Genomic DNA, 144,179 nt, shown 5'->3' with positions numbered 1-144,179 from the left:
TATTTTAGACTTGTAAAGTTTACTCTTAGACTTTATCAAGTTTATCATAAATTTTTATAAATTTATTATTTAAATTTGTATAGTTTATGATTTAAATTTAAGTTAAAATATAAAATATAAATTTAAGAGGATTTAACTGATTATGGATATAAGTTCAAGTTCAAGGGTTCAATTTCATTTGTTCTGGAAGCTATGATTTAATTGGAGACGAGACACTTGAATATTTTCAAAAATTAAATTTATCTAATAAATTTTAATATATTTACTAAATGAATTTGAAATAAATTTATTCTAAACTTATTCAGTTTATTATGAATTTATTTGAATTTATTTTTTAAATATAATTAAATTTACTTTATAGATTTAACTAAGTTTATTTTATACTTTATTTTCTTTCATCTTTTAAAACTTAATTTTAAAATTTATTTTCTTTATAATTTAAACTTAGTTTAAATAATCAAGTGTCCCGTAACCTTTTTAATTATTCTACTCCAAGACAAATCAGATTGACATTTAGTTGAGACAGATCAGGCTGACAGATTACAAGACAAACACCGGGCTTTCAAATACCAGATTCTCAGAACCGGTAATGGAATTACATTGATGACCCAATCCAATTGATTACTCAAAGGATTATTAGAAGCAGTTTTCCATGTTCGACAAAGATGATTGTGATTCGAAGAAGATTCCATTGAAGACTAATTTGGTACTACTAACAGTGGATTTTGAAGAAGGTACTTCAGGCCTTGATCTGAGTAATTACTTCTACTTGATTATCAGATCACCAGATCAGGATGGGAACTTGCTTTATGTGTTGAGTGCATCTTCCCAGGGCTCGGAATGTCAACTTTGAATGGCACCACTGGTAGTAGGAAAAGAGAAGTTTTTACGGACGAATCTTCAAGGGATTTCAATCTAACTCAGTGATTCAGGGATATACAATTACATAGTGAATTGTATCAATACTAAATCCATCCAGAATCAACTGAACCAAAGACAGAGAACTGTGGAGGTTTAAGGATATAATTATCAAGTTACTACCGCACCAAATCAGTTTCATGCATTTATGTCAGAACCTTAGGATTGAACAGAAGAGTTTGTAACTGCTGAATTTGAGGAAGCTCAAGTCGACGAAAGTTAATACTTTTGGAGAATGTGAGGACAGAACTTCAAGGATTAGCATAACACTGTCTGAGAGGTTTAGTCATGTCAGATTCAGATGGAATCCATTAGTTTCAAGTGGTGACTCTTCAGGGTTCAGTTCAAGGAGGTTGTTTTCAAAACTGAGTTGGTCAATACACACAATATTGTTTGGTATCTTTAGCAAAGGTGGGTTGCTATATATATTGAAACCTCGACAAACAAGGATGATAGGGCTTGTCTGAAATTCAAGTGGATGTTTTGAAAGAAGCATCACAACAAGTTCTTATGCTATTTTAGGAAAGGTGTGAGATGGATCAATTGCTGATGAGAAGGATGATTATGGTTATCTGGCTATCCTAGCATTCTCTGAAGATGACTCAACTCGCACATCTCAGGTACGAATTCTTTCTAACTATGCAATACTTATTTCTTTATATTCAAAGCATGTTATAAATCTTCGAGTAGAATTGTTTAACACACAAGCACAAACATGATAGCATCACAATAGATAATGTTGAACTGGTATGCTAGATCACTTTTCTAGTTACTAGGATTGATGACAATTTTATGCATGTGTCTTTAGCAGATTCTTAACATGTGTATGAATATTTAGGATTTGATTATTTGCAATGGTGAGATTAGAAGCTTTCCTTTGGAACACGACTCTTAGTTTTAGGGGTTATGATCCTAGCATATATAACTTTGTTAAAACACCTACTTTCAGATTCCCTAGTTTAACTAGATTTGCTTATTTATCTGTATTGTTTGTTAAGGATTTTATTTTGTTCTATGATGGAATGTCTACCTTGTGTCAGTAGAACTTTTAGAACTTCATGTTAGATCTAAAACTGACTTAGGTAATAGAGATAGTATAATGCCATATAACAACAGATTGGAATCAGATTCTTATGCTCTTAGAAGATTATTAAATATATGTAATTCTACTTGATACCTGTTGCACTTGTGTTAATTGGTTTAAGTAGAGAGTACTGAATCTTCTGAATTGCATAACTGCCTACCTTGCTCTTGTCTTATCTTTGATTATTTGCCATGTGTATTCAACATCATGTCTGCTTATTTTCTTGTCATGAATGCATGTCCGTGAACTTGCATTGATTTTAGAAAAGCATGTTTGAGAATCACATTAGGGCAATGTCTAAATAAGAATTAGCATGTTAAGGTTGATTCTGTTGTTACCACTGTTAAAGAAAAATCTCTAATCCATCCGGACCCAGTTATGATTGGGGACCATAGAACACTTTCCATTTGTGATTGCAGGTTACATATGTTCCATATGATTTTTGGTGCACTCTGTTTGCTGAGTAGCTGAAATCATATATTTACCAAAAGTACCCTGTCAGCAAATGTGATCGTGTGAGCAGTTCCGTCAATAATCTTTGAAAGATGACAACAAAGATTCTCTTGCGGGACATGCCTGTTTTCCTGGAATGTCATCATGGAAACATATCTTTCTTGAAAGAGTCAACGCACACAAATTCCTAGTATCAGACTGTTCTCTGACAAAGGACATTATGTCAGTTCATGGAATAGTGTTTTATCTCAAATCAGGAAGGATTTGAATTTGCTCGTAGCTAATATGTAACTTCAATTGAAGATGGAGTGAGCTGTTTCGATAGTAAAGCTTCATGAGATAAGTGTTAGCTATGGCATCTGAAGCTCTCGCACTTGTATGTCAAAACAAGGAGCTCTTTCTATTCGTAAGAAGATAATTGGTGAGAGGACTACCTCATCTGGAATTCATTATTGGATGAAGAATATGAGTTATGTCAAAATAGGGAAGTCGAAGGAGCATCGCACAGAAGCAAAGATATGATCAACATTACTGAGCCGCTTCAGATGATACGTATGGATTTCTACGGATCAGTTAATGTCATGTCTACAACAAAGCCAAATATCTTTTTGCGAAGATCATTGACTACTCTAGATTCTTTCGTGTTGTTCGTATGTGTTCGAAGGACAAGACGTCACAAATGAAGGTTGATCAAGATGAACCCTGATCATTGATAAATCCAGAAAGACACCATTCTTGTCAGTGGCCAATCAGAAGCAAACACTAACTCTTGGTATGTGTTTGGAGGAAAATGCCTCTTTGCAAGTCTTGCATTTGAAAATCAAAGAATACTTTCCTCGGCTACTCAATGGAGTCTACAATCTACAGGGTGATTATGATTGATCAATAGAAGGTGATTGTAAGTCTAGACAGGACATTGAACGACACTTTGCTCCAAGCTGTTAAAGGTGATAGTATTAGTTTAATAATGATTCAGATCCAAGCAGAATCTCTTTGCAAGGATAAGGATTATTAAGGAGATCCCAGCAACAGCTTAGGGGGAGCATTTGGTGGATCTACTAGTCAAACTCAACACCACACAAGATGAACATGACATATAAAGAACGTATCTGCTTAGACAAAGGGTTTGGAGTCAATATCATTCCCGGGTTCTAGTTCTTAAATGTTCCTAACGGTGAAGTGAAGACTGGGAGAGCTATTGTGAAAGGATGTTATTTCTTTGAGTTTCAATCTGAAGTGAAACTTGAGGAAGATTCAGAAGCTCTTAAATGGATCCAGATTGAGTGATTGCACAGCAAGATGATCTCAATCAGTTTGAAAGCAGATTGTGCGGATTCTAATACCTGACCTAATGACAATTCAGTACTTAGTACTTGTCGGGTATTTAGATTCCAACTGGATGTTTTTGGCTCTGTTACGAGGGACAAGCCAATTTGGTTGCTTAGAGTTACTTCAAAAGAGAAGATTATGAAGATGATGGAAATAGAATCTTCAAGTTCAGGACTCTAGATCTTAGAGGACTCAACGACCTTCATGATTGAACTAAAGCACCATTGACGAGACTCGGGTTCAGGATATTACAGTGAGCTAGAAGATGAAGCTTCATACAACATTTCAAGGACTTTGCAGTTGCAGATCCAACGGAATTTGTATATCTCTTTCTTCATCAGCTCTCATTGAGTTGCTATCCAACACCTGATGATCGTCACAGACATGGTATAACTTCTGACTAGCATATTATTTTAATATCTGTTTGCTAGAGTCATATTTGGTATCCAAATTATTACCTCTCATGATACAAGGCACACACAATACAACTATCTGTGCTGTGATACCATGATTATATTATATGTGGACTAACGTCACTTGTGCAAGATAATTGCTAAGTGAATGCAGATTAGTGATATGATGAGTTTGTTGGAAAGTTGCAATTCTTTCTGGTCTACTAGCTAGTCTAAAGAATGATGGCAATAAAAGGAAGTCAAGGATCTTTTAAATATGTGCAATTTGGAAGATTCTAGATCTGCCAAGACTTATGCCAACAAACACTGGACTTGATCAGTACAAGAGAGGTACATCAACTGAAATGTCAAGTCTAAGAGGTATTCAACTTATCACTTTACTTAACTGCAAGTAGATCACATACTATATTTTCTATAAGGTATTACTTCTTTCATGAGCATGTCTATCGTATTTCTTGAATGAATTCATGAGTATTAAATTGTCTATACATAGGATTTGTGAATTTATTTAAAATCTAGTACCTCGTGCTTTTTGCTATTCTATGTGATTGCCATGTTTATTGCTTTGCATGCTTAGATGGTGATTATATGTTTTAGCATGAGTGTTTGTTATCTCAATTATTTAAATTGTGTTGCATGACAATTAAGTGATTTATTTGTTCATGATTTAAATGATTAGAGATGACATGAAGCATGACTTAATTATGTTATCTTTCTTGATCTATACCTCTTTAACCATTGGTATCTAGTAGAGAACTTTGTCATAATTTGGTCGTGATATATCTGTATTTGTGAACATACTTAGGATTATTTTCTAGGTTGAATTCATTATTATAGGTATAAAATCTGAAGCATGACTTATTTGTTTCTAGACTTGTGACTTGTATCATTAATTTGTATGTGGTTAGAATCTAGTTAGAATTTAGTCATGATATACTAGTATTTGTGGAGTTACTTAGATTCTCTCTAGGCTGAATCCATTTATATTAGTGCATATACTTGAAGCATAACTATTTCATGTCTAACTCCATATAGTTGTGATACTTTTAGTGTTAGTGATATTTTTGCATGCTTATATGTAGATCACTAATATTAATTGTCAATATTTTTCTGCGAGGAGTTGTGTGAGTCCACTTGTGTTTATTAATGATTATCTGTATAAGACTCGTGAACTTTTCTTCAACTTTCCCTCGGGCTTGCGAATATCTTTGTATGATTGTCATGATTTTAGTTGTTATATGTTGATCTGATAATTATATGATATTGCGTAGGTAATTATTATTTTATCTTAGTTAAATTGTGATCCACAATTATATGCCTATTTGTTTCATGATTAACTTTGATAGAATAATAGAAGCATGATTAATTCATTTTTGAAATATTTAATTGGTATCCAGTTTTGATGCTTTATTGATGTTTTATTTTTGAATTGATTGTGATGTATTGGCACTGGTGAAATATTGTTGCATATTTTTTTAAACCACTGGTGCTAATATATTTTAGGTGTTTAATATTTTGAGTACAAGGGGGACAACATAATCTTTATAATGTCTCATATTTATGTTCTAGAGTGGTGAGTTTCTTCAAAGAAATTTTCTTATCAATTGATTTCAACAATTGGTATTCACTACTCTATTTCATAAATATTTCTTAGAATATTTTGCATCTATACATGTAGCGTCATAGGACGAGACATTGATTATCTTGTATTTGTGTACTTGGTGATCTTTGTCACTTGCAGCGTCTGTTTTGACGATGTGCTAGTATGAGGCCTTTTCACTAATTATTGTGGCGAGTGCTTTATACACTGTAGCGCATAAATTTTTCTTGTTTCCTTTTTAAATTGTAGTGAGAAACAGGAGTCTGTGTCTTTTTCAAAGACAAGTTCATTTAAAGCTTTTATGCATAGATTCAGACTCTCGTACTCAAACCAGTTTTTAATGGAAAACTTTGATTTTTCATCGGTTGTGATTGTCATTCTTTATGAAAATCATTTTTACAATCACAACTGATTCATTTTTCCTCAAAAGATTAAATGCAATTGCTCTCATTCAAAATCATAGATTTTCTAAAATGCATTTATATCTCCTTCTGTTCTTCGGAACTTAATCTGCCTCTTGGCTTTCCTAGATAGTCATAAGGTTGAAAACCAACAATCTTTATCCCCGACTATAAAACCAAATTCAGAACACATCCCAACTTTCCCCCTGGAGTAATAAGGAACTTTTCAAACAAAAAGTCAATGAGGGAGAAACTGTACTTGTTGCAGCAAATAAGGATGTGAGGGATAGTGTACCCACAGCTCTACCTCTCAAGGAGAAAAGGTGTTTTCAAACTTGAGGTAACTGTTGCTCATCTGTATTCTCCCAAAAGAATATAGAGCTGAAAAGGCAATTAAACAGTCTCTGGAATCATTCTCTCAAAAGGATGAGTCCATTGAAATTCGCTCGTCAGCCAGAGCATCTTGTATTGAGTCAAGCACATCATCAGTAATCACTCTGATGAAGAGCCTAAACAAAAATCTTATGGACACAATACAAGAGAGTGCACAGTAAGGTTAAAGGTTTTGTTCCAGAAGCAACTTCTTCATTTACCATTTTACGGTAGATAAGATGGTTGATGCCTTTACAGGTGTAAGGAGGAAACGAGGATCTCAATTGCCAAATATTCAGGATTCTCGTCTCCCTCCCCAGATAAGAACAGATCTGGATCCAATCGGAATGGATTTCCTATTTATAGGAGATCGGCAACTCTCTGACTATGACTCAATTTATTGATGAGTCAGTTGAGGATCGGGGATTTACGAAACCCCATTGCACCGCCAGTGACCTCTCTTGAAGGGGCTATGGTGATTTTCTCATGCAGGTACAGATGACCATACTTTGAGTGCTGAGAGAAACACTGTGATCCAAACACTGAGAGTTAAACACTTGGTGAGATTCTGAGAAGAACCAGTGAGATATCAGAATGATAAATATGTGAGCATGAGTGAGTGCAAACACATAGGATTTTGAGAAGAGTGAAACACTTGTGAGGTACATATAATAATAATTGGTATTGAAAGCTCACAAGTTGTTGAAAGAATTGACGGAAGCAACTATGGTTCATTCCATTTCACGGTGTGAACTTATGGTTGATGATTCACTTGAATCAAGTGTCTTCACAGACATTGAGGAGGACTTAGGCCTTTGCCATAATTAAGCCTTTGTCTAACCTCCCAGAGCAAACAACTCTGGATCCTTAATTGAATAAGCCACTTAGTGGTTGGCAACTTGTGGACCATGATTCGGATTTATCTGATGAGTCTACAGGGACTGGGAATTACGAACTCCCATTGCACCACCGGTGACCCCCTTTAAGGGTGGCTAAGGTGATTTTCTTGCAGGTACTCAGCATTTTGGAAGCTCAGTATTTGTGTGGAGAGATACACTTACAGAACTCGTGAGTGACACCCTTACCCAAAAACCGAGAGAAAATTGAGTGTTGAGTGATACACCTGCAGAACATTTTAGTGAGACACCTACTAATTACTAAATTTATACCTAAAGACAAAGTGGATGTTGTTACTGGAATGTCAGTTCTTATTCATTACTTTTCCGTTTGGAACCTATTCTTTCAGTATAGGGACCAACCCAATTAAAGTAAACCCTTCTTCTGAACTCTTTCTTCGACCCCAGCTTTAGTGTTGTTTAGTTCTCTATGGGAAGATTATCTTTTGGTACAGGATGTATTGGACACGTTCCTTGACCTATTTGATACCACATATCCTCGGAGGATTCCACAACTAAGGGGGAGAATATATTTAGGGGGAGAATATATGAAAGGGGGAAGAAAAAGTAAGTTAGCTTTCTTTAGCTGTCTACAACTAAGGGGGATTAAACTACTCTTTAGCTGTGTACTACTGAGGGGGAGATTCTTCTTGAGACTAAGGAGGAGGATAATATATGAAAGGGGGAAGAAAAAGTAAGTTAGCTTTCTTTAGCTGTCTACAACTAAGGGGGATTAAACTACTCTTTAGCTGTGTACTACTGAGGGGGAGATTCTTCTTGAGACTAAGGAGGCGGATTGATCTTTCATCTAAGGGGAGACAACTACTTATCACTAAGGGGAACCTGATCAAGGTAACGGGAGGAGAAGTATAAGGTGATACATTTATTCTTCAGTAAGTGGTAGACATGAACTCATTCATTACCACTGAAGAATTCAATGAAGCTGCTGATTGTTCTTTGCATAATGGAATGTTTTGAATTCTCTTCAAGACAGACTATGAGGATTATCTGGCAGGTAAGCAAGAACCAGAGAAATAAAAGTGATATGCACATTTGTTATTTCTATTCATGAAATCTGGAAATGTATTATATGATCCAGAAACTTTGTAGCATTATTTACTAGTCTAGGACTTTACTTTTTCTAGTGTTAGTTGAGTTATCCTCCAGAGGATTTGCTTGTTATGATTAACAAACAAATAGGGGGAGATTGTAAGTCTAAATGTAAAGACAACCCTATCTGTTACATAGGGATGATAACTCAACAATAGAACAGGACAAGTAAATAACACTACGCCTGCACCGGAATCGGAAGATACGAAGACAAAGGTTGAAGAAGTCATCTACAGTCTTGAAGGAATAAGTTCACTGGAAGAAGTTCATTAATATGTTCATGCCTCAGTGAAGAATAAAGATTGAAGTATTCAAGATTGTGGAAGCAATGAAGATGTTGTCCAAGTACTCGAAAGATTTCAAAGCAACCCTTGAAGCAAGATATTTCAGGATATCTTGGTTGATTATTTATAATCAACAAACTGAAGCATAAACTAACCCGGAACCGACTGATCAATGTTTGTTGACAAAGACGGTACAATGTTTAACTTCAGTGTTTGTCGCTTGTGAACCAGACCAGTGCACTAAGCGTCAGCGCGTACGGAGTTTTGCAAAGTATTTATCGATCGAAGAATTGATCCAGTTATATCAAGTCATTTGTTCCACAGCTAAGCCAAGCCAAACATCAGTTATGCCAAAGTCTCTGCTCAAATCCATATGTCAAGCTTCCACACAAAGCCATCTCAGGAAGTGACCTATCTTTTATATGTGTGCACTTATATATTTGTATATGTACAAATATATTTATATATATGTATATATGTATATTTAATTAAATATAATATATATAATATATATGTATATATGTTTTTTTTAAACATATGTATATGTATATTTATATGTATGTATATTTAAAGAAATATATATGTATATAGTATATGTATTTATATTTTACATAAGCAATTATATAATTAAGTGTATATATACATATTATATTATGTGCATAAATATATTTATATTTAGAGAGAGCTATATATATCTTTATATATATATATTTATATTTATATTTACACATAGTTATATGTATATTATATATATTTAAATATATGAGAATATATTTAAATATATGTGTATATATATATTACTATATGTTTATATAAATATTATATATATGTATATATTTATATATACTTTTCTTTATATATATTTATGTTTATATTTATATTTATAAATAACTATATATATCTCTATATATATTTATATATATTTACATTTGTATTTACATATATTTATATATTATATATATTTAAATATATGAAAATATATTTAAATATATGTACATATATTATTATATGTTCATATAAATAAAATATATATGTGTGTATATATTTATATATACTTTTATTTATTAATATAATAACAACATAATATATTATATTATATATATTATGCATGTGATGATGTCAGGTGTCTAGGGCACCCTAGGGTTTGCATGTGCATGTGATGTTAGGGTTTCACTGTGAACACAAGGAACACCTTGTTATGGCGCAAGTTACATGTTAGGTGAAACAGACTAAGGCAGGATTCATACAGTACACAGAGAAGACACCATGGCGCCAGTTGATGATATTTCTCTAAGGCAATAGCATTACTGTGGAGTACAGGGAGGGTTACAAGCGCAAGTCTAGAATAAACTCACTGTGAGCACATCAACGTTAAAGCGCCACTCAGACTTATTGCATGCTAACTGTGTGGAGCGCGAGTTAGTTATTCCCATAACTAACCTTGCGCCTCCTGCTGCATGTATACTAAAAGATTAAGTCTGCGCAAGGACTTATGTGTCTTATCCATTATGGCGCCTTGAAGAGTTGGTAATACACGTGAAAGAAACTCACAATGAATACTGTATTCTAGCGCAATTTCACCTCTCTTATAATCACATGGGCGCATCTTCCTTTACTTGGCGCAAGTTCAGTGGATGAAGGTGGCGCAAGTTTGGCTTTATGAAGTTAACCATGGTTAGTTAGTGAGAAGTCTATAAATACTTGAGATGTGAGTTCATTATTAAAAAAACACTCTCCACCACCTTTATGGTGGAATGGCTTTGTGCCTTGCACACTACTACACACAAATAACCTCTAGCTTAGTTTTGTATTATATATATATTTAGAAGCTAGGGTTTGTGAGTGTAAGTAGTAGTAGCCATTGTAGCCAACCTTCGGGTTTGGATTTATAGCACCGTTCGAGGTATTTATCAATATACAGATATACCTTGGAAAATATTGTGTGTTGGTTTAATATTTTTATATCCTCAGAAACCGACCTAATAAATATCCGGAACACGAAACCCATTACAGGACTGCAATTTGTTTATCCGCAAGATTCGAAAGAATTTTAAATTGTAGTGAGTATCGTATTCAACCCCCCCTTCTACGATACTTTGGACCTAACAAAAACACATAGGATTAGAGTAACAGGATTTAATGAACATATGAAAGAGTTAGATATAATAGCAGAAAATGTGAAGTTTATACTAGATAAAACCAGGTTTAAATTACCTATAGTTTATCAGGAAAATAATATGAAGCAACAAATGATACTAGGAAATAATTTTTTAGATTCTTTTAAAACCCAAGTAATAAAACAAGAAACAATTAGTCTATTAACTCCATGTGGAAAATGGATAGTACTAAAAAGAATAGTACCTGTAAAATCAATTAGTATTAATAATATAAGAACTGAACGACAAACAAATCTAGAACTATTGAAACAAAAGTATCTAGAAGCATTAAAAATAAATTTTGGAGAGCATCCAATGAAATTATGGGAGAAGGAAAAAAATATATGCCGAGATAAAATTAATAGATCCCAATGAGATAATAAGGAACCGACCAATTAGATATAGTCCAACAGATCAGAAAGAATTAGAAATTCAAATAAAGGAACTGTTAACTTTAGGACTAATAAAGGAAAGCAAAAGCCCACATAGTAGCCCAGCCTTTTTGGTAAGAAATCATAATGAAACAAAAAGAGGAAAAGCTAGAATGGTAATTGATTATAGGGAATTAAATAAAAAGACAATATTTGATGGATATTTCCTACCATACAAAAGGAATTTAATTAATAAAACAAGTAATAAAAGATGGTTTAGTAAATTTGATTGTAAGAGTGGATATTGGCAGATCAAATTGACAGAAGAATCCAGATGCTTAACTGCATTCAGTGTACCACAAGGACATTATGAATGGATGGTATTACCCTTTGGATTAAGAACAGTCCCTCAAATATTTCAGATAAGAATGGATAAAATATTTAGAGAAATGAATGATTTTTGTTTAGTATATATAGATGATATATTAATATTTAGTGATAGTCTAACAGATCATATAAAACATCTAGAAGCTTTTATTCAAACTATTAGGAAACACGGAATTCTATTATCAGAAAGGAAATCAGAAATATTTAAAAATAAAATAGAATATTTAGGATATATTATAGATTCCGAAGGAGTCCAGTTACAAGATCATATATCAACAAAAATAAAAAATTGTAAAGAAACATTAGAAAATAAGAAAGAAGTACAACAGTTTCTTGGAATAATAAATTATGCTTCAGACTATATAAAGGACTTACCAAAACTAAGAAAACCCCTTCAAGATTTAATAAAGAAAAATAAAATCTTTGAATGGACTGAGGAACATACTAATACTATAAAATTATTAAAAACTAAAGTAGAAAATTTGCCAAAACTAAGACTACCCAAAGATACTGACCAATTAGAATTATTTACAGATGCTAGTGATATAGGATGGGGAGCAGTATTAGTAGCTTTTGAAAAAGATGATATTGATAAAGAAAACCCTTTAATATGTGGATATGGAGCTGGAACATGGAAACCAAATGAGAAAAATTATCATATTAATGAAAAGAAATTGCTAGCTGTTAAATTAGGTATAAAAAGGTTTCATTACCATTTATTACCTTTAAAATTTATTGTAAGAACAGATAACACTCAAGTGAGATCATTTATATTTAATAAAATAGACCCTTTACCAGAATTAAATAAAAAAAGAAATTGGCAAGCATTTTTTAGTTGTTATGATTTTGTTATTAAAAATATATAAGGGACTAAAAATTTTCTTGCAGATTTTCTTTGCAGAGAAAATGGACAGGGATAATATGAATCGACAGGTGGAAGGAATAATAGCAGAAATCAAGAGGAAAAACCAGAAAATATCAGATTTAAATCATGAAATAGAAATTCTTGCCAAAAATCTCGAAGAAGCCCTGAAAATTCTCAAAATAGAATCTCCTCAAACTTTTGTATCCCGATTAGCCTCCACACCAGTTATAAACACTATTACCCAAACCTTACCAGAAATACCAAAATCCTTAAGTTCTATCAACCTGACCGATAGAATTAAATATCCCAAGGATTACATAGAAGCTTTTGAAAAAATAACCAAATTTTATGATTACAAATCAAACTCCACTATATTAAGAAATGGGAAGTTTAGCAAATATCCAAGGTATATTTGCAAGGAAAATGCAGATCCAAGTTTGGTTAAAAGCTTATTAATGTATGGTTTCATTGACAAGATAATGGTTGATGAAACATTAACCAGTATATCAATGTTACCATCCTTGATAGCAGAAAGTGTTCAGGCTATGATGCAATCATATGGACCAGGAGGAATCTATGGAGTACATGTATTCGATGCCTGTACCGATTTGACAGGGAAGCCAATACTAATATGTCAAATATTCAAATATGGCAGAAACACAGCAATAGAAGGTGATAATACTAGTTTAAAAGCCCCCATGCCATGTACTCTAGAAGAATTTGAAGATTGGATATGTAACAAAAGAGCAATCGGAATAGCAGTTCTAAAGTCCAAACTGGAAGATTTTATTAGAGGAAGGAAGGCATGTGTATTGGGTACCAGGATGGGAGGAGATGTTGAAGAAATACTAACATTATACTATAATAATGATGTTTTGAAAACAGATACAACAGAGTTAACAGCAATGTATAAAAGAGTTACAGAAGGAAAAAACAATCATTCCATGAAGACAAGGGAACTTTACAAGGAAATGACACCAGGCCAAAGGCGGAAGACGGTAGTAACACTGCAAAGCCCATCAAAAGAATGGGAGGATGTTCAAAAGGATTAGAACATCCTTCTTCTTTTGATGGGCTTTGCAGTGTTACTACCGTCTTCCGCCTTTGGCCTGGTGTCATTTCCTTGTAAAGTTCCCTTGTCTTCATGGAATGATTGTATTTTCCTTCTGTAACTCTTTTATACATTGCTGTTAACTCTGTTGTATCTGTTTTCAAAACATCATTATTATAGTATAATGTTAGTATTTCTTCAACATCTCCTCCCATCCTGGTACCCAATACACATGCCTTCCTTCCTCTAATAAAATCTTCCAGTTTGGACTTTAGAACTGTTATTCCGATTGCTCTTTTGTTACATATCCAATCTTCAAATTCTTCTAGAGTACATGGCATGGGGGCTTTTAAACTAGTATTATCACCTTCTATTGCTGTGTTTCTGCCATATTTGAATATTTGACATATTAGTATTGGCTTCCCTGTCAAATCGGTACAGGCATCGAATACCTGTACTCCATAGATTCCTCCTGGTCCATATGATTGCATCATAGCCTGAACACTTTCTGCTATCAAGGATGGTAACATTGATATACTGGTTAATGTTTCATCAACCATTATCTTGTCAATGAAACCATACATTAATAAGCTTTTAACCAAACTTGGATCTGCATTTTCCTTGCAAATACACCTTGGATATTTGCTAAACTTCCCATTTCTTAATATAGTGGAGTTTGATTTGTAATCATAAAATTTGGTTATTTTTTCAAAAGCTTCTATGTAATCCTTGGGATATTTAATTCTATCGGTCAGGTTGATAGAACTTAAGGATTTTGGTATTTCTGGTAAGGTTTGGGTAATAGTGTTTATAACTGGTGTGGAGGCTAATCGGGATACAAAAGTTTGAGGAGATTCTATTTTGAGAATTTTCAGGGCTTCTTCGAGATTTTTGGCAAGAATTTCTATTTCATGATTTAAATCTGATATTTTCTGGTTTTTCCTCTTGATTTCTGCTATTATTCCTTCCACCCGTCGATTCATATTATCCCTGTCCATTTTCTCTGCTAAGAAAATCTGCAAGAAAATTTTTAGTCCCTGATATATTTTTAATAACAAAATCATAACAACTAAAAAATGCTTGCCAATTTCTTTTTTTATTTAATTCTGGTAAAGGGTCTATTTTATTAAATATAAATGATCTCACTTGAGTGTTATCTGTTCTTACAATAAATTTTACAGGTAATAAATGGTAATGAAACCTTTTTATACCTAATTTAACAGCTAGCAATTCCTTTTCATTAATATGATAATTTTTCTCATTTGGTTTCCATGTTCCAGCTCCATATCCACACACTACTAGAAAAACCGGATTAGACATCACACTTTAAACATCGGTTAGAAAAACTACCGATGTTAAAAGCCTATTTTACATCGAATATTTAGAAACCGATGTCTATTAAAAATCTATACATCGCCTACGACCAAAACCGATGTATAAAATATGTTTTTTAAAAAATTGACCGCGCTCCCCCACTTTTTCCCCCCGTTGGCCAATTTTTTGACAAACGAAATCCTCCTCCTAGAATATTCTCCCGTGTGCTGTTCAAAAAACATAACACTTGTCCAAACATACCCATAAAAATAAAAGAAAATGACATAAAACTAAATAAACTAGCAAAACTAATAACACTTTTGTCCAAATTTCATTCACCCCGTTCTTCCCTCTTTCAATGGCGATGAACCCTAGTTTCCACTTTCGTCCAAATCGAGCTCCATTTGTGCGGAAAAAGGTTGCTTTCTCCTCTTAATCTTACATTTGTTCGATTAAAACACTAATCCCCTCCTTTATTTCGTTTTTTCAACAGATCTCGGACTTGAGTTCGAGTTTGGAGGTGTGGGTTTGGTGCGTGCTCTGGTCTGTGGACTTGAGTTCGAGTTTGGAGGTGTGGGTTTCTATCTCAGAGCGACTAGTCTGTGCTCTGGTAATTTCTTTTCTCTAATTGAGTTTGGGCTGCCTGCATATGATTCGAGTATATATATAAGTATGTTTATATGTATTCCAGTTTGTGATTTGTAGGTGTATGGCTGTGTAATATGTTCAAAAATGTGTGGGTATTTGGCTTGTGTTTATAAATTTTAAAAATGTATGTGTTCGAGTTTGTTTATGTTGTATGTTTACTAATTGAGTTTAGATGAATTTGTGTTTGTTTTATGGAATTGAACCTTACAGCGTGGAGTTGTCTCCAACGGGAGTTTTAATACGCCTCAAGATTCAACAAAGTCCTGATTATGCTGAAGAGTATGATCATTTCCTTTTCTTATTATTAATAGTCTATTGCAGAAACATATTTATATTAACTGATTATTCTACAGGGCTGACTTTGAAAAAGGATATCAAGACTTCAGAACTCGACTGGATAACTATGAAAAAGTATCTTACAAACATAATTAATGACTACTCTTGCTCATAGTGGTCTCAAGTGGATACTTTAACATATTTTATTCATGTATCTATTAGGTTTATGAGCCAGTTGATGAAGGATCTTATATCAAAGTGATCGATATGGCCAAAGGCCAGGGTGGCCAAATACAAGTAATGAGAAATAGTATATTTTCACTTTCAGCTAGTTTTTTGTTAGATACTTTACTGTAACTCTATATTTGATCAATTTTATCTGTTGTACCTTGTAGATTAAATATTAAAACTGGGTTGGCATCCTACGTAATCTGGTATGGTTGATGGTGTAAACAGACACCGTTACACCTCTTAAAATTACACTAGTAGTGTTAATTGCGACTAAAAAGGACACACCCCTAACTTTGTTTTTACATTTATACATGGGCATGGAGATTCTAAAGTTCCCTCTAGGATACTTCTTTAATAGTTAGCACTTAAATACTTTCTTTGATTGAATTTTATATGATACAACGTAGAATGTTAATTTTTATACATAAAGTACTGCCCTGGATATATAGTTTTATTTAATGTTCACTATATATTTGTTGTTCCTAATTTTACAAGTTATTTGTATTTCGCTGCTTATCACGTTAGTATATGTTAAGCAATCTCAGTGAGCCTCGTTAGTTTGGTGTGTACACAAGCTAACAAACTCTACTTAACAGTCTTTAAGAGTCCCCAGAAGTGGTATTATTTTCTTCAAAAAGGACCCTGTTCTTGTTGTTTATTTAGAATCTGCTATCAACAATGCGGTTTTTGCAAGTTTACAGGTAGTTCTCTGTTCTTGCTCTATTACCATGAATGACTTAACTTGATTATATGATTCCAATGTGATATTATTCTCCAAAGCAAATTTAACGTGAGTGAATCATTTTTACAGGGTGGTCCTCATAACCACACAATTGGGGGACTTGCAGTCTGCCTGAAGTATGTCCATATTTTCACATGGACAGATGGACAATTGAAAGAACTTTGTCCAATAATTGTAGTTGCAATGACTTTGGGAATATAATGATTCTGGGTTTTGTTTAGAACTGCTGATTTTGGGAGTATAATGAACTCAATGTGTAGTTGCAATGACTTATGAAGTAGTATTGCTTTTGGTATCTTTGACATTCGATGTACAAGTACATGAATTATGTAATTAGTTGGTGGATTGAATGCAAATATGTTTGGTGTAGCTATTGGCGATAGTTGTTGATTTGAAATTTTAATTGTTGATTTGTTTTGACATTTTAATTGTTACATTTGTTAAAAAAACTGATGTCAAATATGAAAAAAGATTACAGTTATATTGAGAAACTGATGTAAAAGACAAACATAGACATCAGTCATTTGAGAGCAGCTAATGTAAATTAGGTAAATATACATCGGTCAAAAACCGTTGTGAAAGGTGGGGGTAGACATCAGTTAAAAACCGATGTCTAAGACCCCTACCTTTTACATCACATGCGAAGACATCAGTCCTGTTTTTAATAGACATCGGTTTTTAGCCGATGTCTAAGCCCTTTTTTCTAGTAGTGACATATTAAAGGGTTTTCTTTATCAATATCATCTTTTTCAAAAGCTACTAATACTGCTCCCCATCCTATATCACTAGCATCTGTAAATAATTCTAATTGGTCAGTATCTTTGGGTAGTCTTAGTTTTGGCAAATTTTCTACTTTAGTTTTTAATAATTTTATAGTATTAGTATGTTCCTCAGTCCATTCAAAGATTTTATTTTTCTTTATTAAATCTTGAAGGGGTTTTCTTAGTTTTGGTAAGTCCTTTATATAGTCTGAAGCATAATTTATTATTCCAAGAAACTGTTGTACTTCTTTCTTATTTTCTAATGTTTCTTTACAATTTTTTATTTTTGTTGATATATGATCTTGTAACTGGACTCCTTCGGAATCTATAATATATCCTAAATATTCTATTTTATTTTTAAATATTTCTGATTTCCTTTCTGATAATAGAATTCCATGTTTCCTAATAGTTTGAATAAAAGCTTCTAGATGTTTTATATGATTTGTTAGACTATCACTAAATATTAATATATCATCTATATATACTAAACAAAAATCATTCATTTCTCTATATATTTTATCCATTCTTCTCTGAAATATTTGAGGGGCTGTTCTTAATCCAAAAGGTAATACCATCCATTCATAATGTCCTTGTGGTACACTGAATGCAGTTAAGCATCTGGATTCTTCCGTCAATTTGATCTGCCAATATCCACTCTTACAATCAAATTTACTAAACCATCTTTTATTACTTGTTTTATTAATTAAATTCCTTTTGTATGGTAGGAAATATCCATCAAATATTGTCTTTTTATTTAATTCCCTATAATCAATTACCATTCTAACTTTTCCTCTTTTTGTTTCATTATGATTTCTTACCAAAAAAGCTGGGCTACTATGTGGGCTTTTGCTTTCCTTTATTAGTCCTAAAGTTAACAGTTCCTTTATTTGAATTTCTAATTCCTTCTGATCTGTTGGACTATATCTAATTGGTCGGTTCCTTATTATCTCATTGGGATCTATTAATTTTATCTCGGCATATATTTTTTCCTTCTCCCATAATTTCATTGGATGCTCTCCAAAATTTATTTTTAATGCTTCTAGATACTTTTGTTTCAATAGTTCTAGATTTGTTTGTCGTTCAGTTCTTATATTATTAATACTAAATGATTTTACAGGTACTATTCTTTTTAGTACTATCCATTTTCCACATGGAGCTAATAGACTTATTGTTTCTTGTTTTATTACTTGGGTTTTAAAAGAATCTAAAAAATTATTTCCTAGTATCATTTGTTGCTTCATATTATTTTCCTGATAAACTATAGGTAATTTAAACCTGGTTTTATCTAGTATAAACTTTACATTTTCTGCTATTATATCTAACTCTTTCATATGTTCATTAAATCATGTTACTCTAATCCTATGTGTTTTTGTTCTTTTCCATTTATGTTGAATAAAAACCTCTTTTTTAGCTAAACAAATATCTGCTCCACTATCTATAAACATCTTTTGTTTTATATATTTTGAAGGCTTATATTCTACATCTGCTTCGACATATATAGCTACCATCTTATTCTGTTTCAAATAGTTCATCACTACTAGTATTATTTTCTTCTATATAATTTATTTCTTCAGGCTCTGTTTCACTAATATAAAATATTTCATCGTTGTACCAGTCATTATCATTGTCTTCTTTTATATATTCTAATTTCATTATAAAATCCATACTATCTATATATTTTACTCCATTTTGTTTTAACTTTGAACATTTATTAGCATAATGTCCTTTTTCATTACAATTCCAGCATTTACAATCTGTTATTTTTGTTTTACTATTACCTTGTAAAGGTTTGGTATATCTCTTTTTTCTAAACTTTCTTTTGTATTTAAATCTTTTCCTATTTTCAGGAGTATTTTTATATCTCCTAAATCTTCTTCTTTTATATTTAAATGATTTTGTTGTGCCATAAAATCTCCCTGGGCTTATTTTATAGCCCATCATATTATTTGGGCTTCACTTGGGCTTATTGGAATCATTTGGTTGAGGATAATGGGTTTCACCATAGCTGGGTGAATCATTGAAGGTGTACAAGGAGGTATATGGACTTGCATTGGAAGCATAATGAAGGCTGCCATCAGAATGGGGTTGCACCTGAAGGCGCTTTAGGGGTTACCGCTAAGTGCACCCTGGCTTGCAGTTACGGGGCTGTAGTTAGGGGAGGCCGCTGGCAGGGCTTCCGCCGCCTGGGCAGAATGGCAGGCAGACTCCAAGCAGGACTCTTCTTCCTTGTTTCAAGGGGGACGAATTGGAGGCATATTTGGAGTGTATCAGCTATTATTTATCTACGAATTAGGAGATAAATACGTGCATTATGGAGATAATTACAATCGGGGAAGATAATTCAAGAATATTCGGATAATTATGCAAGATGAAGGCTTCAAGTGACCTACTTGGAGTGGGATACCTCTGGATAACTACTGAAAGAAGGCTGTTTTATCTCAAACTAGAGGGGATAAGAGCTTATCTCTTCAGAGTCCTAAATCGAGAACTACATGGGCTTGATCCCTATAAATATAGGGTATGTAGGCACCTTGCAAAGGGACTTGGATCATTTTCACGAGTTCTACACTCTAAAGAGAGGCACGTGTAACCTTTGTGACATATATTTCCGGGCAATCGCAGGGCGGAATTCCATACTTCCGGCCTTGTTGTTTGGTTCTTTGCAAGCTCAGCCCTTAAACACATTTGTTTCTCATTTGTTTTTCTTAGTTTGTGCTAACGGTAGCCCCTAAGAGCTAGCCGTGATTTTCGTAGTCTAACAGATGTCCCTATAATTGTGCTACACGGTTCTGGGGGTGTTGTACCAATTCCTCTCACAACACTTTTTGGCGCTAGAAGGAGGGCATTACTGATCTTAGAGAGGAGAGATGTCAGAAATTCCCGAAAACATTGAAAACCCCAAGACGCCGGAAGGCGCTACGCAGGATGAAAGTGATGTTCCAAGCGGGGAACTAACCTGCGAGGAGATGAAGGCAAAAATGAAGAGAATGAGTAGGAGGATTGCCTCCTTGAAAAGAAAGTCAGCAAGGTCGAAAAAAGCTAGCAAGGTGACTCCCACCAAGCTAGATTTCGGTGTAGAAGGCGGCAGGAAAGAAGGCGGCAATCCTGAGAAAGAAGCTAACCCCGAAATGGATGATAGAGAACACTCGCAGGCTGCTAGTGTGTTCGACCGCCTTGGGAGAAAACTGACCGAGCAAGACTTGCGGCACAGGCTTGGCAACAAGGCCCCTAACGGGGATGGACCTGAAGGCTCGCAACATAGGGCTCCTTCCAATCAGAGACATGAGAAGCCCGTGTCTGAAGCTCGGTCAAAGGATAAAAACCAAAGGCCGTCAAAGGTTATCTCCATTCATGACGATGAGGAAAGCTCAGGGTCGCACAATGATAATGAAGTAAGCAAAAAGAAAGATCAGCCCCTGGATGATGACTATGAGGTTGCACTTGATGATGGGGATGATAAATGCAAGATGGAAGAACTGCTGGAAGCCCTAAAGAAGGTGAAAGCCGATAAGAAGTCGAAACCCGAGCTTACCGTAAAGTCACCCTTTACTAAGAAGGTTAGGGAGTCACCCCTACCTCGTATCTACAGGGGGGTTGGCGACCTGCGATTTAACGGAACCACGGATCCCGTGGAGTATCTTAGCCGGTTTGACACTGAGATGGAGGTCTACCAAATTCCAGACCTCACAAAATGTCGCTTGTTGGCTGCAACCCTCAGGGATGACGCTCATCACTGGTTCAAGAGGCTTCCCGCTGATTCCATCAGCTCTTGGAGGAAAATGTGCGAACTGTTTGTGGGACAATTCAGGGCTTCCGTCACTTACGCCCCACCTGCCAACACTCTGGCTAATATTAAGCAAAAGGAACATGAGACATTGAGAGAGTATTTCAAGCGCTTCAACGCAGAGGTACCCCGGGTTAGGCCGACTTCAAAGGAAACCCTGAAGAACTTCTTGATAGCGGGGGTAAGGCCTGGAACAGACTTTTGGAAGGAGCTGCAAGGGCGGGAGCCTGAAACCCTAGCTGACTTCTTTGCTAGGGCTGAACCCCATAAGGTGATCGAGGAATCCCTAGCTAAGTTGAAGAAGGAGTCAAAGTCCGAAAGCCGTAGCAGCTGGAAAAACAAGAGGGATAGGTCTTACAGCCCAGATAGGAGGAACACCTACAAGAGGAATCCCTACGTAAGGTCTGCTGGTGAAAAATCCCTACCGTGAACACGACCAGCACGCAGGGCTTCGACAAGTCAAGGTTGACAACGAGGAAGACAAGAGAAGCAAGGTACCACGAATACACACCACTTACAGCTTCTATAGATCACATTTTTGAGGTCGGAGACAAGGCGAGACTCTTCCGGAAGCCCTTTCGAAGTGGACCCCCTGGAAAGAAAGATCAGGGAAAATATTGTGCTTTCCACGATTTGAACGGACATGACACAGCGGAATGTGTTCATCTTAAAGACCACATAGAGGATCTTATCAGAACAGGATACCTGACGGAGTTTGTAGCCCAAGAGGCTAAGAAATATAAGGAAAAGAAAGCTGAAAGGGCAAATGACCAAGAAGCCAACCGTAACACCCGGGCTGGTAGTGTACGAATGATCATCGGAGGACCCTTCGTGGGAGGCCAGGGACGCAGTGCTATGAAGAGATATGTACGGGAAGCCCGAGGGCCGCCCTTAACCAATGTGTGCCATCTGTCTGAAAGGCCTCCCAAAATGTTCAAAGGGGAGACCATGGACATTACCTTCACTGAGGGGGATGCGCGTGCGGTACACCATCCTCATAGCGACGCCCTGGTGGTAACAGCCGTGATCGGAAATGTCAATGTACACAGGCTTCTTGTCGATAACGGAAGCTCTGTCAATATCTTGGCCTACAGTGCGTACCAAAGAATGAAAATGGCGGATAAAGATATGATGGCTTGCTATAATGAGTTGTATGGTTTCACGGGGAATGCTGTCCAGATTGTTGGAAGGGTAAGACTCCCGATCACCCTTGGAGTGGAACCCCGGGCTGCCACTCAGGTTGCGGAGTTCATGATAGTCAATGAAGACATCTCCTATAACGGGATCCTGGGCAGACCCATCTTAAGGGATATGCGAATCGTGACCTCAATCTACCACTTATCAATGAAGTTCCCAACCCCCAATGGGGTAGGATGTGTACGGGGATGTCAAGCTGACTCCAGGGAATGCTACAGCAAGGCTTTGAGGGCCGCAGTAAAAGCCTGTAAAGAAGCCCAACAAATGGATGAAGACATCCCGGAAAGCTGTTACAGGCAAGTGGATATAGAAGAGAAACCCGAAACCAAGGCTCAGGGAAGGGTTTTAATAAAGTTTGTGAAAGCAACCTGCAACATGGTAATTATCGTGCAACATCCGGGGGAAGACCCTTATCTAGAAGCCTCGCATGCCGTGCGTGAAGGGCTTGCATCCACGGATGCACTCCCAGTGAAAAACATTGATACAGCTGAAACCCTGGTCGAAGGGATTGTGGAAGATGTTACTGACAGTGACTTTGAAGGGGATGGTCAGAAGCAGCCCCAAAATAAAAAGCAAGAAAATGAGTGCGAGGCACCTTGTGACTTCAATAGTGCTATGGTAACCTATCAACTCGGAAACCGAACACGGCTTCCCGTCCATGAAATCCTGGGTACGCAACCCCAAGAGGGTGGCAACAAAGAGGTAACCGTTGAGATCGACCTCGACCCAAGGATGCCGGAAACCCAGGTGAAGACTGGAGCAGCTGGGGATACCCTGTCCATCTTGGTGGATGAGTCCGACCCCACTAAAGAACTAAAAATTGGGGAGCAATTGGGGCCGGACCTAAGGGAAACCCTGACCGCATTCTTAAAGAATAATCTGGACGTCTTCGCTTGGAACCATTCGGATATGATCGGGATTCACCCAGAAGTCATGTGCCACCACCTCAATATTGACCCAGACAGGAAGGGAGTCAGACAGAAGAGAAGACCAATTAGTGGGGAAAGGGCTGCCGCTCTTCAAGAAGAGGTAGACCGACTACTGAAGGCAGGCCTAGTGAAAGAAGCTTTTTACCCCACATGGCTAGCAAACCCAGTGTTGGTGAAGAAACCTAACGGAAAGTGGAGAACTTGCATAGACTTTATTGATCTAAACAAGGCTTGCCCGAAGGACAGCTTCCCGCTCCCTCGAATTGACCAATTGGTGGATTCCACTGCGGGGCATGCACTGTTAAGCTTCATGGACGCCTACTCGGGCTACAATCAGATCCCCATGTTCGAGCCAGATCAGGAACACACCTCCTTCATCACTGACAGGGGGCTTTATTGCTATATAGGCATGCCGTTTCGTTTACTAAATGCTGGGGCTACATATCAAAGGCTGGTCAATAAGATGTTTAAAGATCAGATTGGAAGAACGATGGAAGTGTACGTGGATGACATGTTAGTAAAATCAAAGGAAGCTTACGATCATGTTACACACTTATCAGAAATGTTCGACATACTGAGGGATTACAGGATGAAGTTGAATCCCCAAAAATGCGTATTCGGAGTTGAATCCGGCAAGTTCTTGGGCTTCATTGTCAATCACAGGGGAATCGAAGCTAACCCCGCAAAGATCAAGGCCTTAATTGAAATGAGGTCGCCTAGGAACGTAAAAGAGGTGCAATGCCTTACAGGCCGGGTTGCCGCCCTAAACCGGTTCATCTCAAAATCCTCAGATAAATGTAGAGAATTTTTTGCAGCCATAAAAAAGGGGCAAAAATTTGAATGGACGACAGAATGTGAGGCTGCTTTCCTGAAGCTGAAGGAGCAACTTGGAAGCCCGCCACTGTTGGCCAAACCAACGGAGGGTGAAGCCTTGGTCCTTTACCTAGGGGTTTCCGAGTTCTCAATTAGCGCTGTCCTGATCAAGGAGGAAGAGCAAGCCCAACAGCCAGTATACTATGTGAGCAAGAGATTACTTGATGCTGAAACCCGCTACTCAAACATGGAGAAGTTAGCCTACGCACTAATTTTGGCTTCCCGCAAATTAAGGCCTTACTTTCAGGCTCACAAGGTTGAAGTACGAACATCCCTCCCTCTCAGACAGGTCTTGCACAAGCCGGAAGCCTCTGGAAGAATCATGAAATGGGCAGTCGAGCTAGGCCAGTTTGACATAGAATACAGGCCAAGAACCGCTATAAAGGGGCAAGCGCTAGCTGACTTCATCTTGGAATTTCCACCCACTTTTGAAGTCGAAGGGATGGAATGCATACCTGAACCCCAGTCTCCAATAGCCATACCTGAGAATTGTTCCCCTTGGTGGAACCTGTACGTCGATGGGGCTGTAAATGGAAATGGGGCCGGGGCTGGCATTGTCTTAGTCAGTCCGGAAGGCCATAAGCTGCAAAGCTCCATTCATTTCGACTTTAAAGCCACTAACAACGACGCGGAGTATGAAGCCCTAATAGCTGGCCTGAAGCTGGCCTTGGAGATGAGAGTGGAAAATATGAATGTTTATAGTGATTCTATGTTGGTAGTCTGGCACATCCGAGGAGGCTTCCAAGCTAGGGGTCCCCGCACCGATCTTTATATGCGGTATGCCCAGGAACTAATTGGGAAATTCAGGGAAATCAAGCTAGAGCAAATACCAAGATCTGAGAATGCAGATGCCGATGCCTTAGCCAAATTAGGCTCTCAGAGGGATGCACACATGCTCGGGGTGATCCCCCTCGAAATCCAGTATCAGCCTAGCATCCCCAAGATTGAAGTCATGGATGTTGAAGCTGATGAGACTAACCTCTGGACAACCCCAATCCATGAATACATAGCCAACGGAACCCTGCCTACAGACAAGGATGAGGCCAGGAAATTGAGGTACAAGGCAGCCCAGTATGTAATTTATGATGGAATCCTTTACAAAAGGGGATTCAATCGGCCCCTCCTCAGGTGTGTTGCTGGGGTAAGATGTGAATACATTATGCGCGAGGTGCATGAAGGAATCTGTGGGAATCACTCGGGGGGTGCCTCCCTCGCTGACAAAATCCTCCGTCAAGGCTACTACTGGCCTACCCTCCACAAGGATGCTCATGCCTTCGCCAAGGCCTGTGACAGTTGCCAAAGGTTCTCTAATACAAACAAGAGCCCCGCGGTACCCCTGAAGACCCTGACAAGCCCCTGGCCGTTTGCTGTTTGGGGTATAGATCTGATTGGTGAATTACCAAAAGGGAAAGGAGGGGTGAAATATGCAGTCGTGGCTGTAGATTACTTTACTAAATGGGCTGAAGCTGAACCCCTAGCTTCCATCACTGCAAGGAAGTTGGTAGACTTCGTTTATCGCGCGATCGTCTGTCGATACGGGGTTCCCTACAAGCTCATATCAGACAATGGGAAACAGTTTGACAGCAATGAAATGATGAATTTCTGTGAAAACCTTGGCATAAAGAAAGGCTTCTCCGCGGTGTGCCACCCTCAGAGCAACGGTCAAACGGAGGCCGTAAACAAAATTATTAAGCACACCCTGAAAGCCAAACTAGAAGAGAAAAAGGGATGCTGGCCGGAGGAACTTCCCATGGTGTTGTGGTCTTACAATACCACTCCAAGGTCTACCACCGGCGAAACCCCGTTCACCCTAACATACGGGTGTGAAGCCATGGTTCCCGTAGAAGTTGGAGCAGGATCTTTTCGAAGGGATAACTACGACCCTGAGAATAATGAAGTCAACCACAGGCTCTACTTAGATCTTATTGAAGAAGTACGAGATACGGCTCAGTTGAAACTTGCTGCATATCAACAGAGGACCCGTAAATATTTTGATAAGAAAGTAAGGGCTCGACCCCTCAAAACGGGAGACCTGGTTCTCAGAAAAATGATGCCTAACCTGAGGGTTCCCGCCCATGGAGCCTTCGGTGCAAAATGGGAAGGCCCATATATCATCAAAACGGTGCTTTGGGAAGGTACCTATCACCTCACAAACATGGATGGAAGACTCATACCACGGGCATGGAACGCCCAACACTTAAAGAGGTATTACCAGTAGCTTCACCCGGGTAGTATTTCTGTAGGCTTCGGCTTAAGGGTCAAGAAATAAAGGCGATTTATTAGTTGTAATCGCTATGCTTTTAGGAGAATTATCAGGCTACTATTTGCTTTATTTGCTAGGACGCTCGGAGGGTAGTGACGTTACACCCCCCAATATTATGCTATGTCAATTTTTACCATGTGATTCAATAAAATTTCGCAGCTTTCCGTTACGAAAATGTTGTATATGCTTGCTTGCTTACCATGATGTATGCTTTAAAAATTATTTAGGGCTTCAATTGCATCTAGTTCTCCACCATAATTAAAATTATGCTAAAAAACTCGGAGGGTAGTAGGCGTATCATTAACATTATTCATTTGGCTTAAAATTTAAATAAATTTGGGAATCGAAAACACTAAAAATCGTGAACACAACTTGATAACTTGGCTGCACCGGTGGGAAGGAAAGCTTTTCAAGCTTTCAAGGTTTCAAGCCTATCAAGGCTTTCAAGGCTAAAGCTTTTCAAGCTTTCAAGGTTTCAAGCCTATCAAGGCTTTCAAGGCTAAAGCTTTTCAAGCTTTCAAGGTTTCAAGCCTATCAAGGCTTTCAAGGCTAAATCTTTTCAAGCTTTCAAGGTTTCAAGCCTATCAAGGCTTTCAAGGCTAAAGCTTTTCAAGCTTTCATGGTTTTGGGCTTACGGTAGCCCTTCAAGGTTTAAAGCCCGTCGAGGCTCCCAAGGTCGAAGGCTTATCGAGGCTTTCGAGTTTAAAGCCTATCCAGGCTCACAAGGCTAACTTGGTGGAATTACTAGAAAGCTCACTTCGTCAAATTATCTCAGAACTTATACTTGGAGACTACTCTAAAGGCTTACGCCTAGGGGTCATCTTAAGGCTTACGTCCGATGGTGTCCCTAGATTCTCACACATGTGGGATCAGATTCAACTGTGCTTAAATGGATTATTACAAGGAAAGACTAAGTGCTTTTACATACGCTATTGGGGAGTTAACACAAACGTATACATCAACATTCATCCACAAAGAAGGAAACGACCTTGAAGAACAAGGTCCCAAGGGTCATAACCCCCCAGAAAGCAAACAATGCGTACGCTTTCGACCAAAGGGCTATCCCCTATATTCGTTCTTTCTACCTGCATGAAGAGTTAGGCGACCAACACAAAAATATCCAAGGAAATACAACAAAGGCATACAAGGCAAGAAATGAAGAAGTGAAAGCAATTACATAAAAGATAAACTACAAGGAAAATTCCTCCCCACACCAACAGGGGGAGGCCCTTGTAGCATTAAAAATGTCTTGCGGAGCATTCGGAGGTGCCCGCACCCTCATCCAAAAAAATATTCAATTCGTGACGACAAGCGCCACGCACAAATTCACAATTCGTAGTTAAAAGTTGATTAAAAAGGGGGAGGGGAGATCAAGGAGCAACGGGAGAGGAGGAATCCTTTTCATCGCCAGCAGGAGGATCCTTGGAAGCCTGGGTTACTGCAGGAGCTGCAGCCGGAACCCCCTCCGGGGGCGTCACCTCAAGACCTACAGGAATTAACTCTGCAGGTTTCGGCTCGTCTTCGGCTACAGTTCTCCTTTCGGCACCGTCCTCGGAGAGACCCTGGGAGGTCGCCAAGACCTTATTCAGACCAGCTTCGTCCTCGGCCTTTGCTTCCTCTAAGGCCACCGCAGCATCGGGTCCCAGCTTGGCCCAATCATTGTCGGGGAAGAAGCGATAGGCGGACTTAACGCAATCTTTGACCCCTGCGGCAACCCCTGCCTCGAAGACGGCGGCCTCCCGCTCCTTCCTCGTCGCCCTCGCGGCGACTGCAGCCTCCTGCAACTCCTTCACCTGGCCCTCCAACCTCTTCACCATCTTCCCAAGGCCGTCTGTCTCCTCCTCCAAGGAACGCCTCACGGCGTCCTCCTTCCTCCTCTCCTCACGGGCTTTGGCTTCAGCCTCCTTCAGCTCCTGGTTGGCCTTCCGCACAAGATCTCTGTCTTTGACAGCGGAAGCCAGGTCCGCCTTAGCCTGCTTCAAATCCGCCCTCATCTTCTCATTGACCCGGGCTGTGTCAGCAACATGCTCCCCCATCTTCAGATCGAGGAACAAGCTCTTAGCGTTGGCCACCACCTTGTCATGGGTGGCCTCGGCTATTGAAAGCCTGTCCCACTCCCGAACGGTAGCCTCGGGAACCTGGTCAGAGAGCATTCGCTGAAAGAGCTGAGTCTTTTGAGAAGAGGAGGAAGCGGGAGAGCTGCGGGCCAGGGTTAACCTGGGCTTCTTGCTTGTACGGCCTTCAGCTGAAGACCCCGCCTCGGCAGCCTTGGAGGGGTCCCGCTTGCGACCCCCGGAGGAGGTCTTCTTCTGCTCCAGAGAAGGAGAAGGGAGCTGGGAAAGTGGCTTGACAGGAAGGGGAGCCTGAGAATCGGAGGCTTCCCCGAACAGATCCTCGTACTTAGTGGAACGCTTGATAAACCTGGGGATGTTGGCAGCCATATCTGTGGAAAGAAACAAGGAGAAGCAATTAGATAATATCCAAACATATACAGAAATACGGGAGGATGCAAGCATGGCAGACGGCATGAAAACTATAAAGCATGCAGGAATGAAATTTATAAAGCGAATATCACATAAGGAAAATAAGTTCAAGGGTGCAAGCTAAGAGGAAACCTGGGCTTCCCGTCGCCTCCACATCTGCACCCCCCTCATCAACGGGGGATGCATCTACCACCGTAGTGGAGAAACCGAGCCTCTCCAGATTCTCTGGAGTAAGCAGGCTGGAGCCATCACCTAGCTCGGTGGATAGCCCCAATACGTGCTTGGCCCTCTCAAGGGACTCTCCCGCCAAAGGGGTCTGCACTGGCATGTCTACAACAAACACAAGCATAAGGAAACTAAACGGGAACCCTAAAGGGCTAAACTAGACAATGAACAAAGGGAAAACTGGCTTACTGGGGGAGAGATTGAAGTCCTTCCTGTAGACTGGACAGTCATAGCAGTAAAGGAAGAGCTTCTGCCAGTCCGACATCGACTGGCGGTTGCCCTTGATGCCCTTCTTGTGATGGGTATTCCAGGCAGTGAGGTAGAAGAACCCTGGGGTCCTGCCGGTAAGTTTCAGCTGGAAGAACCAGCCCAACTCCAAGGCAGACATCCTCACCCCATGGTGGATGTCATAGAGGATGTAGAGGCAGACCGCCATTCGGTAGGAGTTGGGGGTGAGATGCATGGGGGAGACCTCATAGAAGTCCAAGACCTCCAGGATGAAAGGATGGAGGGGGAGAGACAAACCCAGCCTGAAGAACTGGGCGGAAAGCACGGCTTTGGGGTAGCCAGTGCGCGGCTTGAGGGTGTCAAAGCGGTGACACCTTTCTCCTGGCTTCGGGATCCCCAAGGTGCAGCCAGGGTTGCAGGACTCCAATAGGGACTGCAGCCGAGCAGGAGTCATGATGGAGTCCATATGCTCGCAGGCCAGGACTACAGCTGGAGGCTCGATCACCTCCACGGAAGCTTCAGCCTCCTGCTCAGCCTCCTCGGGGCTCCCCTCGAGGGCTTCAGCAGCAGGGTCCAGCGGGAGGCCCGAGGTCCCATCCGCCTTACTGGACTCAGAGGTGGTCCAGTTGAGCTCCTTCACCACCAAGTTGCGCCTAGAGCGGGTTCTGGAGCTAACCCCTAAACTGGGCCGGGCAGGCTGGAGGTCCTGGCTAAAGGAGGATCCCGTGTCGACCGCGACAACGGGAGCCTTGCTGGTGGCAGACTGAGAAGAGTGTGAGGACATGGATCCTTGAGACATCTACAAGAGGAAAGGACGGGTTAACGGAAGGACACAGCAAGATGTGAAGGAGTTGAAAGAAAGGAAAAAAGGAGGAGGAAAAAGGGTCTGCTGAAGGCTGGGCTACAAAGGTGGAGCCCTGCGAGTGCGAAGAAGGAATGGGAAGGCTTCAGTTGGAGCCCTAAAAGTATACGGGAACTACATCCCTCATAGGAAGCGGCACAGGCCACGGAGGACGGTTCATCTTCTTCGGGAAGCCCAACAAGGGACCCGGAACGAGAAACCTAATCCTAACCCTAATCTCAACCGCAACAATCAACGCCCAATCACAACCCTAAGATACCAGCTAAGCAAGTGTAGCAAGCAAATCACGCAAACAATACATTCACAGCAGATAAAGGGCACAAAAAGGGGGTTCGATTGTGAAAGAGGGGTTCCCCTGGAGGCAATTGGGAACCAAGGGTTTACAATCTAGGGCTACGATCATGGCCTCAAAGTAATGCGACAACATCAAGGGCGATAACCCAGTTGGGAAACAATCAGGGCCTAATTGGAGTCAATTAAAACCAGTGGTGTGTGTATATTTAAAGGATGAGTGTACATGTTTAACTATACTGGCATGCAGAGCAAATTAGCAGTTTAATCAAGCATAATAACATCAAGCAAGGCGAGTGTGAGTGTGTGCACGCATACCGAGGTGAACAGTCAAGAGAAAAAGAGACAAACAGGCATGGATCATATAAATGTTTAGGTGCAGACATGGTGCAAATGTAAAAGAAAAATAAAAACGAAGGCTTGAGGAGTGCATACCTTTGGTCGGAAGTTGGAAACGGAGACGGAGAAGTGAACGCCGGTGAGAAAGAGTAAGGCGCGCCTGGAAGTGCTTCGGTCGGAAAAGAGAGGGTGGAGTGAAGTGTTTGAGAGATAAAAGAAAAGTGAAACAAGGCTGTGTGTAAGTGTATATATAGCTGTGGGAAGTGGGGGACAGCTGCGCCAGGTGGCGTGCCGTGGTTGGCTTGGCGTGGAGAAGGCTTTGATGACGCAGGGCTTCCCGAGGCCTAGGTGGGTGGCTGAAGAGGTAGAGGCAGGCTAGGACTCTACGGCTGCACCACCTAATTAGGGATTTTCTGTTGCAATTCAAACCAATTTGAATTTAAATTAAACCCCGAAATCTTTGGGATTAGCCTTATCACAAACTGACATGGCACACGCGGGAAACTAGAAAGGTGGGATAAAATTGCGGAAGCTCGGACATATTCGTGGAAAATAATTTTTATTATTATTTTGGGAATAAATATTCAAGGTTTTCGGTGGTTGTACTGAATTAATATGATTGGTTTTTTAATTATGTGTGGGAATTACGTCTGAATTATTTCTTGTTTCTTACACCGGGCTAGGCCCACGTAAGCTTAGGAATAATTTACGATTAATCTCTGACATAATTTAAGGGCTTGCAGCTGGTTGATGGAGGGTTACCGGTCTTAGGTTCCTCTCGTATTTAATACTTTAAGGAACCGGGGGGTAGTTGTTGTGCCATAAAATCTCCCTGGGCTTATTTTATAGCCCATCATATTATTTGGGCTTCACTTGGGCTTATTGGAATCATTTGGTTGAGGATAATGGGTTTCACCATAGCTGGGTGAATCATTGAAGGTGTACAAGGAGGTATATGGACTTGCATTGGAAGCATAATGAAGGCTGCCATCAGAATGGGGTTGCACCTGAAGGCGCTTTAGGGGTTACCGCTAAGTGCACCCTGGCTTGCAGTTACGGGGCTGTAGTTAGGGGAGGCCGCTGGCAGGGCTTCCGCCGCCTGGGCAGAATGGCAGGCAGACTCCAAGCAGGACTCTTCTTCCTTGTTTCAAGGGGGACGAATTGGAGGCATATTGGGAGTGTATCAGCTATTATTTATCTACGAATTAGGAGATAAATACGTGCATTATGGAGATAATTACAATCGGGGAAGATAATTCAAGAATATTCGGATAATTATGCAAGATGAAGGCTTCAAGTGACCTACTTGGAGTGGGATACCTCTGGATAACTACTGAAAGAAGGCTGTTTTATCTCAAACTAGAGGGGATAAGAGCTTATCTCTTCAGAGTCCTAAATCGAGAACTACATGGGCTTGATCCCTATAAATATAGGGTATGTAGGCACCTTGCAAAGGGACTTGGATCATTTTCACGAGTTCTACACTCTAAAGAGAGGCACGTGTAACCTTTGTGACATATATTTCCGGGCAATCGCAGGGCGGAATTCCATACTTCCGGCCTTGTTGTTTGGTTCTTTGCAAGCTCAGCCCTTAAACACATTTGTTTCTCATTTGTTTTTCTTAGTTTGTGCTAACGGTAGCCCCTAAGAGCTAGCCGTGATTTTCGTAGTCTAACAGATGTCCCTATAATTGTGTTACACGGTTCTGGGGGTGTTGTACCAATTCCTCTCACAACAGATTTATAAGGCCTATATGATTTATTTCGTTTTTTATAATATTCATCCTTATTATAACTTGATTTTTTATATTTCCTATATCTATTTTTTGTATTATTTATCTTATTATCACACCCAAATACTAATTTTCTTTTTGTAAAACCACATATTTCCTTTAATCCGTGCTTTTTATCTTTTTTTATTTTTTGTTGAACTCTATATTCTTCACATTTACGCATTAAATATAATCTTAATACTCTAATTCTTTCTCCTAACGTATTTTCCTTAGGTTCTAGATTAGTATATTCTTTGGTGATTTCTGTGTTATATGGTGAGGGTAAATGATCATAATAAAGTTGTTGGTATACTATACTTTCATCTGGTAAAAACTTTGCTTCATAAAATAATTTTGAAAAGCTTATAGTATACTCTGGTAATTTATTTATCTTACAACATTTCATATTGTTTAGATACATCACTATCTCTATTTTTCTCTCAACCATTACCTGATCTTGCGCTACAAACCATTGCTCTCCTAGAAATTCTCTTTTTAATACTACATCAAACAAGTTTAACATATCCCTCCAAGTTTTAGCATTCTGTTTTGCTTCCTCTTTTAATGCATAATTTATATTTTCAATCCAAAATACGGCCTTTCCGATAATTGTTTTGGATATTAGGTCATAAATATAATCTATATTATCCAAATTTTTAGCATTCATTAGGGCTATATACATCCCTAGATTCCAATCTTTAATTCTCCTACTTATTTCTTGCTCATCTTATACATTATCTAAATCTAGAAAATATCCATTTATATTAATTCCTTGTGTTATTGATCCTACAAAGTCTTGTACTTGATCTCTTTGTCCGAGAGGAATATGATCTGTTCCTATATTATTTCTTCTAGCTATTATATGATCTCCTAGTTCCTCTTCTGGATAGTCTTCAGCATCTTTATTAATAATTGTTTCTGTTTCCATATCATTATCTATTTGTATATAAGAATTTTCCTCTTGTTCTATATCACTTTCATCCTCTATTATGGCGTTTATATTTTTCATTTTTCCCAAAGCCTCTAATATTTCTTGATTTTCTTTTATTATAATTTCTTGTTCCTTATTATCTGATTCCTCCAGATACCTTATCTCCTCTTCTTCTGTATTACTACTATCGATTTGTTCTTTATCTGTTTCATTACTACTATCCTGAAATTCTATTTTTTCTTTTCCTTTTAGTCTACTTAATTCTATTTGTAATTGACTTATTTCATTTTTTAAACTTTCTACATCTTCTAGTACTTTTATTACTTCTAATTTTGTTTCTCTTAATTCTTTCTTTTCAATTTTATATTTATATTTATAAAATTTATATTTATTTAACCATTCTATGTTAGTTTTACTTCTTAGCTTAAGATTTTCCTTTTTTAATTCTTCTAATTCATCTTGTTTATTTATTTTTTCTACTGTTTTATTTTCATTTTTTATGGGTTCATACTTTTTTCTTTCTCTTTCCATAATTTTCTTTCCGTGTTGTTTAAGAAAGGTGATTACACTATGTTCTTGTATAGACATTTTTTCAGAATTTTCCTTTTTTATGGAGTTCAGCTAAACTATTTATTGCCCTCTTAACTCCTGTTGACATCTGAGGTTTTGATTTACTTATATCCATAAGTATAGGGCTTTTAATACTACTTCCTATTATATTTATAGGTACTACTTCTGGTTTATCTTCATTCTCCAATATTTCTTCCTTTTGTTCTAAACAATTTTGAATTGCTGTTAACTTTCCTAGTATTTGTTTAAAGGTGGGTACTTCGGATACATTCCATAAAGCTGTTATTTCCTCTCTAATAATCTGTCTACTTTTTTCTTGGTTTTCCTCTATTTTGGTTAATATTGTTTTCAATCCTTCTTTTACTAATATTTCATTCCAAATATCTTTTATTCTTTCCTCTGAGTTACTCATTTTTATATATTCGCTTACTCCATTCTCCTTCAACAATCCAAATTTTTTCATTCTTAGGTTTGTTTATATGTTCTTTTAACTGTTTTATTTGGTCTTCTAGCTGTCTTTTTTCTTCTAAATATTCTAAGTATTTTTCTTGAGATAATATTAATGTTTCTGTTATTATATTATTTATAATTGTCAATTCTTTTTCTTTGTTATTTAATTCTTTTTCGATATTCATATTCTTTCTATAAATCGTAATTTATTCTGATCATTTATCTCTATTCCTTCGTTTGTTATATTATACTGAATTTTATTAAGAAAATCCATTCCTAATAATAGTTGATAACTAACATCATATTCGATTACTCCTAGGGTTAAATTATATTCTAAATCTTGGATTTTTATCTTTAGTTTTATAGCCTTTGTTACTATTGATTCCCTTGAGTTATTTGGTTCGTTTATTATTTGTGGTTTTATCTCTTCGCATTTATTTATATCAACTTCCGTTATATGTATTAAACTCGTAGTTGCTCCCGTATTAATTTCTGTTATTATCTCTTTTGCAAATATTCCATTAAATAATATTGTCTTAATTCTTAATTTATCCGATTCGTAACAAGGTATTTTAATTAGATTTATTTTTCTAGATGAACTCATACTCCTAATTAAATTTTAATCCTTTCTAAAGCTTAACCTAGAGCCTTCCAGTATTGGTTTAATTCTTGGGGTTTGTATTATTTGTCTATTATTAAAATCTATGCTTATCTCCTCTGGGATTGTTATTTTAGATTCCTCTTTATGTTCTATTCTTTCCAATATGTCTTCATATAATTTCGGAACTATTGTACATAATTCTATTTGTTTCTTTACATGATGATTTCCAGTTATAGCGTATACCATTTTTGTTTCTATACTAATCACTTTACTTCCCTTTGGCATATTTATTCTATTTAATTTATAATATAGAGTTAAGGCCCTTTCTTTATTTTCATCTTTTAGTGATATACTAAAATCAGGTTGTATTATAAATTTTAATTTTTGATATATTAAATTTCCTTTTACTACAGCTACTAATGCATCCTGTATATTTCCTAATATTCTATCATCTAATATATATATATATTTTTATAGGGGTATCAATATTCTTCTGAAAATATGCCTTTATAGTGAATTCTATTGCTCCAAAATAAATATTTTTTAGTTTACTAGCTTCTTTATGCGATAATTTTGATAATTCACGTTTTATTAAGTCATCAGTTATTAAATTTATTTTTGCTTTCCCATTTATTGTATTTATGTCTATTACGTTTTCATGTTTTTGTGCTATATATCTTATTTGTTTATTTCTTTCAAAATAGTTTGTCTTAAAAATCTTTTTTATTGTTAATTCCTCTGTCTCACTTTGAATTCTTTTATATGTTTCTGGTTTAAAACTTAATGTCTGGGATGTTCCACCTTCGTATTCATCCATTTGGTAATAGTCTTTTTCCGTTATTTCTTCTTTTTTGTCCATTAATAAAAATAAATATATGTCTTCTTATTAATCTCCTTTATATGTTTATTTATAGTTTCTTTTACTAAATCTATATTTTGTCTATCTATTTCTTTACCTAATTCTGGATAAGTTTTATACGATTGACTATTTACAATTTCATTTAAATAATCTAGCATTTTCATATTATTTGTAATTATTTTATATCTCAGTTTTATTTCATTTTTTATACATTTTTTATATACAAAATAAGATTTTACCGCTTCGTTATTCATTTTCTTTTTAAATCTTCAATGATTTTATATTGTTCGCTTAATACTTCTCTATATTCTTTTTCAGATGTTACTCGTCCTGTTCTTTCTATGAAATTTTGTTTTCTTAATTCTAAATTATCTTCTTGTATCAATCTTATTTGTTCATCTCTTTGTTCTAACATTTCTCTCAATGTTCGTATTGTACTTTCTTTTTGCTCAATAATACTTAAACTTATCCTACAAGTTTCTATATGTTGATTTATATCTTTATTATAAGTTGGTGTCTTATTTGCTATTTTTTGAATTAACTTAATTTCATCTTCCATCTAATTACATAGACTTTTTTCAAGAGTTTTCTTACACATCTTTTTAGTTTCTAATTTATCTGTTTTAAATAATATTACAAGATTAGATATTATTTTAGATTTTAATCCATTATTTATTATTCTTTTTATCTTACTAGGGGGTCTCATTATATATGCTTATACATTTCTTCTAAAACTGTTTTTGAATATCCTTTAAATCCTGGTAGAGATTTCCAACTTTCTAGTGTTCCTCCATTTCTAATATATGATGTGGGGATTACTTCCTTAGGTAATACTCTTAAAAGAGATTTTATTTCATTATCTACTGATAAACAATTTCTTAAATAAAAATCTTTATAACCTATTCTTATGATTTCAAATATTCTTATAGCATAAAGTATTAAACCTTTATCTCCAGAAGATATAACTCTATTGCTTAAATTATGACAATAATCATAATAATCAGAAATACTCATTTCTTGTAAGTTATCATTATAATCCTGAAATCTTATTCTTGTCTTATCGCGACTCATATTATTCTTTTGCCTTTTGCTGGCTCTGATACCAAAATCAAAGTTTGCGCTCCAAGTGAAGTTGCGCTTCCCTGATGCTGTATGTATGTGACTTAGAAATATTCTAAGTGATTAATCCTTTTGACTTCAGTCAACACTTGCGCCTGTTTATAAGGTCAAACCTTGCGCTTCCTCGTGGTCAAATCTTGCGCCAAGATTACACAGTGTAGCAGTGTTCATGACTTAGAAATAATTCTAAGTTATCATTTGCGTTTTGACTTTTAGCCAAAACTTGCTCCACACAGTGCAAGATTATTGTCTTGACTTAGACAATTTTTCAGAACTTAAGCTATATGTATATGTATATGTGTTGTTAATTAATTTAACAATTACCTGACTTAATTGATCAAGTAATTATTAATTTATTAACACACACACACACATATATATATATAAATATATATAAATTCCAATTCTCTGAAGATACTTCCTGGAATAGCTCGATTGACTTGATCAATTAATTTGTTGATAAATTAATTTGTTGATAGACTCCATTGAATGATTTCGTACGTCCTGACGTCTTGTGCACTGGTCTGGTTCACGAACGACTCGAACTGAAATAATTTCTTAAATCCTTTTGCTTGATAATATACTTGATCAGTCATTCCGGGTTAGATGTTGCTTCGATAAATTTTATTATAAATAATCAAAATAAATATACTGGAATCTTCTGGTCTTTGATACTTGATCTTCAGGCAATCTTGATAGCAGAAACTGATTGTGCTTTATTCTTCACTGAGGCTTGAACATATTAATGAATTTCTTTCAGTGGACAAATGTTCGTCTCAGATACCTTGATTGTCTTTGTCTGTTCGTATCGAATCTCCAACATGTAGATTCCTGTATTATACTTACGTATTGTTTCCTGTCTTTTGTTGTGTTGAGTTATCATAATTACATTTACGTTACATTATGCTTTACAAAAAGGTACAATTTTTATCGTATTCGTAAGTTAAATCTTAAAGAATATCTATGAAATCAAACAGAAAAAATTTTAAAATATAAATTATTCGATTATATATGTTACATTGGAGAAGAACTCATGGATTAATATAATTCTTATTTAAATAATTTAAAATATTTATACCTTATGATCTAACTTTTAATAAAAAAAAATATTTTTGATTGTTGAATTATTATCTTGTGTCTAAGGAACACCGGAAAGAATCCAGTAAAAATGAGTAAGTAATTTAATATTAAAAAGATATAAATTAGTAGGAAAAATATACTAACCCGTTAAAAAAGAATGAGGATTTCTCGTTCAACTCATTATAGTAATAAATACAAGAGATTTTGCAGATATTAAAAGTAGACCTAATATTATTTTGATTTTAATTTTTTATATCTTAATATTAAAATACATAATTATTTTTACCACTTTTCACGAACACGTTATACAATCTTGTAAAAATATATAATTGTCTAAGGAACAACTTAAAATATATAATTGTCTAAGACCTTGGAACTTTATTGATATTATTATAATTTTAAATAAAATATATTTTAATATTACAATATAATTATTATTATCACTTTTTATTAACACGTTATGGAATCTGCATATAAATTAAATGGTTAAATCCTTAATACAAACTTTTTCAAATCTCTATTCACCTTACCAAAAGTCAACATAAAGTTTCTCACACTTTAAAATAATAATAAATTAATGAGAGATCAATTTGAATATCTATTGAAATATTTAATTTTTAAAAATTAATAATGTCAATATTTAAAATTTAAAAAAAATAATATCGTACTTGTAATGGATAGTAAAGGGACATTAATTATTTTACTATGTATTTGAGAATTATTCAAAGTAGGAATTCAACTCAAATTAAACAAAAATGCCTACTTCTTAACACTCGCTTCACCAACACCTTAATTAATCTTCCAATACCATCTCCCAATACCATCTTTCAAGTTGTCTAAGTTTAATGCATCAATTAGCTAAACTTAACTAATGTATCAATAAAATATATTCTAAAAAAAATTTAAATTGAATTTAAAAGTAAACATAATTGTATTGTACTGTATATTCTATTAGAATTTTAATTTTATCAGAAAAAATATAATTAAACTTAATATAGAATAAATATATTCAATAATAATATAGTCAAAATATGATACTGTTGAAATAATTCTTATATTTTTGGTAATATTAAGGTAACACTTACTAAAATTTATATTGAAGGAACTTCAAAACTTTAACATAGAATTTTTAGAAAATTCTATATTTCAACGGCTTTTCCAAAAAAAAAATGTTATTATGAAAGAGATATAAAATATGAATAAAACACTTTAAAGAATCTCATTTAAAAAATAAAATACATTACGAAATCAAAAATATTAAAATATGATGATGTAATTTGGAGGATAATTTAATATATGACTTCTATAAATTCTCAAAATAATTTTTAATAATATTTTCTAGTTATAAATATATTATTTATGTCAAATGATTTTTTTTTTATAATTTATGATTCTTTTTTGATTCTTTAATCGTATAGGTGTTCTTTAAAGTGTTTTCCATTATTTAATATGTTCGTGGATTCTTCTGTTTTTATTAACGTCTCCTAATGAAGAATATAATATTAAATTCTACAAAATAAAATAAATGGAAAGCTATTTGGAGGAATATCATAATGAATCTTTTAGAGATTAAATTTTTAAAACTGTCACATATAATTTGAGTTAGTATGACAACAATCAAAGTCATGAATTTAAAATAATATAATTTTTGAAATTTTGTGGTTTAGATTAAACATGTTATTGTTAAATTTTCTGTTCTATAAGAACACCTATAAGAACACTTATTAGAACAACACTGTATCAGATTCCACTTCTATATACCTAGCTTCTTCTTCATCAGGCATTTTAAACCCGTAATATATAGCCAACAAATCAATGTACACCTGATCTTCAGAAGAATCTATACCATAATAACCATAAAACAATGACCGATCTTCTCCTCATAACACAAGCAATAGAAGACAAATTGATATTACTATTGCAGTAGCCACCAACATCTGTCTTAAATATACCAGGGGGAGGTTTTAACTAGGGGACCATTGTAGTATAAGTTGTATAAGATGAATAAGATCTTTCACAACAACAAAGCAAGAACACGCATAAAAGTATAAAACATGTTAGAATCAATCGACGTTGATATTAGGATCTTCGGCACTCTTCCCCACTGTTCTCATTCCTGAAAAAAAACATCAAAAAACTAGAACATTTGAGGGTTCCTTATAGTGTTTCCTAAAGCAAATTGTGCATAAAGATTGTTATAGAGAGGTCAAGAGTAAGAGCAAACTGTGATTCATCCATGGTGGGAGCTTCTTCAACCTTTTCCTGTAGTTCCGATTTTGCTTCTGCGTTGTATCTGGTAGCTATATTGTCCCATGATCCAGTCTCTACCAAGCTCTTGTACATCAACATCAAAACTTTTATTCCGTATTCCCGTTATTGGTCTCCATCAAAAGAGCTTCCCGTTGAGAGTAAACAAACAGACGATATTAGATGGACAACTGTAACGAACAAAAAAGGAAAAAGATAATTTGGAGGTGAGAATCAATCAGGGAAAGTAATTAAGGAAAGTTTTGTAATAAATCTAAATTTGATACACTCAAAGATATGTATAAAGAATTTATGTGTTTAAAACGTTCCATATACTGCCCCTGTGGATAATTAAGTGTATTTATACAGTATGTAGAGTATTTAATTTGATCACATGATCAAGACTGATCCAACGGATAGAAATCACGTCTCTCTTGTCTCTCGCTAAGGCTCCGTCTCTTTTGAACCTCCCCCTATATATATATATACATACATATATATAATATTTACATACCTATCTTACATTTTTGAGTTTATCTTAATCCATTTTTAACCTAAATTTAATTTATCTAGGGTGTGTCTATACATTTACAATAATAATATGAATAAGTTTAAGTATCTCGATAACTATAAAATGTAAAGACCTTTGGAATTTGAACATGGTTAATGATCTGTTAATGAATTGATATACACCTTATAAATAAGAGTCCATAACAGAGTGTGTATACAACAATTTCCTATTATTTTACCATTGTTCAAATGTTTCACTAATGTAATAGGCTTCCCTCTTCAATCAAAAACTTACACATCGACTAATATTGGTGAATAAATCATAGAAACTGAGTAACTATAAATATGTATGCCGACTGTTACTAGTTACCGATGTGCGGGTGAGTATTTTTTTTCTATCTCAACGAATGACTAAATTTTTATTTATTATTTTCGCAAGTTTAACCCAAACCAATCCGACCCAACCCGAATTAATTGGGTTGAGTAAGGTTGGGTTACATAATTTTTTTTTTTAGTTAATGGTTTAAGTTTTTGTTAACCCGAACTAATTGGGTTGAGTCGTTTTTTCTAAAAACCCGCCCAACCCGACCCATGTTCACCCATAGTTGGAGATGCTCTAATACATTTTGTTTCAATGGTATTGGCTATATTGGTTGGCTATAATTCAAAAATAGTATGTTATAAATATTTTAGGTTGTTAAAATAGAATATATCAGTTCAATATGGTAATAAATGATGTGCAATTTTTCTACAGATTTCTTACGAACCTGTAGAGGTTCGACAAATATAGTCACTCATAGAAGGTTGGTTAAAATTATAGATAACAGATAGGCATGGTTGGAGTGTGTGTTTTTTGAGAGGTTGACTATAAATTTCATTTTTGGTATGCCAACTCACATTTTTGGCCAAGGGCTTTCTGTGGTTGGAGATGCTCTTATAGATTCTTACACACCTGTTGGATCGACAAATATAGTCATCCATAAAAGGTTGGCTATAATTATAGACAATGGGTGGCTGTTGTTGGAGTGTTATTTTTTGAAGCATTGACTATAATTTTTATATTTGATATGCCAACTAAGTTTTTAGCTAAGGACTTTTCATGGTTGGAGATGCTCTAAATTAGAATATGTAAAATTTGTTTAACTTGTAAGATATTATACTCCGTTGGTAATGACTTTATTGGTTGGACATAATTTAAAAATAATATGTTATTAATATTTTAGACTATTATAAATAGAATAAATCAGTTCAATATGATAATAAATGATGTGTAATCTTATTACAAATTTCTTAGGAGATTCGAAAATATGGCCATCTTTCTCTTTAATACTTTTATTATAAATAATTTTGCGTTATAATTATTGTGTTTGAAAATACTCCATTCATTTTATTGACAAACGAAAATTTATATTCAATTATATCAAACAAAAATAGTGTTATTTTCCAAATATGTTAATATAATAAATTTAATTTATCATCTAGGCTGTGTAAATTTAGAACAACTTACTTAAAAAAACAAATAAAAATTATTGCAAAATTTGATTGAAAATGGCTATCACTCTATAATAGCAAAACTCGATGGCGCAAATAACAAGCAGAAAAAACGATTAGAGGCATTGGAGATCTACTATGGCTGGCCGACTATCATAGTCTATAATTGCAGACTGCTCCTCTGATTTTCACAGGCTGTACATGTGTGTGTTGTGATCCTACTGTATAATTTTAATAGGGAGGAAGTGCTCATTCAGATAAAGATGTACACGACCATTTAGCTGCCTGGTAGTACTGACATTGTGATCATTCTTCACATGAATGGTCCTCGTAGATAAAACGTTAGATTCATTATTTTGCCTGCTGAATCAATTTCATCTTGTACGAATACTATTGTACATTTGTACTCGTAATAGCTAGGTCCTTTCATTTTACTCCATCCGTCCCTATTTATCTGTCCATCTTGGAAATAAAAATTTGTCCCTATTTATCTGTCCATTTATATTTTCAAAACTAATTTAATGATAGTTTTTCATATATATCTTCATAATTTCAATTTTCAAGGCTTGGCTTATTTAAAACTTGGTTGAATTCATGTTTTCAAGACATAAAGTAGTGGTATTCCACCATTTTCAAGATATTAATTAGAGGTTTTTAATGAAAAAGTTCATACAATCAATTATTCCTTGATATGTGTTTTTTTTTTCAAAATGGACAGATAAAAAGTGACGGAGGGAGTAATATTTAAGATAGTCGTTACCCCTGTTGTTGTGTTTGATTAGGGTGAATGAAAATGGAGGAAATGGAATAAAAGTTGCACTATAAATTAGTTGAATGTTTAGTAATTTCATTCTTTTCACCGTTCATTTCTTCGTTCATTTCTTCGTTCATTTCTTATCACCCTTAACTAGAGTTCAAATCCTCCACTTTGTGAAGGAATGCTCTCATCCTCCTCTTTGTGAAAAAAATAGAAATACTCTATTCCTTGTCATACTTATTTTATACCCAAATCTGATCATACAAAATTTGTACTAGCTCATATTTTTTCAAAATACTCCTTTCATTTTCATTCCATTCACTCCAACCAAACACAAGACAAGAGAATAGACCGTCGGAAATCAATATAACAAACACAAACACGTACATTACTATTATAGTTGTCTACTACTAGTTTTTGCTGTAATTAGCACCAGATATACATCCCGTTGCCATGCTCAAAAGTTGTTATTTCCTGATAATTCAAGTTAGGGAGCAACCAGGAGTATAGTTGACAGAAATAATAAAAAAAACCATGAAATAGGTACCAAAATCGACAAAGGAAAGCGTCTATATTAGTCAGCTTTAATTTATAAACATCCCAGATTGACATAAACTACCTGCCAAGAGGTCTGGTTTTCGGTGAATAAAAACACCATTGGTAACTTATCAATTCCATCTGCAGGTATGACAGAACAAATAATCCGAAAAACAACCCGTAGAAACTAAAACAGAGTATAAGATGTTTTAAGTTTAAACAACAATACAGACAGAATGGATAATGACCTAACTATATAGGTCATCTTCATCAGCTGCCCCTGAAGGAGCTGCGAATGGATCAGAGCTGGCTGCTGCAGTACCACTAGTTTCAGAAAATCGGAACTCAGAGCCAAACCCTCTAGACTGCTGCAATGTCTGGGCAAATGCCTGATACTTTCGGATATCAGCATCACTCACACTTCGGCGTGCATACTTCATTGATTCTTCAAAATGAGCAGCCTTTATTTCAGAGACCTCATCCTCAACATCATCTTCCTCCATTGCCTCGGGATTCTCACTTCTCTTCTTCTCCTTCTCGATGTCCTGCAAACATCAAGCTTAGAATAAAGTTTTGTATCTTCAAATCACAGAAAAAGGTTGTCAGAAGATATTCAATTACTTACTTTCTCAATGTTCTCCCTAATGGCGTATTTACATGCCCTTTGACATATTTCTGTTATATCAGCACCACTGAATCCTTGAGTGTACTTCGCAAGTGCCATGAGGTCAACATCTTTAGAAACAGGAGACTTCCTGAGGCATGACTTAAATATTGAATGGCGAGACGCCTCATCAGGGAGGGGAATGTAAATTAACTGGTCAAGACGCCCAGGTCGCAAGAGTGCAGGGTCAATGATATCCGGCCTGTTGGTTGCCCCAATAATGAAAACAGTCTTCTTGGCTGACATGCCATCCATTTCAGTCAACAGTTGATTCAAAACCCTATCAGCAGCTCCACCAGCATCTCCAGAACTGCTTCCCCTCTGCAAAAATTTGGAAAATGCGTAAAATATTGGACCCTTAGAAGAGAGAGAAATTAGCTGCAACTAAAAGTCATAAATCATACCTGAGTGGCAATTGAGTCCAGTTCATCAAAGAACAGGACACAAGGAGCAGATCCACGAGCCTTATCAAATATTTCTCGCACATTTGCCTCACTTTCTCCAAACCACATGGTAAGCAACTCAGGTCCTTTAATACTAATAAAGTTTGCTTGGCACTCATTAGCAATTGCCTTGGCCAGTAAGGTCTTTCCACATCCAGGTGGTCCATAGAATAGGACTCCCTTTGAGGGCGACATGCCAAACTTCTCAAACTTCTCTGGATGCTCCACAGGATATTGAACAGTCTGTAGTCCAAGTTAAATAAGCAAAAAACTTAATTCACAGCACAAAAAAAAAAAAAAACACATGACTCTAGATCTAAGATTTGATATTACCTCTTGCAGTTCCCTCTTGACATTCTCCAAGCCTCCAATATCTTCCCAACTAACATTAGGCACCTCAACAACCTAGCCAAACAGAAACATGAGGATTAATAACAAAATAAACATCAAGGAGATTCCTAACTCATCGGTAAAAGCACTACTTACTGTTTCACGCAACGCAGAGGGGTTGCTCGTTCCAAGAGCAGTGTGGAAGTGCTCATTGGTAACAGCCATTGAGTTCAATATCTCTGCATCGATTGTTTCATCTTCCAAGTCGATAACATCCATCTTCTCCCTGATGCACTGAAGTGCAGCCTCAGTACACAGAGCTGCTAAATCTGCACCAACATATCCATGTGTATCCTTTGAAATTTTTTCCAAATCAACCTACACAACAGATAGAGGTAATTTGTGTTACATGTTCCTTAGCAAAGTACACATGTTCATAAAAGTATCTTACACCCACATGTATATATCAAAATGCTAGGGAAATTATGCTTACATCTTCAGCAAGCTTCATGTTCTTTGTATGTATACGGAGAACCTCTAGCCGTCCAACTTCATCAGGTACACCAATATCTATTTCTCTGTCGAATCTGCCGAACCTCCTAAGAGCAGGGTCAATACTATTAGGACGATTAGTAGCACCCATTACAATTACATGAGCACGAGATTTAAGTCCATCCATAAGTGTCAACAGCTGGGAAACAATTCTCCTCTCAACTTCACCATGGGTCTTCTCTCTTTTAGGGGCAATTGAATCAATCTCATCAATGAATATAATAGATGGTGCATTCTTTTCTGCTTCTTCAAATGCCTTCCTCAGATTACTCTCACTCTCCCCAGCCAACTTTGACATGATTTCTGGTCCATTAATGCAAAAGAAGAAAGCACCAGTTTCATTAGCAACAGCTCGGGCTATCAAAGTTTTACCAGATCCAGGAGGTCCATAGAGCAAGATTCCCTTTGGTGGTTTGACTCCGATGGACTTAAAGAGCTGTGGATGTCTTAATGGAAGCTCGACTAACTCCCTAATCTGAGCCATCTGCTTACGGACACCACCAACATCATCATATCCAACCTCGTCCAACCTATCTTCATCCTCCCTTCGAAGAGGCTCTCCCTCACAAAAGATTTCAGTATCAGGGGCAACAACACAGTACTCAGCAGGATCTGTCTCAATAACCTTAAATTCCACACTTCGCATGCCTCCTCTCACGAGGAATAGATCACCCTTTCTAACAGGGCGATAGGCTTCAAGGAAATAGGCTGCAAAATTACAAATGGATAGTCAGTTTTGATTGACATACCATGATATATTAAAAGATTAGAGAGCATAATGACAATGAAAATAAAGTAAAACATTCTTTAACTAGCAAACCTAGAATATCTGAGACTTACGTTTCAGATAAGCATCAAAAAGATTTCCTGTAACTCCTTCGATAGTATCATCCATAGGAAGGATGTGTACACGCTTTCCATACTTAACATCAGCACACTGATGCACAGAAACTACATCTCCGAGTCTAACCCTCAGGTTAGATCTAACAACTTTGTTCATTCTAATCTTTGGCTCATCACAAGTGTCATCAGCTAGGGCAATGCAGATTGTATCTTTTCTTTTCTTACCCTGAAAACAAACACCAATACATTAAAGTAGACTCTTGCCATATCTTACACATAATATATTCATTTGTATTACTAGCAGATTTAACCAATTCATGCAAGGACAAATACTACTTTCTAAAAAAAATTATAACCACCAACTACAAAACCTATCAGTTGGACACAGCACCTTATTATGGAAAGCGGGAAAAAATTACTTGGGGACTAAACAGGGCCAATTACCAATAGTCGTCAGAACATAGTACCACATAAACTTACGAATAAAAATAATTTAAGTTAATGAAAATGAGTCCTCCATTTCCAACTAGTACGAATAATCCTTCATTCTTGTTTGTAAGAATTCTATGGTCTATAAAAGTACATAAGATGATAGTTTAAATCACAAACATATGAATTCACTCAAAAGGATAACATAGCATGATCCATATATAACACATGAAGAATTTTACAGTCGAATAGGCATGAAAAAACATAGATACAAGTGAATCATTCAGACATCAATAGTTAATTGTAAAAGCCCTTTCAACACACTGCTAGATGAAACAAACCTTAACCACAAAAAATCTATTTAGACATTCTTATTGTACAGTACTTTAACCTTACACAAAACACAAGATCCTATCCCTACCTTCCAATTATCCACAAAACTATAATTCTAAAGGCACATAACAACCCTGCTCCATTATAACCCTTAAATTCCAGCCCTCTTCGTGTTCCAAACCCACAAACTAGTTACAGCCACCCAATCAGTTTCAATGAAACTACCCCTAACTTTTACAATCACAACAGTACAACAACAAACCCTACACCAAATCAATAACCGATTCCGAATCCAAAATCCATTAAATTCAATCTTTAATCAGTCAAAAACATAGCTGAAAGGCAAAAACTGAATCAGAAAACCCTTAATTCACAAGGTAACAGATAAAGATAAAACCTTGATAAGAATCGTGTCACCGCGAAAGAGCTGAAGCTTCTCCATAGTCTCCGGGTGAAGCGCCACCACGGAATTATCATCATTCACCGCCTCATCTACAACTAATCGATTCGCCGCCTTCTTCCTCTCCAGAATCGCCGTACTAAAGTCTCTCTTCGTTCCCTTGCTGCATTTACACCCGAACAATCGGTATTAGTGAAAAAGACAGTGAATTAAATTAAATTAAATACAAAAACAAAAACAAACACAATCGAATTGAAAAGTTGAAGATCTGAGTGCTTACGGATCAGATGATTCAGGTTGAGTGCTCATGTTTGTGATCGAATTGAATTGATCTCGAGAGAGACTGAATCAGTATCGAGAGATTATAATTGAAGATCTGAAGATTATGAATATAGATATATACCAGTGTGTATATATAGGGCAAGCACAGTTCGTTTCTTGATAGGAAAGAAAACCCCTTTTTCTTTACTACTCTGCTTCCTCTTTATCTTTTAACCCCTTTTTTTTATTAAACAAATTCGATAGGAGTATATATATTATTAAAATTCTAAAATTCATTTATAAAAATAAATAGATATAAGTATTGCTATCTATATGTGACAAAAAAAAGTATTGCTACCTATATATATACTTTGACATGGTTCTTAAACAATTAAAGCATTACTTGTACACTATGTTTCAAAAATCGATGATTAATCGTGATTAATCTCTATTTCATAAATCGATAAACTTGTTAATTTAATTAATTCTTCAATTAAATACTAAAATTAATTTTTAAATAATTTTATTCCATGACTTTCTTCATAAGTTCGATTTCCACTTTAATTTTATCGATTAAGTCTTTCATACTTTACATCAGTGATTTTATTGATTAAGTCTGAATTCCGTTTTTTACCGGATTTTTTTTTCAATCTTGTAGATTGAAACTAATAGAAAGTCTTTTTTTTTTTTAATCTAGTTTCTGACTGGATAATAAAAACAAAAACAGGAATCTAGAATGTTCCGAGTTGATATCATAGTCAGAAATTACTTGCAATAAAATCCCATCACATGGGTCTTTGTATTTGGTATTTGTGTATGGCTATGTTTCTTTGTTAATTTATAAATAGAAAACCCTTGTGTGTTTTTTTTGCCCAATTTGGGTCAAATAAGGTTTGCTGCAGTCGTCCAAACGTTTACCAAAACAGAAAAATATACCCACCCATACAATCATATTATCATCACCAAATTCAACTTATGTTTCCTCTTGAAAGACCAAGTTGTTGGTTAAATTAAGTAATATTCTGGGTTAATAAGAAAAATATGAACAAATTAGTTGATATAGAAATTACAGGAGGATGAAACCGAGAAAATAACATGAGCGATGATACCGATGCAGTCTCAGCCTATTGTTCTTTCCGTAAATACATGATTCTGTAACAGGCCGACATGGACTTGTGAAGAAAAACATTGCAAAACAACGCAAGATTTTCTCGTACCTCATCTCTTATGGGACTACACAAACGTTCTATGTTCAAACTTTTGATATCTCTACTTCACTACCGATTTTATAATCCGAAAAAGTAGCACTTTTCCGAGCTTCACCAGCTGATGTTGATGCTGATTCTTTTTTATCCAAACCAAAGAACGAACAATTCTGAAATGCATCCAGACTGCTGGCTATTAGGCGATTCAACCCACTCATGCTATCATTTAAGATCAGATCTTCATTGTGGTATTTACATGGTCTGTCCAAATCTAAGGGTGCCAATGATTCAGACTGCCATGACAAGAAACAATATCAAATCGTAACCCCAGAACATTTAGTGTATAAACTAGAAAATCAAGAGTTTATTTTAAATAATTAGAAACACAAGTGATAGATATGTTGAAGCATATACCCAGCACAAATCCGAAAGCCCAGTAAAATCCTCCTTTGCAGAACTCTCCATGGTACTTGGATCAGGCTGAAACTCATCCATTGGGTCTCCATGAGCCTCGTTATCTAACTCCTTCATTTCAGACAATTCCTGAAGAAAAGCACGATGCTCAGTAAACTTACAAAACGAACTACAAGCAAAGTATTTGTAATTAAATGATGTGCATATAACTATATATACAACCTTATCAACGATATCTGTTGCCAGCAAGCTTTCTTTAGCCTGCTGTCTGCAGGCTTCAGAAGAATCATTTGTAGAGGCCCCTAACACTTTCTCACGAGAAACAGAACTTCTATTAAAGGAGAAGGCATCACAAGTTTCTTCAGCATCCCAAATGGAAGGTGCATGGGACTCCAGAGTTGGCTGAAAGCTAGCTTTGTCTTGATTTTTACCCATAAGGGCAGCAATTGCAGCATCAAAAGAATCACAACTGAATGAGACCTGGTACTGACAACTGGCATGAGACGGGCCAACATAATTGGTTTCCATGTTATCAGATGCCTCGTTGAGAAGATCACCAATACTTATGTTGGTTAGACTATCAGCCCAATCCCCCGGAGTCAGCAAATTACCAGTTTGTAACTGCATCTCATTCTAAAAAATATATATACAGAGTTAAATGCTTAACATAAAATCATCTTAAGCAGAAAAGAATATGAAGGAAAGTGGTCAAAAAAGCTAATCTGCTACTGTAATCTAGTGACTCACTATAAATGGAATGCTATGATAAGATCATGTGTAAAATCTTCAACAATTTGTAACGAAAACTGTGCAATCTCACTGTTGGTACCACTACATGTAACCCCTCTTATCCTCTAACGAATTTATTAAATAATAAAAGACTTTATCCACAAACAATTGGCTAAAGACTACTGCATCAAAGTCGTATGAAATGGAATAGGAATACTCTAGTGTACTGATTCATAAATGAAAGAAAGGGTAGGGATAAGCTAAAGACATCTTTCATAATTAATGTATATAGAGCTGTCTGAAATTATACCTATTGAAGATTAACAGGGAGATCATTCTGATAAAACAAGGGATAAATTATATCATAGATCCAATCCAGATGTTCAAATCCTACTTTTGTACACGGAAAACAGTTTGAAGGTGTGATAATGTGTATCATCTGGCGAAATACGAAATGGTCTGCAAAGATTTTCAGGAATCAGATAAGAGAAACATACCTTCTCCTGAGCTTGTTTCGTGATGGCTAAATTGCAACTTTCTCTTTGTAAAGATATATCAGGAGCATTTTCAGAAGAAAAGACAATATCCTTATCAACATTTGTGTCAATACACTCGACAATATCATCATCAACATCTAGATTAGAAGTAACCATATCATCAAACTTCTCAGCTGAGACTACTTTATCTCCACGAAGGTCTAATGGATCACCAGGCACATGCTCGGGAGTGAAATCTGGAACTATATTCATCTTTTGGGGGCCATTCATTTTCGCTATTTGTTCACTGAAATTGCTTACAGGTGCTTGACATGCCAACAATTCATGTTGCTCATTGGAGAGCCAGCAGTACCTTTTAAAGAGAATAAATGAGTCGAATTATATCCAGCAAGGAAATAGTCACAACTCATATATTATATGTAACAATATTTACAACAATTAAAAAGACACGAGAGAGGAACCTTAGGCGAAATATTGAAGGGCTACCAATCTGTTTATATACATCTGCTGCACTGAGAATAGAGTCCTGAGTCCATCTCTGACAATTGACCAGGTTTTCTTTCTGAGCGCAGTAAGGTAAGAGCAATAATTCTCCACAAGCTATGCTTGACATTCCCCACTTGCGATTTAGATGTTCCAAAACTGATGATATCCTCTTACGAGTACTTAAAGTGAGTTCCAAGTGTGGATTATAATCATCCTGACAATATATTGGAAACTTGAGTTTCAACTTGCTAAAAATAAATCAAATGCCATCAGCAATAAGCAAAGCATTTAGTGTACCCCTCCAACCATACAGTATTTTGAACAGATAAATGATACAAAAATAAAGCACCCAATCATGATTGATCACTGTCAGAAATTTGTCAGACCTACGTAACACTACAAGTGAAATAAGATTCAAGAAATATTATATAAACTTCAAAAACAATTGACTTTATGCATCTACCATTTCCAATGCTTTTCGAGTACTTTCATCAATCGGGAACAATTGCAGCTTCAGCTTAGATGGTGTTTGTGCACTGTTGTCAACGAAAAGATTCTGCAACAGAGTTGCAGAAGAAGAAACAACATTTCCAACAGGCTCCGCACATTTTCCCCCTGAAAAGGTACACTGGAATTTTAGACACAAAAACAGGGTACATCTTCGATGTGAAAGAATTGCAAAACAGCTACTCATCCCAGCAACTTCTAGATATGCGTACCTCTAACTTGCTCAGTCATTTCATCCAGTGCAGTCCGTTCCAGATGCTCAGCAGCGTCAGCAACTAGCGAGACACCGGCAATGGCAGCCTTTTCCCACCTTTTATATGAAGCTGTGGAGGTAGTAGTACTACTTGTTAGTCATACAAGGGGAAGACAATAGATTTGAGAAATGGCTGACTTCTATGTAACTGAATTTGTTTATATTGGATTAAGAACATTAGTAATGCAAGGATAGAACTAGGATGTAAAGAAAAATTTAGCAACAGAAATGATGGAGATTGCTACATAGATTTAAAAATGTCCAAAACAACAGATACAACTGTGTGATGCGTGGACTAACAACAGTGAACAAGGAGGCTTTTATACATACTAGAACATGGAAACAATCAATAACCTAACTGAAACATGTGATAAGTAATAACTATGTGCACACATCACACTGCTGATAAAGTAGTCCATTAAGTTCTAAAATCTAAATACACTGACCACATATTATTAGCTGAGCCAATGAGGTAATCTGTATACACTAAAACTCTGAAACCAGGGATTTTAACAAGGAGGTGGGTGTATGATCAGAAAGATGTAATTATAGCATTAATTTATGACCTTAATTAATTTCTCCTTGTTACACTAACAATAACATCTAAGATCAGGGTATATAAGAAGACTAGTACCTGGCTTTCGTCGCTGCCTCACTGCTTTCAGAGGAACCATATCACCTTTGCAGTTGGTACGGTTTACACCTAGAATGCAGTAAGCTTTAGTAAGGATCCTTTTTCCTGATCTTATTTTGTAAATATTTTGACTGTCAATAATAACAAGTTTAACTGTGCAACTATATTATTTATCAAAGCTTTTACCCTGACTAAGGACAGTTGCTGTAGCTGTTGTAGGACAAACTTCTCCCTGAGCATGTCGTTTTCTTATATTTTTACGTCGGTCCTTTAAAAGTTGATGTTCCTTCAGATTATAATAACAAGTTCGTTAAGTGCAGGTAACTTGATATTTACTTGAAGAAGGCATTAAAGAATATATTAGCTCTGACATACCAGGGCATCAAGGAACATCTTAAATCTTCTAGGCTTCAAGTGAAGCTTAGAGGCTTTGCAACTGCTCTTCTCCAGTAATGACCACCTAGAAGTTATGAAAATAATTGAACTTATTAAGTTTTAATTGCAGACCTATGCTCAGCCAACTTAAAATCATTTGTTTCACCCAAAATTTCCTATAATAACCTCATCCTCCAACTAATCTTCTTGGATAAAAACAAGTTTACAGGTGAGTGGAGAGAGAGAGGGAGGGAGGGAGGGAGCAGGAGAGAGGGGGGAGGGGGAGGCCTTAATGAGACAGCAATTCAGTGATAATACATAAAGGTACTGATTAGAGTATAGAAATTTGGAGAGAAAAAATATATTAAAAAGAGAAACTTTTGAATCAAAATATTTTCTGTTCAAAACCTGAACAAATTAGGAATATAATTAAAACTAGGGAGTATAGACATCGTTACCACTGTGCTAGACATAAATATAAAGTGGAGGGAAAATCCAAAGTGGACTAATTGCCTACCATCGAAGCATCGCAGAATTTGTATCTTTAGAGTTACTGGCATCGAGATAAATTTTTGGATCCAACAACTTGTTCATTCGTCTCACAAGTCGATAGTAATAATGCCTGACCTGGATTTACAAATATTTGTAGAACATACAGATAAGTACAATACAGAAATGAAAAGTCTCATGACCTGGAAATGACTGGTCTATTATTAAGCGATAAAAGGTAAAAAATAGTACAGCAAGCAGATGATAACCTGATCCTTATTTTTACTTTGTACACGATGAGTTATCTTCTCAAAATTCTGCCAAAATATATATAAGGTATCAATATAAAGAAAACAAAACCTTCATGTGAAGTGCTAGAATCCGAGAGCAGCAAAACTTACCTTGCCAACTTGCCGGAGTGCAGTGAAGAAGCGTTCCTCCTCTTGACGTGTCCAAGCAGCCCATTGTCGTGTTTGTTTTGCTGCGTTAAAGATAAAATGCAGGTGAGATTTACTGCGCCTTACACAAGAAACTCACATATAATTCAAGTAATCAGCCTAAATTTACAACAGTATACATATAAACCTGGCTGTTGAGGAGCAACATCATGAGAAGCTGGGGCCATAGTTACACCAGAAGTGCAGTCTTTAAGTAGGTTATCATTAGTACTGGGATATACCCCGCAGTCCGACGAAACCGGTAGCTCCATTGCATTCAAAATACATCAAAATAAGGAGGCTGCATTAATAGCAATGTAAAAGATAAGCATAATCATTAATGTTCAATTAATAGAATAAAGAGATTAGCAAATAAATAAAACTCAATTTGCGGAACAGTAAACAAATTCCTACATTATTAGCATAAAATAGAAAATATTAGTCTTAGAAACAGAAAAAAATTCTGTGCAGACTAAATATACCTAAGCTCGTTCCTAAACTATGACGTATAACATATAATAATGAAATTGCAAGCTAAAATATCGACATGGAGATTAAATTACACACATGTAACTACAAATACTCAGAAACATGCAAGGAATTTGCAGCTCAATCAGCGAATTAGGGTTCAAAACATGAAAAGACGCAAAAAAATTACTCCCAACTTAAAGTAACACAGCTGTTTCTACCAACCAAATCTAAGCAATGGTTACAAGCATAATCATCAAAAAACAACACGCCTACTAAACAAACCGAACTCAATTCCCAATCCAGTAAACGAATATAATGATCTGCAATTTATTTAAAAGAACAATACCAAAAACATTTCATACATATATATATATATCAAATATATAAACATACATGCAACAATACCTAAATTTGAGCAACAATTAGCAGCCCTCAGCTTCTTCGAAACCCTAATTCGTATAGATATACATATATGCATATATATCATGTAATAATGTAATTATGAGCTGAAATTCAGAACGGCTAAATTTTACATGATATTATAGATGAATCGGTGGTGAAATTAACGAAATTAGGGTTCATATGCATTGAAATCGATATGAAAAACGTGAAATTACTTACAATTTGGGGGTGAATTTGCAATTACTCGACCGTTACCGTTATTGTTTTCTTTTCGTGTCGTGAACCGCCGGCTAAAGATCCACAAGACCCGACTCGATATAAATTTATTATGTTATGTTTGTAAATATTACAGTAATGAATAACTTGTATTTTGTTTTCAATTTATAGGGGAGGCTTCATAAATTGTTAAGAAATTAAGGGCTTAGATTTTTTGATCTGAAAAAAAAAAATCAAGGGTCCAGATTAGAGGTTGAGAGTTAAACTAAGGTTTGGTCAAATATCTCTTAATAAAATAAAAGTATTTTACATATTTAAATTAGCATAATAATTATTTAATAGAATTTCTTTTATAATGTGTTTGATCATCGGTCCAATTGTTCGAAGAATAGATAATCCTAACTTATTACATATTTTCATATTACAACTCTAGCAAATTTTCTTTTTTCAAATTTGTTTTTTAAATATTTTTCACACTTCGAATTCGATACTTCGTCCCCGCATTTTTAAAAAAAAAAATTTCAATAGTTGACATACAATTTAAGATGTACATAAAATATAAAATATAGTTTCTTAATTTATTTTTGACTTTTTTTTGAATAAAAACTTGAATACTTAATTTTTATTCAGAATAAAAAAAATTAAAATAATTTATAACACTATAAGACTCTTAAAATACGTGTCAAACACTCCATGTCCAAATGTTTATGATGGAGTATAACAGACTGGACTAATATATTCTTGATATGTACCCATAGATCATGGTTTTTCTATAAAAAGAAATGAAATTGCACGTGTTGTTTCATGATTTATTGTGATCGTCGCCTGTTTACCAAAAACTATTCTAAATGTAAGTGAGCCTATAAATGTCGTGAGAGTTTTGCTCAAATTAACGATATTGGAACCTATAGCAGCTTGATCGGGTACTGTATTAACCATTCGTGCAACTTCTTCTTCACAAATAGGCTGAAATGAGCGAGACATTTGAGAATTAAGTTGATAGCACGATTGGATAGCCCAGTGGTGGATTTATCCTCTGTTAACCCGGGATACCTGGGTTCGACTCTGGCTCACCCCGAGAATTATTAGAACAGATACTAAGTTGTAAGGCATATAAGCCTGCATTGTCAAAAAAAAAAAAGTTGATAAAGAGTAGCAAAATTTTCTCATGCTCCTTAAGTAATCATTGGGGGTGTTTGGATTAGAGAAGCAGTAGCTTCTTTTAAGTAGAAGTGCAATGGAGAAGTAAGAATGCCGTTTGGGAAAAAAAGCAAATCACTTTTTTTTGTCTTTAAAAGCATTAATTGAGAAGTTAGAAATCCAAGCTTTTTTCATCTACTTCTCACCTTTTTCACAAACAATCCAAACACTTAACCAAACACTTACATTTTACTTCTACTTCTCACTTCTACTCAACTTCTTTATTTTAAGCAAGAAGTAACTTCTTTTAAACTTAGCCAAACGGTCCCATTATATGGTGAAAAAATGAAACCAAGGTTGACGTAAGAAAACTTCTTGTATTGAATTAGGCCTATTTGGAAAATAAAGATCACGGTGTTTGAAGACTTTTTTAACTGCGCTTGCTGAGGAGATGATTAGGAGAAGCAAATGATGAAAAGAGTCGTATTTCAGCAATGAAATTTGATGATATTATTTTTATGGTAAGTTAAAATTTAAAATTATTCGCATCTTAAAAGGTGCAAACAAATTTGTGATGGAAAAACCAATTTATTCACAGACTGAAGATCAAGATGAGAAATATTGATGAACGAATTAAGTAAAAATAAATTTTGAGTTTGACGACCGAAAGCAAAATTGAAAACCACAAAAGTCGTGTTTTCTGTATTGTCGGAGGTACGTGGTTTGCCTGCGAAATTGCTCTGACTGTGATTTTGTATGTTTACTGAAGAGTGAGATTTAAAGGGTTTTGTTCATCTGTCAAAAAAGGAAAAAAAAGAAAAAAAAGGGGGTTTCGTTCATTTCCAGTGCCTCAGGGCTCAGCTCCTGGCCCGTGCGCTCACAAACCTATGTAAAGAACGTAACTTAAACAAACATCTACAGGCAACCCAACTTAAAACTGGGTAGCATTTTATCCATTTATTTTATCAGATACTAGCTGATAACCCGTGCCAAGCACGGGTTTAAATAAAATTTTAAAATTTGTTATTTATTGGAAGAATAATGTCTTTTTTAATTACATTATCATATTTTATTATATCTATTTAAATTATTATTTTAAATGATATTTAAATTATTGTTATTTAATATACGACTTTCTAGTCGCAATTATTTTATTCATCTAATAGGCAAACATTATATATAATTATAGTTGGAGCTTTTGTAGATCTAACAACGGTGTTATAGTTGTTTGATAAACTAATATTGTAGTTTGACAAATTTAATTAACTTTTCAAAACTAATTTGATATCAAATATTTTGACGTATGTCTTGTGTTTCGGTTCTTTTATGATATGTTGCAATATGGACAATGACTTCATTCTGTTTGAGTTTCTATTTGTCAAGTTAGTGTTACCATCGCCTTATTCGTCTTTATCGCAATTTTCTGAAGAGCACTGAATGGTAATAATCATTATTATTAAAAAAAAATATGACCAATTTTTTTGGTACTTTTGTATCAATATTGAATCTTGTTTTTTTTTTTAATTCTGAAATATGATAGAAATTTTATAAAATTTTTTTGTAAATTAAATTGTATGAGTTTTAAAAATTAAAACGAATAATTTCGTTGACATTAGTAATCTATTAGTAGTATATTATTTTATTATAAAATCTATATTAGTGTAATTATTATTACTGCCGAATAAAAAAATATATGATGATAATCAAATTAAAGTTATTTTATAAAATAAATTATTTGAGTTTTAAAATTTAAATTGAATGGCTTTGTTGACTGAAATTTTGTTGGTGTGTTAATCATTATATTACAAAAATTCTGATCATACATGGAAGTATTCTCATATATTTCTATTTAATATGACGTTTTTTATATATTAAAATTTGATCCTATTTTAAATTTATTTCATAACAATATGGGTCTCTGTGCCAAGCACGGGATTATATATTTTTTCAAATTTATTATTTATTGGACAAAACATATTTTTGATATACTTATTGAAATTATTGTTGTTATTTTATTCATCTAATAGGCAAACATCATATATAATTCTAGTTGGAGTTTGATAAACTAATATTGTAGTTTGACAAAATTAATTAACTTTCCAAAACTAATTTGATATCAAATTTTTTGACTTATGTCTTGTGTTTTAGTTATTTTGTTATATGTTGCAATATGGACAATGGCCTCATTCTCTTTGAGTTTTCATTGTCAAGTCAGTGTTACCACCGCCTTATTCGTCTTTATCGCAATCTTCTGGACAATAGCTTCATTCTCTTTGAAAACGTTTTCATTGTCAAGTCAGTGTTACCACCGTCTTATTCGTCTTTATCGCAATCTTCTGAAGAGCACTGAATGATTATTATTATTATTATTAAAAAATATATGACCAAGTTTTTTGGTACTTTAGTATCAATATTGAATCTTGTTTATTTTAATTCTCAAATATGATAGAAATTTTATATATTTGTTTCGTAAATTAAATTTTATGAGTTTTAGAAATTAAAACCAATAATTTCGTTGACATTATTATTCTATTGGTAGGACATTATTTCACTATAAAATCTATAATAGTATAATTATTATTACTGCTGAATAAAAAAAATTATATGATGATAACCAAATTAAAGTTATTTGATAAAATAAATTATTTGAGTTTTAAAATTTAAAATGAGTAGCTTTGTTGACCGTAATTTTGTTAGTGTGATAATCATTATATATTACAAATATTCTGATCATAAATGGAAGTATTCTCATAGTTATATGATAATAATAATAATTATTATTATTATTAAAAATTATATGATAATAATAAAATTTTGGCATTTTGATATTTAGTATTTTGATGATATTGATTCGGCTTATTGATAAAAATTATATATGGATATTATATTAATATCAATATGAACTTCTTATTTATTTGAAATCTGAAGTATGATAAAAGATTTACAGAGTTGTTCCGTATATTAAATTATTGAGTTTTAGAAATTAAAACAAATAATTTTGTTGGGAATATATTTTTATTAGTGAGATAATTGTTATAATACAAAATCATGACAAATATAGAAATTTTTTGATAATAGTAATAATTGTTAAATAAAAAATAATGTGATGATAGCCAAATTTTGATATAAATAATGTTTCATAAGTTAAATTGTTAGCGATTTAACTGCGCGATAAATGTTACATAACAAAATCCTAAACACTAATAATTATAAAATCTTAACCAGTATTGAAATTTTTAATAATAAAATCTGAATCAACATAGAAGTCTTTTCATAATTGTATAATAATAATTATAAAATCCTAACAATGTATAATAACAACTATAAAATCCTAACAATACGAAAAACTTTTCATAATTCTATAATAATTATTGTTATTATATAAAAAAATTATATGACATTATCCTAATCAATATTGAAGTGTTTAACAGGAGTAAAATTCTAATCAATACAAAGTCTTTCATTGTCCTAATGAATATCGAAATCTCTGATAATAAAATTTTATTCAATATAGATGTCTTTTGATAATAGTATAATAATGGTTATAAAATCCTAATCAATATGAAAGTTTAAATTAAAAAATAATGTGATGATACCCAAATTTTGATATGAATACTGTTTCATAAGTTAAATTGTTAGCGATTTAACTGTGTGATAAATGTTACATAACAAAATCCTAAACACTAATAATTATAAAATCTTAATCAATATTGAAATTTTTAATAATAAAATCTGAATCAACATAGAAGTCTTTTCATAATTGTATAATATTAATAATTGTTATAATAACAACTATAAAATTCTAACAATACGAAAAACTTTTCATAATTCTATAATAATTATTTTTATTAAATAAAAAAAATTAAATGACATTGTCCTAATCAATATTGAAGTCTTTAACAGGAGTAAAATTCTAATCAATACAGAAGTATTTCATTGTGCTAATGAATATTGAAGTCTTTAATAATAAAATTCTATTCGATATAGAAGTCTTTTGATAATAGTATAATAATGTTTATAAAATCCTAATCAATAGGAAAGTGACCAAATTTTGGTACTTTTGGTACCGATGTTCCACCGAAATATGGTTTCGCTTATTAATAAAGGGTATTGATTGAAACTAATGTTTTATGGAATATAAGGGATTATTTGTAATTTAATTATTTTTTAGTAACTTTGTCAAGTTAAAAGATACTTAAATTATTGAAAATCACGAGTTTCTGCCAAATGTCTAAATTGCGGGCTTCTATCAAACGCATGTGTGTGTGTCATATTTTATTTTTAGAGAAGAAAATCAATTATTTGTCATTTATGTGAAAAAGGATTGATCGGGAGGTTTCAAGGTTAGTTGAGCATCCAAATTATCCTGCATTGTTTAATGGTCACATTCTTGATTTCTTTTTCAAGGTAGCAAGGACCAGAAACTAGAAATACAAATAAACTTTGGCCAACCAAAAAAGGGTTAAAAACTAAAACATTATCTATTGATGTATAAACATGTGCTTATAAGGCCTTTGCGGTTCCCTTCCCCAGCAAAACTCCAGTGACTGATGTTGATTCCCATCTGCTTAATTGTGGCCGAGAGTTAAAACCATGGCTGTACAGATCCATTAGTCTTTTCAATATTGTCTTCTTGCTTCTACCAACCATTCCAATCATGTAGCTCCCCAGCCAATTCGTAGGTCGGTTTATTGTGTCTTTAGAAACCATTATGATTTCATGATAATAACAAATTTTGTATACGAAACAATAAAGCTATAATGCTTAATAATTTGTTACTAACATCCATTAAACTTACAATTTTTCTATGATGTGCCTATGGACACATGATCAGCACTAAACTTTGTCAGATGTCGCACTGTGCAAAAGACATAATATGCATGACAGCATGAGCTTGTACTTTTAGTTTACAATCACTGGGACAAGACAAAGATGATTCTTCTTGTGCATTGTTATTCCAGGCAGGGCAGCCATGTCAATATCTTTCCTATCTTTACCGGGAGGCAGTTCCCAGTTGAAAGAATAGAGAAGATTCGCCAGCGCTAGCTCTGTCGTAGCCACTCCCATTGATATCCCTGGACAAATTCTGCGCCCTGTTCCAAATGGTATCAGCTCAAAATGCTGCCCTCTAAAATCAATGCTACTATTCATGAATCTTTCCGGTAAAAACTCGTCTGGATTATCCCAACATTCAGGATCCCTTCCTATACCGTATGCATTGACGTATACGCGTGTTTTTGCTTCAATCTGGTAACCATTTATCACACATTTATCAATGGTTTCTCGAGGCAAAAGAAGTGGAGAGGGCGGGTGCAATCTCATGGCCTCCTTCACGACTGCTTTAAGATAAACAAGCTTTTGGACGTCGTTTTCGTCTACAAATCCCTTTTTTCCCATCAAATCTCTAACTTCTTGTTGTACTTGCTTCATTGGTGCGGGGTTCTTGATCAGTAAAGTCATGGCCCAAACTACGGCTGCTGCACTTGCGTCAGTTGCTGCAACTAAAACATTCTGCCAATGAATTAGGAAAAACATACGCATTAACACAAAATTGCTGTCTTTCCTCCAAAACGAATAAATAATTAAATGATATAAATTCTAAATGATTTTTTTACAGAAATTTTAATTACCATTAAAATTGCTTTGATGTGATCCAAGGTAAAATCAGATGAATCCTTTTTCATCTGGAGTAAGATGTCCAGGATGCTGCCGTCTTGGGTAGATGCTGTACCGGATGTATGAAGATATTCGTCGATGAGTTGTTGATAAATAGCATCTATTTCGTTACAACTCTTCTCCAGCCGTGACCATGCACCACTTAGCCTATCAATCAAATGACCCATCACAGGAAAACAATCTGCAAGGAACAAACTTGAAAGATTCGCCTGAGTTTCAGTTAGCACCCAATGAAATTTACTGCTTATTTTATTTTGAGTATCATTCATTGAACCATATTCTTCTTCTTCATCATATCTTTTACCAAAAGTAATCCTAAATATTACCGAGCTTGTCAAAGTTGTGAGAGTTTTGCTCAAATTTACGATGCTGGAACCAGCAGCAGCTTCATCGCGTATTGCTCTGACCATTCGTGCAACCTCTCCTTCGCGAATAGGCTGAAAAGACTGGGACCTTTGAGAACTAAATAGATGCAGGGTACATAGTTTTCTCATGTCCCTCCAGTACAAACTATATGGTGCAAAAGCAATGTCTGAGCCGTTGTAAGATATTTTTTGGAGGCTCAGTGAAGTCGGCCTGCTTGAAAAACAAAGATCATGGTATTTAAAAACTTCTTTGGCTGCTCTTGCCGATGAGATGACCAGAATTCGAACAGAGCCTAACTGTAAAGACATGAGAGGGCCGTGCTTCTGGGAAAGTTTGTACAAGTAGAGGTGAGTGTTTAAGGTGTCAAATTTGTGCATGTCTCCGATTAATGGGAGGCCACGGGGACCTGGTGGGCGGGGATTTAGGTTGCTGACATAGTAATTTCCAAGCTTGAAAAGCAAAAGCAGGGGAAGAGAGATTGTGAGGACAAGGAGAAGTACTTCCATTCTTGATTAATGATTAAATGACTCCTCTGTGTGGTGATGTTCTATAGAGCAAGTTCGCACAGAAAGCCTATATATTGAGTTTAGATAAATATTATGTGGTTTCGAAGTTTGTCCCTTATCCGGGACCTTTTTTTGTCAGAACTTATGCAGAAAATTTAAATTAGCACAAACTTTTTAAATACATTTTTTTATTATAAGAATTTTATAATCCTATATATTCGGCGACGGAATGTAATATGCACTTTAATAACGACGGAACGTAACATGCATTTTAATCATTTTAATCCTGTTGTACCTTGCACTTTAATAGCAACAGAACGTAACATGCACTTTAATCCTGTTGTACCTTAAGAAGCATTAGGCTAACTCCAACCATAAATCTAAATTTGGATCATCATTAGGATGGAATCCAAATTTTATTCCAATCATCTGATCCAAATACAAATCCAAATTCATTTATCATTATTATATTATATATTTTGGTTTTAAAATGATTTCATACTTTCTTATAAAGTTAAATTTAAAAAAATTAAGACACTAAAAAATTTGGCATTTTCAATTTATTCTAATAAATAAAAAGTTAGGCTTATAACTTTGTACTAATTTTTACTAATGGTACAAAGAAGGTGATCCTGACATGCAAGAGGCCCAAAAAGCTTTGGCCAAACGGGCCAATTAACTATTGACGTATAAACATGTTCTACAAATTAAAGGCCTGTGAGGTTCCCTTTCAAACAAAACTCGAGTATCTGCTTGTGGCCGAGATTTAAAAATGGCTGTAAAGATCCATTTGTCTTGTGAAAATTGACTGCTTGCTTCTTCTACCAAGTACCAACCATTCCAATCATGTAGTAGCTCCCTAGCCAGTTCTTGTATCGGCTTCTTGTATCTTTAGCAAACATTATGAGTTTATTTTTCTTTTTCACGAACAAGGAAATTTTCATTATTAATATAAATCACTTTCGAAGGCCTTAGACATCAATAAGAACACAACTCCTATCGAATAATCGATCTGACAATGAATATACTGCACGAGCTAATTCATGTGCAACTATATTAGCCGATCATTTAATAAAAGACACTGTCGAAATGTTGTCTACAAAACAACAAAATCATACTGTTTAATAATTTGTACTAATATTCACTAATGACTAAACTTAACCAGATGTTACACTTACGTATATGCACAAGACATGATTTGCGTGTGCGTGTACTTCTAGTTTACAATTACTGGGACCAGACAAAGATGATTCTTCTTGTGCACTGTCATTCCAGGCAGGGCAGCCATGTCAATATCTTTCCTATCTTCACCAGGAGGCAGTTCCCAGTTGAAAGAATAGAGAAGATTCGCTAACGCTAGCTCCGTCGTAGCCACTCCCATTGATATCCCCGGACATATTCTCCGCCCTGTTCCAAATGGTATCAGCTCAAAATGCTGCCCTCTAAAATCAATGCTACTATTCTCGAATCTTTCCGGTAAAAACTCGTCCGGATTATTCCAACATTCAGGATCCCTTCCTATAGCGTATGCATTGACATATACGCGTGTTTTAGCTTCAATCTCGTAGCCATTTATCACACATTTATCGATAGTTTCTCGAGGTATAAGTGGAGAGGGTGGGTGCAATCTCATGGCCTCCTTCACGACTGCTTTAAGATAAACAAGCTTTTGGACGTCGTTTTCGTCTACAAATCCTTTCTCTCCTATCAATTCTCTAACTTCTTGTTGTACTTTCTTCATCGGTGTGGGATTCTTGATCAGTAAGCTCATGGCCCAAACTACGGCTGCTGCACTTGTGTCGGTTCCAGCAACTAAAACATTCTGCCAATGAATTGGGAGAAAAACATACGTATTAGCACCAAAACGAAGGAATAATCAGATTATATATTACAAATAATTTTCTTTGAGAAATATTGGTTACCATTAAAATTGCTTTGATGTGATCAAACGTAAAATCAGATGAATCCCTTTTCATCTGGAGTAAGATGTCCAGGATGCTGCCGTCTTGGGTAGATGCTGTACCGGAATATGTATGAAGATATTCGTCGATGAGTTGTTGATAAATAGCATCTATCTCATGACAACTCTTCTCCAACCGTGACCATGTACCACTTAGCCTATCAATCAAATGACCCATCACAGGAAAACAATCTGCAAGGAACAAACTTGAAAGATTCGCCTGAGTTTCAGTTAGCAACCAATGAAATTTACTGCTTATTTTGTTTTTAGTATCATTCCTTGCACCATATTCTTCTTCTTCATCATATCTTTTACCAAAAGCAATTCTAAACATTACCGAGCTTGCCAAAGTTGTGATAATTTTGCTCAAATTTACGGTGCTGGAACTAGTAGCAGCTTCATCACGTATTGCTTTGACCATTCGTGCAACTTTTCCTTCACGAATAGGCTGAAAAGACTGAGATCTTTGAGAACTAAATAGATGCAGGGTAAGTAGTTTTCTCATATCCTTCCAGTATAAGCTATATGGTGCAAAAGCAATGTCTAAACCGTTGTAAGATATCTTTTGGAGGCCAACTGAACTCGGCCTGCTTGAAAAACAAAGATCATGGTACTTAAAAACTTCCTTGGCTGCCCTTGCGGAGGAGATGACTAGAATTGGAACAGAGCCTAACTGAAAGGACATGAGAGGGCCGTACTTATGGGAAAGTTTGTACAAGTAGAGGTGAGTGTTTAAGGTATCAAAGTTGTGCATGTCTCCGATCAACGGGAGGCCACGGGGACCTGGTGGGCGGTTATTCAACTTGCGGACATAGTAATTTGTAAGCTTAAAAAGAAAAAGCAGAGGAAGAGAGATTGTGAGGACAAGGAGAAGTACTTCCATTCTTGATTAATGATTCAATGACTCTCTGTGTGCAGCAAGTCAGCAAGACTCTATATAGAGATTACATTAATGCTCGCTGTGAAAATTCTGTGGCCGTAAATATTTTGTGAATTTGAAGCTTGAACCTTATCCGTACCAGTAGTATTTTGTGGAAAATTCTTGTTTTTCTAGGGTCAGAATCTATCCGGAAAATCAAAATTTACACAAACATCGGTATCTTAATTCTTATGACACAACTAATTAATCTTCTCATTTTCAATTTTAACTTACTTATTCCAACTTAAGATAAACAATCTTCAACTATTTTCATTCTGCAGCTGCTGCACTTGTATCCAATGCTGCATTGAAAATTTTAAAAATTGGTCTGAGCATTCATTAAGTAGACAGTAGACAATGAAAGTTTCTACTTATTTATATTAACGTAGTCCCTTGCATCATATTCTTCTTCATCATCATACCTTCTGGCTTCTGCAGAAAGTAATTCTTGTAGATACAATCGAGCTTGTCAAAGTCCCAAGAGTTTTGCTGAGATCTACGGCGTTCAAATAGGTAGCAGTTTCATCACGTACTCTTTCGACTACTCATGCAACTTCTTCTTCGTAAATAGGTCGAAAAAACCGAGACCTTTCTCTAAGTAAAAGAAATTAAACACAAGTTTTAGAATTTTTTTTTTTCAGTTTTCAATTAGCATATATTGAATAATAAAGTACAATTAGTATCGATATGATCAATGTTGATATTAAAAGTGAATTATTTTTCAAAATGGGAAAACATGTAAATAAGTAGGTTTAAGTTTAATAGTTGTTCTGTCAAAAAAAAAAGTTTAATAGTTGTTATAAATTATGGAGTAGGTCTTTAAAGATTTTTTTAATTAGAAAAATAACAAAAGTTTCGTGATTATTTAATTAGAATTTGAATTATCCTTCTAAACATGGTAATAATCTAATATGTTTTTAAGATTCTGCTTAAAAATTCAAAAAGATTCTGATTTCAAAAAGATTCTGCTTAAAAATATGACATCATTCAATTAAGATTAAGATGATCCAAAATTTATTATAACTAGCGTTTTACCCGTGCTACGCACCGAACGGTTAATTATATAAAATAAAATAAAAAGTATATATGAATTCAAGTATATATTATTTCATATCATTTATACAATTTTATTACATAATATATGTATAATTTTTTTAAAAAAGTAATATTATTTCTTAAATACTCTGAATTTGATCAATTATGTACCACATATTATATTATATTAAATATATAATAAATTTTATTTTCTTTTTAATCAAATATTATATAAGGATCGACCATTATTCAGAGATCAGTGAATGCGATCCCACTCTCCTGGTTTCGGACCCAAAATCTGAATTATTCTGGATTCAGTTTGCAATGTCACGTTTTTCCATACATATCATTTTGACAGCAAATCATTGATTTTTATTAATTTCTTTTTTTTGATAATTGCATCTTCTAATTAGCCATCAAATATAATATAATATATATAGTTATTAAAAAATTGTTATATTTTTAAGATGTCAATTCTACCAATATTCTTTAAACTCTCCTTTTTATTTTTTATTTTCTTAATATATGAAATAAAATAGAAAAAAAAGTGTTGGATGAACATGAGAAAATAAATTTCTATATTAATAAATATAAATTAAGAGCGATCTAGAAATAGAAATATGACATTAATCATTTACGAAAACATATTTGAAAATTATCATCATCTAGATAAATTTAAATCATTGTTAACAAATAACGTGATTCATTCAGAAATTCATATTAACTGATCATCCAGATTTCCGGTCATCCAGAATCCGCTATCTAGATTTAACAAATGACTCCTTAGGATCATAAATTTTTTTGATTTCTCGTATTGAATAATGTAATGTCGGATTAAGCTTGATCAGATCGGTGAATGTGTCCTCTATAACATCAGTCATTGTTATTATATTATAATTATAATTATATAATTTAATTAATTTTTATGTATTAATTTATTTTTATTTGCATGATTAGTCTTTGTAGCCATATTTTAGGAAATTTGTATGCACTTAACTTATTTATGAAATAATATAAATTATTAAATTCGATAGAGCATGCCGTAAAAATATACATTTGTAAATATTCACTCATCTAAAAGAAATATTTTGTATTTAAAAAGATAAATATATTTGATTTTTATATCTATTTTCAAACACTGATATAATGAAAATTTTGTCCTAGTAAATTATAAAGTCACCGTGAAATTTCTAAAAATTGGTCATTCTGAATGCTAACTTGGGTTAAAATTATATTATTTCTCTCACTGTAATTATATATTTATACTTATAATTACGATATTTATTTAGATGAGTATAAATTTAATTTTATAAAATAAGAAATATTTATCTCGTATAATAATCGAAAAATCATGTACGACACGTAATACATGTTAATCAGGAGATTGTATTTTTTCAATCAAGTAAATAAAAAACTCGTTCTAATCGGTAGGGTGTGAAGAAGGCTCGCATAATTTAAAAGAAGATTTATCAAATTGATCTAAAATTATAAATATTGATTAGTCATGTAAAAATTTATTGTTAGACGCATATATAATCACATTTTTTACTGTCCTTTTGAACATCTTATTGTCCGAATTTAAGAATTCCTTAAAATTTTCAGTCTCGCTACTACTAAATAGTTAAAATTCTTTTATTTATTTATAATTATCGGATAATTCTCATGTGACAATAATATGGATTGATGATGATGTGTTTTTTGTGTATTATAATATCGTAAATTATGCTCACTCAAATATTTAATACTCACGTTTTTATGTTACATCTTTATATGTGGCATTAATTTCAACTTAGAGAATGGGGACGGGAGTGGGGCAAGTAATTTCAGGATCATAAATTTTTCCGATTTCTTGTATTGAATAAAGTAATGTCTGATTAAGTTCGATCAGATCGGTGAATGCGTCTTCTAATATCAGTCATTATTATTATATTATAATTATATAATTAAATTAACTTTTATGCATTAAGTTATTTTTATTTGCATGATTAGTCTTTGTAGTCATATTTTAGAAAATATGTATGCACTTAACTTATTTATGAAATAATATAAATTATTAACTTCAATAGAGCATGCCGTAAAAATATATATTTGTAAATAGTCACTCATTTAAACAAAATGTTATGTATATATAAAGACAAATATATTGGATTTTTATATCTATTTTCAACCACTGATATAATGAATATTTTGTCCTAGTAAATTATGAAGTCACTGTGAAATTTCTAAAATTGGTCATAATTTGTGTTAATTTTATATTATTTCTCTCACTGTAATTATATATTATACTTATAATTACGATATTTATTTAGATTAGTATAAATTTAATTTTATAAAATAAGACATATTTAATTTTATCTCGTTCTCGATAAATCATGTACGACACGTAATACATGTTAATCAGGAGATTGTATTTTTTCAATCAAGTAAATAAAAAATTCGTTCTAATCCGTAGGGTGTGAAGAAGACTCGCACAATTTAAAAGAAGATTTATCAAATCGATCTAAAATTATAAATATTGATTAGTCATTTAAAAATTTAGTGATCGACTCATATAAAATCATATTTTTGACTGTTCTTTTGAACATCTTAATATTGTCTCAATTTAAGAATTCCTTAGAATTTCAAATTGATCTAAAATTATAAATATTGATTAGTCATTTAAAAATTTAGTGGTCGACTCATATAAAATCACATTTTTGACTGTTCTTTTGAACATCTTATTGTCCGAATTTAAGAATTCCTTAAAATTCACAGTGTCGCTACTACAATATAGTTAAAATCCTTTTTTTATTTATAATTATCGGATAATTCTCATTTGACAATAATATGGATCGATGATGATGTGTTTTTCGTGTATTATAATATCATAAATTTTGCTCATTGAAATATTTAATCCTGGCGTTTTTATATTGCATCTTTATACGTGGCATTAACCTCAACTTAATGGACTTGGAAATTTCCAACTTTTTAAGCACTTTATATATGATTGATTTAAAATTTAATTTTATTTTTTAGTTGACGAAATCTAAATAAAAATTGATTAAAAATATATCAATATCCACTAATTAGTTTAATAAGTATTGTTAAAATATTTGTTTTGCATATAGTTAAGATTTACGGTGTTGATTTGAATTTTTATAAAAATATAATAAAAACATACACAAATATAATTATTTGACACCATGTTATATAGTAATATTTCAAAAATAAATTCTTTTTTTTTATTGCTTGATTCGGGGTGACTCAACAGGGCAATCCATGGTGCATGATCTCAGATTCCTGCATAATGTCCTTCACTCCATTCTATACACATTGTGGTGAGTATTTTACTTCCGATTAAGTCAATGATGTCAGTGTTTTTTTTATTTAAATTAGATAAATTAATTAATTATATTATATATTGAAAATTTGTATTGATTAATTCGTATGTAGTTAATATTTTAGTTAAAATTTAATAAAAGAGAAGTTAAAAAATAAGTATTATTAGTCTAAAATTTAGTAATGACTTATTATAAGTCGTAAAATAGTTCCTTTTTTGTGATTGGCTAATGTCATATTGGTTCCTAATATAGCTACTCTTTTGTGATTGGTTAACTACATATTGGTTAAATTTTAGGAGAAGGAAAGTGTAAAATATAGTAGAAAGAAAGTAGAATAAGAGATATTATTGGTCTAAAATTTAAGAAAGAATTCTGATTGGTTCTAAAATAACTCTTTTTTCTGATTGGTTCCTAAAATAGCTCCTCTTTTGTTAACTACATATTGGTTAAAATTTAGTAGAAGGAAAGTTGAATAAGGATTATCATTGGTCTAAAATTTAGGAATAATTTTCTGATTGGCTCCTAAAATAGCTCCTCTTTTGTGATTGGTTAACTGCACATTGGTTAAAATTTAGTAGAAGGAAAGTTGAAGATGGAATGTTATTGGTCTAAAATTTAGGAAGATCTTCTTATTGGTCCTAAAATAATTCCTCTTTTCTGATTGGTTAACTGGATAGTGTGGTAGACTCAGGTATTATAATATAGGATCTCATAAAATTGATTAATACACTATTTTGTACTTTACAAAACAATAAATTACCAAAATAATTAGTGTATTTCATGAGTTTAAAAATCTCTCTAGCTAGAATTCGTGAGAGTTAGAAGGTTAAACAATCCTAAGAGCCACCAGATTACCTATATCATGTGCTAAGCTAAAAACTTAGGGAATATGGACAAAAATTTACTCAAGCAGAATCCTTACTCATTCCTTAAATTTTGGGATCCACTTTTTATTCCTCAATAGGTAACCCTAACTCATTACTCATTTGTTTTTTAATGATTAAATATTCAACTCTCATTTTTTGGACACTACTTCCCATATTTTTCTTATTATTTTTTTGTTAAAAAAATTTGAATTTAATACTATAATAATAATAGAGAACACAAATAAAGACCATTGTTGGAGTTCCCAATCAATATAAGATCACTATTTCTTATAATTTGAATTGTTTATTATATATTTAGGGAACATAATTAGGACTCCGCTGAAAATGCTCTGAGAAACGAAAACATATTTATCAAAAATTGTCACGACGTCACATGACATTAGGGCTGTAAAATGATCCGGGTGATCCCGGGTACCCCTCTGCTCAAGTACCGGATCATATTATTTTTAGCTTGTCCAAATTTGGGTCCGGGATCGTTTTATTCGGATCTAAACCGATCCCGGGTATTTGAGATTCGGATCTGAACCGGATATGATCCGGTATCGTATTTTCTATTTTTTAACCGGGTAGTTTATGATCCATCGAATATGAGCCGGATATGATCCACTAACACTAAGTATCATTATTATTTCATTTGTTCAAATAACTATCATTAGTCTAAGTAAACATAATATTATAAAGTATAATAATTTTAAATTAAAACTTATAGTTATATATTGATATATATCATTTATTAAATATATATGAAGATAATAAGTATGATCACAGTAAATAAATCATATTTTATGAAGATATAAACTTAAATAAGATATTAAAATTTTATAAAATGATAACTATTTACTTGCAAATATGATGGTGTTAAAATATAATATGTATATGAGTTTGAATCGAATATGAACCGCGGATCATATTCGGTTATTCGGGTAGGATCATATTATGAAAAGTTATATGAGCCCGAATCTGAGCGGGTATAGGTGTGCTCGTATCCGGGATCATATATTATACGGGCTTAATTTTTCCGCCAGATTTGGATCGTTTTCAAAACGAATATGAGACATGTATCATATTTTCGAGCCGGATATGAGCCGAGACACCGGATAATCCGTATCGATTTACAGCCCTACATGACATGACATACCGCTGTTTTACGGATGCCTATCGAAGCAAGTTTTATTGTATTATTAGTGAAGTTTTTAGTTACATGACCCACCAGAGTGCCATTTATTTCTTCTTTGGTAATTTTGTCTTTAAAAAGGTTTAATTATCTGATAACTTTTGAATATTATACTTAAATGATAAAATCATTTGGAAAATTATGAAGGGTAGCTTGTGTAATTGACTTTTCTAAATGGTACTATTTCGTGTTTTTGACTTACAGGTGGTACTACTCAGTTTATCATCTATTAGCGATATTACCATTCCATCCATCAAGACGTTAAAAACGTTAGTTGACCGTATTTATTTCGTATTTTTCATTTAAAAAACGCATAAAATATAACTGATATTCGTATTTTTGCTTTATGTTCTTGAGTTTCTGAAGATTAAACAACTTTTTGATCATTTTGTTAGTGTCCTTTTTAAGAGTATGAGTAACCAAATCGAAAGTTGAGACGAGCTCTATCTTTTTACTATTTTATAAGGAAATGGGGATAATGGTTCAAGATCAGGTTCAGCTTATTCCGAGAGCTGCACAACATTTTGCACGAATACGTAAAGTTCTGGTCGAGAGAAGTGTGACTTCAACTCTGAATTCTGGCTTCCTCACTCCGTGGTAGGGTCCTACTCAGTACTCAACTTTCGTACATGCTTGTTTCCTGTTGCATTCTACCTCAAATTTAGATAGCTTAGTAATTCTTAAATTAGTGAAGTAGTTCGTATTCCCATTAGTACTATAAAGCTTTTGAACCTACTATGAAACTTTGGAACCCGGTTGTTTCACGTAGCATAGTAGACTGAAATCTCAAATTCAGATAGTTCTTCAGCCCTGAACTAGTGTAACACAGTTCACATTTTAAGCTCCTGAAATGAGGTTGGAACTTCACACTCACACAGCACCAATTACATTCATGTTAGTTTGCATTGACATGCCCAAATCCTTTAGGTTCTGCTAATCAAAATGTACATACACCCTCAGTTTGTGTTGGGTTCTGAATTTTGACCATCTTTTTCTATTTGCAAATGCTTAAGAGTCTTCCAATATTGATATTAAATACAATAAAATAATATAAGAAGCTTTAAATAGATAGAGCTCGTCTCAAGTTTCGATCTGGTTACTCGTACTCTTAAAACGGACACCGGCAACATGATCAAAAAGTTGTTTAATCTCCAAGAACTCAAGAACACAAAGAAAAATACGGATATCAGTTGTATTTTATGTGTTTTTTTAAAAAAAATATGAAATAAATATGGCCAACTAACGTTTTTAACGTTTTGATGAACGGAATGGTAGTTCGTTAACAGATCATAAACTGAGTGGTACCACCTGTAAGTCAAAACCACGAAATGGTAAGCCAATTAAACAAGGGTACCATTCATAATTTCCCAAACCATTTTATCAATTACTCGATAATTTATCTCTAAATAAAACTAAGATGATCTATAATTTATTAAATCCACATATTATTATTAGTATATTAAAACACTGCTCTATATATGATAAATGGAGGTCTTTAAACATGTCCAACAACTATACTAAAATAAATTGCAGAATAGAATTCTTAAATTGCAGAATTCGGAAGGCAATTGGGTGGATTGGGAAAGTGGGCTTCCTGATCTAATTTCTCAATATTTCACAGAGTTGTTTTCTGCAACTGAGAATAATTGGCATGAGGTGGTGGAATGTGTGACTGACACCATATCTGAAGTGCAAAACGAGTGTCTCATGGCACCAGTTGATGAAAAGGAGGTTAAGATGGCCCTGTTCCAGATGAATCCAGATAAAGCTCCGGGGCCAGACGGCATGACCCCAGCTTTTTTTTCAGAGAAATTGGAAGATAGTAGGTAAAGACATTGTGAATATGGTTCGAAAGTTTTTTACGCAGGGAACTTTGAATGAAGATGTGAACTTAACTAACATTGTCTTGATTCCAAAGAAGAAAAGTCCCTCGGTTATTGGTGATCTCAGACCGATTTCTTTGTGCAACGTTATTATGAAGATTATTACGAAGGTCATAGCAAATCGATTCAAACAAACTCTGGAATCAGTGATAGCAGAGAATCAAAGTGCGTTTATGACAGACAGGCTTATTATAGATAATGTTATGATGTCGTATGAGGTTATGCACTGTGTAAACTCAGTGTCTTACACTGTATCACATCCTAATGGTAACATTGGAAATATAGTCCCAAGTCGAGGGCTTCGACAAGGGGATACATTATCACCATATCTCTTTATAGTGTGTGCTCAGGGTCTATCAGCATTGATTCAGGATTATGAGCGAAGAAAGCTGATTAGAGGTATAAAAGTGTGCAATCAAGCGCCAAGCATCTCACATATGCTCTTTGCGGATGATTGTTACCTGTATTGTGATGCAAGCGAAGTTGAAGCTGAAAATATGAGAAAGCTTCTGCAAGTTTTCGAACAAGCTTCTAGCGAAAAGGTGAACTTGTCTAAGTCAGTGGCTTTCTTTAGTACAAATGTAAAGCAGGAGGAAAGAGGCCGGTTGAGTAACATGCTGCAGATGGAAGAGGCTAGTGAAAATTGTATGTATTTAGGGCTCCCCAATATGATGAAAAATGTAAAACTGCTATGCTGGGATTCCTAAAAGAGAAGGTGAAGAACAGAATGCTAAGTTGGGACGGGAAGTGGATCTGACAGGGTGGTAGAGAGATTTTAGTTAAGGCAGTGGCTCAATGCTTGCCAAACTACGCAATGAGCTGTTTTCTTCTTCCAGATGAAATCACTAAAGATATAGAGAAATCCATAGCTCGGTTTTGGTGGGAAACCGGTACGGGCGACAAGAGAGGTATTCATTGGATGAGTTGGTCAAGATTATTGAAACACAAGTCGACTGGTGGTATGGGATTTAGAGATTCTAAACACTTTAATCTGGCTCTGCTAGGAAAACAATGTTGGAGATTATTGTCTACCCCCCACAGTTTGCTTGGTCAGTTGTATAAAGCGAGGTATTTTCCGAAAGGCAATTTCTTGGAGGCTTCGATAGAGAACAATCCCAGCTTTATTTGGAGAAGTCTGATGGCAGCCAAAGGTATAATTGCAGATGGTGCAAGGTGGCAGGTAGGAACAGGGGAGCAAATAGATGTGTTAAAGCAGCCATGGTTGAAAGATGCTAATCCTTATATTACTTCAGCCTCACCAGCCCTGGTTAATTGTAAATTGGTTTCTTTAATGTCGGAAAATCAGGAGGAGTGGGATAAGGATATTTTGAATGATCTGTTTAATGAGAGAGACCAACAATGTATTCAGGAGGTTATAATAGGGGATCCTGGGAGAGAGGATAGGATTTACCGGTCGCATGAGGCTCATGGTAATTACTCAGTTCGCAGTGCTTATAGGCTACTACAGAGGCAGAAAGGCTACTGGGAGGATTCGGATAATAACAGTGTTTGGAGGAAAATTTGGCGTATTAAAGCTCCTGCAAAAACTTTAAACCTGGTATGGAGGTCTATTTCTTTTTGTTTACCTACTATGACTATGCTTCGCCAGAGAGGAGTGAAGGTTGAGTCTGTTTGTCCAGTCTGTAAGATGGAAGCTGAAACAATAGATCATGTGTTTTTGCGATGTACGGTAGCCATTCAATGTTGGCTTTTAGTCCTTCCGGGTATGCAGTATACGGGACAAAACTTACATCAATGGTGGGAACAAGTGTTAAACATGGCAGATACAAGAAAAAGAGAACAAGTCGCTGCTGTTTGCTGGTCTCTTTGGAAGGCTAGGAATGATGTTGTCTGGAATAAAAAGTATACTCGAGTTTATGCTGTGATTGCTTGTGCCAAGCAATATCTTGATCAATGGAGAAACGCCCAGAAAAGTGCTGCTTGCACTAGCTGACCTCAGCTATATGATGGGGATGGTAGTTGTGTCAGGGTGAAGCCACAGGAGTCAATGATCAAGGTTTCGGTAGATGCTTCCACTTTTCATGAGTTCAGTGCTTCGGGGATAGGTATGACGGCCAGAGATGAGAATGGTGGTCTGATAGTAGCCAGGACAGTGTACCTTGAAGGTTTAAGGGCTGTGGAGATGATCGAGGCGATGGCGGTGAAGGAAGCTCTCAGCTGGATTAAGGATCAGATGTGGACAGCTTGATGGTGATACATGCTATTCGTAGCAAAGTGCATATGTCATCTCCTTTTGGTGCTCTAATAATGGAATGCAGAAGTTTGCTAGATATTCAAAACACAACGTCAGTGTCTTTTATTAAACGGTCGGGGTCGGCTGATATGGTTGCACATAAATTGGCTCGTGCAGCATATTCATTCCCAGATCGATTATTCGATAGGAGTTCTGTTCCTATTGACGTAGCTAAGGCCTTGGATAATGATTTATATTAACGAAAGTTTCCTTGTTCGTCAAAAAAAATAAAAATAAATTGAATTACTCTCTCCATCCCAAATTAGATGAGCTCGTTGACTTCGGGCACACACTTTAAGGCCCATTGACCGCATTGTTACATTATTTATTTTTAAAATTTTATTTTTACAAATAAAAATTTAAATATGAAATTTTCGCTTACAAAAAAAAAGTTTAAAAAATTAACCTAAAGTTACGTGCCCAAAGTCAACTAGCTCATCTAATTTGGGATGGAGGTAGTATTATATTAGTTTAATATTTAGAAATAAATTTTTATACTAAATTGGTACCATGTCTCCAATCGTTGATTTTATATATTATTTCATAATAATTAAATCTTTAAATACTCTCACTATTTAACAATTTAATTTCTACCTAATTTTAAATCATGCACCGAGTGTTTACATTTTCGTAAAGATGTGAACTATAATTTAATACATCCTTTATTTTCGTCTAAATTTAACTATATTTTATTAAATATTAGCATAAGATAAATGTTTTAAAATAGTAACTTTTAAGTTTTTGTTATGTGTTATATTTATGATACCGATACATATAACCTCTGTTCTAAAATTCGGTGATTAATCACGATTAATCATTGATTAATCCATGTTCCGTAGTTTACCGAACTGATTAAATCTCCGATTAATCACCTATCAATTCAATTAATTCCTGATTAATCCTTGTTCCGTAACTTCACCGATTAAGTCCGATTTCCGCTTTCTACAACACTGCATATAACATACTAGTAGTGTTGCCCGCTTCGCATGGGCTGCACTATCTAATTTTTATATTTAAAAATGATTGAACATTAATTGAACCTTAATATAAAATGTTAAATAGTAAAATTATTTTTTTTTATCATTTTAAAGAGTTTTATTATAATATTAAATATATTGGTTTGTCTAATAATGTGAAGTAATTAATACACAAATAATTTATTTTTTTTATTTAACCGCTTGTTCCTGATTAAATTCTTTTAAATTTGCCGACCTCGTAAATAATTTTAAATGAAGTTCCCGATTAATCTTTTTTTATTTCAGATATACAATTATTTTTATTCATTGTTGCACTAAATTTAAATAAAAATTTCTAAAAATGTGATACCATTTTTTTTCTATTATACTTTAAAGTTTCGACTTACAATTCATTTCACATCTCAATCGGACATACTGGCATCTCAAGGGATTTGAAATGAAATATTGTGACAAAATTGCTCATAACCGTAGCAGTCTTAAAGCTGTTAGTAATAAAAAGTTCTAAGTGCATTCATTTCATGTAACTTCTACCTAATTGATGTGCTTATCAAAAAAAAAGGTAGTATATGTTGATGTGTGTAACGACCCTATTAACAACTAAATCTTCAGTACAAAGTACAAAAATTATTCAAGCGCTCAACATCAGTCATCATCCCCATTTTGTAGCAGCCTCAATCAAAAATCCCTAAAGGTACCCTCTTCTTCCTATCTTCAGATTATTTTCCTCTAAAATGGATTGCATGCACGTGAGATTAGGTCTTTGATTTTAATTGGTACAGAGCTATGGAAACATCCGGTGTTATTCTTGAGAAATTCATCAAATTCATAACCAACGCGGACACGTTATCAGATGATATGGTTAGTTCACTTGTTAATTCATAGTCTTTATTTTTAGGTGGTCCTCTAACGATTTCTGTATTTATTCAATATTTGCCTTCAAAAATTTGGTAGCCGAATTCAGGATTGTTTCCTGTTGAAATTTCGCAATGGCTATGAGTGTCCGGTTCAGTTCCACAAAGAGAGGGGAGTCATATCTGGACTAGGAAATATGTATGATGATTTCGAATTGGAACCAAGGCAAATGCTTGTATTCGAATTTGATGGCTCCTGTCACTTCAATGTTTATGTGATTGGGATAGGTTGTGTGTTTCCGTATTGAGATAACAGTCCAGGCTCATCACTTGTACAGATATATATATATGGAGTGGTAAGATAGGAATTTGCTGATTACTTTTTTCAACTTTTTATTGTGCTCATTTGGTGGTTTTTGGTAATTTGTCCTGAACTCTTTGCTCTGTTCCTCTAGGATATATCTACTGATCACTACAATGTGACTGCGTATTGGAAGAAAAGAGACTACATTAATATCTATTCAGGGGATAAAGTTTGGAGATTGCAGGTGAGATCCCGGGGTGGCAAATCTCGACGTACAACCATCCATGATGGTTGAATCCAATTTAGGGATGATTTGGGCCTCCAGCTAGGCGATGTTGTTGTCTTAGAGGGTGCAGATCACTTTCGCACACACTTCGCTGTTCAAGTCATAAGGAATGACAGTGCATAATTTGTTGTAAGGTATTATTCTGTTTCCGTTGTATTCTTTGTTATGCAACACTTGTTTTCTGCATATTTAGTTTTATAATATATTATTGTTTTCAACAGGTGATATTTGGAAGCTTTGATATCTAAAGATCTGGCCAATGGATGGATGCTTGTGATCAAGTACTCAAAAATTAAAGTAGGTGATGCTCTGCATTGTTAAGTCACCCAAAAACAGTTTAAGTCATTTCAAATATTATTTAAGGAGTTAGTTATTTTTATGGATTATTAAGATATTATGTGGATCTTTAGTCTACTGCTGTTCGAAGATTGGTGTTAAAGTATTGTTTCTTATCTTTTATCTGGATCTAAAGTATTTTGGTTGGTTGATTAATATCAAGATTGAATATTTTATGTTCATGTTTTCATTTTACTTATTTTGGTTGGTTTTATACTCCATATTCTTCTGGATATTAATGATTGTTGAATTAACATGTAGAGTACATAGCAGTTATTTGCCATTTTTTGGTTTGTATTATACTCTTTGGATAGATTCAAGCTTATTCTATTAAAGATATGCATACTAAGATATTACAGGGGAAGTTAGAAAATCTGAATTTAATTTTTTCAGCTACACAGCACAGCAATAATTGAAGTCTATTTGATAAAGACAGCTTACATATTAATAGAGTAGAGATAAATTATTATCTTAAGTAATGAACTTTTGTTTCTTTGATTAGTAGTTTGATGCTGTAAAACTTGTTCTTTAAGTTGTCTATGATTCAACTTGAGTTCTCTTCTGTTACTGGTTGTTATAAATCTTCAGCTGCTTGCATTTATATTTGATCAATACTTTAGTCAATATTAGTGATAAACTGTTAATGATAGCATCTGAAACTATCCTATTTTTTATTAGACATTTTCTTTTCTTTAGTCTGTTTCTAACCTAAGGAATCTGTTCAGAAATCCATAGCAAAAAAGCAAAGTGCCTAGTAATCACAAAAAACAAATATTTGCAATCAATAATAAGAAGTTCTGAATTGACAGATAACTGAAGAAGACTACATAAGATGAACAATAGCTTAAGATAAATAAAATCTTAGGATAAACATATGTCTTAAATAGTTGGACAGACTACTTTTTCCTGATAGAAGACTACCTTATGTTGAATAAAAGATCAGCATACATATATCATAGTCCAGTGCTAATATTACACTACTATTATACTTAATTTAATGACATGGAAATGAATTTCATTTCTGGTGATAAAATCTTCCATTGCTTCGATCTTCTTCGTTATTCTAGCTGTTTGATGCTAGATGAGCTGTATTGATGGATTCAGTTTGTTGTGTTGTCCCAGACATCTGCATATCAAAGAAACTCTTCAAATAATGATCAACTCTATTGAGAATGCAGTACGGAAGAAAAACAAATACTAAGTATTTTCAAAGTTTCCTTACTTCTGCAATGCTATCCTCAATTGGATGGGGGTAACTCTCTTCTTCCATATCAGGAGTTGGGTTAAACAATCCTTCGCAGATATCTGTGGCAACATAGTAATCATTCCTCTGCGTAATATTCATCTCTGTTAATGAAATCTTTACGGTGCACCGAATATTTTCTATAGAATGAAAGATCTGCCAGACAGTCTCTTCCTCAATGCCCTGTGTATAATGATAAGTATATCTCAGTTTATTTTAATTTAATGAAGTAAGCAAAGAATCGAAAAAAAATTATACCTCGTCAATTAACTGAGACACTGCTTTACCAACTATACTGCGAACTTCCCTATCTTGTAATATTATGTGGCATGAACCAGTTTCATCCCTTGCTTCACAAAAAATCTCAAATCTGCAATATTTGAGTTGCATAAGACTATATGGATCTAAATTAAACATAAATTTAATAACTTGGGCATTTAAGTGTAAACCTCATATCTGGGTATGGGACGATTCTCTCACACGATGCACAAAATTCCTCTGTTCCAACTGTTTGAGTTTTCACATAACAGGAGGTGCATGTAGCATTGAACCACATTTTTAAAGGTTTGAATTTGGTTAATTGTACTAAACACAGGATTTCAGTCTGCACAAAAAGAGGATGCCACAGATGTTAATCTTGAACATATATTATATTCTTAAAGTGGGAAGACTTTGAAAATTAAAAGAATACATTAATATTTTCAGGGCCAAAGTTTTTGATGACTTCTACTGGGTAGATCACAGTACAAAGCCTTGCTCTTTTGTCAAGAGTGAGAGGGTCAATTTCTTTGTTACTGATCCTTTCCACAGAAAAATAACATGTTTCATGATAAATATAAAACATAAGCACATTGCGATTTTTTTAAAATCAAGCTTAAAGAACTCACCTTTTCCGACTTTTTGCAACGTTATGGTGTTCACAATTGATATGTGCTGTAGTTGCTCCCACATTTGTTATTACCACCGCCTCTGCATATTCCATTTCATATATAATACACTCAGGTATAAATTTGTCCTAATTTATTTGATAATTGTCATAATATATCATACCTTCCCAAAGCTGGATCCTACCACTTCTTATTATAAGAATTCTAGGACACTCAGTTGGCAATTTAAGTTCTTCGGAAAATATTTCAGCAAAATCATCCCAAAAAGTAACCCTCACACTTGAACTGCAGGAAAGCATAAGGAAATACTGAATTAAAACAATGTTTTGGAATTAATATGAAAAAAAAACTCTGAAATTGACTCACTGTCCATCAGTAATAGTAAACTTAATTTGATTTTGTATGACTCCATTTCTATTTTTGATTTTCCCTGCAGGTTCATGCTCTTCCATTACTCCAATGACATCTACAAACAATTTAAGTAGTTGATGTAAGAATACAACATTATGTTAGAAAATAACGATTATAGTACTTCACTGTAATCTTGCCAGCGAGGTATGTAGTCTGATTCGCAAGACTCTTCAAATCTTGAAAGTCATAAAAATCAAAGCAGAGTTTTTCAATACTGATTTAATTTTCTTCCAGCTTTTTCACAGTTGTGTCACTTGTGAACTGAATCTGGATTTGTTTTTGTAATGGTCTGAACTTGTCTTCATTTCTGCAGACCTTCACAGTGAAGTTCTGAAATAAGAACATGTCACCCACAGATACTATATTCTCAATATTAGGTGCCACACTTGTAGGCACAAATGCATGAATCCTACATCGCTGCAACATAATCAAACAAACATTGTGTTAATAATAAAACGGTATTTTGATGATCTTGAACAATGAATAAAATCTGAAGAAGCCTAACTTTGTTATCCATGAGAAGCATGTTGAACGATTTAAACACCACTCCTGTTCTAGTTGATCCCCTCCAAATACTGAACATCCTACCAGGAACTTTCCAATCATACTTTCCAGTTTTCGGATCTTTGAAGCTATCAATTTTTTTCAAAGACATGACTGTATGGTGAGTTGATTTTTGACAGAAAACAGATGGATCCAAATATATCATAGCACAATATAGTGGGAAGTGATAAGTAAATATATTCACAGCTGACCAAACAACAACATTCTAGGCAAGCCCATAAAAATGCATGTCATATGTGTAGTTAGTCATCAATGAAAACAGATACAACAACACAATCTGTCTGCATTTCTACATGAAATTGAATTAATACCGGAACAAAAATATGAAAGTAAAAGTACCCAAATTAAAGATATAAAAGATACCAAATAGATTTTACATCAATAAGGAGTGCAGATATCAAAAGCCAAACCTGGTCATTAAGCACCTACGTTACTTCGACTCGTCACTTCCGGCGACCGTACCCGTGTCGACCCGACCCGACACGGGACACGACCTGGAATATGTACCGGATCCGCCATGAGAAAATTACAGACACAAAAGATGTTTCAGCCATGGATACAAGGAACGCCGGGGTCGTGACCGGAGACGCCAGGAGCAGCGTTTCACAAGAACACGCGTGGTTCTTGTTGAGAATCAACAGATTTATGATTCATATGATACTGATTTTTCGTTTGATGTGATTGGATACAGAATGATGAAAAGAAGAAGAAAGGAACCAAGAAGAAAAGAAACGTTGCGTATAGGAGATAAACAGAGAAGATGAAGAAGATACCTCGGTTTTGGTGAAAGTCAAAAGACTCAAAACACAGCTGGACTCAAAACATAGTTGGATGGTCACGCATATGTGCCAGACTGCCACATTTAACTTAATTAAAAATAGTTGTTTACTTCTTTTAAAAAATAAAAGAATTTATTTGTTATTTGAATTTTTTTGACAATAGTCCATGAAACTTTGATCATGACAACAAAATTGTATTATGATAGTTTTATTTTTGGATGTTCACACTTTTTTATTTTATCAAATTTTTGAATATTCTTTTATTATGATAAAAATTAAATATAATGTGCACTAATTTTAAAATTACAACTAAAGTCAAAATGTTAATTAAAAAAATTCCAACATTTAAGTTGTAAAAAACAATATTTTGTAAACTTTTATTCGATATAAATTTTGTAAAGAATAATTATATTTAGATTTGATTTTTCTAACATCTTAAAATACGTGCAAAAAAGTCAAAATCAATTAAAATGAGAAGAAGGAAGTATTTTATAATTTTGAATGTCTATGTTGGGAATATTCCTACTCAATTTAAGTTTTATATCGTACCCAAACATTTCATCATGGGCAACTGTTCAACTGTTACAATAATATATACATATCACTATTTAACTATGAAATTATCGAAAATTTGTTTGAATTTTATATAGCCATTAAATAAAAAAAAATTATGAAACTAAAATGCTAGTTTAAAATGATCTTAAGAAGTTTATAACACTTGAATTGTAATAAATCATATTTTCTATTTTATAGCTTGTCTTTACTATCTAGATAGTACGAAAGAAATTAAATTAATTTCATTGAAATTTTTTTAGTGGTTACTTTAATTAGTGATTCTAGCCCAGTTGTGCCAATTTAAACCATACACCAGTTTGAGTGTAATTATTATTCAAATCGAGTTTGATTTCAGCCAAACACCAAAATACGGTGTAACGTAACATGACGAAAACAAGTACCCTGTCGGATCAACTTGGTCTAATACTCGATTATAAGATCCGATTCTATTCGAGTCACACCGATTTTAACTAAACACTAATTTTCGTATAAGTATCATTCAAATCATGTTTGATTTGAGCCAAACACCAACTTTCATATAAGTAATATTTAATAGTCTAATATAATTATCAACCAGAATTGATAATTATATTAAACGGTTTATTTCGAAAAGGCATTTTACTTATTAATAAAGATTATAAATTATAAATTAAAGAAAGTAGTAATTTTATAGTTGTACATTAAAATATAATATGTGAATTTAATCTAAAATAATATTATAAAAAATATCTGAATATTTCTCCTAGTACTTATTTCGATAATATGAATCAATTATACTTATTAATAAAGTTTGTAAGTACTTATTTCGCAATTAAGTTTAATTGAATTAATTTTCGATTTTTACACCCTTAACCAAAAATTTTACACCCTTAATAGAAAATTTTAAGTACATTTAAATTCACAAATAAAAATAAAATACATACGTGGCCAGGACATGTACATTTTTACACCGTTATAAACATAATATGATTTTTTCAATTCCAAGTCCAGTGACTCTTTAGGTTCCAGATAGAATTAAAAGCTGCACTCTATTCTATTAGTTCCATTCAATTCTATTAGTCCCTCAAATCTCATCTATAAATTCATAAGCTTTCTTGCTCCAGGATCATTATTCGATCATGTCTTCTAAAAAACTTTTGAATCCAAGCAAAGATGACAAGCCTTTATGGCTTCATGTCGAGGTATTGGATGCTCCAATCGGTGGTGGTGGTAATAGAAAGTGGAGATGCAGATATTGTAATAAAATAGTGACTGGTTCTTACTCAAAAGTTAGAGCACATCTTCTGAAAATATCGAACATGGGTGTTGAAGCATGCAAAGGAATTTCAGATGATGTTTATCGTCAAATAGAAGCAGAGCACAAGAGGGCCGAAGAAAAAGTAGCAAAAGAAGCCATGAATGTGAGACAAAGAAACCAGTGCATGGCATATCAAGGAGGGTCTGATCTAGTACAACCCAAGAAAAGAAAAGGAGCTTTGGAACTCGCTTTTAATGTGGCTGATCGAGATGAAATTGATAAAGATTGTGCCATGATGTTCTATACTGGTGGCATATCCTTCAACTTTGCAAGGAATCCCTTCTTCCGAAATTACTCTCTAAAACTAGCCAATTCAAATGTGGCAGGCTACACTCCTCCTACATACAACCGTCTTCGCACCACACTTTTGTCACAGCAGAAACAACATGTTCAGAGACTTGTTCAACCTGTCAAAGATAGCTGGAAAAAGAAAGGTGCATCTATATGCTCAGATGGGTGGTGTGATCGCCAGCAAAAACCGTTGATCAATATAATGGTTGCATCAGCTGCTGGTCCAATGTTTTTAAAATCAGTTGATGCTAGCCAAGTTAAAGTAAAAGATGCTGAATATATAGCTGCACTATTCATGGAGATTGTGGAAGAGATTGGTCCAGAACATGTTGTCCAAATAGTCACTGATAACGCCTCCAATTACAAGGCAGCAGGTGCGTTAATTGAAACCAAGTATCCTCGAATTTTTTGGACACCATGTGTGGTACATTCTAATGTTATTATCTTTGTTACTGGCTTACTGTTGAACTTTGTATTAACATCTTTTCTTGAAATATGGATCTGGAGTTTGGAATTTGTCCACTGGCAGTGACTATAGTCTATATATGAGCAAAAAAGTATTATAAAATTTATTATTATATTATGCCGTGTCCCCGCACCCGTGTCTAAAATTCGGACGGTGTCCCCGTGTCCTAGATTTTCAGAGGTCCCGAACCCGACACTCGGATATGTGTCGTGTCCGACACTCCGTACCCGAGTCTAAGCGACTTAGTTAAAGACAAGCTACAAATAAAGATTCTTGAGGATGTGTCATAGTTTAAAATATTCAGATAACCAATACTTGCAATGTTACTAAATTAACAATTACAAAAGATCTAATTCCAGCAGCACATCCAGATCATTCAAAGTACTATCTCATCCATGATTATTCCAAACATGAATCAAGTCTGTAAGAAGTTAATCACAACAAATTAGAATTTGCATGTGATTATAACAGAACACAAACTTGAACCATCAGTTTATGGACAAATAATCATGAATACCTTCTCAGTTTTAACAATCTTATACTTCCCAATTGGAACATTGTCTTCTATCTCCAAACCATCTCCTTCTCTTTTCTCCTTGGACCGTGCTTTGCTACTTGACTTGGCAGTAGGTGGACTCCTTTTCAGTGATGAACTTGGTATAGTTATCTAGAATGTGGCAAATTTGGTTAATTGTTCATATGAAGTTAATAATTACAACATATTTTTGCTATTAAGATTGTTACCAGAGGGGCTGATATTTCTTGAGCTGGATTAGTTTGAACATTAGTGGGACTGTGATACCCAAGTTTTTCCAGGGGGCCGTTGACCTTTAACGCATGGTAAATATTGGAGGTCTTGTCCAAATTTCTCTCTGAAATTTTCAAAGTTAGGGAGAATTCTTTTTGCTCAAAATCTTTAAGCACTTTTGGAAACTTGACTTCACTTTGATCCTATAAGATGAAAAGAAAATGTGAATTATACAAAATAAGTAGTGTATTATATGAAACCATAAAATATTTTCTTACATATTCTTCTTCATTCTCGAGATCAAAAGCATTTTTTCCAATAATACGTTGAATCTCATCATCAGGTAAAATAACAGCGAGGACACCAGTACTGTCACTGCATATAGTTGCTAAACGAAACCTAAAAATTTGTACATGTTATTTTATGACTGATAGAAATAACAGTACTGAACTTTGTGCATTAATCCAAATTAAGATGTACCTCTTGTCCGGAAAAGGAATACTTCTGGAACAAATAACACACTTATACCTTCCTTCAACTATGTTCACCTCTTCTCCACATGTTGTACAGACATTGTCATACCAGTTACTCTTCTGGTCAATCTTCTTCACTGTGATAATACATTGAACCTGTTTCTGCAGTTTATTAAAAAACAATGGTCATTTGTTTGTAGTCATAGTAAAGATGGGAGGCAGATAGATTATACCTCTTTGTATTCGTTTCCCAGTTTTTTAATTTCTGCAATCGTGAAGATGGGGACAACAGCTTCTTCACATTCATCAGTCATCATAACAACTTTATTACGATCCAATAATCTGCTCTCATAAAGGGTTTGAAAAAAAGAGTCAAATTCCAAAATCAATAGAAGCCATTGTGAGGTCATAAATTTTTAAGTCAATAATTTAGAAATTGGTTACGAAATTATATAGACAACTTACGACTTCTTCAAAGCTTTAATACTATGGTGAGCAACATTAAAGTAAAATCTAGTAGCTGGATAGTTGTTCAAGCAGGGGGAACCTGTGCAGCACAGTTGAGAATATAAAATTGTCCGAGTTGTTATGGCCATACAATTTGAAATAGTTGTGCAAAAAAGGAAACTAATACCTTCATGTTCATTGGCTTTTGCACTCACTATTACAACAATCACTTGTGCAGAAATATTAGCTTTCAAGGCTTTCTCAAACTCTTCACCAATTTGGTTGAAGAATGTGAGATTTAGTGAAGTCCTGCAAAGTATAAAAATTGTATACTTAACTGTGATTATGATAAGATATGTTGTCGTAATATTTGAATTTGGTACTTTGTTAAATTAAATTTCACCTCCCATCAGTTATTCGGAAACGAATATGTGACTTTTTGTCATCATCCTTGTTCCTATTACACTCGATATTTGTGTTTTCTATTTCACCAACAACATCTAAACATAAGCAAACAACATGGTTAACTTAAAGGATTCTACCAAAGCAACATTGTGTCTTCTCCATGTAAAATATTTATGTTTATAGAAGATTATTACCAACTAAGAATCGAGCATCAGCAACACATTGGGCCACATCTGACAGCTTAATTAGATCAAAAGCACATGGACCAATATTTGTAACATTATCAGTCAGAGGTTTTAGTTTTGTATGGTTTGAAAAGTAGATGTGTTTGTCAAACCTCACAGCACGATTTTTATCCTCTTTAGTATACACTCTTACATGAAAGTTTGATAGAGTGTAAATGCAGCCTTCTTTCAATGCATCTTTGAACAAATCACATATTTTGACACTCAGAAAAGCATGAATCCTTGCATTCTACATTTGACACAATAGTGTTTTGCATATAAAAGGTCGATTATTGACAATAAATGGAGGTAGGTTTACTGAACCAGTAATAAATTGAGCAAATCTCACTGAATCATCAATAAATATGACATTGAAGCCCCGAAAATCTTGAGTCTCTCTATTTATGCCTTTCCAAACTGCCTGAGCCCTGACACGTATAGTCCACTCCGTCCTCTAAGGTCTTAGATGCTCAACTTTATCATATCGGTTGGAGATCTTTGAGTTTGACATCCTATCATAGGAAAAATGGTTAAAATCATGACGTCTGAGTAATGCAGATGAAAGTAGTTGAATTAAAAAGGAAGGAATAAATGATACCTTCTTCACTTCGGCAGGGGGTTCTTCAAATGGAGAGAGAATGGATAGTGTTTGAATGGTTGGGAAGCTCCTGCTGATTTAATTATCTTACAGCTGTAGTTTTGGACATACATGAAAAGGAATATATGTTTATTTCAATGAGAAGAATATTCTGTGAATATGCTATTTAATGTTATATTCTAAAAATATATTTAAACTAACTTAGTAAAAGTAAAAATGATGTAATGATATTATAAAAATATATTGTTTTTTTTGTAAAGAAGTGTATATTTTCTTTTTATGCTATTAAACGGAATGGTTGTCTGTGATGGAGGAAATAAATAATACATAAAAATATATATATGATAATTCGAGAAAGGAAACTACCCGTACAAATTACTTAATATCGGAAGGAATAAAATTATTTTATTTTTTTATAATATTTAAAAAGAGATTTTGGGCGTAGATGTTCAAAAAATCCATCTTCCATCCGTATGCGACTAAAAGGAAACAATAAGTCAAGAAAAGAAACCACTGCTTGAAAGGTTCCATTTAAATAATATTTGAAAGGGTATTTCTCAGCTGGCGGATAATTTCTCCATAAAATTTGTAGTTTGTAAGTAAAGATATATTTGATGAACATGAGATTGAATGGAACCAATGACGGGAATGAGAAAAAGAAAGATCATAAAAAAATTATATTAAACCGATAAGGGAATTGGAAAAGAACAACATAAGTTTAAAAATATCTTCATAGTTGTTAATCAAACATCTAACTGATAACGTCTGTATAGGCTATTTATAATTGGGTACTATAATTGTTATCAAAACGCAAATATAGGGGTATGCTGAATTCTCATATTTTGAATTGAATTGAAGAAAAACAACAGAACTTGGATGATACAGTTTTAATATATTATTTTTTTGGTCAAAATATCAATCTTACATCTGTGTGCGACTAAAAGTAACCAATTTCTCTTAAGGAAATAACGAAAAAACAAAAAGTCAAGAAAGGATACGTTCTCAATATATTTTGTAGTTTTTGATGAAATCCATAATTCCAATGTAACATGCAATTGAATTGAACCAATGACGAACACTAAAAGACATAAAAAAAACTATATTAACACGATAAATGAATTGCAAAAGAATAACATAAGTTTAAAAACATCTTCACATTTGTATGACACCTGTTCATATTATGAAATCTCATATTGTGAATTTTATTGAATTCAGCAAACCCCTATGTTATCAATACACAAAAATAGGAGTATGCTAAATTCTCATATTGTGAATTTAATAGGATAATAACAACATAATTTCGAAGTATTTATTCTTTATTTGTAATGTTTATAATAATATATCATCTTCCATACAATTTTCAAATAATCATTCCACTTTATAATGACATTGTTTTTCTTCAAAATATTTTAATTGATATACTTGCCAAATCAACTCCCAAAAAAGACATATTCTTTATATCATCAAGATTTGGAAGGAGTTTAATTTTTAAAACACGAGAATTTATATCAGAACAGTGAACAATTATAGAAATTCAAGTGTCGATTTAAAAAAGACGAACATGTTGCTTGTTAATCTTAGTTTATATTATTATTAATTTTACCTGTTAGAAATTTTTATTTCCCTAATTTGAAGGTTGATAGAGACTAATCTTAAAACCCATCAATATAAGGGAGGTCTTACTTTATTTTATTAAGCCCAACAGAAATATAACTAAAATTGTGTATTGGTTTTGGGCTTGCCTCTTATTCATGGGCTTATTTCGTCTTTCGACAGTACACAAAATTATCTTAAAAAACATATAAGTGGATAACCTGTGTTAGGACATAGCTGGTCTGGAGGTAAGCAGCACCGAGCACAATTGCAGTTCAAGTTGACTGTAAACTAACAACACATCTATAACTGTGCAATGAGGTCAGTGTTCTGTAGCAGCACACAGTACATATCAACCTCAAGTATTTGTTCAATTTGATTAGTATGATTGTTGCTCAAACTTTTCTTAAATGTTGTTGTTATTCCAGATCTATGGAATGTACTGGTATTGTAGCAGAAAAGTTTTGCATCCAGCTCAACTACAACGATACTATGTCAAACGAACTAGTATTCTATGATTAAACATATATTTACTGATTTTTGTGGTTCGTTTGAGTTATTATCTTCGTATTTCTGAAACATATAAATTTATTGGTTACAGATGATTCCCAACCATTTTTGTTCGAAATACAGTAGTTTATTGACTGAGTTCATGGAGCTCAAACTCGGTAATGGATATGTACTAACTGTACAGATAGATAAGGAAAAATGCAGTATTAAGGGTGTTTTATCTTTTTTCAAACATATGGAGTTGAATGGGGGGGGGGGGGGGAGTTACTTTTGTTTGAGTACTTCGGGCGTTATAATTTCAACATTTATATAATTGGTAGCAATGCTTCAGAAATCAACTATCCACTTGAGGGATTTTTACCTAGAATAGGTGACATTTGCCATTTTTTGAATTTTTAGTTGGATGTTCTATTCTGCAGATTTTCATTTGTTAATTTATTTTGAAAATTTTATAGTTACAATTGGTGATGCGGGATGGAGGTTTGTTGTTGCTCGTGCAGATGGTGATGGTATAAATGATGAAATTGTATGTGCTTAGTCTTTTTAATTTATGCTGAAATAACATTGTAGTATAAGAACATATATAGAGCTTAACTTGTATGTATTGGCTTGCAGCATCCTCTTGTTGCCTTTGTTGAGAGGTGTGGATTTGCTTTGCCTATGCAAATCAAATATGTTCTTAGTAATGGAAAGAAATTTGTTGGCTCATATGATTCAGAAAACTCTAAGTTTAGTGGTTTAAGTTCTATGCTTGAGATCTTAGGAGAAGCCGCTCTTTATGGTGTACATCATTTTGTGTTCACCTTTGATGGTACATTAATGGTTTTGATATCTGCGTTTGACTCAGAGCTTAATGAGATACTGTTTCCGGGGACACCAATGTCTAAGGGTAAAACAAACTTGATCTTAATACTTGTAGTTAATTTAATTGTTTACATCTAATGAATAGGAATAGTAAGCTGCTTTATAGAATTACACTAAGCATTATTCTTTGTAGATGCAAATGGTTCTTGTCCTGTGGTTTGGAAATGTTTTAAAATCAAGGTTGAAGCTAAACATATGTTTGATGACTGCTATGTCATTGTGAGTAATTTTATCTCTATTACTAAAATGTTGCATTAGTTTTGGAATCACTTGTACTGATCATACAATCTATTTCATGAAAATTTCACAGGAGATTTTGGATGATTTTATGCGTTTGGCAGAAGTGTGGAAAAACTTCCAATGCATCAACATCTATTCAGGAAGCTGTTGTTGGAGACTTCTAGCACGTAACAGGGAAGAAAACTTCTGTTGTACCATTGTAGATGGATGGCAAAAAAAGTGCGATGGTTTGGGGTTGGAAATTGGGGATATTTGTATTTTTCAATGCCCAATTGATTCTTGTGACCAGTTTAAGATTCGAGTTTTAAATTTTGATGCTTGACATGACTTGTTGTGTATCTTTCCTTGGCTGCCTTCTACATTGTCTAAGTTGGATATTTATTTTCAGTACACTTTATGTCTTAAATTGTTGAGATGTTTGTAAAATCATGTTCTTAAGTTTAGTACTGCACTTTTAATGAAAGTTCAATTTTCAGACATGGTCAACTCAGATGATTGCATTCCAGAGTTCATTGTTGTTTTTTTAACATGTATGTAAGGAACTTATATATTTAGTCTGGAAAGCATTGTTTTACTGTTCTGATATGAAAGTGGAATGCAAGTGCAGTTTTAAATTTTTAGCTCAAATGTATACGAAGCTTGCATGTTCAGATAGGCTCTTTTACATCTTAGACAGGTAAGGTTTTTTGCAATAAAAGGTAAAGCCACATAAGTGTGAAATGTGATTAGTAATAAGTAGTAATGGTTGACACAAGAGAATACCAAAACGTTAAAACATGTCACACTGATTGTTCCAGTTGTATACCTTAATCTCAAAAAGCCAGTTTATCAATTACAATGTCTTTGTAGCAATGACAATGTATTTGGCAAATAACAAAAAACCAAAAATTGACAATGTTGCTATATCTCCAGAATGCTATATATGTCACAGGAAGATTGTAGAACACTTCACGATAGACAATATTCTTAGTAACATTGGTAGGAGTACCAGTGTTAGAATCAATAAAAAGTCTCAGCCCTTTTGGAGATGTTACCCTGCTTACTGCAACGTACATCTGACCATGAGTAAAAACAGATTTGGGGAGAAACAATCCAACTCTTTGAAGAGACTAACATTGAGCTTTATTGATAGTCATAGAATAGTAGATTTGTAAGAGCATCTGTTTACGCAGCAACTTAAAAGGTAATTTGGATTCATTGGGACAAAGCTCCATTCTGGGGATAAAATGTCACGTACCTTCAAAAGCACCACAAATTACTTCACACTAGACACAGTGTTTCAAGCATTTGGTTACCATCATTCTTGTTCAGTTGCAAAGTCCCAAAGTTTGATTTAAATTACGCATAAGCATCACAACAACTCCAACTTTCAGTTTCAGTTCATGTGGTGGTAAACCGGGAATATTAAATGAGTGTAGATACTCGGGTGGGAATGCAAAATCCAGATCAGATGCAGTACCACCAAAATCTTCAGCTTTGTCAACACTATAATATGTATGAACCTCCCCCAGAATGGTGTCTACAATTGCAGAATTTAGATGACTAATAGTATGATTGGTTGGGGTTAAAATGGCTCGCTCACTGAGATATTTGGGGCATTTGAAATTTTCCGTAAAATTAGGATATGTCCAGTTTATCATGTTCACAACATTGTTTTCTAACGCAGTATCACAAAAGTCATTAAGGATCACAATATCATCCTCTTCATATGATGATAAATCTTCAACAGGAGGAGAAACCTTACCATTTTCAATCTTAAGAACCCAATCAGCAAATAATTTCAAGCTTTCTCTTTCCTCTGCAGTGATGCCTTGGTTGAGACGCATGTTCTGTTGTAGTATAAAATTTGAGCATAACGCCAAAGCCGAGAGTGCGTAATACAGGCAGAAACAATATCAGCTCGATCACCACATGCAATCACCGGAAGAATCTGCCTGAAATCCCCACCCAAGACCACTGTAATATCTTCAAAAGGCATTTGACTGCGTTCGATGCTAACAGATTTCAGTATATCTCGCAGCGAACGATCTAGACATTCAAAGGCATACCTATGTTGCATAGGAGCCTCATCTCAAATAATAAGGCTTGTCCTTTTTATTAATTCCGCAATATCAGAATTATGTGCAATTGAGCATGAAGATTCCTCATCCAGCACAATAGGAATTTTGAAACGCGAATGGGCCGTACGGCCACCCGGCATTAGTGTGGCTGCTATGCTAGAAGAAGCCACTGGTAGCACAATCTTCCCTTCAGACCTGAGTTTGTATATTAATGTCTTCCACACATATGTCTTCCCGCAGCCTCCAAAACCATATACAAAAAATAATCCACCAATACCATTGTTAACAGATTCCATGAAAGCATTATAAACACTCAGTTGTTCAGGATTGCAGTTTGTGAAAAGCTTGCTGAACTCGTCCTCCATAACTTTCACATCATAGCTTGTTTCATCAATTACCAAGTTATCAGAACCACTCTGAAGATATGATGGAGGAGGTTGAGGCATTTGACCATATTGGTTCAGTGACTTGCCAACAGATTTAAGTAACTTATCGACCTCTGCAAAAAAAAACACATGCTCAGAACACTACATTGAGTAATTTTCAAAAATTTAATAGGTGGTGCTTTATATTAACTACAATATAGTGAGTGTGGATTCATATTGAAAGGACAAAAGATAAACTAAATTGTGAAGTTGAATAAAATTCTAACCAGCAAGAACTTTATATTGTAGTTGCTTCTCACTTAAAAAAGACTCCATGGTAGGCTTCTGTCTTGTTTGGTGCATAAGAATATGATGAGACATCTCCTTCCAATGTTCATTCCACAATCCTCTTAAATCAATTACTTGACAATTCACAATAATATGTACAAAAAGCTCCCTAATCTGCCAAGGAAAACCACACTTCGAACATTCTTGCATCAACTCATCCGATTCATTATCATCATCTAAAAAGGGTTAAATCTCAAATTGGTCACTAAAGTGGAGGCCATATCTCACTTTAGTGACTCGACTAAACGGGGACTCACATGCACCACTGTAGTAACACATTATCACAGAGTCGTTAGTTTTTGAGATTCTCAGACGGAAAATCACAACGTGGCAGGCATGGCTTGGACAGCTAGGATTATTACCATTTGACCATCCGACCTGGCAACAAACAACGGTAACTAGGATGTGTGTATATATATTCCTTTCTTAACATTGAAGCAATTGAAACAAAAAACATAGTATATCAGTTTCCAATTATGAACACACCTCCTACACCCATAACACACTCTGGTTCGAACTCTTTTTCTAGGCAGTCGGTGAAGAAGGATGAGCACAGGACTTGTTTTTGTGGGAGACGAGCTAGGATCTGCACTTCTTGGACTCTTAAAAATCCGGGAAGACGATTCTATAAATGTGCCTCTGCTAAGGTAGTTTGTTAATCACAGTTTTTGTACCGAAATTATTTTATATGCTAATGAATGTTTTCGATATTTTGTAAATCGCCTCTATAGGGAATGGAAGGTTGTCATTTCTTTGAGTGGTTTGAAGAGGATTTTAGTCCTAAAGCCTTGGAAGTGATTACTCACCTAAATCAGAGGAGGATTTTTCTGGAGGAAAAGTTAGAACTTGTTGAAGGTAATTTATCACAAAGACTGAAAAAAAGAAGGTGCTCAAAGAAGAGAAGAAGCACCTGTGTGTGGAGATATTGAGGGTGCAATCTGAGAAAAACAAGTTGAAGAAACAGTTGATATTTTGTTTGTGTGTTGTAGTTGTGTTCTTCTTTGTTACGGTAGTAAATATGTAGTAGTTGTATGTACTAAATGTCATTGCAGAATGGTGGTTAGGATTCTATTTAATGTATGAAATATTGTGAAATGAATGAAAAGGCTAGTGCCTTTACTTTTGCTATAATCAAAGTCAACAACTGCAATACCTATAATAATAATAATGATGGCAAAAGATGATATGCATTAAGAATATACCAAATATAGCATTCGAATTACATCATTCCACAAAAGTAAGTTAAACATCCAAAAGCAGTAGCAAGTTAAACCAAAAGAAAGTTAAGCCCTGTTGAAAATAATACTAGTCTGAAAAGATAATAAAGCTCATCAAGAGCATTATAGTTCAAAAGGGTCATTTGAGGTGTTCTTGAACTTGAAAGACTGCTTATACAGCAGCCTTGTTGATTTCCTTGATGGTGCAGAGGTGGAGCTAGTTCGACTCAATGGAGGGGTTGAAAGTGGTGGTTCCCCCCCCCCTGCAGATTCAATGGAGGGGTTGAAACCGGTGGTGTCCCCCCCTGAAAGGCATATGTTCAGCCTATTTGTATTTAAAGAGGTACAACTCAACTCAGATAAGAAAGCTCAGTAAATAGCAAGTCAACGGAATCCGTACGAAGAACGTCAAATGATTTATGGGAATTATATGTCAGATAAATTCCAGGATGCTGCTGCACACCACTGAAAGAAGTTCATTAATATGTTCAAGCCTCAGTGCACAAATAATCTTTTGTGGCACGTCCAGGAGTTCAGAAGATATAAAGTTTCTATACTTTATTTTATCAGAAGATTCCATTTAATGAAGAAGTACTTACAAGACGAAGACTCGACGAACAAATCAAATTCTTAATGTTTATTTGACAAAGAATATTTGAGTTAACTAGATACAGATGAACCAGACAGTGCATTTGTGTATCAGTTATTCAAATTGAATATTTGAAGTCAAGCAGAGTTGGTGGTTCGTTCGTTCGACTGATCAAGACGGAGTTATTAATGTTTAAAGAAGACGGGAAGCAATTCTACTGAAGAATGGGTGATTTAATATTTAATAGATTATTATTTCACTTCTCAAATAATTAAATTAATTATGTAATTTATTTGTTAAATTAATTCAATCTCGAATTAATTTAATTTATGAATTTATATGATTAAATTAATTAAGTGGATAATTTTCTATTTAAATATAATCTACAAATTACAATCAATCATCCACTCAAGCTCAGCAAGACAATCAAAATTGTCTTACCGAATATTTCAGCTGTTAGGAATCAATAATTTTTGATGATAACATAAACATTTTGTAACATGTCTTACTTAGAACCTTTATCAAATTTCAGTTGTAATTGTTATGTTTCTTGTCTTTGGGAATTATCAACGGATGGGTAGAATAGGATGGCTAATTGTAAATATCCAATGCCATGTAATTTTATCTAAGTGAAGGATATTCAACTGATGAGATGTAACTATTCAACTGATGAAGACTGGATGATGTTTCAACTGATGAAAATCAAGCATTCAACTGAAGACAAAGTGTTCAACTGATGATGCTGAGGAATTCAACTGATGAGACTGGAACAGCATTCAACTGATGAAGTTTGTAATTCATTCAACTGATGAGCCGGGCATTCAACTGATGAAGTCAAGAGCAGTTGAAAGTAACCAGAACTTTCAACTGATGAAGCAAAGAGCAGTTGAAAGTGACTAGAGCTTAAGTCTGACAAATCACATGGATCGAATTACACTAAAATAGACATGGAAGCCTAATTAGGAAAATAAAGAAGAAGCAGAAACATACTTATCTCATGCAGTGCAATCTGGATCAAATCAAGATGATGGTCAAAGATGAAGACATCTCAGAAAGCATGCATAAGACAAAGTTGTGCAGCATTGTTTTTAGATTAGAGTGCATTTTGTATTCTAGCTAGAAGCTTTGTAAAACTTGGAGTATATAACCAAGTTAGTAGCATCAGTTGAACTTGTTCAAATTACTTGAGAGAAAAATCTGAGAGTTAGAACTTGTTGAGTGATGAACCAGCAGCTGTGCGAATTGTAAACAATCCACAGATTCTTCTATATAAAATCTCACGGGTGGATCATTCAATCCACCCGTATTTTTAATACTTGGTGTTTTTCTGTTTACTGTGTTTTAGTGTATCATCCTTGAATCTTTTAAATTTGTAAAAGATTGTATTCAACCCCCCCCTTCTACAATCTTTCTCATAGTTGGTGTAAAATAACAATTGGTATCAGAGCCAGGTTCCCAACAAACAGGGAAAAAGATCAACACTGCTAGAGAAAGATGGGAAAGAAGGATGCTGGAGTGAAGATTCCTGTTCTTGACAAAGACAACTATTTTCACTGGAAAGTGAGAATGCATCTGCATCTGTTGTCCATTGATGAAAGCTATGTGAACTGCATTGAAAAAGGACCTCATGTCCCCATGAAGGTCTGCACAAGCATGGGAGCTGATGGTGAAGACATGGTAGGTAAGATGATTCCAAAACCTGTCCATGAATATTCTCAAGAAGATACTGAGGAGGTGCACAAGGACAAGAAAACCATGAACCTTCTGTTCAATGGTTTGGATCAAGAAATGATTGATAGTGTTATTAGCTGCACAAGTGCCAAAGAAGTTTGGGACACCATCAGGACCATCTGTGAAGGGAATGAGCAAGTAAGAGAGAACAAAATGCAGCTTCTGATTCAACAATATGAGTCATTCCATTTCAAGGCTGGTGAAAGTTTGAGTGATACATTTAACAGATTTCAAAAACTGTTAAATGGTCTAAAGCTCTTTGGAAGAGTATATCAAGTTAAGGATTCAAACCTGAAATTCTTAAGAGCTCTTCCCAAAGAATGGAAACCCATGACAGTCTCTCTCAGAAACACACAAGAGTTTAAAGACTATACTCTAGAGAGACTGTATGGAACCTTAAAGACTTATGAGCTTGAAATGGAACAAGATGAAGAGATTGAGAAAAGCCAAAAGAAAGGGCATTCATCTGTGGCTCTAGTTGCATCTCTGGAGGACACTGTCAAGGACAAGGGAAAGTCTCAAGTTGAAGAAACTGAGAAGTTGGTCAAAGAGGAGAGCTCAGAGTCAAGCAAAGGAAGAAGAAAGGAGAAAGAAGTAGCTGACTCTGGTGAAGAAAGTGATGGAATTGATGAGCATCTAGCCTTCTTGTCAAGAAGATTCTCCAAACTGAAATTCAAAAAGAATTTTAATTCTGCAAAATCTTTTAAAGGCAATCCCAAGTCTGATAGAAGCATGGTAGACAGATCAAAATTCAAGTGCTTCAACTGTGGGAATGCAGGTCACTTTGCAAATGAGTGCAGAAAGCCTAAAGTTGAGAAGAAGTCAAGTGAAAACATTGACTACAAAAAGAAATATTATGAACTTCTCAAACAAAAGGAAAGAGCATTCATCACAAAGGATGATTGGGCAGCTGGAGATGATTCTGATGAAGAGGAGGAGTTTGTCAATCTAGCTCTAATGGCCAACTCCACAGATCAAGAAGAAAACACTGGAAGCAGTAGTCAGGTATTCACTACAAACCTAGTTGAGTTAACTAAAGATGAATGCAATGCTACCATTAATGAAATGTCTACTGAACTGTATCATTTGCATGTTTCTTTAAAATCTCTTACTAAGGAAAACAGTAGAATTAAGGAAGCTAACACCTTTCTTAGTGATAGAAACAGTGCCTTAGAAGCTCAATTTATTGAATTTGAGAAGCTGAAGATTGAGTGTCAGACAGCCAAGGATGATCTCTTGGTTGTTCTGAAGAGAGAAGAGGTCATAAGAAAGCAGCTTGATAAGGAACAAGAGATCATTGCCAAATGGAAATCTGGTAGAGATGTTTCCACCAATATCATTAACATGCAAGGCAGAGAAACCTTTGTGGAGAATGAATGGAAGAGGAATAAGAAAGTGCTTAAGATATCTGAGAACAGTTCAGGTGATGAGAATACTGATGATGATCATCAGTTGAAGAACAAAGTCTCAACTGATGAGAGTCATCAGTTGAACAAAAACTCATCAGTTGACAAGAATGTTCTCAAGAAGCTTAACAAGAAATATGGTCCTGTTAAAAAGAATTTTGTTAAAGGTGAGAATAGTTCTTCTGAGACCAGTGATAGTGTTAATAACACTCTTCATTCTAGTAACAAGAACAAGAAGAAGTTGGATACTAGTGAGCATAAATCTGAGGAGACTAAAAAGAAGAAAGGAAATAGAAATGGCAAAATAGGAGTTAACAAGCACACCAATTACACTCCCCATGCTAGTGCTCTTAGGAAAACCTGCAGTAAGTGTGGTAGTGTAAATCATTTATCTGCTAATTGTAAAACTGTGATTGCTCCTAATTTGTCTTTGCCTATTCCTATGACATCTGTTCCTCACATGAATTTATCTGCTATGAATATGATGCCTGGTTTATTGCCTCACAATCCTTATTCTCAGCCTAACATGCCATATATGTTCAATCCTTATTTCAATGCCTTTAACATGCCTCAATTTCATTCAAACTTGCATGGAATGAACAATGTATGCATGCCTCAAAGGCCTGTGTTTGAAAACAAAGTTGATATTCCAGTTTCTCAACCAAAACCAAAGATTGAACCTATTCAATCCAAGGAAAAGGTTGAGAAGGTGGAAAAGGTTGCTAAGACTAACAAATCTGGACCCAAAGCAATTTGGGTACCAAAATCAACTTGATCTGTTTGTGAAATGTGTGCAGGGAAACCACAAGAAGAATTTGTGGTACTTGGATAGTGGATGCTCCAGGCACATGACTGGTGATTCCTCCCTGCTCACAAAGTTTGTGGAGAAAGCTGGCCCTAGCATTACCTTTGGAGATGACAGCAAAGGATATACTATGGGATATGGCTTGATTGCTAAAGAGAATGTCATCATTGATGAAGTTGCATTGGTGTCTGGTCTTAAGCACAACTTGCTTAGCATCAGTCAGCTCTGTGACAAAGGTTACAAAGTCAATTTCACTCCTGCAGCCTGTGTTGTCACCAAAGGAGATGACAACAATGTGGTTCTGATTGGACAAAGAAAAGGAAATGTGTATGTAGCTGACTTCAATTCTGTCAAGTCTGAATCTATCACTTGCCTTCTCAGCAAAGCAAGCTCAGATGACAGTTGGCTATGGCATAAGAGATTGTCTCATCTAAATTTCAAAACCTTGAATGAGTTAGTAAAGAAGGACTTGGTAAGAGGTCTACCAAAGCTGGAATTCTCAAAAGATGGACTTTGTGGAGCCTGTCAGCTAGGAAAGCAAAAGAGAAGCTCTTTCAAAAGCAAGACTCTTTCATCAATTGTGAAGCCCCTTCAGCTCTTGCATATGGATTTGTTTGGACCAGTCAACATCATGTCTATTTCAAAGAAGAAATATTGCCTAGTGATTGTTGATGATTTTTCAAAATTCACTTGGACTTTCTTCTTGCATTCTAAGGATGAAGCTGGGAAAATCATCATCAATCATATCAAGGCATTAAACAACAATCCAGATGTCAAAGTTGGAAGGATAAGAAGTGACAATGGGACAGAATTCAAGAATTCTGTGATGAAAGAATTTTGTGAAGGAGAAGGAATTATTCATGAGTTCTCTGCACCAAGAACTCCACAACAAAATGGTGTTGTTGAAAGGAAGAATAGAACTCTTATTGAGGCTGCAAGAACCATGATTAATGAAGCTCAACTTCCAACCTATTTTTGGGCTGAAGCTGTGAACACTGCTTGCTTCACTCAAAACATTTCACTAATTACCAAACCTCATAATCTAACTCCCTTTCAACTCTTCAAAGGAAAGAAGCCAACAACTAGCTTTCTTCATGTATTTGGATGCAAGTGTTATGTTCTAAGAAATCAAGGTGAAAATCTTGGAAAATTTGAGGCCAAGGCAGATGAAGCTATTTTTGTTGGATACTCTGATGGAAAATCATTTAGAGTATATAATCTGAGAACCAACATTGTTATGGAATCAATCCATGTGGTTTTTGATGATAAGAAGATTCAAGGATTCTCAGATGAAGGATTTCATGATAATCTCAGATTTGAAAATGAAGGTGAAGGTGATCTGTATGACAGTGATGATGATGATGACATTATTCAAAATGTTGGAATTAATCCTGGAATTAATATTCCAACTGATGACTCTCTAGTGCAAGGAACAACTGCAACTGGAAATTCAACTGAAGCATCAGTTGAAACTACATTGGAGGGATCAGTTGAAACACCTCAAGGATCATCAGTTGAAAGAATGTCTCAAAGTTTCAATCAGTCTAGAAATAATGAGATGTCAAATTTAGGGGGAGCTTTCCAACATGGAAACCTGAACTTCAACAATGAAGCCACATCATCAAGACAATCACTTCCACCACAAAGAAAGTGGACAAGGGATCATCCTTTTGAGCTAATTATTGGAGATGCAAATGCATCTGTACAAACAAGAAGAGCAACTCAAGATGAGTGTTTGTACAGTGCATTCCTTTCACAGGATGAACCTAAAGTCATAGAAGATGCTCTCAAAGATGCTGATTGGGTTCTTGCTATGCAAGAAGAATTAAATCAATTTGAGAGAAACAATGTTTGGAAGCTGGTGCCTAAGCCTAAAAATAAAACAATTGTAGGAGTAAGGTGGGTATTCAGAAACAAGGTGGATGAGAATGGAGTTGTCACCAGGAACAAGGCCAGACTTGTTGCTAAAGGATACTCTCAATCTGAAGGAATTGATTTTGATGAGACCTTTGCACCAGTTGCAAGACTGGAAGCAATAAGAATGTTCCTAGCTTATGCTGCTCATGCCAACTTTAAAGTTTATCAAATGGATGTCAAGAGTGCTTTTCTAAATGGTGAACTGGAAGAGGAGGTATATGTCAGTCAGCCTCCTGGTTTTGAAGATCCAGAATTTCCAGAGTATGTTTACTTTTTATTAAAAGCACTCTATGGACTAAAGCAAGCACCAAGGGCATGGTATGACACTCTGTCTCAATTCTTATTAGATAATCATTTTTCCAGAGGAACTGTGGATAAAACACTATTTTACAGAAATGTAAATGGTGCCTTTATTCTGGTTCAAATTTATGTAGATGATATAATTTTTGGTTCTACAGATGAGAAACTTTGCAAGAAGTTTGCTAATCTTATGAAGAGTCAGTATGAAATGAGCATGATGGGAGAGCTCACCTACTTTCTTGGTTTACAAGTTAAACAAGTAAAGGAAGGTATATTCATAAATCAAACTAAGTACATCTATGATCTACTTAAAAAGTTTGATTTATTGGATTGCAAAGAAGCTAAGACTCCCATGCCAACAGCCACCAAATTAGAGTTAAGTCCTAATGAGAAATCTGTGGACATCTCTAATTATAGAGGCATGGTTGGTTCTCTTTTATATCTGACAGCTAGTAGACCAGATATTATGTTTTCTACATGCCTCTGTGCTAGATTTCAATCTGATCCTAAAGAATCACATCTTATTGCTATAAAAAGAATATTCAGATATCTTAAGGGAACACCAAATCTTGGCATTTGGTACCCTAAAGACTCTGGATTTGATCTAATTGGATATTCAGATGCTGATTTTGCAGGATGCAAAATTGATAGAAAAAGTACAACAGGCACATGTCAATTTCTTGGTGACAGACTGATTTCTTGGTTTAGCAAAAAGCAAAATTCTGTATCAACCTCTACAGCTGAGGCTGAGTACATTGCAGCTGGAAGCTGTTGTGCACAATTATTGTGGATGAGAAATCAATTACTTGATTATGGATTAAACCTCTCAAAAATCCCAATATTTTGTGACAACACCAGTGCTATTGCTATAACTGAAAATCCAGTACAACACTCAAGAACCAAGCACATTGACATCAAATACCACTTCATAAGGGAACATGTGATGGCTGGTACTGTTGAAATGCATTTTGTTCCAAGTGAAGAACAAATTGCAGATATCTTCACAAAGCCTCTTGATGAATCCACATTCACAAGGTTGGTGAGTAAATTAGGTATGTTAAATTTCTCCTAATTTAGAGTGAATTTTTCTGTAATTTGGCAGCCAGAATTTGATTAATTTTGATTTATCAAAATTGAATTAATTATAATTCTGGATAAAATCTATAATATTTCAACTGATGAACTAGTGAAATTGTTTCAACTGATGTTTGACACAATATCCTCCTGCGCTGTTTTTCATTCAACTGATGACACCAGTTGAAGACGCCTTCAACTGATCTTCATCAGTTGAATAGGAAGTTTAAAGAGGCGCTTATTTCATCCGTTGAAAGTATTATCAGATCTGAGCCGTTGAAATTTCTTTTGTCTCTCACCTACTTTATACACACGATCGTGTGTGTAATTTTTGTAGAGTTCAATAAGAGTAATTTCTTCTCAACGGTAATTTCTCAGCCAATCACAGCAATTTTCTGAGAAAGTATTTAAGTGTTTTAATCTATTTTCATTTCTTTTCATCTTACTCTTTCGAATTCTCAAAGCTCTCTTCTCTCTCTGTGCAAAAACAAGTTCTAATTCTTCTTCAAGCTTTCTCTGTAACTGCAATGGCACCAATGAAGAAGTACACTGCACCAAGTGGGTTTATCTATGAGAAGAACAACTTTGCGTCATTTGTGGATACCAAGGCTGTGGAGGAGAAAGAGTATCACAGGATGATGGAGTTCATCAAGTCAAGCCAGCTCTCTTATGCTATGACTGAAGCTCCCATCATCTACCATGAAATAGTTGAGGAAATGTGGACCTCTGCAGAGTTTAATAGTGAGCATGAAACTCTAACTTTCTCTGTCAATAATAAATCTTACTCTGTTAATGCTGATGTTATGAAAGCATGCTTTAAGATTCCTGAAAATACTGTTTTATCTTTGCCTAGTGATAATCAGTTGGTTAATTTACTTTATGCCATGAATTATGTTTTGCCAACTGATGCCTTAGGTAAAATAGAAAGAAGGGGTCTTAGGAGAGAATGGAGTTATTTATGTGATGCTTTTATTAAGGCATTTTCTGGTAAGATTAGTAATTTCAATGCTCTTACTTCCCAGATCTTACAAATGCTTTACATGTACCTGACTAATGAATATTTCAACTTTGGTGGTTTGATGATCCAAGAAATTGGGGAGAAACTAGGTGATAAAACTGATAGACCTAGGAATATATATTATGTCAGATTTCTTATGATGCTAGCTAATCATCTCAATGATAAGCTAGTTATTACTAACAAGGAAGCCAAGCTTCCCAGTTTTGTGCAGGAAAAGAGAGTCTTTAAAGACCTCTTTAGGATGAATTTATACCCCTCCTTGGAGGTGGTGTACCTGCCAACAATGGAGGCTGGAAAGCACAAAGAGGTACATGGCTTTCCTACTACTCTCTCTCAACCCTCAACTTCTTTGCTTTCTGCTATCAGGGCTGTTGAAGAGGCCCATCAACAGCCTACACAAGTAGCAAAACCCTCTAAAACCAAGTCTTCTAAACCAACCTCAGATGCCTCCCAAAAGGCATCTGTTGTAAAAACTAAGAAACACAAGCCTGAGGGGAGTGTGATTGGAGGAAGTAAGGGGGAGGGAAAGGGTGATCATCAAAGAAACCCTAAGGATAAGGATGGAGAGGTGAGTGCTAACCAGCCTAGCCACTCTGCAGTCTCCCAAAAGACTGTAGATGTTAATATGGATTTAAGCACATCCCTAGCAGCATCCTCCCAAAAGGATGTTGTTATTGAAAACAGTCCTCAGCCAAGGACACAGTCAAAAAGGGGGAGGGACACCACTTCTTCACCTGTTAAAGCCTATGGGAGAAAGAAGAAAAGAAGTGATGAATCAAAGCACTCTGCACACACACAGGAATGTATTCCTGTCATTTCTCAAATTCAGATTGATGTGACTCCAATAAATGTGGAGTCACAGCCCCCTTCTTCAGTAAATCCAATTACCCATATTCATGATCTTACTATTTCTACAACTCAAACACAATCCCCAACCTCTTCTGTGGATGTGGAATTGATTCACACCACACTTGTAAATTCTCCATCTTTAGATTTCATGGAGAAGTCCCCCTCTGAGATTGATCATCATCACTTTGATGATTTGTTGGATCTTTCTCTTCCAATTCCTTCTTTTGTGAAAGTGTGCTCTGTGGATATACCATTAAAATCAATCACCACAGACTCAACTATCACAGCCTCTAAACCTATTTCTTCATTTTCTTCAACTGATCTTTCTCATCAGTTGACAAGTGTTTGTCCTTCAACTGATCTGCTTAACAGCTCTCATCAGTTGAATGCCTCCTTTACTCATGTTTCAACTGATGTCTCTCATCAGTTGACAACTGCTACTACTTCAATTACTTTACCTTCTTCTACAGCAGTTGATCACATGGTAGCACAAACACTTTTAGGATTGAGTGGAGTGAGCTATGGAGTGGAGAGGCAGCCTAGTGAGCTGGCAAAAGGAGAGGGTGTGGAGAGTCTGGCATTTTCTTCTAGCCAGGAAAAAGGAGAGGATATGAGTGACCCTTTAGTAAGGGTAAGTGAGGGAGAGGTGAGTTGTGTGGTGAGCCAAGGGGAGCCCTTGATGCAAGAAAAGAGAGATAATGAGAGAAATGCAGGTGTCAATGAAGGGTTTAGTGAACAAGAGATTCAAGCTGAATATAGATCCATATTGGATAGTGTTTCACTAGACCCTGAGACTTTTACTCATGGAATGTCTTCCATTCAAGATTTTGCAAGATTGGATAATCAAGCAGCTGAGAGGCACCTTAATCTGATTCACACTACATCTTCCATGCTTAGAGCAAAGGAGGCATTTACAGCTCTGCCTGCCAATGCTGGAGATGATTTTCAGTATGATGATAGTGATGAAGACCTCAATGATGCTCTTGAGGAATCTCTTGGTGAACAACCTACAACTTCTCTGCCTTCATGGCTCTCCATGCAGTCTGCCAATGCAATTGTTGTTAGCATGGAGCTGGAAAGGCAAGCCTCCACTCTTCTTCAATCACAACCTGGAAGCTCATCCTCCTCTCAAGCCATCTCTGCCACCATTGCCAGTCAAGCTCTGGAAAACCTCAAGCTTCACAAATATCAATCTCTCCACTTTCAGAAAGAGATAGAGCATCTCAATTGTCTCATTGCCTCTGTTAAGACTGATCTGACCAAACAAATTGATGAAAAGCTTCCAGCTCAGGTCAAATCAGCTATTTCTGGTTCTGAGCAAAAACAACTGCAATTGGAAAAGCAAGTAGAAGCTCTGGAAGGCAATGTCTATATCTTAAACTCTAGAATGGATGAGATGTTGCAGCATCAAAGAATTCAGACTGGACTCCTTCAACATCTTCTTCTTGCCTCTGGTGCTTCTCTTCCCAGTCCATCCCTTACACTTGCTGCTAACAAAAAGGGGGAGAAAGAATTACCAACTCCTGCAGAATTGATCAGTCAAATTCCTCCTCCTTTCCACACTGAAAGGGAAAAGCAAAAGATTGAAAGGATGAAAGAATTGGACTCCATTGCAAAGAGAGTGGCTCAATTGGGCAAGAAATCATCTACATCTTCTACAGCCACCACAGCTCAAATCTCTTTTCCAACCACAACCACAATTCTCAGGGTAATCACACCTGAGATTGTTATTCCCTCCAAGACAGAAAAGGGTGAGCCATCATTTTTGAATGAGTTCAAGCCAATTCTGTTTCCAAACAATTGTGGTTACTCCAGGCCTGGAAAAGACTCAAGCTCAATCTACTTTCCACTAGCCAGGCCTGACAAAAATGAATACAAGCTTTTGGGCCAAGAAATCAAAAGTTATAAAGACTGTGCAGATGTGGCCTTAAAGGCTCATTTTGCCATCATCCATAGAGAAGGCCAGAAGCTGTTTATTGGAACTGGCCATCCTCACTACTCATTTGCAAAAGCTGAAGAGGTGGCCAGAGAATGTGAAAAAGAGGAGTTTGAATCCCAACTCACTTTAAATCAAATAGAGGTTGATGAAAGGTATGCTATTGAGCTGGAAGAGGAGTTGGCAGCTGAGCTTTTAAATGAGGAAAGATTGCCTCTTGAATCTTCTCCAAAGAAAAAGAGAGTCAAATCTAAGACTAAGATGCCTGAGGCAGCCAAGAGAAGAGAAGAAGTGCCAGAAAAGCCTATCTCAAAGCCTTCTTCTCCAATCAAGGACACCACAGTGGTACATCCAGATGTCAACTTCCATGATGAGCCAATAATGCCAAAGGAGGAGCCAGTTGACTTGGAAGATATCCCAATTCCAGCTTTTCTTGTTCAAGAACCTTCCAAGCCAAAGAAGAAAGTCAAATCTGTGGCTAAAAGGATGGCTAACCCTCCTAAACCTCCAAAAGAACCTGAGAACCCTGATGACTATCTCATCATTGCTAACATTGAAGAAATTTCTGAGTTGGATCTGGAGCTGGATGATCTTCAAGAAGTAAGAGGAATAGAAGCAACTTCAAAGTTACCTGAAAGATTGGTATTCTCTTACAAAAACAAGGGTGATGTCATCTGGCCTCTTCACAGAGTTCTGAATTCTGAGGGATTCAGTTCTCTAACAAAAATATATGGATCTATGAAGAGGACTGGAGGATTTACACCACCTGCAAAGCAAATGGTACTAAAGAGAATCCTTGAGATCAGGAAGGAATGGAACTCAGATGCTAGTCTACAAAGAAGGCTGAAAATTCCCTACACTGGAAAGAAAATTCATCATGAACCTACTCCAGTTATGGAATTTAGGGACAATCAAGGTGTTAGGAGATTTTTCAGACCTAAAGATCAACTCAAGGTTGCTAGCTTGAATACTCTGAAGACTCTCCAATCCAAGCTCAACAGACAAGATAGTGATGAAGAATGGTTCTACAGGATCTTTCAGAAGCAAATTAATATTCTTGAAGAAAAACTTAAGTCCAGAAGAAGAAGATCTTCTAGGAACAAGTAACTGCTCAGTCTAGAGGAGCATAATCATCTGTAATCTTTTCTAACTCTTGTATTTAAATTCTGCATTTTATTTTATTAATGTTTTTGTTATCATCAAGTGTAGAATTTATGTCTGCATCTTCTCCAGTCATAAATTGGGGGAGATTGTTAGGAATCAATAATTTTTGATGATAACATAAACATTTTGTAACATGTCTTACTTAGAACCTTTATCAAATTTCAGTTGTAATTGTTATGTTTCTTGTCTTTGGGAATTATCAACGGATGGGTAGAATAGGATGGCTAATTGTAAATATCCAATGCCATGTAATTTTATCTAAGTGAAGGATATTCAACTGATGAGATGTAACTATTCAACTGATGAAGACTGGATGATGTTTCAACTGATGAAAATCAAGCATTCAACTGAAGACAAAGTGTTCAACTGATGATGCTGAGGAATTCAACTGATGAGACTGGAACAGCATTCAACTGATGAAGTTTGTAATTCATTCAACTGATGAGCCGGGCATTCAACTGATGAAGTCAAGAGCAGTTGAAAGTAACCAGAACTTTCAACTGATGAAGCAAAGAGCAGTTGAAAGTGACTAGAGCTTAAGTCTGACAAATCACATGGATCGAATTACACTAAAATAGACATGGAAGCCTAATTAGGAAAATAAAGAAGAAGCAGAAACATACTTATCTCATGCAGTGCAATCTGGATCAAATCAAGATGATGGTCAAAGATGAAGACATCTCAGAAAGCATGCATAAGACAAAGTTGTGCAGCATTGTTTTTAGATTAGAGTGCATTTTGTATTCTAGCTAGAAGCTTTGTAAAACTTGGAGTATATAACCAAGTTAGTAGCATCAGTTGAACTTGTTCAAATTACTTGAGAGAAAAATCTGAGAGTTAGAACTTGTTGAGTGATGAACCAGCAGCTGTGCGAATTGTAAACAATCCACAGATTCTTCTATATAAAATCTCACGGGTGGATCATTCAATCCACCCGTATTTTTAATACTTGGTGTTTTTCTGTTTACTGTGTTTTAGTGTATCATCCTTGAATCTTTTAAATTTGTAAAAGATTGTATTCAACCCCCCCCTTCTACAATCTTTCTCATAGTTGGTGTAAAATAACATCAGCTGTCAAGACAATCAAAGATTGTCTGACCGAATGATTGTCTGGAAGACAATGGCTGTGGCTTCCAAGACAATCAAAGATTGTCTGACCGAATGATTGTCTGCAAGACAATGGCTGTGGCTTCCAAGACAATCTAAGATTGTCTGACCGAATGGTTCTCAGCAAGACAATCAAGATTGTCTGCCCGAGAATGCTCTGCCAAGACAATCTTATATTGTCTGACCGAATGCAATCTGCCAAGACAATTAGGCATTGTCTGACCGAGATAAATTGTCTGCAAGACATTCTGTGACTTCCCAGACAATCAAATATTGTCTGACCGAATGAAGATCAGCAAGACAATCTGAGATTGTCTGACCGAATGGAAATTGTCTGACCGAGCTCTGTATTGTCTTGCTAGCCTTAAAATTGTCTTTCTGCCATGCTTTTGGCTTGCTAGGCAATTGTAATTGTCTTGCCCTTGCTAGATTGTCTTTTCTACTTGCAATTGTCTTGTCTTTCAATTGTCTTACAAGTACAAATGCTTTGCCTATAAATATGGCATTGCATCCTTCATTTTTAGTGTTCATTCACTTTGTATTCAAAGCATTTGTAAAGCTTTCAAGTTGTTCGTAACTTGCTTGATCGTTATATCCACAGTTTTCTGTGCTTTGATAACCCGGTTGTTTTAATCACTAAATCTAGAATATACCCTGTCGAATTTATTCTACGAACTTTAGTGGACATTAAAACTGAACCATTTTAATTATATAACGACTTCAAACATTGTTATATTAATTAATTATAATCTGATTAACAAATCATATTCAATCAGATTCACTTCCGCGACGATTTGGTACTGATTGTATTCAACCCCCCCCTTCTAGGGATGGCAATCGGGTCGGATCGGGTCGGGTTTCATGAAATCCATATCCAATCCGTTATATTTCGGATCGGATCGGGTTCGGGTTTGGATATTAAAATGTAAAATCCAAATCCAATCCGTCGGGTTTTTTCGGGTTTCGGATCGGATTCGGGTTTCAACCGGATATCTTAAAAAAAATTAAAAATTATAAACCCGTATGAACTATGATAATTAAGTATTTCTTTTCAAAATTAAGATTCTTGGATTGGATTCTATTGGTTTAAATTAGAATAATATAAACTTAAACCATATTAATTTTCATTATTACCAATATACAATATATTTTATACAATATATTATTAATGAAGTATTTGTCTTAAATAGAAATCTTTATTCCTTTAACCTAGTCTACTGATATTGAGAGTATTATATTACATTCATCCAAATAATTAAATATAAATATGTTATATATATAGACACACACACACATTCATATTAAATTATTTATAATATATATATATATATATATATATATATATATATATAATATTCGGGTTTTTTTCGGGTTTCGGGTTCGGATCGGGTTCGGATAGGATTTCGGGTTTCGGATCGGGTTTCGGATCGGTAGAGATCATATCCATATCCAAATCCAAAAAATTTCGGGTACAAAAATTAAATCCATATCCAAATCCAAATCCAAAAATTCGGGTTCGGTATATCCAAAAATTCGGGTTTCGGATCGGGTATCCGTCGGATCGGATTATTTTGCCATCCCTACCCCCTTCTACAATCATATCTGGACCTAACAATTGGCATCAGAGCGGTTGATACCATTTTTCCGTATCAGATCCTATACACACTCTGTAACGTCCAAATATTTTTTATTCGAATTAATTTTATTCCAAAAATTAATTTTGATTTAAAATATTTTTCTTTCAAAAATCCAAATCTCATCCAAACACTATTCACTTCAAATCCTTAAACATGAGTACACAAAAGATCAGTAGCATTAAAATCCCACCGTTCAGCCAGGAACACTTTGGCCTATGGAAAAGGCACATGTTCCTATTTCTTCGAACTGCGAACAGAAAATACATTGGGATTTTAGACAAAGGTGTTACTACTCCGATGAAGGTCATATTAGCACACGAAGAGGATGGTGTGTTGATACCTCATCAGGTCATTCCGAAAGAACTTTCTGAGTACACAGATGAAGAGAGTGATCAGATGAACTTAGATGATGCTCTTCAACTAATCTTGGTTGAATCTCTAAATCCAGTGATGTACAATGCTGTTGTAAATTGTACGAACGCCAAGGAAATCTGGGATACATTAGAGATTATCAATGAAGGCTCAGAGGAAGTTAGGGAAAACAAGAAAGAGATACTGATGGCTCAGTATGAACAGTTTGGTTCCCATCCTGGTGAAGGGATTTCAGAAGTATTTATCAGACTTAATAATTTGATAAATAATTTAAATCTGAATGGGAAATTCTACGACAAGAAAGAGGTCAACATGAAGTTTCTCTTAACCCTTCCTGAACATCTGGAACACAGAATCACTGCCATCAGGGAAAGCAGAGATCTGAATGAGATTTCTCTGGAAAGACTCTACGGAGTTTTGAAAACTTATGAACTGGAGCAAGTTCAGAGTAAACAGAGATATGGCTGGGGTAAAACACAGAACCATTCGAGAGCTCTAGTTGTTGAGTCACCTGTACTGGAAGAAAAGAAGAAGGATGTTGTTGTTCCTTCTAAGACTACTCAGGAATTTGTTGTACCTGAGATGGGTCAGACTGCTTCTACCAGTGGTGACGAAGAGTTCTATACAATGGAAGAGCTTGAACAGTTAGAAGATCAATCTCTATCACTGTTTGCCAAGAAGTTTGGAAACATGAGATTCCGGAAGAACCCTTCCTAAAAATACAAACCTACTGTTAGTAAGTTTCAGAAGGGAGGCTATTCATCTTCTACAAGCAAAGGAGGATACAAGACTGGGATGGTGGACAGAAGCAAGTTCAAATGCTTCAATTGTGGTGAACCTGGACACTTTGCAACTGAATGCAAACAGCCCAAGGTTCAAGGAAAAAGAAAAGATTCGTATGATGAGCTGAAGCAGAAGTATGATGCACTGGTTAGAAAGCATCATGGTACTTCTGGAAGTCAAAGCTTCAAGAGCAAATCATATCTAGCAGAAGGGAAAAGCTGGGATGATACAGATAGTGATGAAGAAGAGCAGATTGGGAATGTTGCTCTCATGGCTGATGCTGGATCATCTTCACCTCCTCCTGCTGGAAGCTTTCAGGTAGATCCTACATGCCCTAAACTGTTTATGCAATTAGGACTTGAAAGAGATGATGCTATTAAAAAGTTGAAAGCTGCCAATCTTAAAATTGATACTTTAGTCTTAGATATTCATGCTTATAAAATGAATGAGATGAAAGTATTAAAACCTAAAATAGAACAATTGACTATGGATTTAGGATTTCAAAGTGCTAAAGTCAAAGTTCTAGAGAAAGGTGAGATTGCTTTAAGACTTCAGCTAGACGAAGAGAAAGTTAAGTGTAAAGCCTTTAAGGATGCTTCCTTGATAGTCAAAGAACTTAATGATAAACAAGAGATCAAGAGAACTGTTGGAATAGGCTTTGACTATAACAAATCTGTAGGTAAGGCTAGTAACATTACTCCTTTCAAGAAGAGTGCTGAGGAAAGAGGGATTCCTTTTGTTTTGAAAGATTCCCTTAAACCTTTGTTTAAAACCTCAGAAGCTGAACCTCTTTTAGAGACTCCTGTTGTCATTAGATATGAACTAAAACAGGAAGACCTTAAAATGAAAGAGAGTAATGAGATGAGAGATGAGATTCTGGCAAACCTGAAACCAATCAAAGTGAAAGGCAATGTTAGGTTGCCTAAAGCTGGTTTAGGTGTCAACTCTGATAGAACTAAATTCAACAAGCCCAATAATTTTGTTAATAGTAAGAACAAGAACAATAGGTGTCATTCTACTGAGAACTTTAAATCTGATAACAAAGTTAGAGTAGAATCTATTGATGTTCCTACTACTATGACTGATATTTCTGTTGTTCCTGCTTTTGATGCATGTCATAAATCTTGTAGTGTTGATAATTGTATGACTTGTGCTTTCAATTTGATGTCTGCTTATTTTAAAAATTTGCATGCTAAAAATGAAAACACATCACCTAGACAACACACAAACAACAAGCATGCTAGATCAAAGACTGCTAGTCCTTCTCATAAGAGAAAGGAGACTTATGTTCCAAAGCCTAAAACTAAGGTTTATAAGGCTGTTGTTAAGGAAGTAAGTTCAGTCAAGTCTGAACCAAGTATCAGTCCAAGAGGCTCTGTTGCATTACCTAATAGAAATCAGTTCTTTAAGACTGCCGGACCCAATCAAGTGTGGGTCCCAAAGACTGTCTAATCAAGTTGTCTTTTGCAGGGTGCCAGTGGAGTTGTTCGTGTTACCTGGGTGCTTGACAGTGGAGCGTCAATGCACATGACTGGCAATAAATCCCTGCTGGAGGACATAAGAGAAGGAGCTGGCCCTACAGTCAGTTTTGCTGATAATAGCAAAGGTCGTACTGTGGGATATGGCAAGTACAAAATTGGAAGGATCATCATAGAAGATATTGCAATAGTTGAAGGACTTCAACATAATCTCCTGAGTGTCAGTCAATTCTGTGACAAAGGTTATTATGTTCATTTTGAAAAGGAGATATGTATCATTAAACATATCAAGGATAAGCGTCCTTCACTATGTGGCATAAGGAAAGGCAATATATTCGTAGCTGATTTGTCTTCAGGACCTGGAAACGAAGTTCACTGCTTCTACGCCAAAGCATCTGCTGAAGATAGTTGGTTATGGCATAAGAAACTCTCACACCTCAACTTCAAAACCATGAACTCTCTAGTCAAGAGTGATCTAGTGAGAGGGTTGCCTTCCCTGGAATTCTCATCTGATGATCTTTGTGAAGCTTGTCAGAAAGGAAAAGCGAAGAGAGCATCTCACAAAGGCAAAACCATCAATACCATTACAGATCCACTTCATTTGTTGCATATGGATTTGTTTGGCCCCGTGAATGTTGCATCTATTGATGGAGGAAGATATGCCTTAGTCATTGTGGATGACTTCTCGAAATTTACTTGGGTTTACTTCCTGTCTTCTAAGGATGAAACTCCCCTGACAGTAATTGATCATATCAAGTTGGTTGAGTTGGAAAAAGGTGTTCCTGTAAAAGCTGTAAGATCAGACAATGGAACTGAGTTTAAAAATCAAACTCTAATCAACTTTTACTCTGAAAAGGGAATTAGAAGGCAGTATTCAACACCAAGAACTCCTCAGCAGAATGGAGTCGTCGAAAGAAAGAATCGTACACTGATCGAAGCTGCAAGGACTATGATTGCTGAAGCAAAGCTTCCTCTGTACTTTTGGGCTGAAGCTGTGTCTACTGCCTGCTATACCCAGAATAGAACTTTGATCAACAAGGATCATATGAAAACTCCATTTCATCTGTATAACAACAAGAAACCTTATGTCAAACATCTTCATGTCTTTGGAGCCAAGTGTTATGTTCTCAAGGATGGTGAAGAGAACTTGAACAAGTTTGAGCCAAAGGCTTCTGAAGCAATTTTTGTTGGTTATACAAATAATGCTTATAGAGTTTTTATAATTGATACTCTGTCAGTGAAAGTTAGTGTCAATGTTACATTTGATGACACTAAACTTCCAAGTATACAATCTGCTGATCCATCTGAATCTCTGAAGTTTGATAACTATCCAGATTCTGATTCAGATGATGATGTGCCACCTGAGGTTGCAACAGGTGATGACAACAATGATAATGATCCAGGCAATGGTGGAGGAAATGGCAATAATGCTGGAGATTCCACTGATGCTAGTGGTGGATCATCAAGTCAACCTGGCAACAACTCAGGGGGAGCTGGTGGATCAACTAGTCATACACATCAGCCTAATGATGATAATGCTGAATCATCAAGGACACAACTTCCAAGGGAAAGGATTTGGAGCAGAGATCATCCCTTTGATCTGATTATTGGTGATCCTGATGTTGGTGTAAGGACTAGAAGTGCTACGACAAATGAATGTCTATTCTCTGGTTTTCTTTCACAATTAGAACCAAAGAAAATAGATGAAGCACTTGCTGATCCTGATTGGGTTCTTGCCATGCAAGAAGAACTCAATCAATTTGAGAGACAAGAAGTCTGGGCCCTGGTTCCAAGACCAAAAGGAAAATCTACCATTGGATCTAGATGGGTCTTCCGTAACAAGTTAGATGGTGATGGCATTGTTGTAAGAAACAAAGCCAGACTGGTTGCAAAAGGTTATTCTCAGGAAGAAGGAATTGACTACGATGAAACCTATGCTCCAGTTGCTCGTCTTGAAGCCATCAGAATATTTCTTGCATTTGCTGCACACTCCAACTTCAAGGTATATCAAATGGATGTGAAAAGTGCATTTCTGAATGGAAAGCTAGAAGAAGAAGTATATCTGGAACAGCCCCCTGGCTTTGAAAATCCAGAGTTTGCTGATTTTGTATACTTCCTATTCAAAGCTGTCTATGGACTCAAGCAGTCACCAAGGACATGGTATGACACTCTCTCTGAGTTTTTAATTGAAAACAATTTTACTAGAGGTGTCATAGACAAAACTCTCTTTTACAAATTGCATGATAAGGATATGATATTTGTACAAATAAATGTTGATGACATTATATTTGGTTCTACTAACGATAACTTGTGCAAGAGATTTGCTAAGTTAATGCAGAGTAATTATGAGATGAGTATGATGGGTGAGCTGTCCTACTTCCTTGGTCTTCAAGTAAGCCAAAAGGATGATGGAATATTCATTTGCCAATCCAAATATGTCAGAGATCTTCTTCGAAAGTTCAATCTAGAAGACTCTTCACCGGCAAAGACACCCATGGCCACTGCCACAAAGCTTGACCAGGATAAATCTGGTAAGAAAGTTGATATCACAAGCTATCGAGGTATGATTGGCTCTCTACTTTATCTTACTGCAAGTAGACCAGATATCATGTTTGCAACATGTTTGTGTGCTAGGTTCCAAGCTGATCCTAAGGAATCACATCTTATAGCCGTCAAAAGAATCTTTAGATATCTTAAGGGTACACCTGGTTTAGGTATTTGGTACCCTATGAATACTGGTTTTGATTTAACCGGCTATACAGATTCTGATTATGCAGGATGCAGGATTGATAGGAAGAGTACGTCTGGAAGCTGTCAATTTCTAGGACGTCGGTTGGTTTCCTGGTATAGCAAGAAGCAGCACTCTGTGTCTACTTCTACTGCTGAAGCTGAGTATATAGCTGCTGGAAGCTGCTGTGCTCAGATCTTGTGGATCAAGAACCAACTGAATGATTATGGTGTTGTAGTAAACAAAATTCCCATATTTTGTGATAATACAAGTGCCATAGCCATTTCCAACAATCCGGTTCAACATTCAAGAACCAAGCACATTGATATCAGGTATCATTTCATACGAGAACATGTCATGAATGGTACAGTGGTGTTACACTTTGTACCCACGACTGAGCAAATTGCTGACATCTTCACTAAACCACTGGATGAATCCACTTTCTCTAAGCTGGTTTGTGAGTTAGGGATGTTAAATATGACATAGTTCTCTTGTATATGTTTTTCACATGCAGTATATGTTTTTGTATATTTTTGTGAATTTTCTGTATAATTATATCTATTTTATTAGATTTGATATGATTTTCTGTATGTTATCTGATAATATTCTGAGTAATTATGCATGTTTGTATATTAGTCCGTAATTTTCTAAGTGCTCATACACTCCCCTGTTCTATTCCCTAAGCATTTAGATAAATATTGGTAATTATTTTGTATTTTTCAAAATTAATTAAGCATAAATATTTGATTTTAAGTTAATTCATTTTATTGAATTAAAGTTAAAGTCATAAGTATTTATATTTAATTAAAGTTGAAACTTACAAAATATTTGTGTAATTTACAGTATTGTTTTTATTATAGATTTTTGAGGTTAATTGCAATATGTTCTATCTTTTTAATTAATCAAAAATCATATTACTTTTATTATTATTATTTCTGTTTCAGCAAGACAATACTTTTGTCTTCCTGATTGTGGTGCTTTGACTGTTCGGTAAGACAATTTATATTGTCTTACGCGAGTCAATCATAAGACAACTTATTTTGTCTTACACACTTCGTGTCTTTCCTCTCTTGGATGCTCGGTAAGACAATTTAAATTGTCTTACCCGAGTAACGCTATTTCGATGTTTACTGGTTGTTCATCTCAGTCTCGGCAAGACAATTTTTATAAATTGTCTTACCGAGATATCGAGATATCTGTTAGACAAAACCCGTTTGTCTTTCTAGTATATATATTCATACTTCCTTTAAGACAAAACCTATTGTCTTAGCATACTTCTTCTTCCCCATTTCACCTATATATATACACCTCCGATTTCGGTTTTCAAGTTTACTCCTAAAACTTGCTGTGGTTCTCGTTTTCAAGCTTAAAGCTTGCTTTGTCACTCTAAATCGCTGATTTTAAGCCAAACCCCTGCCGGATTTTCGTCAGATTTTCGAATTTTTCGACTGAGTTTGCTCGGAGTTTCTCGCAATCGACTGCTGTGGTTGTGTGTGAATCGTTTACTCTGTGTTGTCTCGGTTACCTTCGATTTGCATTGACCCGATTTGGGATTAGGATTTTTCGAGTAAGTTAAGGGCTTGTTTGGCTTGTGATTATTTGAATTTGGGGTGTTTAATCTTAAGGCTGCGTTTGGCTAATCTGAATTATCTGGGACTTTAGGCCGTGTTTGGAATTCTACCTTGTGGAGTTTAATTGTTTAGTGCCATTTAAATTAATTAACTTTTAATTCGATATTATTTTAATATTTCGAATTATTAATTAATTAATTAAGCTTTAATTAATAGTTGAAATTTGCGAGACATTTGAGAATTCACTTTTAATTTGAAAAATTCTCGCTTAATTCAATTTTTAATTATTAAAAATGGCCGGAGAATTTGTGGTTGCTGAGACTAACTACTGTGCCAGCCTTAACCCCGATGACTGTTCTGATAGATTCCGGACTTGGGTTAGATTTCTTTCGCGACAGAGTTTAGTCAGTACGGCACTGACTGCAGATATTTCGATTAAGCTGCAACCTCTTTTTGACTTCTACTCAAATGCTGTCAATTCTACGACTCTGGAGAATTACAAGATAATAGGGGATTTACCTAACCGGAAGAGGATTGTAATCACTGTCGATGATGTGAACCGGATCTTAGGACTTCCCAGGGACAATTTTGAGCCAGATCCCTCAGAGGATGAATTGAGACAGTTCTTTCAGGATATTCACTATCAGGGTCAGATTTTTCTCCCGAAGATGTCAAAGGGAAATCTGAAAGCTGAATGGGATGTGTTCTTTGACACCCTTGCCAAGGTGTTTGCTCCCACAAATAGAAAGAATTTTGGCAATATATCTTCAATGCTGCAGATCTTTGGATTCAGCATAGCTTACAACCGTCGAATCAATTTTGGGAAGATATTGCTGAGGGAGATTATCAGGAAGATGGGGTCTGTTGCACAGAGATCAATTCAAAAGAATGACAAAGTTGAATGCTTCTACCCCAGATTCCTGATGTTGTTTATGAATGATAAGATGAATGCTGATGATAGGCACATGTACGTCGATTCTCCTGTTGTTCCTATTCAGAGGACTTGTGCCAAGATCCAAACTAGGCTGGTCAACAAGAAAAAGCATGACAATGTACCACTTGTGGTGACTCCATTCATGCTCGAGCAATTCAGTGTTCCTTTTCAGCCAGTACAAGTTCCAGAGCCACTACAACAGCAACAATATCAACCACAACAACAACAACAAGCTCAACAACAAGAACAACCGCAACAACAATCTCCTCCACAAAACCCTCAACCACTTCAACTCCTCCAAGACTACCAATCATCCAGCCAATCCTCACATTACTCTCCTTACAACCCTCCTTACAATTCACCACAACAATCACCTCACCAATCAGATTACACTTCTCCTCACCAATCTCAACATCAATCCCCTCCACAATACAACTTCTTCCCAGACCAACAAGCCTCCATTCTTCCCTCTCCATCTGAACCAACACCTTCACCTACACATACACATACCTTTCCTCAACCACAATCCACCTCTCAGCCTCTGCCTGCTGATTCTGCTATCAATCCAGAGCTACAGGACTTCAGAACAGATTTACAGGTAGCTCAGGTACTTTCTAATCTCACTGATACCTTTAATATTGCTATTGCAGATTTTGATTGTGATATTGGATTTGATTTCCAGCCTCCCAGCATTGAACCTGAAAACACCCAGGTTCATATCCAAGCTGATGTTTCCGTTTCAACAACTGATTCTTCGTCAAACACATCAACCGACACTACTCATACACCAGTTGTTAGAAAGGTAGCCCGGAAACGGAGTGGGAGTGCAATTCTGAGAGAACCCGCAGCTCTGTCTCATAAGAAGCAAAGGGTGGCAGAACCGGAGACAACTGCAGCCACATCCATTTCCTCCCAAAAGGATTTGGACACTGACATGGTAAATATACAGTCTCTAGATTCATTCTCTCCACAGAATGCATTTATTGAAATTGGCCGTCCGACCGCGGTATCCTGTAAAGAGTCCAGCACACAACTAGCACTCACGCTAGTAAACACTGAACCTGTGTCTTTTGATTCTTCACTTAGAGAGAGCACAGAATTTCAAAACATGTTATATGAAAATCTTTCTGATCACTCTTTCTTTTTGGATCAGGATCTACTTGGCAACCTGCAAGTACATCCGCCTTCACAGGCATTCGGAGGACAATTTGTTTCTTCACCTCCTACAGTTCCATCTCAGGGAACTATGGTTGTATATACAGGTACTGGTGACGGTGTGACAAACACGAGTGAAATCAGGCAAACACCGAGCGAAACACATGCACGAGAGGATAGTGAAAAATCTTTGAGTGTTCGTGAGGTGAGTGCACACACCAACACAGATCTGTTACAGGAACAAATGGCTGCTCTCAGGGCTGAGATAGAAAGGTTGAATGCTGAGAATGCAAGATTCAGAAGTGGAGAGTTGGTGACTCTACAAGAAAAGGTTGTTGATCCTTCATTTTCTTCCCTCAAACAGGAATTAGATGCTCATGTCAAGGGTATTCACTCTAGGATGGACAAATTTGATACAACTCAGGAGCTCTGTTTGACGAAGCTTGACAACTTGGAGCAAACTTTGGCTCAAGTTGTTCAACACTTAAAGATCAATCCATCAACATCTCAGTCTACTCCAGAGGATCCCTCAACTAAGGGGGAGAAGGATAAGGATGACAAAGATAAGGATGACAGCAATGGTGGTGGTGGTGGCAATGGTGGTGACAATGGTGGTGATACTGATAGGAGTGATAAGGGTGGAGAAGGAGCAAGTGAAAAAGACTCTTCTGCAGCTAGCAAATCTAAAGGCAAAATGCCTGAAACTGAGAACATCTTCACTAATCAGGATTATGACAACATTCCTGAAGATGTTGATGATGATGATGCATTTGACTCTGCTTATTTTGAAGCTGAGGAAGAAGGTCGTTTCGAGGAAGGCTTTCTTTTCAATGAAGATCAGTCTGTAGATCCTGAGCACATGGAAAAGGTCAAGATGTTCAAAGCTCAACATGAAGCTAGCAAAGCAAAGCTTCAGGAACTGCAGAAACTGGTAGATGAAAAGAGGACAACTGATGAGTTGGTCAAGCTGGAGAAACAGAAATTGTGGGATGCTAAGTGCAAGGAAAAGAGAGAGGATATCTCCAGAAAAGTTGGTGAAAGCTGGGATATTGCAAGGCAAATCCTCTCTGGACCTCAAAGGGAACCTTTCAATGATGGTAAATTCAAATCCTTCATTTATGACCTGAGAGAGGCTAACCCTAATGAAGATATGTTTATGCGTGCTCTTGCTCTCGAGTTAGAATATATAACTATTGGTGTCAAGAATCTTCTCAATGAATGGGAGATCATTATTTCTACTCAGAGAAACGGAACATTCAGGGTTTCAATTGATTTATTCAAGTTTCTATCTCTAACTGAAATCTGGGTGATTCGTAACAAGATCAGACGCAGCTCGAATCTGAATGAACTCCTACGTGACAGACTTATGGATTGTGCTATTCATAACAGTCCACAAGTTGTCAGAAAGCCTTACTGTGTCAAGTTCATTCACGAGAGAAAATTTGGAACCTTCTACCTGGACCACCAACATCTTCTTAAGTATGATGTGAGTCAGTTGGTTCTTGTATCTACAATTCTACGTACCAAGGGCTTCGCTACTAAGGCCAAAGCTGATGCTGATACTGAGATTGTGAACTACTGCACAAGGAGAAATATTCAGCAATACTTCAGGAAGATGAAGTATATCAACCAATCTCAGCCAGCAGATTTCATCGAAGACCCTGTGGATATTGAGGTTCAATATTATCTCTCATTGGCTCGTGAAAGAAAGAAGCGTGGAGAATCCACTGCAGCTGAAGAGCCTACTCAGAATGAGCCTTCTACTCCAATCATTCACTGTTCAGATGCAGAGGAAGGAGAAGTCACTCGTTCTGAGTGAATAGATTGATTAGGATATTTTGTTAGATATGTTCAAGGAACATCCTTTTGTAATCTATTATGAATATGGTTTAATGTTTAATGCAAGCCATAAACTTTTGCTATTTACATTCCTTTGTTTAAATCTTTGTCTTATCTGTTAGTTGAGTTATCCTCTAGGAAATTTGCATGTTATGTTAACAAACAAATAGGGGGAGATTGAAAGGCATATGTTCAGCCTATTTGTATTTAAAGAGGTACAACTCAACTCAGATAAGAAAGCTCAGTAAATAGCAAGTCAACGGAATCCGTACGAAGAACGTCAAATGATTTATGGGAATTATATGTCAGATAAATTCCAGGATGCTGCTGCACACCACTGAAAGAAGTTCATTAATATGTTCAAGCCTCAGTGCACAAATAATCTTTTGTGGCACGTCCAGGAGTTCAGAAGATATAAAGTTTCTATACTTTATTTTATCAGAAGATTCCATTTAATGAAGAAGTACTTACAAGACGAAGACTCGACGAACAAATCAAATTCTTAATGTTTATTTGACAAAGAATATTTGAGTTAACTAGATACAGATGAACCAGACAGTGCATTTGTGTATCAGTTATTCAAATTGAATATTTGAAGTCAAGCAGAGTTGGTGGTTCGTTCGTTCGACTGATCAAGACGGAGTTATTAATGTTTAAAGAAGACGGGAAGCAATTCTACTGAAGAATGGGTGATTTAATATTTAATAGATTATTATTTCACTTCTCAAATAATTAAATTAATTATGTAATTTATTTGTTAAATTAATTCAATCTCGAATTAATTTAATTTATGAATTTATATGATTAAATTAATTAAGTGGATAATTTTCTATTTAAATATAATCTACAAATTACAATCAATCATCCACTCAAGCTCAGCAAGACAATCAAAATTGTCTTACCGAATATTTCAGCTGTCAAGACAATCAAAGATTGTCTGACCGAATGATTGTCTGGAAGACAATGGCTGTGGCTTCCAAGACAATCAAAGATTGTCTGACCGAATGATTGTCTGGAAGACAATGGCTGTGGCTTCCAAGACAATCTAAGATTGTCTGACCGAATGGTTCTCAGCAAGACAATCAAGATTGTCTGCCCGAGAATGCTCTGCCAAGACAATCTTATATTGTCTGACCGAATGCAATCTGCCAAGACAATTAGGCATTGTCTGACCGAGATAAATTGTCTGCAAGACATTCTGTGACTTCCCAGACAATCAAATATTGTCTGACCGAATGAAGATCAGCAAGACAATCTGAGATTGTCTGACCGAATGGAAATTGTCTGACCGAGCTCTGTATTGTCTTGCTAGCCTTAAAATTGTCTTTCTGCCATGCTTTTGGCTTGCTAGGCAATTGTAATTGTCTTGCCCTTGCTAGATTGTCTTTTCTACTTGCAATTGTCTTGTCTTTCAATTGTCTTACAAGTACAAATGCTTTGCCTATAAATATGGCATTGCATCCTTCATTTTTAGTGTTCATTCACTTTGTATTCAAAGCATTTGTAAAGCTTTCAAGTTGTTCGTAACTTGCTTGATCGTTATATCCACAGTTTTCTGTGCTTTGATAACCCGGTTGTTTTAATCACTAAATCTAGAATATACCCTGTCGAATTTATTCTACGAACTTTAGTGGACATTAAAACTGAACCATTTTAATTATATAACGACTTCAAACATTGTTATATTAATTAATTATAATCTGATTAACAAATCATATTCAATCAGATTCACTTCCGCGACGATTTGGTACTGATTGTATTCAACCCCCCCCTTCTACAATCATATCTGGACCTAACACCCCCTGTTGACTCAATGGTGGTTGAAATCTCCTACGCCCCGGTGTCGGCATAAATACAGCCTTGTATCCAGTTGGTCCCCTTAGGCGCTGTTCCTGGAAGTCTGCATAATTTTTGCCACTTTTTTCCTACTCATCTGCCTCTTGACCCCTCATCAATGGCATCTTCTTTTTGGGAATATTTTTGAAAAAAGATAGAGGCTCCTCCCCACCTTGCTCCTCAGTTGGGTCCTCACCTTGTTCTTCAAGAATATCCAATATAGATTGTGGTACTTCTTCTTCAACTGCCTTACCTTTATCCTTCATTGGACCAGTTTGTGAAGCTTGAGTTTGTGGTTGCCCTCCTTCTTCTGGCTCTCTAATCACAATCCCTGGCTGAGCTTTCCTTGGCTTTAATTTTTGCCTCCTTACTTCCTTTGTTGCCTTTCTCTTTCCTTGGTCATTTTTCTTGGTTGCCTCAGTTGGTGTTGTTGCGGCTTTCTTGGGTGACTTGGCTGGTGGTGATGCAAAACTGTCCTTGCCCCTAGTTGGGCATTTTGCTAGTCTGTGGCTTGCATTTCCACAGTTGGAACAATGCATCACCCTTTTGTTAGAAAATCTCTGCAGCAAAACACCTTGTGAAGGTGCAGTCTGACTTCTACTACCCCCTTCCCAAGCCTCTCTTCTTCTGAGTTTTTATGGCCTCCCTCGAAGCCTTTTGGGAATATCTGGTGGCAGCATTATCTCCCCACCATGGAAGTCCCAATATTCTTCCCCTTTCATTGCCTCTAGTGAGTGCTTGTAGGCTGCAAGATACTTCTCCCTCTTGTAGTAGTCAGACACATAATCAGTTGGATTATGTCTTCTTGAGTGAATTGCAGCTATGGAATGTTGACACGGAATGCCTGTGAGATCATAGACCCTGCAATCACAGTTTCCCCTCTCCAAATCAACTGTAACTCATCTAGTTCCTTGCTTTACTTGAAATTTCCTTTCTCCATCCCAAGCAGCATTCCACTTCCTTGACTCTGTGATAAGCACATCAAGATATTTCTTGATTTTTGGACAGATCTGTAGGTCACTTGCAAGCATATCATCCCTCTTCTGTCTCATTCTTGTCATAAGCTTGAATTGAATTTCTTGAAGCATAGTGAGTAGTGGCATATATCTACAAAATACAACATTATTGTTCAAGTATTAAAACTGTCAGACATAATTAACACAAGATTTAGTTAAGTACATAATTGAAGCATACCTCTCATTTATAATCCAAGAATTGAAACTCTCAGACATGTTATTGTCTGTATTATCCACCTTCGAATGTGTAGCAAAAAATGCTTTACACCACTGCTTAGGATCAATTGCTGAGAGGTGAGCATGTGCATATTTAGAGTGCTTTTCCATCTCCTTCATTTATTTGGTATATGCCACTTTGTGTGTAGAAAGAGCAATGTTCCAAAAGCATTTCTTCAAGACTCCTGTGTTGAACCTGCAAAAACAATATTAACAACCATCAGATTACACTGCATAGCAAGTAAATAAGTGAAATATCTACAAAAATTGTACCTTTTTTTGAAGTTGGCACAGAGGTGCCTTGTGCAGAACCTGTGTTCAACAGAGGGTAGGAGTTCTTTCACTGCATTTTCAAGGCCTTTCTGTTGGTCACTAATGACTGTAAAGCCCCCCCATCACCCAAGTCAAGATCATCTTTCAGTAGAGTGATGAACCATCTCCATGAATCTGTGTTTTCAGATTCAACCACAGCATAGCATATGGGGAACATTTGATTGTTCCCATCCCTCCCCACAGCAGACAATAGCTGGCCCCCAGTAACAGTTTTTCAAAAGCATCCGTCTAACCCAATAAGAGGCCTGCATCCAGCCTTCCAACCAGCTTTCAAAGCAAAATAGCAAACATAAATTCTTTTAAATTTCACAGGGTCATCTTCATTAAGCCTAGTAGTGGATATTGTTACATATTTGATGATGTCACTGGTATCTAACTTGTTCTTGTGCAGAAGCAAATGTCAGAGTTTATCTGGAAATCAGAGTTTGACGACTGCCAGCTGGATCAGAGTTTAATGAAGATCAGAGTTTGCAGGCGGCTGATTTCTAGGAGAAGATCTGGATAAACAAGGAAGGAGAATATCAAGGAGATTATGCTAATCAGAACAGGAAAAGGATAGCTACTGATTAGATTATTTTAGGAAGCAGATAATTGTAAATCAATCAGTAGATATCGTGAAACTGTGTATATAATCACAGCTTAGGGTTTACTCTAGATGAGTTATCAATTAAATATCATTCGTGTAACCTAGCAGCTCTTAGTGTTAAAATATAAATCATTAAGAGATTATTTGTAACCTACTGTGATTTGTGAATAAGAGTTTAGTTGAATTATTCTCTTACACTGGTGTTCTGTTATTGATTGTGTTCACTATATCAATCTATATAGTGAGTTAATTCGGCCTAACAAGTGGTATCAGAGCCAGCTCTGTTGATATACCTACAGTGAGATCTTAATCACACAATCATGTCTGAGAAATCACAAACTAGTAGATATGAGTCTCTTAGGGTTCCGATCCTCAGGGCATCTGAATATCCTATCTGGAAGGTTAGGATGGCCATGTTTCTGGAATCTACAGATCCAGAGTACCTGGACAGGATTTATGATGGTCCACACATGCCAACAAAGCTCTCTGTTGCAGTTGGAGATGAACCTCAGAAGATGATCCCCAAAGAAAAGAAAGACTATACTCCTGAGGACATCTCATCAATCAGTAAAGAAGCAAAAGTAAAACACTTGTTGCACAGTGCTCTTGATAATGCTATGTCAAATAGGGTGATTGGATGCAAAACTGCAAAAGAAATATGGGATGCTTTGGAAGTCAGATGTCAAGGAACCAAAGCCATCAAAAAGAACAGAAGAACCATACTTACTCAAGAGTATGAACACTTTGATTCAAAATCTGGTGAATCATTGACTGATCTTTATGACAGGTTTGTCAAGCTGCTGAATGATTTGTCTCTTGTAGATAAAGAATATGAGTTAGAAGATTCAAATCTCAAATTTCTGCTTGCTCTTCCTGAAAAGTGGGATTTGAAGGTAACCACTATAAGAGACAATCATAATCTCGAAGAGATGTCTCTGGATGATATCTTTGGAAGATTGAAAACTTATGAACTTGAAATGGAGCAAAGGAGCAAACGACATGGTGGGAAACACAAACCAGTTGCTCTAAAAGTTCAAGAAGAAACAGCTGTGAAAAGCAAGGGAAAAGCACATGTCAAAAAGTCTGATACTGAGTCATCAAACTCTGATAATGACTCAGACACTGACATACCTTCAGACTCTGATGACAGTGATACTGAGATGATGCAATTGGCAGCACTGATGGTGAAAAGCTTCAAGAAGATGGCTTACAAGAACTTCAACAAAGGGAAGAAGTTCTCAAGGAAAGACAGAAACTCTGATAAGAAGGCCTTCAAAAGGAATGAAGGCAAAGAAGAAAAATCTGGAAAAGCTGATAAGTCTAAATACACCTGCTTCAATTGTGGTGAGAAAGGTCATTTTGCAACTGAGTGTAAGAAAGCCAAGAAAGAAAAGGAACAAGCCTTTATCACAAAGAAGGGAAGCTGGGCAGACTCATCAGAATCAGAGGAAGAAGTCAACTATGCCTTGATGGCAAATATGGAAAACAGCACTGAGACTGTTGAAACCAAGGTACCTCATTCCACTCTTGCCTTTGATACTGAAGATATAACTGAGTTAAGACTGTTCCTTAAAACTTTGCATGTCAGTTATAGAGATCAGACTTTAGAAAATGATAGATTAAAATCTGAAATCTCAGAAGTTAAGAAAAGGAATGATTATCTTGAGAAAGAACTAGTTCAGATGCTAGAAGTTCAGAAGGAAAGAGATGACTCTGTTTTTGTTAAAAATGAACTCTTAAAGAAAAATGCTTCTCTTGCATCAGAACTTGTTAAGGAAAGAGAGATAATCAGAACTTGGACTAACTCAGGAAAGACTACTCAGAATATCTTAGAAAGTGGAAACTGGAAGAAAGGTCTAGGATACACTGATAAAAATGAAGCTGAGTCATATAAACAAGAAACCATTAAAATTGAAAAACCTAAGGTAGTACCAGTAAGATTTGTTGCAGAATCAAAGGAACAGGACAAATCTAAGACTGATATACCTAAACAGGTCAATGTTGGTTTAATGACTCAGAAACAGCTTAAGCATAAGCTCAAGGAAGTTAAGAAAGAAAACAGGATTAAGGAACCTAGGAAAAATAGAAATGGGAAGGTAGGAATTAACAAAAGCAACAATTATATGCCTATTCCAAATGCTCCTAGGAAAACTTGTCATAATTGTGGTAATCCTAATCATCTTGCTTCTTTTTGCAGGAAAAATAAGGACATAAATGCTATGTCTCCCAAATCAGAAGTTAAGACTAGGAATACTAGATTTAGACCAGAAAATCCTTGTTTTCATTGTGGTAGTTTATGGCATTCCATTTACACTTGTAAGGAATACCATAGTTTATACTATGATTATTATGAATTGAAACCTTCTTTGAAGAAAAAGATTGATTCTCCTAGTTCAAAATTTGTAAAAAAATCTGTTAGCACAAACTCTGATTTAAACTCTGAAAAATCTTCCGCTGCTAGTGTTAACAAACTTAAAAAGAACAAAGGATCCAAGCAAGTCTGGGTCCTTAAAACTAATCATTAGTTGTGCATGTGATTGCAGGGCAACAGGAAAAATATCCTAGTTCTGGACAGTGGATGCTCAGGACATATGACAGGAAATAAAGCCCTGCTATCAGACTTTGTGGAGAAGGCTGGCCCAACTGTTTCTAATGGAGATGGCAACATAGGGAAAACTTTGGGATATGGCAATATCAATCTTGGAAATGTCATCATTCAATCTGTAGCTCTGGTCTCAGGACTTAAGCACAATCTGCTGAGCATAAGTCAAATCTGTGACAGAGGATATCATGTTGATTTCCTGGAAGAACACTGTGAGATCATTAGTAAAAGCACTGGAAAAGTTGTTCTGAAAGGATATAGACATGGGAACATCTATGAAGCCAAGCTCTCTTTAAACTCTGAAAGCTCTGCAATCTGTTTACTTGGCAGAGCCAGTATTGAAGAAAGCTGGAACTGGCACAAGAAATTATCTCACCTGAACTTCAACAATATAAATGAGCTAGTGAAGAAAGATCTTGTGAAAGGACTTCCAAAATCAGTTTTTACTCCAGATGGACTCTGTGACTCCTGTCAGAAAGCAAAACAGAGAAAGTCTTCATTCAAAAGTAAAACTGAGTCCTCAATTCTTGAGCCATATCATCTGCTTCATGTTGATCTCTTTGGACCAGTAAATATAATGTCCATTGCAAAGAAGAGATATACTCTGGTCATTGTTGATGAATTTACCAGATATACTTGGGTATATTTTCTACACAGCAAGGATGAGACATCATCTCTGTTAATTGAGCATGTCAGACAACTGGACAAAATTTCTAAAGATGCAGTAAAGATCATCAGAAGTGATAATGGCACTGAGTTCAAGAATTTTAAGATGGAAGAGTTCTGTAAAGCAAATGGAATCAAACAGGAATTTTCAGCACCTGGAACACCTCAGCAAAATGGTGTTGTAGAAAGAAAGAACAGAACTTTGATTGAAGCTGCTAGAACCATGTTGGAGGAAGCAAAGTAACCAACTTACTTCTGGGCTGAAGCTGTGCAAACTGCTTGTTTTACACAGAATGCAACTCTGATAAATAAGCATGGGAAAACTCCATTTGAATTGGTCAAAGGCAGAAAACCAAATCTCAAATACTTCCACATATTTGGGTGTAAATGTTTTGTTCTGAAAAATCATCCTGAACAGTTGACCAAATTTGATCTAAAAGCTGATGAAGGAATCTTTGTTGGTTATCCTCTATCAACAAAAGCCTTCAGAGTTTACAATCTGAGAACAAGGGTAATCATGGAATCCATTCATGTGTCCTTTGATGATAAGAAAATAACTGGAATGGAAGATTTTGCTGATCATGAGCAACTGAGATTTGAAGATGAAGATGCATTCTCTGATTCCATAAACTCTGACTCTGAGATCATATCAGAGTATGTCACTCCAACTCACCAATCTCAAGCACATGTTGAGGGGGAGCACTTTCAGAATGAAAATCTGGATGAAAATGTTGCAGACTCGGCAGAAAACTCAAACTCTGATTCTGACTCCTCAAACTCTGATCATTCTACATCAGAGAATCATGAGAACACATCTTCAGGGGGAGCATCAGAAATTCAGAATGCTCATGGAGGTAGCATGAATAATGGGGGAGAGGCATCAGAGAATCAAAATGATACTGGCATGGATTATGGGGGAGGATCTAGTTCCAGAAGTCAACTGCCACATGAAAGGAAATGGACAAAGTCTCACACACCAGATCTGATAATTGGAGACCCAGATGCTGGAGTACAAACCAGAACTGCAACAGCAAATGAATGCTTATTTCACTCATTCTTATCTCAGACAGAACCAAAGAAAGTGGAAGAAGCCTTAAAGGATGCAGACTGGGTAACAGCAATGCAGGAGGAGTTAAATGAATTTGAGAGAAACAAAGTCTGGACACTAGTACCAAGACCAAAGAACAGATCAATAGTTGGTACCAAATGGGTGTTCAGAAACAAAACAGACAGTGATGGTGTAATCACAAGAAATAAAGCCAGACTGGTAGCTAAGGGATATTCTCAGCAAGAAGGAATTGACTATGATGAGACATTTGCCCCAGTTGCCAGATTGGAAGCAATCAGAATTTTCTTGGCTTATGCAGCACACAAGAAATTCAAAGTGTTTCAGATGGATGTAAAGAGTGCTTTTCTAAATGGGGAGCTGGAGGAAGAAGTATATGTTGAACAACCTCCAGGATTTGTGGACACAAAATTTCCAGATCATGTCTACAGACTGGATAAAGCACTGTATGGACTAAAGCAAGCACCAAGAGCATGGTATGAAACTCTGGCTCAATTTCTTTTGGACAGTGGTTTCAACAGAGGTACAATTGACAAAACTTTATTCTATCTCAACCATGGTAATGATCTGCTTTTAGTTCAAGTTTATGTAGATGATATCATTTTTGGATCTACTAATCCTAAACTCTGTAAGAGATTCTCAAAGCTTATGCAGTCCAGATATCAGATGAGCATGATGGGAGAGATGAGCTATTTTCTGGGACTTCAAGTCAAACAGACTGATGAGGGTATTTTCATTAATCAGTCTAAATATACTAGAAACTTGCTAAAGAAATTTGGCATGCAGGATAGCTCAGCTGCTTACACTCCAATGGCAACAGCCACTAAGTTAGATAAAGATACTGGATCACCAGTAGAAATTACTAACTATAGAGGTATGATAGGCTCACTACTATATCTGACTGCTAGTAGACCTGATATCATGTTTGCTACCTGTCTCTGTGCAAGATTTCAAGCAGATCCAAGAGAACCACATCTTGTAGCAGTCAAAAGGATTTTCAAATATCTCAAGGGAACAGTTGAGATGGGACTCTGGTATCCTAGAGAATCAGACTTTATACTGATTGGTTACTCTGATGCAGATTTTGCAGGGTGCAAAATAGACAGGAAAAGCACAAGTGGAAGCTGTCAATTTCTTGGAGGAAGACTGGTTTCCTGGTTCAGTAAGAAACAAAAATCAATCTCCACATCTACTGCAGAGGCAGAGTATATTGCTGCAGGAAGCTGCTGTGCTCAGATTTTATGGATGAAGAATCAACTACTGGACTATGGGTTAACTCTGACTCAAATTCCTATTTACTGTGATAACCAAAGTGCTATTGCCATGACAGGAAATCCAGTACAACATTCCATGACCAAGCATATCAGCATAAGATATCATTTTATCAGAGAGCATGTGATGGAAGGGACAGTAGAACTTCACTTTGTTCCAACAGATCAGCAGTTGGCAGATATCTTCACCAAACCTTTGGCTGAAGCAACATTTACAAGACTTGTAAACGAATTAGGGATGATCTCTGGTCCTCTCTAAACTCTGATACATTGCATAATATTATATCTGTTAGTAATTGTTGCAATAAACTTGATCTACAACTGCATCTGTTATTCTCTGATCTAAACTCTGATGATTATGCACTGATATGACAAACTCTGATATTTAAACTCTGACCCGACAAACTCTGATGGCATGAATTTTCACTGATAAGAGATATCCCTGTGTATAATGTGTTGCTAATACTTGAATTAGATCATGAAAAACTCTGGAGTCTGATCTTTGGGACATTACATATGTGGAATTCTTTGCTACACAAATCATGATTTAAACTTGTTACTTAGACTGACTTACTTCTTAAATATTAGATAAGTATTCAGTGCAGAACTTGCTCTACTCCCCTTATAAGCTAAGAGTAGTTAGGTCTCAAATATGGATCACATATTTATTTTCTCTCAGAAAAGAAAAGAAAAGAAAAGAAAGAAAAATCATTTCGGGTACTCCTTTGAGATCTTAGAAATTCTGTGAAAGGAAAGATCCATGTGCACTGCTGGTATTAAGCAAAATGCACCAGAAAATTATATTTTTTTCTTGGTGACCTTTCACATTCTCTGATTACTGGAGAAATACACTGAAACAAAAATCTGATGGAGGTTATGACTCACTTACCCTGAGAAGTTTCCTTTCAAAAGATACTTATCTTACAAACGAGAGAAACCTTATACTCTGATCCAAAATGTGAGAAATCGGCTTATGAGATGGTTAAAGCATCTTCTGTACATCTGATTCTTTCTAATTTTATTCAAGAAATTTGTCAATCTCTGTTGCAACAAGAATTATCATGACAACACACACACCTCTCACTCCACATCTGTGATTAACAAAAATTTATGACATTGAGTAATTTTTGGTTAAATTCAAATAATTGTTTGCAAACTCTAAGGAAAACTGGTTGTCAGATTTTCATTATTTATCTCTAATCAGTGCAAAATTTTATGACTAATCGCTGTTTTGTCTCATAATCTGCCATTTATTTAAACTCTGGTCAATGGTCAAACTTTTGATTCAGGTCGGAGTTTAAATTAAATGAATTTTGGTCAGGTGCATAATAGATTTAATTGTCAAACGGTACAAAATCCATTTGAATTCCTGAGTGGAGAAAAACACGGTAAATAATTGTGTTTTCTCGGAAATTGTTGCACTGTAATTCAGTTTCACACTCCACTACACGCCTGTCATGATTACACCTCCACTATCTCATATTCTGACCGTTATGCATCTGCCACGTGCCCCATTAACACCGAGAGTCAGTACATCGTGTTTACACACATATATATCATTTTTGAAACTTTATTTTCACTTTTTACACACGATATTTTACTGTCTCTCTCTCTCAAACTCTCTTCTCATTTTCTCACCAGCATTTCGTCAAACACCTTATCAGCATTATCTTAAACTCTCATTTTTCTTTCAGAAATCATGTCGACAACAGCTTTTGAGTTCGATGGAGCGAAGTTTGTCACCAACAACTACGCTGCCATACTAGATAACGATGAAGCTCCCAAAGAGTTTCATCTTATTCAGGACTTCCTGGCTCACAGTGAGCTAATGTATGCTCTGACTCAGCCGGAGTCCATCTCTCCTTCTCAGGTTCTCACCTTCTGGAGGACAGCAAATTACGATGATGGAGGTGAAAATGGTTCTCCATCTCTGACCTGCGATTATGAGGGTCAAGAGTATGTTGTTTCACCAGCGACTATCAGGAAGGCTCTTCATCTTCCTGAAGAGAAGAAGTTTGATTCCTCAGTCCCTACTCAAACTCTGAGGGACATGATGATTTTTCTTGGGTACACAGCAAGTACTGACAAGATGGGAGAACTTAAGCGTCCACATCTTTGCAAGGAGTGGAGCTTCTTTTATGATTGCATCACCAGGGCTTTCGGCAACAAATGTAGCAACTTTGATGCCATCCCTATCTTCAGTCAACAGATTGGGTATTCTCTGATTCATAATCTCAAATTTGATATTGCTACATCTATCTTGAGATTCATTGGTGATAGGAGACAAGAGAATATGAATATAGTTTATTATGCTAGATTCTGTCAGCTCATATTCTCTTATTGCTTTCCTGATGTGCCCATTCCTGAAACTGGTAATGAATTACCCTTTAATATCACCAAACGTGCTTTTACTGATCTTATTAAGAAGGATAGCAAGAAACCACATGTCCCGGTATTTGCCATTCCTGTGACGGTACAGGATAAGTTAAGAGTAGCTTTACCTGATAAGTATACAGCTTTATTCTCTGATGAGAATATACCACAGCCTTCACCTTCTACTGTTGATCCAGAACAAGTCCCAACCTCTGGTCCTTCTCAAAAGGGGCCAGTTGTAAAATCTACTCACACATTACCCTCTGGTTCTTCCCAAAAAGGGCCAGTTGAAAAATCTTCACCCAAGAGGATTCTCAGGTCCAACCAAACCCTCCCCTCCTCCCAGAAAAAGAAGATTTCTGCAGAAAATATCAGATTCTGACTCTGATGAAGCACCTCCACCTCCTCCACCAGCAAAGAAACAGAGAAAGAAAATCAAGCCAACCACAATTACTGATCTGACTGTTGAGCCACTTCAGTCAGAAGATCCAACACAGGCTTTGATTTCATTCTCTGATCAACCCTCTGGTGCAGAGCCTGTTATGATTGAACCCATCACTGCAATTCCACTTGACACAATAGCAGCTGACACACAAATGTCAGAATCATTCTCTGAGCACAATGATCAACCAACAATGACAAAATCTGATGAAGGGTTGAAGTTGAATCAGGAATCTCTGATTCAACATGAACATATCATTGCAGCTGATACTCTTGTGTCAGAAATAGCTTCTGATGTCCCCAATCAATCAGAAGATCCACAGATTGAGATGGTTTTGCAAATGATTCAGGATTCTCTGCTTCAACCTGAAGTTATTGTTGCAGCTCCTGCTCAGGAGATTACTGAAGCTGCAAACTCTGATGCAGCTACTGAAGCTCTGGAATCTCATACTCTGAGCATCTTTGCTGATGATATTGATGATGATGGTGCAACAGAGGTCACATCCACTCCCATCCAGACACCTGGTCTTCACCTCTCAATCTCTGAGCTAGTCAGAGACAATACAACTGAAAGGGCTGATTCTCCAATTAAAGTACTATCACCTGTCAGAGAATCTTCTCCTATCAGAGCTCCCACAGGTCCAAGCTCTCCACTTCCATTCTCTGTGCCTGGCAGAAGAAAAGTCTGCAATTTAACTTATTATCAAAGGATGTGCAGAGCTACACCTCCTTCTATTGAGGACAGACTCACTTCCATTGAGGCCACTCAAATGTCTATGCAGCATACTCTGACTGATTTGAGCTCCTCTGTAGCTTAGCTGGTTCAAGCTCTTACCTCTGATAATGTCAAAAAGGGGGAGAAAGTGCTTAAAGACAAATGCAAAAATGACCAGTTATTAATAAACAAAAAGTCAGATGATGATGATGATGATGATGAAGAGGAAAAGAAGGAAGCTGCTAAGGAAGCTGTTAATGAAGACAAATCCATTAAGCAGTTGGTACAGGTCAGGAGCAATAAGGATGCAATCTCTGAAAGACCCAGAGAATCAAAACAGAAGCACAAGTCTATGGAACTGACTGTACGGAGCAATAAGGATGCAATCTCTGAAAGACCCAGAGAATCAAAACAGAAGCACAAGTCTATGGAACTGACTGTTATGTCTCAAGCTCAGAGCATAAGTAAAGCAGTCAGAGATTCAGATGTCATATCCAAAGAAATAGCTCTTGTAAATTCTGAGGTTGAAAAACAGAAAGAAGTTCAAATTTCTGGAGCTGATAAGCTGATTGAAGCTGGAGACCCTGAGTCTCAGAAGTTCTGTCAAACTCTGAAGTTCAGAGGCAGAGAAACCACTCTTTTTTCTACAAATCTCCTTCCTTGCAAGCAATTGATGAAGCCATGGCAAGGAAAATATTTGAAAAGGAGAATCCAGGAGTTGATATAGAAGCTATCAGACTTGAGGAAGAAAGACTGGCTGCTGAGAAGAAGAAGATCAGCAAGACAAAGTCTGATGAGCAAAAACAGATTACTGATCCCTCACAAAAACAGAAGATTCCAAAGCAAAAGGGAATAGTAATCAGTGAGGTGAACTACACTGACATCAAACGACCAAGAACCAGGTCTCAAACTCAATCTGAGTCTGATGCAGTAGATAAAGGGAAGAAACCTGTTGATGGAGTTCCTTCAGTTCCTCCTGTGATAAAGAGATCAGTGATCAAGATAGCATCAGAGAATCCTTCTCAGAGGATGTTAAAGCTAAGCAGAAATGCAAATATAATTACTGATGTATCTGATCAAGTGGAAGAAAAGGAAGCTGGTTTAACCAGAAAAAGAAAAGATGATAGCAAGCCAATCTCTGATATGACTTTAACCACTGACAATGCTCAAGTTAAAGTTTCAGCAACAGAAGAGAAAGTTGAAGACACTAAAGCCTCTTGGTTGAAATTAAACTCTGAAAAGACTCAAGATCAGAAGAAGAAGAGTCTCTATGGAAGCCTTAGTACAAATCTATACAAGGAGAGCCCAATGCTCACCAGAGTAAGAACTCATGGAACCAGAGGAAAGGAACCTTATGACTCAACTGGTCTAGGTCACAGAAAAGAGAAAATTCAAACAGGCCCAGCAACTACTTTCAGAGATCCTTATCCACTGACTGAGAAGTTGGGAGAAGCTGTTACACAGAAAGATCTGGACAAAGTTGAGTCAGTACAAATTCTAATGGATACTCATGATGGGCCGGAAGATAAAGAGAAAATTGCTATATTTCTGGAGTCTGGCAGAGTTTATAGAATCTCAGAAGCTGATTTATTACTGAAATCTCTGAGAGAGCTGGAACATTTTCACTACATGTTGGAGATCAAGAATGAAGCTACTCAGAGATGGTCTGATCTGATGAAGAGGACAATCAGTGAAAAGAGAAGATTTTATGGAGTAAAGTCTGATGAGGAATACATTCCACAAATAGCTCAAGATGATGGTACTGAAATTGGTATGGAAAAGAATAGCTCTGTGATGGAGACTATTGCAAATACCAGAATCTTGGGTTATAACAATGAAGCAGACAGGCCAAGAGTAATACAGCTTGGAGAGGCTATGCAGAGAAGCAAGGTAAATGCCTTGAGAGCAGCTATCTATCAAACTGGGGAAGATACTGAGGAGCTCAGAAATGTTAAAGCCCAGATGATACAGACCTTGAAGCAGAAAGAAGAGAATCTGATAAATCAGTTTGTCAGAGAAAGCTATGGATATAGGTTGATTTGATAGGTGGTTCTGTTTGTTCTGTAAGTAGTAATTAATTTTGCAAATTAATTATTTCATGCATTTGTCCTTGATTATTTTTGACATCATCAGTAAATATATAGAACTTGTTCATTCTGTCTAATGTACAAGTTGGGGGAGATTGTTACATATTTGATGATGTCACTGGTATCTTACTTGTTCTTGTGCAGAAGCAAATGTCAGAGTTTATCTGGAAATCAGAGTTTGACGACTGCCAGCTGGATCAGAGTTTAACGAAGATCAGAGTTTGCAGGCGGCTGATTTCTAGGAGAAGATCTGGATAAACAAGGAAGGAGAATATCAAGGAGATTATGCTAATCAGAACAGGAAAAGGATAGCTACTGATTAGATTATTTTAGGAAGCAGATAATTGTAAATCAATCAGTAGATATCGTGAAACTGTGTATATAATCACAGCTTAGGGTTTACTCTAGATGAGTTATCAATTGAATATCATTCGTGTAACCTAGCAGCTCTTAGTGATAAAATATAAATCATTAAGAGATTATTTGTAACCAACTGTGATTTGTGAATAAGAGTTTAGTTGAATTATTCTCTTACACTGGTGTTCTGTTATTGATTGTGTTCACTATATCAATCTATATAGTGAGTTAATTCGGCCTAACAGATATCTTGACTGTGTTTTGTGGATTACTCAACAACACTTCTTGGCCAAAATCTCTAACCCTCGAGTAGTGTTCTTTCAAACTTTCTGCAACTCCCTCAAGTGCCATTTTCCTAAGTCTAAGAATCTTTATCCTGGGGACTTCAATTTCTATCTCCTTCTTTATTGTCTCAGCAAGCTCCTTACAAATCCACTGGGGGTTCTTCCTAATCCTCTCCCCGAAAACATCACACAAGTACTTCACAAAGGCCATCTTGTTTCTATATGGCTTGGTACATAAATGACTGTGAACTAAGGTCTTTATAGTACAAGAATCACTGTTTTTGTCCTTACTACACCAAATGTAGAAAGGACAACCAGCCTCATAAGCAACCTGACCTCTTCTGCTATCATTCGTCACAAATTGAATACCCCTTCGGTCAATTAAACCATATCTTCTAACTGTCTCTCTGAACTCAGCCATATTTACAAATTTCTGACCAACTTCCCAACTTGGAAGCTCGACAGACCTATCCTTCTTCCTCCCAACACTTTTTTTTTGGGATTTGGTGGACCTACATACCCTATTTTTGCATTTTCATCTTCACTAGAAGAAGATAAAGACCTTAGATTCTCATTTTCAGAGTCATATTCAGATTCTTCACCTACATTTTCATTTGGTATGTTCATAGAATCTACCAACCCCTGTTTAAATTTTTTACAATTCTCCCTAATAGCATTCATCTCATTATCACTGCCGTATTCATCAGGCACAAAGCTCTCATCCTCAGATTCCTCTGTCTCATTACTCCCTTTATACTCTAGATCACTCTCATCAGTATCATCACTAAATTCATCATTCCCCCCCCCCATATTTGCCTCCACTGGATCCCCACCCTCTTTTGGACAATCGATTTCTTCATCAAGATCAAGATCAAAATGATCTACATATAACTCTATTCGACCGTAGGGCATACATATTTTAATCAAACCCCTAACCGAATTATCATCATAAATCACTCGCATACCCTTTTCAAAACTATATCCATTACACTTAAAATTCACAAGGGATGAAGACACATCATACGCATATTTTTCAGCAAACTCCTCAAGATCACGAAATGAAAACAGATCAACATCAAAATCTTTAATAATCTCAGTTTTCCCTCCAACATATTTAACATTAGGAGGCTTTGTAAAATCACCGTGGTGGTGTAGGTATAGAGTAGTGGTAGTAGACATGCTGTAAACGAATAGAACAAACATGTAAACATATAACACATAGCAGACCACTGACGCAATTAAAGGCAAAAAAACTAGGGTTTATACATGTAAGAAAGGGGTATATACCTTGAAATGGAGAGATGTTCGCGTTCAGTTCGTTGTGTATGCTTGAAATCCTCGACCAGAGCCAAATCGATTGCTTGCTTCGATTAGGGTTTTATCCTCAAATCGCTCTTGCCAGCCTAGATTCGCCCCCAATTGCAGTTGTAGCCGCACTTATGTTTCTATAACTCTTATTACATTATTTCTATTAGTTTTATTACACTAATTTATTTGGGACGGGCTGAGTTGGAGTCCACGTAGATGCCACGTTTTTACATTTGAAACAAACGTTAGATTTCAAACGGTTTTCGTCAAGTCAGCGGGTCAAACTAACGTCTCTGTGATAATGTGTTACTACAGTGGTGCATGTGAGTCCCCGTTTAGTCGAGTCACTAAAGTGAGATATGGCCTCCACTTTAGTGACCAATTTGAGATTTAACCCCATCTAAAAATTCATACTTCTGACATGCTTCCTTGAAAGATTTGCATACCACACCATCAACATATTTTAGCTCGTCAAATGACTTTGGACCACGGACTTTTGTCAGTAAAAGACGTAAGTACCAGATCTCACCAGAGCTGTGATGAGTATATAAAAGCCTTCCAATTTGGTTACCTTTCTTTCGGACTGTCCAAATATGATCTGCTTCATTCCATACATAGTATCTTGAGATTTCATCATAGGTGTACTTCCGGGCATTTGGATCATCAATGTTTAGTTGAAAAAAGGCTTCCAGTTGACTGCGTTTATACCTCTCCCTTTGAACAACCTTGTGCAGCTCCTCATTCTCTCGAAAAGTACAATTCATTTACCAGGAAGATGAAATGATAAACGTAGAACTGATATGGAGCGATAGTGTACATCAAATCCAAAAATCTGATACGCTACTTCTGCACCACATATGCAGCGACCGTCAAAATAAGCCTGGATTTCATCTTTTGGAACATTGTCGTTTTGAACACCTGAGCTCTTCTGGTTTGTAATTTCCACTGTTGCACGATCATGTCCCTTTAGGCAGTACTTGAACAAATACTTAAGGCTGCGTGCAGGACAACAAATCTCCACGTTCATGTGACATTGGTATTTAACCAACAAATCTCGATTATAAGGAACAACGTACTGGTTGTCAAGCAATGATTTCCCTTTCTTAACTGTAATTCAAGTATTTCGACGTTTGTAAACCGGAAAACCAGATTGATCAAAAATTGTTTGAGAAGAGTACCTGCATCACACAAAAATACATATATCATTATATTATAAACTGAAACCATGAGATATAAGTAGTTTCAACAGTACTTGTGAATGTGATAAATTTGATATAAATTGTGCTGACTGGGAAATACATAAGAATAAAATTTCTTACTGTTTGGGAAAATATTTTGTGCACTTCATGTTCTTCATGCATGGTGACTTTGTATTTTCCAGAACACAAGGTCCATGGATCATATGTCGAGCAACTGCATTATAACCAACACAAACTACTTCAGGATCAGGGATTTCAGCGGAAACAAAGTCATCGATGTTGGCATTCAATTTTTTCTTCGAATCTCCATCAAGCCAAATAAGCATGTGGACATGAGGCAAGCCTCGCTTCTGAAACTCAACCACATACATTACTGACAAATAGAAAATGGAAACAGTTATCATGTAGAACATGCAAGTTAAGAATTTAAATAACAAAATCAGATTGAAGAGTACTTACTTCCAATACATACTCCAAAATATCCCTTCTTCTTTATATCATCAACAATTTGATCCAGCTTAAGTTTGAACACGCGAGCTATTATATCAGGAGAGGAGAGTCAACAGAGGAACAACCAGGCATATTTTTCATCATCTCTGAAATCTCATCCCACATTGGATTAGTGGTCATGGTCAAAAATATATCCGGGTGCCCAATATAACGACATACAGCAAGAGCGTCTTGAAAGCTCTACTGCATGTAACGTTTTGAGCCAACGAAACCAGCATGTAGTATAAAACCTTTACCAACATTAGTAGTTGAGCTTTCACCCTAACGAAGACTATTTTTTATATTGCAGTAGAGATCATTGCGTAGTGTTGTCTGGTGTGTACGAAACCACCATAACCGAGCTTGCTCAATGGCTGAAAAAGATTTCACAACATACTGTTGAAACAATCTACCACCGAACCTTGCAGTGCTACCTAATAGAAGAAATCAAATTGTGTAAGGTAGGAAATCAGATCAGAAAAACAGAAAAAGCAAAATAAGGAGAAAATCATGATTCATGGTAGTTACGTAATACCTTCATTGTGCCGAACTTGTATCTTATAAGAGTAAAGCTCTTTCATTGTTATTCTTTTGCGTTTCTTCCCAGCGTTGTTTTTGTTCCTTTCATATGGGATATCATCATGGTACCCATCCTCACCACTAGGAAACAACAGTGGGTACTGCAGTGACATTAGTTTAGGATGAATATCCGATATACGTTCCAGCCCTTTTTGAAAGCTCTCAATAATTATATCCCTTTCACCACATGTGTCCTCTAAGTCACCAACCATTATGGCACCAACTTCATTCGATGGTCCAATGAAATTTTCACGTCCAGTGACGGCACGACATACTTTCATTACTATTTTAAGATCTTGAATAGGATTATCTTTGAAGCGATCACGCGCCATTCTGAAAAATGGGACCAGCTCATTTGTTGACTCTAGCATTTCCATCAATCCCCTGACGATATCTTGGTATATTTTGTCACCATTATCCGTGTCAACCCACTTCATTCTATTTTCAAACTCGTGCTCTGTGTCGTATATGTATAGCTGACAAAACTTAGAATAAGAGAGCCAAATACATGGTGGTTTTGACCATTTAGGCGGTAGATGTATGGCGCACCTCCCTTGTTGATGGAGTTATCAACTCTACCACCCATAAACGTGAAAGCAAACATGGAATTATAACTGCGGATGTTTTTCTTGAAATGTCTTGCTTTTTTAGGATCATTATATAACTGCATGAGAAATGAATGAGTAAGAGGTGCTTTCGGGAGATTAATCTGGCCATTTGCACAACACAGTGTAAATTCAGGTTGGCCCTTCGTAACAGTTTTATTCACACGTTCTTCCTTCCACATTATGGCATTACATTTGACACATTTTGCAGTAGGAGGTCCCAAGCTACAATAACCTAAAACAATGATAAATTATCAGCTAGGCAGAATGAATGAACAATGGTTTTGTGTATTATTAACTTCTAATAATATGTTCTACCTTCTATAGTAGGAAGATCATTATTAGGAGCAACAATATCTTCCTCATCACTGTCGCTATTAGACAACAATTCTGTTGGAAGTCCAAACCAAAGAGGTAGTCAAACTCATGAGAATTAACTCTAATGCTTATTCTACTGCTTAATTAACAGTAAATTAAAGTTTACCACCATCATATAACATCTCATCATCCTCTACCAAATATTCAGGCATGCCTACATAAATTAAGCATGATTCTCAAAAAGGTTGCAAAGTAAGAATTAAGCCAATTAAAATACTAAAGCATGCAATGATTCTACCATTAAGAGCCTCAGATGGAAATTCTGATTCACCAATGGTTACAGTAGGATCTTCAAACAATTGTGATCTTGTATCATTAATAGCATCCTTCTGAATAACTCGATATTTCTTCCGACACTGAATTCCTGTCGTTTGAGTGGCTGTTTTGGTTTGGACTCTTTTGCCCTAATTTTTTCTTTTCGAAATTCCTGTTGTTTTTTTAAATGAAATTGTATAAACAATAGTAAATAACATATAAGAACAAAATTTGACTTATTAAGGTATGGGGTTGTTTACCTCCGTTCTCACAATTGTTTTTCAGAACAACTCTATTTGATATAGAAGAAAAAGCCTGTGAATTGAAAAGACCTGTTGCGAAATTCAAAAAAACATAAAACATTAAAATTTACAACCATTACAAAGATGATCATATACAAACAACAATCATATATATCCAAATAACCATTATAATTATACCATTATTCTGTCGTGGTTGATTAGATAAGTCACACAAAGAAGATCTTGAAGGTATGCATTCAGAGTTGGGGGTTGTAGAGATGCCAGAGCTTAAAGTATTGATAATTCCGCCTATCAACAGGTATAAGGTGAGCATAGCATGTGGCATAACAATGAGCAGTTAATATATATATATATATATATATATATATATATATATATATATATATATAGATATATATCGTGAAATCCATAATTCCAGTGTAACATGCAGATTGAGGGGTAGTAAATTTACAACCCAGACCACTTGTAGAACCTGAAAATTTATGTTTGGAACCTAAAATTAGTATGTCAAAAAACAATGGGCATCAAAAAGGAAAGGGCAATCTTAGTACCTTTGTCAGTAGTCATCTTAGTGCTATTAGGCTTGTTTTGCTTGTCAAGATCATTTGTCGGTCTAACATTTGACCCTTTGACATAGCAAAAATTTATATTCAATAATAACAATTGATTAAAAGCAGTACCATAAACAACTATAGAAACACAAACAAAACCAAAGTATACAAAATATTGCCAATATTCCATGATTGGTGATTAGATAAATCAAACAAACGAGATCTTGAAGTTATGCATTCAGATGCAGGGCTTGCAGAAATACCACCAATTACACTTGCAGGGCTCTCGCTATTGATAATCCCACCTGTGACTGGGATGCCTAGGAATTGTAAGCATTGTTTTAAGGATTTATATGGCATATCAATAAGTACAAAATCATATGAAAATGAAGCTGGTATGATTTCCTAGGCAAAACATTAGT

At 35.5% G+C, this 144,179-nt stretch overlaps 11 protein-coding genes across 12 annotated transcripts; 3 read left to right on the top strand and 8 right to left on the bottom strand.

The window, feature by feature from the left end:
* The first annotated feature begins 15,325 nt into the window (after positions 1 to 15,325).
* On the top strand, positions 15,326 to 17,239 carry LOC108222673 (uncharacterized). Its single transcript, XM_064094610.1, has 5 exons — positions 15,326 to 15,422; positions 15,498 to 15,931; positions 16,006 to 16,063; positions 16,151 to 16,225; positions 16,971 to 17,239. The coding sequence occupies exons 2-5, from the start codon at positions 15,825 to 15,827 to the stop codon at positions 17,100 to 17,102; spliced, it is 372 nt and encodes a 123-aa protein (XP_063950680.1). The 5' UTR covers positions 15,326 to 15,422; positions 15,498 to 15,824; the 3' UTR covers positions 17,103 to 17,239.
* A 10,839-nt stretch (positions 17,240 to 28,078) lies between these two features.
* Positions 28,079 to 30,443, bottom strand: LOC135152839 (uncharacterized). The gene is made up of 2 exons (XM_064093958.1): positions 30,119 to 30,443; positions 28,079 to 29,151 (listed from the first exon to the last, which is right to left on the bottom strand). The coding sequence occupies exons 1-2, from the start codon at positions 30,441 to 30,443 to the stop codon at positions 28,079 to 28,081; spliced, it is 1,398 nt and encodes a 465-aa protein (XP_063950028.1).
* A 13,633-nt stretch (positions 30,444 to 44,076) lies between these two features.
* On the bottom strand, positions 44,077 to 48,554 carry LOC108223037 (cell division cycle protein 48 homolog). Its single transcript, XM_017397085.2, has 9 exons — positions 48,334 to 48,554; positions 48,051 to 48,216; positions 46,889 to 47,117; positions 45,990 to 46,756; positions 45,653 to 45,874; positions 45,500 to 45,571; positions 45,128 to 45,409; positions 44,685 to 45,044; positions 44,077 to 44,604 (listed from the first exon to the last, which is right to left on the bottom strand). The coding sequence occupies exons 1-9, from the start codon at positions 48,360 to 48,362 to the stop codon at positions 44,308 to 44,310; spliced, it is 2,424 nt and encodes an 807-aa protein (XP_017252574.1). The 5' UTR covers positions 48,363 to 48,554; the 3' UTR covers positions 44,077 to 44,307.
* A 787-nt stretch (positions 48,555 to 49,341) lies between these two features.
* On the bottom strand, positions 49,342 to 55,557 carry LOC108224109 (TSL-kinase interacting protein 1). Of its 2 annotated transcripts, none has more exons than XM_017398663.2 (15): positions 55,433 to 55,557; positions 54,489 to 54,641; positions 54,305 to 54,384; positions 54,173 to 54,220; positions 53,932 to 54,041; positions 53,415 to 53,499; positions 53,226 to 53,325; positions 53,040 to 53,108; positions 52,365 to 52,475; positions 52,109 to 52,260; positions 51,621 to 51,859; positions 51,160 to 51,511; positions 50,156 to 50,566; positions 49,934 to 50,062; positions 49,342 to 49,812 (listed from the first exon to the last, which is right to left on the bottom strand). In XM_017398663.2, exons 2-15 carry the CDS (start codon positions 54,610 to 54,612, stop codon positions 49,567 to 49,569), a joined length of 2,256 nt encoding a protein of 751 aa, XP_017254152.1. In that variant the 5' UTR covers positions 54,613 to 54,641; positions 55,433 to 55,557; the 3' UTR covers positions 49,342 to 49,566. The 2 variants fall into 2 exon arrangements, with proteins under 2 accessions (XP_017254152.1, XP_063950305.1); XM_064094235.1 differs by having other exon boundaries at positions 55,217 to 55,443.
* Positions 55,558 to 61,310: 5,753 nt separating this feature from the next.
* On the bottom strand, positions 61,311 to 63,231 carry LOC108222170 (cytochrome P450 71A9). Its single transcript, XM_017396074.2, has 2 exons — positions 62,200 to 63,231; positions 61,311 to 62,080 (listed from the first exon to the last, which is right to left on the bottom strand). Exons 1-2 carry the CDS (start codon positions 63,115 to 63,117, stop codon positions 61,472 to 61,474), a joined length of 1,527 nt encoding a protein of 508 aa, XP_017251563.1. The 5' UTR covers positions 63,118 to 63,231; the 3' UTR covers positions 61,311 to 61,471.
* A 953-nt stretch (positions 63,232 to 64,184) lies between these two features.
* On the bottom strand, positions 64,185 to 66,025 carry LOC108220902 (cytochrome P450 71A9). Its single transcript, XM_017394788.2, has 2 exons — positions 65,040 to 66,025; positions 64,185 to 64,939 (listed from the first exon to the last, which is right to left on the bottom strand). The coding sequence occupies exons 1-2, from the start codon at positions 65,958 to 65,960 to the stop codon at positions 64,334 to 64,336; spliced, it is 1,527 nt and encodes a 508-aa protein (XP_017250277.1). The 5' UTR covers positions 65,961 to 66,025; the 3' UTR covers positions 64,185 to 64,333.
* Positions 66,026 to 80,147: 14,122 nt separating this feature from the next.
* LOC135152585 (uncharacterized) lies at positions 80,148 to 82,387 on the bottom strand. Its single transcript, XM_064092956.1, has 7 exons — positions 81,800 to 82,387; positions 81,597 to 81,718; positions 81,434 to 81,515; positions 80,996 to 81,150; positions 80,805 to 80,916; positions 80,526 to 80,729; positions 80,148 to 80,429 (listed from the first exon to the last, which is right to left on the bottom strand). The coding sequence occupies exons 4-7, from the start codon at positions 81,100 to 81,102 to the stop codon at positions 80,367 to 80,369; spliced, it is 486 nt and encodes a 161-aa protein (XP_063949026.1). The 5' UTR covers positions 81,103 to 81,150; positions 81,434 to 81,515; positions 81,597 to 81,718; positions 81,800 to 82,387; the 3' UTR covers positions 80,148 to 80,366.
* A 2,473-nt stretch (positions 82,388 to 84,860) lies between these two features.
* Positions 84,861 to 85,862, top strand: LOC108221512 (uncharacterized). Its single transcript, XM_017395385.2, has one exon. It carries the CDS (start codon positions 84,861 to 84,863, stop codon positions 85,860 to 85,862), a length of 1,002 nt encoding a protein of 333 aa, XP_017250874.2.
* A 7,343-nt stretch (positions 85,863 to 93,205) lies between these two features.
* Positions 93,206 to 93,724, bottom strand: LOC108221513 (uncharacterized). The gene has a single exon (XM_017395386.1). It carries the CDS (start codon positions 93,722 to 93,724, stop codon positions 93,206 to 93,208), a length of 519 nt encoding a protein of 172 aa, XP_017250875.1.
* Positions 93,725 to 116,793: 23,069 nt separating this feature from the next.
* LOC135152576 (uncharacterized) lies at positions 116,794 to 124,067 on the top strand. Its single transcript, XM_064092924.1, has 2 exons — positions 116,794 to 120,224; positions 120,441 to 124,067. The coding sequence occupies exons 1-2, from the start codon at positions 118,647 to 118,649 to the stop codon at positions 122,259 to 122,261; spliced, it is 3,399 nt and encodes a 1,132-aa protein (XP_063948994.1). The 5' UTR covers positions 116,794 to 118,646; the 3' UTR covers positions 122,262 to 124,067.
* A 17,087-nt stretch (positions 124,068 to 141,154) lies between these two features.
* On the bottom strand, positions 141,155 to 142,194 carry LOC135152575 (uncharacterized). The gene is made up of 2 exons (XM_064092916.1): positions 141,662 to 142,194; positions 141,155 to 141,560 (listed from the first exon to the last, which is right to left on the bottom strand). Exons 1-2 carry the CDS (start codon positions 142,140 to 142,142, stop codon positions 141,409 to 141,411), a joined length of 633 nt encoding a protein of 210 aa, XP_063948986.1. The 5' UTR covers positions 142,143 to 142,194; the 3' UTR covers positions 141,155 to 141,408.
* Between the last annotated feature and the right edge of the window lie 1,985 nt (positions 142,195 to 144,179).

Source organism: Daucus carota, chromosome 5 (assembly GCF_001625215.2).
Source record: "Daucus carota subsp. sativus chromosome 5, DH1 v3.0, whole genome shotgun sequence".
Classification (NCBI taxonomy): domain Eukaryota; kingdom Viridiplantae; phylum Streptophyta; class Magnoliopsida; order Apiales; family Apiaceae; genus Daucus; species Daucus carota.
The sequence above is the reverse complement of the archived record's forward strand: the minus strand, read 5'-3'. Positions and strand labels throughout refer to the sequence as shown.

Bases quoted from the DNA above. Each gene is read 5' to 3' on its own strand.
- LOC135152585 (XM_064092956.1), bottom strand. From the start codon at position 81,102: ATGTGGTTCAATGCTACATGCACCTCCTGTTATGTGAAAACTCAAACA. The intron at 80,917-80,995 runs GTTTACACTTAA...CAAATATTGCAG, and splicing joins GTCCCATACCCAGATATGAG to ATTTGAGATTTTTTGTGAAG. The intron at 80,730-80,804 runs GTATAATTTTTT...CATTATACACAG, and splicing joins TGTCTCAGTTAATTGACGAG to GGCATTGAGGAAGAGACTGT.
- LOC135152576 (XM_064092924.1), top strand. From the start codon at position 118,647: ATGGCCGGAGAATTTGTGGTTGCTGAGACTAACTACTGTGCCAGCCTT. The intron at 120,225-120,440 runs GTAAATATACAG...TTTTTGGATCAG, and splicing joins AGGATTTGGACACTGACATG to GATCTACTTGGCAACCTGCA.
- LOC108223037 (XM_017397085.2), bottom strand. From the start codon at position 48,362: ATGAGCACTCAACCTGAATCATCTGATCC. The intron at 46,757-46,888 runs GTAAGTCTCAGA...GTAATTTTGCAG, and splicing joins TTTTGATGCTTATCTGAAAC to CCTATTTCCTTGAAGCCTAT. The intron at 45,045-45,127 runs GTATGATTTATG...AAATTTTTGCAG, and splicing joins TGGACTCAATTGCCACTCAG to AGGGGAAGCAGTTCTGGAGA.
- LOC108221513 (XM_017395386.1), bottom strand. From the start codon at position 93,724: ATGCGTCTCAACCAAGGCATCACTGCAGAGGAAAGAGAAAGCTTGAAA.
- LOC108222170 (XM_017396074.2), bottom strand. From the start codon at position 63,117: ATGGAAGTACTTCTCCTTGTCCTCACAATCTCTCTTCCCCTGCTTTTG. The intron at 62,081-62,199 runs GTAATTAAAATT...ATTCATTGGCAG, and splicing joins ACATCAAAGCAATTTTAATG to AATGTTTTAGTTGCAGCAAC.
- LOC135152839 (XM_064093958.1), bottom strand. From the start codon at position 30,443: ATGTCTCAAGGATCCATGTCCTCACACTCTTCTCAGTCTGCCACCAGC. The intron at 29,152-30,118 runs GCGAGCATATGG...TTCTTTCCACAG, and splicing joins TCCAGCTGTAGTCCTGGCCT to ATATGGCTGCCAACATCCCC.
- LOC108221512 (XM_017395385.2), top strand. From the start codon at position 84,861: ATGTCTTCTAAAAAACTTTTGAATCCAAGCAAAGATGACAAGCCTTTA.
- LOC108220902 (XM_017394788.2), bottom strand. From the start codon at position 65,960: ATGGAAGTACTTCTCCTTGTCCTCACAATCTCTCTTCCTCTGCTTTTT. The intron at 64,940-65,039 runs GTAACCAATATT...ATTCATTGGCAG, and splicing joins ACATCAAAGCAATTTTAATG to AATGTTTTAGTTGCTGGAAC.
- LOC108222673 (XM_064094610.1), top strand. From the start codon at position 15,825: ATGAATTTGTGTTTGTTTTATGGAATTGAACCTTACAGCGTGGAGTTG. The intron at 16,064-16,150 runs GTATCTTACAAA...TGTATCTATTAG, and splicing joins GACTGGATAACTATGAAAAA to GTTTATGAGCCAGTTGATGA. The intron at 16,226-16,970 runs GTAATGAGAAAT...TCATTTTTACAG, and splicing joins GCCAGGGTGGCCAAATACAA to GGTGGTCCTCATAACCACAC.
- LOC108224109 (XM_017398663.2), bottom strand. From the start codon at position 54,612: ATGGAGCTACCGGTTTCGTCGGACTGCGGGGTATATCCCAGTACTAAT. The intron at 54,221-54,304 runs GTAAGTTTTGCT...ATATTTTGGCAG, and splicing joins CACTCCGGCAAGTTGGCAAG to AATTTTGAGAAGATAACTCA. The intron at 53,500-53,931 runs GTAGGCAATTAG...CATAACTTCTAG, and splicing joins AATTCTGCGATGCTTCGATG to GTGGTCATTACTGGAGAAGA.
- LOC135152575 (XM_064092916.1), bottom strand. From the start codon at position 142,142: ATGAAGTGGGTTGACACGGATAATGGTGACAAAATATACCAAGATATC. The intron at 141,561-141,661 runs GTATTACGTAAC...TTCTTCTATTAG, and splicing joins ACAAGTTCGGCACAATGAAG to GTAGCACTGCAAGGTTCGGT.